Here is a 144,179-nt window from a genome sequence, read left to right on the forward strand (position 1 = left end):
TATGTTTATCATACCATACCTTTTGCTCTTCCAGAGCATCCTTTAGATTTTCTTTAGCAAGGGCTAAAGAGTGTCAGAGCGTGATTTGTAGGTTGCTTACAAAGTCTAGAATGTTAGTTCCTAGAGAAGGTGTAAACCCTTCCCATTGCTGCTTCACCAACTGTAATGGCCCCTTAACCTCATGGCCATACACAAGTTCGAATGGTGAAAACCCTAAACTGGGATGTGGTACAGCCCTGTAGGCAAAAAGCAACTGCTGCAACACTAGGTCCCAATCACTGGAGTGTTCATTTATGAATTTACGCATCATGGCCTCCAAAGTTCCATTAAACCTCTCCACCAGGCCATTGGTTTGATGGTGGTAGGGGTAGCAATCAAGTGATTCACCCCATGAGCTTCCCACAGATTTTTCATGGTCCCTGCCAGGAAATTAGTTCCCGAATCTTTAAGGATGTCGGAGGACCAACCTACCCTGGCAAAAATGTCTGCTAAGGCCTGGCACACAGTTTTAGCCCTGGTGTTGCTTAGAGCTACTGCTTCCGGCCATCGGGTAGCAAAATCCATGAAATGGACCCACCATGCATGTACTGCTTTCCCCTGGGGGTATTTTTTGGAAAAGGACCCAGAATATCCACAGCTACTCGCTGAAATGGGACCTCAATTATGGGGAGTGGCTGGAGAGGGGCTTTGACCTGGTCTTGGGGCTTTCCCACCTCACAAGACCGGACATAATTAGCAACGTCCTTGCCCATTCCTTCCCAGTGGAAGGACTTCCTCAACCTGTCTTTGGTTCTGTTCACCCCAGAATGGCCACTGGGATGATCATGGGTTAAGCTTAAGAGCTTTACCCGGTACTTAGTTGGAACCACTAACTGTTTTTGCGGATGCCAGTCTTCATGGTGTCCACCAAAAAGAGTCTCCTTGTATAAAAGTCCTTGTTCTACAACAAACTGGGATCGATTAGAAGAGCTGAGAGGCGGTGGGGTGCTCCGTGCCACAGCCTAAGCTTTCTGAAGGCTGTCATCTGCTTCCTGCTCAGCCTGGAACTGTTCCCTTGAGGCTGGAGACATCAGTTCCTCCTTAGACTGTGGACTTGGGCTTGGTCCCTCTGGAAGCGATGTAGGTGATGGGTTTGTTTTTGTTGATTGTGAACTACTGTCTGTTGGTGCACTAGGGGATATTTCAAGTTCTGGCTGAGCCTCTTGGGTAGGGTTGTCTGCTGCTTCTGCCAGTCCAGGCCCACTGGTGCCCTCTGGCGTTGGAGTGGTAGGTGGGTTTGCAAGCGCTGGCGTCAGTGCTGGCAACTGTTCTGGTGCTGGTTGCTTTTCCAGTTCCGGTTCTAGGACTGGATGCACTATGGCTGTTGCAGTCGTTGGCAGGGGATCCAGTTCCACCACCTCTGTCTGGGTCTCTGGTAACACAGACAGGGCCCTGGTGGACGGCTCAGGAACAGGGATGGGTCTGGAAGCTTGCTTGGTCTGGCTGCAGGTGACCATTCCCACCTTCTTGGCCAGCTTCACATGGCTGGCCAAGTCTTCCCCCAATAGCATGGGGATGGAATACTTGTCATAGACTGCAAAAGTCCACATTCCTGACCAGCCCTTGTACTGGACAGGCAATTCAGCTGTAGGCAAGTTTAAAGATTTTGACATGAATGGGTGAATTGTCACTTGGGCCTCTGAGTTGATGAATTTGGGGTTCACTAAGGATTGGTGGATAGCTGACACTTGTGCCCCAGTGTCTCTCCATGCGATAACCTTCTTTCCGCCCACTCTCAAGGTTTCCCTTCACTCTGAGGGTATTTGAGAGGCATCTGGATCTGGGGATCTTTGGTGTGATGGTGGTGTAATGAACTGTACTTGGTTGGGGGTTTGGGGGCAGTTGGCCTTTAAATGTCCCAGTTCATTACATTTAAAACATCGCCCAGCTGACTGGTCACTGGGCCGAGGTGGGTTGCTGGAGACTGGTGAGGTGGGACAATAGGGTGTCTGGGGCTTTCCTTGGGTTGTAGGTGGGGTCTTGGGTTGCCCTTCGTGATAGGGTTTATTTTCGGTTTGCCCCTTCTGATATTCGCTCTCCTTGCTAGTAGTTTTTTTCTTTTCTGCCACTTCCACCCACCTGGCTCCAATCTCCCCCACCTCGGTTACAGTTTTGGGCTTCCCATCTAGGATGTACCTTTCTATTTCCTTAGGAACACCCTCTAAGAACTGCTCCATTTGCATTAGGAAGGCCAGTTCTTCCAGAGATTTAGCATTTGCTCCTGATATCCAGGCATCTCAATTCTTTCCAATGTGGTAGGCGTGTCGGGTAAATGACACATCTGGTTTCCACCTTAGGGCCCTGAACTGCTGACGGGCATGCTCTGGTGTTAGCCCCATTCTGATTCTGGCCTTGGTTTGAAAAAGATCATAATCGTTCATGCGTTCCTTAGGCATTTCAGCCACCACCTCTGCTAAGTGTCCACTGAGCTGTGGCCTCAGCTCTATCATGTACTGGTCTGTAGAGATGTTGTACCCAAGGCAGGCCCTTTCAAAATTTTCTAAGAAGGCCTCAGTATCATCACCTGCCTTGTAGGTGGGGAATTTTCTGGGATGGGAAACAGTACTGGAGAAGGGTTGTTAGGATTGGCTGTTCCATCCTGCTTAGCCTTTTCTAATTCGAGGGCCTGCTGGTGGGCCTCCCTCTGGAGCTCCAGCACCCTCTGGTGGTCAGCCTCTTTGGCTTTTTCTTCTCTTTCTCTTTTTCTCTCTCTTTCTCTCATCTCCATCTCTTTTTCTTTCATCTCTATTTCTTTTTGTATCATCTCCATAGTTCTCCTGTGGTCAGCCTCTTTGGCTTTCTCTTCTGCGTCCAAACTAGCCATTTCTAGTTTGTTAACTGTTTCACTGGTACTCATTTTCCTGCTTTCTTGTGTTGGCCACACCCAGGGCCGGCTCCAGGCCCCAGCGCACCAAGCGTGTGCTTGGGGTGGCATGCCGTGGGGGGCGGCAGGCGGCTCCGGTGGAGCATCCGTAGGCAAGCCTGCGGGAGGTCCACCGGAGCCGTGGGACAGCGAGCAGCAGAGTGATCCCCACGGCGTGCCGCCGTGCTTGGGGCGGCGAAATGGCTAGAGCCAGCCCTGGCCACACCCTACTCTGCAGCTCACTGAAACCTGGGATGCACTCCGCTCAGGGCTGCTTAGTTAACAGAGATTTTCTAACTAGCTATACCCGAGAGGTAGAAAGAAAGAAAACAATTCAACTTGTAAATTCCTTTTTGCTGTCTGCTTACTCACAGCTTGAAGCCTCCTCTTAACAAAGACCCTTGTTAAAAAACTTAACACCTCTGCCCTCAGGCTACTTTCCAAGCAGCTAGAAAGGAGAGGAAAAAAAATCCTACTGGCTTTTGGTTCCTAAAAATCCCACACCGCCGCTCACCATGTCAGGGTTTTTTCCCCCACTTTGAACTTTAGAGTATAAATGTGGGGACCTGCATGAACACTTCTAAGCTTAATTACTAGCTTAGATCTGGTAACACTGCCATCACCCAGAAATGTCAATGCCTGGGGCAATACCTGTCCCCCCAAAAACTTTCCGCTCCCTGGGCTGCCTTGAGGGACTTCACTAATTCCCTGGTGAACACATATTTAAACTCCTTGGATCGTAAAACAAGGAGGAATTAACCATCCCCCCTCCTTTCCCCCCACCAATCCCTGGTGAGTTCAGACCCAATCCCCTTGGATCTTAAAACAAGGAAAATCAATCAGATTCTTAAAAAGAAAGCTTTTAATTAAAGAAAGAAAAGGTAAAAATTATCTCTGTAAAATCAGGATGGAAAATGCTTTACAGGGTACTCAGATTCATATAGACCAGAGGGACCGCCCCCAGCCTTAGATTCAAAGTTACAGCAAAGAGAGGTAAAAATCCTTCCAGCAAAAAGAAACATTCACAAGTTGAGAAAACAAACATAAGACTAATCGGCCTTGCCTGGCTATTACTTACAATTTTGAAACATGAGAGACTGATTCAGAAAGATTTGGAGAGCCTGGATGTACGTCTGGTCCCTCTTAGTCCCAAGAGAGAACAACACCCAAAACAAAGAGCACAAACAAAGACTTCCCTCCACCAAGATTTGAAAGTATCTTGTCCCCCTATTGGTCCTCTGGTCAGGTGTCAGCCAGGTTTACTGAGCTTCTTAACCCTTTACAGGTAAAAGAGACATTAACCCTTGACTATCTGTTTATGACAGGAGTGCATGCACCTCAAGGGGTGCGCAAGAGGATCCTTCGGGGTATGCAGCAGGAGGAGCGCTGCTGGAGCAGTGCTGCTTCGGCAGTTTGGGTGGCTTATTTATTTATTTTGCTTCGGCAGTTCAGGCAGGAGTCTGAGCGACTTTTTTTTTTGCTTCATCAGTTCGGGCTTGGGGTGGCAAAAATAGTAGAGCCAGCCTTGTGGCGCGGTGGGGGGTGCGTGCTCAAACATTTTTTACTGATAAGGGTGCATGATCAAAAAAGTTTGGAGACCACTGCCCTAGAATACTCAGGGAGCTGACTGAGTTGATATCTAAGCCATTAGCAATTATCTTTGAAAAGTCGAGGAAGACAGACGAGATTCTAGAGGACTAGAAAAGAGAAAATATAGTGCCAATCTATAAAAAGAGAAATAAGGACAACCCAGGGAATTACAGACTAACTTCCATAACCAGAAAGATAATGCAGCACATAATTAAGCAACCAATTTGCAAACAATTAGAAGATAATAAGTGATAAGTAACAGTCAGCATGGATTTTCAAGACAACTCATGTCAAACCAACCTAATAGCTTTCTTTGACAGCTTAACAAGCCTTGTGGATGGGAGGAAGAGGTAGATGTGGTATATTTTGACTTTAGTAAAGCTTTTGATACTGTCTCGCATGACCGTCTCATAAATAAATTAGGGAAATACAACCTAGATGGAGCTAATATAAGGTGGGTACAAAACTAATAGGAAAACCGTTCCCAAAGAGTAATTATCAGTGGTTCACAGTCAGGCTGGAAGGGCATATCAAGTGGGGTCCCGCAGGGATCAGTTCTGGGTCTAATTCTGTTCAATAGCTTCATTAATTATTCAGATATTAGCATAGAGATATACTTATAAAGTTTATGGATGATACCAAGCTGGGAGAGGTTGCAAGTGCTTTGGAGGTTAGGATTAAAATTCAGAATGATCTGGACAAACTGGAGAAATGGTCTAAAGTAAATAGGATGAAATTCAACAAAGACAAATGCAAAGTACTCCACTAAGTAAGGAACAATCAAAATGGGAACTGACTGCCTAGGAAGGAGTACTGCAGAAAGTGATCTGGGGGTCATAGTGGATCACAAGCCAAATATGAGTCTTGAGTCAACAGTGTAACACTGTTGCAAAAATAGCAAACATCTTTCTAGTATGTATTAACAGGAGTGTTGTAAGCAAGACACGAGAAGCAATTCTTCCACTCTAGTCCATGCTGATACAGCCTCATCTGGATTATTGTGTCCAGTTCTGGGCACCACATTTCAGCAAAGATGTGGACAAATTGGGGAAAGTCAAGAGAAGAGCAACAAAAATGATTAAAGGTCTAGAAAACATGACCTATGAGGGAAGACTGAAAAAAAATGGGTTTGCTTAATCTAGAGAAAAGAAGACTGACAGGGGACATGATAACAGTTTTCAAGTGCATAAAAGTTTTCTACAAGGAGGAGGGAGAAAAATTGTTCTCCTTAGCCTCTGAGGTCAGGACAAGAAGCAATGGGCTTAAATTGCAGCAAGGGCAGTTTAGGTTGGACATTAGGAAAAACTTCCTAACTGTTAAGCACTGCAATTAATTCCCTAGGGAGGTTGTGGAATCTCCATCACTGGAGATTTTTAAAAACAGGTTAGACCAGGGGTCAGCAACCTTTCAGAAGTGGTGTGCCGAGTCTTCATTTATTCACTCTAATTTAAGGTTTCACAGGCCAGTAATACATTTTAACATTTTTAGAAGGTCTCTTTCTATAAGTCTATAATATATAACTAAACTATTGTTGTATGTAAAGTAAATAAGGTTTTTAAAATATTTAAGAAGCTTCATTTAAAATTAAATTAAAATGCAGAGGCCACCCCCACCCCCCTCACAACCGGTGGCCAGGACCTGGGCAGTGTGAGTGCCACTGAAAATCAGCTGGTGTGCAGCATTTAGCACGCGTGCCATAGGTTGCCTACCCCTGGGTTAGACAAACACCTTTTAGTAAGATGAGGCCCTGAAATATAAACTCTTGGATCAAAGGCCCAGTCTGAGACCTGAAGCTTGAACCAAAGTACTTCCAGGCATCACTAACCAAAAGCTGGGCTGTGAGCCAGAGCCAGGCCCCACTCACAGAAGCTGGCAAGAAGAGGGCTGCTAGAAGCAGGTGCATCCATACATAAGTGCTAATAAGAGGAACTTGTGCCCAGACAGCATCAGAACACTCCACAGAGATAACAAGGAACAGGCAGGTGCATATTAAAGACAGGGTCAAAAGGACAACATGATGGATAGATTTGTTTGAAACAACACGATCAAAGAGGGAGACAGCCCCCAGTGAGTTAAGGGGCTGTACTTCCGTACATCAGTAGGGACAGGGCCAGCTCCAGGCACCAGCGCAGCAAGTGCATGCCTGGGGCGGCAAGCCGTGGGGGGCAGCGTGCCAGTCGCCATGAGGGCGGCAGTGACCCAGCCTTCAGTGGCACTTCTGCGGGAGGTCCTTTGGTTCCACAGCTTTGGTGGTAATTCGGCAGCGGGTATGCCGAAAGCACGGGACCGGCAGATGATCCGCAGAACCACCACCAAATCCACGTGACCAGCGGACCTCTCGCAGAAATGCCACCGAAGGCTGCCTGACTGCCATGCTTGGGGCGGCAAAAAATATAGAGCAGCCCCTGCGTAGGGATGAGTAATCTGTCCTGTAACTGTATAAAACTAGGTCCCAGAGTGCACATCTTTGTTTGGCCTAGGGGGCAATGGAAAGTCCTGCCACTAACTGAGCTGATCCATTGACAGGGGGCAAATTTTTTTGGTATGTCTTGTAGAGTCTACGGGGAAACTATTACTGTGTTTCATTTGACAATAAACCTGGCTCAGGTTCCTTCATATCTTACTAGAGTCTGTGGTCTTTGGAAGTTCTCTTGGGTTTTGCTGTGTCAGCTATCTGTGCAGAGCTGGGGCAGCACACAGAGGGAACACGCACACAGTCAACTGTTATCATCATCGAACAAGAGCAGAGCACCACACCGCTAGCTACTGACAACACACCTGTCACGGGATTGGACTAGATGACCTCTCAAGGTCCCTTCCAATCCTAGGATTCTATGATAAATATTGTCTGGAAGTTCTCTCAGGAATCCTGCAGGGTCCTGAGTACCTTACATTCCTCTTTATTTCAGTGGAGGTTAGAGGTGTCCAACCCCTTTCAGGAGGCAAACAGCACCTCAATGGATCTTAAATTACAGGCTCTAACCCTTTCTCCATTTGCAAATGATTTAATACAGTCAACTACTCTGACATCTGTGTATCTATCTTCACTTTTTTATGACATGGTTATTATCTGCTTTCTGCAAAGGCACTGCATGTGATAATCAGATACTACGCTGGATTCATACTATATCTTGATTTTCATTTTTTTTAAATTAAGCTTTATTAAAGGTCAGTGTTTCCTGTATGTGTGCTTGTCACTGTAAGAAGACTAGATTGCTTTTTGCTGACACAAGCTCTTTAGATAAAATGTAGAGAGACAAAGTTTAGAGCCAAACTTCCAGGAACTCTAACAAAACCCAAAGTTTTCTTTGGAAAAGGTGAAGACACATTAAAGGACTGTATTTGCACACACAATTTAGGATGAACACTTCCTAATGCACATTTTAGTTCCTTTGTAGTTAAGGAAAACAATTTATCAGTTTATGATCTACTATGACCCCCAGATTCTTTTCTGCAGTATTCCTTCTTAGGTAGTCATTTCCCATTTTATATCTATGCAATTGATTATTCCTTCCTAAATTAGTACTTTATATTTGTCCTTATTGAATTTCATCCTATTTATTTCAGATCATTTCTCTAGTTTGTCAAGATCTTTTTGAATTCTAAGCCTCTCCTCCAAAGCGCTTTCAATCACTCCCATCTTGGTATCATCCACAAACTTTATAAGTGTACATTCTATGCCATTATCTAAATAATTTATGAAGCGTATTTATTAGCATAACACATATTGAGCCAAATTCTGCAGCTCTCAATTGTGTAAAATTCCTGTTGAAGTCAATAGGAATTTTACACAATTAGGGACTTCAAAATTTGGCCCATAGTTTGTAAAATAATTTGAGGTCCTTCAATATGATTCGCCCATAGAGGAACAGTGCTATAAATGTACATGAACCTAAGAATTATAGGGGAATGGAGGGACTGCAGGAGCCAAACAGACAGCTGACTGGACAAAAAGAAGGAGGGGAATAGGAGAAGGATATGCTCTAATACAGACTTTTAAATAGCACATCATAGATGGGGCATGGATAACTATAAAAAATTATATCATTAGAAGAATTGTTACAGCTGTCCTGTAGAAATGAAAAATATTGTTATTAGTGAAAGAAACTCATAAGTAACATAAATTGGAATCAACTTGGTTTCTGTTCCAATTTTGTTAATGTTAATAATAATAAATAATAATAATTTGCACTTATAGTGCTTGTCACCCAAAGATCTCACAATACTTCTCAACAAGTTAATCAATCTAAATAAACAATCCTTTGAGGCAGATAAATATTATTAAACCACTAAGAAATATTGTACACAAAAGTAGTGTTTGCCAAATATAAAAGAACAAACTGTAGGAAGAGACATTTTGTTTTCTAGGGCAGTTTTACAAACAGTGGACATAAAAGCAAATACACTTCAAAAATATAGCTGCCAGTTTTCTTCTGAAGGAGAAGGTCGGCAAGGGATTGTTTGTCATTTGTTTATACTGCATGTGAGTTGGTTTGTCCGCTGTGTGTCTAACAGCAAGTTGTAGTGACTTTTTAAATATTCTAAAAAGCAGTGTGTAAACACTGGTTAACAAATTAAATAAATCCTGAAGGTTATAACTTCACTATGGAACCTCTTTTCATGGTAGGTCAATCTGTTTGCCAAACAGCTTTAACTGTGTCTTAGGGTAGAGTCGGGACATAAAAATTAGTGTCAATATAAACACTTGCTTTCAGAATGATATTACACTATATATACTTTGCAGTTTAGAAGTTCATAATTTGCAACTGTAATGACCTAGTGTGTAAGAACTTCCAGTTGCAGCTCTTTGAATGACAGCTAAATAATTAACTAAAATTAATTGCTGTAATATAAATAACATTTGGCCGGGGGGTGAATAGGTTTCTGAATTCACTCTATCTCCGCTGTCACTCATAAACCTGTTCACAGGGTTGTTCTTGTATACTCTTCAGTATAACTGGTAAGGAAAGATCACTGAATGAATTAACAAATATTTTTATGACCTTTTTTTCCTTGTGCAGGTAACTTTAAAAGGGCTCAGCAGTGAAACTTCACATGAGAAATGTGTTTATTTATTCCTGCAAAGGTTTCCAACAAAGGAAATTTCAGGGGTACTACTTGTTCTCCAAAACATATAAGTAGTCTCATTGAACAAGTGTGAGCCAGATGGATCTGCTGATGTAATGCCTTAGTAATGAAATGGGACCCTGAAAAGGCTCCCCTCAATTGCCCAGTACATCTGTGTGCCTCAAATAAACATCAAATATGAGCAATATATGTAAGAAATGTGGAGGGAGGGAGAGAAAGAGAAAGTATGCCCAATTACTTAGTCCAATTAGTGTTTTATCCCTAAATTCAAAATTACAATTAGATCAGTCAAAATCATACCTATACCCAAATTTGTTGAACCATTGGTAATACAAAGTCAGCCAAGCTTTGGTTCTAAGCCAATGCAGTTTCTACCTAACTATATAGTACCTAGGCTATTGCTAAGTTAAACGTATACCTAAAATCTTTGTTAAAATGAAATATAAATAATTTCTTTCCTATGTGAAAAAAAACTGAGTACACTAATCAAATAGAGCTGGTGGGATCTAATAAATACAGTTGGGAACATATGGTTGCCACATTCAGTTCTAAGATATTGTTATGGATACAAGTGTTAATAATTATAGGAATGCTTATAATGTTTTGTAAAATATAGTTTATATTAAAAGACTGGTAAAAAAAGGCAGGAAAGCAAACAGGCATTGGAACACATCACCATACTCCACCACGTAAAATAAGTGACACCTTCAAAAATATAGTATTTCCAAGGGTGCCAATGGAAGGAGTGCTGGGGAATATTGAAACATCACAGCCCTAAACTGAATAAGCACCTCAAAATTCAATAAGCAAAATTGCTGACAGAGCTTTTTATGATTTACAAGCATGGTGTGAAAGCATGTGCAAAATTCACATAAAAATCCATGTTTGGAAAAGATAAGAATGCACAGGCATTAGAACATGTGTTCTGCATAACTTTGCTATTCAAATAAGAAAAATAAAAATTATGTAAATGAATAATTTAGGAAGATACATATGCATTGAACTATTAAAATATTACAAAAATTGCTGACTGGTTAGTATAATGTTAAGACTTTATGACAAGGTGTGTTGAATGGTAAAAGGATAGCTGATGTAAAGTTAATGTTAATAATTAACAATAACAGAATGGAAAATGAAAAACAAATTTTGAAAGTTTGAGTAAATGTATAACTGGGTATGTGTAATGTTAGATGGCATACAGGGACAAAATAATGTATAAAAAAACAAGTGAACACAGGCCAAACTTAGAGAACACTGTCCAGAGACTGAGACTACCACCATGAAGTGGAGATCTTCCTGGTACCTCAGAATTTGGTAACTTGGTCCCGTACCAGTTTTGTCTTATCTGTCTATTATATGTATATGATCAAAAACTATACATAATTGACAATGACTCTGTCTGAAAAATTGATTAATCCGAAACGGGGTGGATTTGTGCTTAAGTTTCCCACCTTACATATAAGTAAGGCCTCCTAGCATAAATAATAGTTACAGAATTAATAGTTACAGAATTGAACCCTTAGCATGTTGGTTTCTCAGAATGTTAAAAGGCAAACGCTTGGCTTTATTCCCTCTTAGCTTAGACCTTTCTACCCTGTGCCCAGGCCTCTAGTTTTTCCCACCCAGCCTTACTTTTATATATATATATTCACAATTATTGGATCAACAATGTGATTCAACTTTCAGTTCTTGGGCCTTTTATCCCAGAATGACCTGTAGCTCCCAGAGCTCAGGAAAATTGCAATATATGCCTAGAGAATGAATCCTCACTCCCTAAGTCACTATCAGATCTCCTGGCTGGAGACTGTATCCTCAGGCATCTCTTAAGCCCTCTGCAATATGATTTGTAAGAGGTTGTTTAGGTCAATCCACTTTTCCATTGTTCTTCATGATACTCCAGGAAGGACATGAATGGTAAGCTTGTGGCAAGCAGGCATCTATTTCACCCTTGTGGCTTAGTTTAGATTAAGGCCTGCTCTCTGTTGTTCCTTTATTGTTTCTCATGCTCCCACTACACTCACTGTTTGGGTCCCTTGGCTGTCAGGGAACCAAACCTGGAGGTGGTGATTGGGTTCCTGCCCCAGGTAGGGTCTGGAGGCAGAGAGGCTGGATAGGTTGACCCTTCTTCTAGTTGCATATTCTGTTTGTATGTTCCTGGGGCCTAGCTTGGTGCAAGTGCAAACCCACTGCTTTGCTCATTGCATGCAGTAAAGGCCATGTGTAAGGACAGGTGCATATGTGTATGTACAAAAACAGGGTGCACTTTTTTTTTTAAATTAGGTCTTTGCTATATCATTTTTACAGTCCTTGAAAGAATACCATGGATTCAAGGTTTTTCACTATTACGAAATACTCTTCTTCCACAAGCAACATCTTCAATAAGGAGGCTGTCAACCACTACCTTCCATCTTTTGCAGTCTTGACTGTGTTGCAAAACTTCCATTCTCCTTTGGATACCAGTCCATCTGGTGATATTTCTGACATAGCTGGATCTCTTTCTTCCTCTTCCTGGTTTGCCTGAAATCTTGGCTGATATAGCCTGAGTACTGGAATTGTGTCACTCTGTGATCGGCAAGCAATATGTCCGCAGAAAAATGTTGTTCTCTTACCAAGGGTCTCATGTAATTGTGATCTTTTTAAACTTATCCTTCTCATTACCTCATTGTTCAGAGTTTTGATTATCCAGCAATTTTTTTAATATTCTTCTATAACACCAAAAAGTTCAATGCTCAGAGTCATCTCTCAGTGCTTTTAAGTGCCCAGCTCTCATATCCGTACAAGAGTGTTGATCATATGTTGCATTTCAGCAATCTAGTGCAGCTGTGTAGTTTTCACTTTTGACAACACAGAAGTCCTTGAAAATTGTTGAATACATCTTTAGCAAGCGGTATCTCTCTGATTTTTTTGTTCTATCCTCCATCTGATGTTATTAGACATCCTAAAAAGGGAAACTACTCACTACTTGACCATCAAGATAAAGGTGCTACCAAGGGCCAGCTCCAGGCCACAGCGCGCCAAGCGCGTGCTTGGGACGGCACGTCGCGGGGGCTCTCTGCCGGTTGCTGGGAGGGCGGCAGGCGGCTCCCGTGGAGCTGCCGCAGGCGTGGCTGCGGATGGTCTGCTGGTCCCACAGCTCAGGTGGACCTCCCGCAGACACACCTGCAGCAGCTTCACCGGACCCGCGGGACCATCGGACCCTCCGCAGAAATGCCTGCGGCAGGACTACCGGAGCCACGGGACCAGCAGACCGTCCGCAGAAACGCCTGCAGGAAGTCCACCGGAGCCGCAGGATTGGCAAGCAGCAGAGCACTCCACGTGGCGTACCGCCGTGCTAGGGGCGGCAAAATTGCTAGAGCCGGCCCTGGTGCTACCTACCTTGTCCACTGCTAAATTTACTTATTTTTATCCTTTTTGTCTTCCTGACATCAATTATCATTCCATATTTCTTTTAGTGTCAGCAAACCCCTCTACCTCCCAACTTTCAAGTACCATAGTGCGCACCCCATAACATAGACGGAAGGGTGAAGAGTCTCTGGGTTAGGCTAAAAGGGGTAAAAAACACAGGTGATGTCGTGCTGGGAGTCTACTACAGGCCACCTAATCAGGCAGAAGAGGTGGATGAGGCTTTTTTCAAACAACTAACAAAATCATCGAAAGCCCAAGATTTGGTGGTGATGGGGGACTTCAACTATCCAGATATATGTTGGGACAATAACACCGCGGGGCACAGACTATCCAATAAGTTCCTGGACTGCATTGCAGACAACTTTTTATTTCAGAAAGTTGAAAAAGCTACTAGGGGGGAAGCTGTTCTAGACTTGATTTTAACAAATAGGGAGGAACTTGTTGAGAATTTGAAAGTAGAAGGAAGCTTGGGTGAAAGTGATCATGAAATCATAGAATTTGCAATTTTAAGGAAGGGTAGAAGGGAGTACAGCAGAATAGAGACAATGGATTTCAGGAAGGCGGATTTTGGTAAACTCAAAGAGCTGATAGGCAAGGTCCCATGGGAATTAAGACTGAGGGGAAAAACAACTGAGGAAAGTTGGCAGTTTTTCAAAGGGACGCTATTAAGGGCCCAAAAGCAAGTTATTCCGATGGTTAGGAAAGATAGAAAATGTGGCAAAAGACCACCTTGGCTTACCCTTGAGATCTTGCGTGACCTACAAAATAAAAAGGCGTCAAATAAAAAATGGAAACTAGGTCAGATCACGAAGGATGAATATAGGCAAATAACACAGGAATGTAGAGGCAAGATTAGAAAAGCAAAGGCACAAAATGAACTCAAACTAGCTATGGGAATAAAGGGAAACAAGAAGACTTTTTATCAATACATTAGAAGCAAGAGGAAGACTAAGGACAGGGTAGGCCCACTGCTCAATGAGGAGGGGGTAACAGTAACGGGAGACTTGGAAATGGCAGAGATGCTTAATGACTTCTTTGTTTCGGTCTTCACTGAGAAGTCTGAAGGAATGTCTAGTATAGTGAATGCTTATGGGAAGAGGGTAGATTTAGAAGAGAAAATAAGCATAGAGCAAGTAAAAAATCACTTAGAAAAGTTAGATGCCTGCAAGTCACCAGGGCCTGATGAAATGCATCCTAGAATACTCAAGGAGTTAATAGAAGAGGTATCTGAGCCTCTAGCTATTATCTTTGGGAAATCATGGGAGACGGGGGAGATTCCAGAAGACTGGAAGGGGGCAAATATAGTGCCCATCTATAAAAAGGAAAATAAAAACAACCCAGGAAACTACAGACCAGTTAGTTTAACTTCTGTGCCAGGGAAGATAATGGAGCAGGTAATCAAAGAAATCATCTGCAAACACTTGGAAGGTGGTAAGGTGATAGGGAATAGCCAGCATGGATTTGTAAAGAACAAATCGTGTCAAACTAATCTGATAACGTTCTTCGATAGGATAACGAGCCTTGTGGATAAGGGAGAAGCGGTGGATGTGATATATCTAGACTTCAGTAAGGCATTTGATACAGTCTCGCATGATATTCTTATAGATAAGCTAGGAAAGTACAATTTAGATGGGGCTACTATAAGGTGGGTGCATAACTGGCTGGATAACCGTACTCAGAGAGTAGTTGTTAATGGCTCCCAATCCTGCTGGAAAGGTATAACAAGTGGGGTTCCGCAGGGGTCTGTTTTGGGACCGGTTCTGTTCAATATCTTCATCAACAATTTAGATGTTGGCATAGAAAGTACGCTTATTAAGTTTGCGGACGATACCAAACTGGGAGGGATTGCAACTGCTTTGGAGGACAGGGTCAAAATTCAAAATGATCTGGACAAGTTGGAGAAATGGTCTGAGGTAAACAGGATGAAGTTCAATAAAGATAAATGCAAAGTGCTCCACTTAGGAAGGAACAATCAGTTTCACACATATAGAATGGGAAGAGACTGTCTAGGAAGGAGTATGGCAGAAAGAGATCTAGGGGTCATAGTGGACCACAAGCTTAATATGAGTCAACAGTGTGATACTGTTGCAAAAAAAGCAAACGTGATTCTGGGATGCATTAACAGGTGTGTTGTAAACAAGACACGAGAAGTCATTCTTCCGCTTTACTCTGCGCTGGTTAGGCCTCAACTGGAGTATTGTGTCCAGTTCTGGGCACCGCATTTCAAGAAAGATGTAGAGAAATTGGAGAGGGTCCAGAGAAGAGCAACAAGAATGATTAAAGGTCTTGAGAACATGACCTATGAAGGAAGGCTGAAGGAATTGGGTTTGTTTAGTTTGGAAAAGAGAAGACTGAGAGGGGACATGATAGCAGTTTTCAGGTATCTAAAAGGGTGTCATCAGGAGGAGGGAGAAAACTTGTTCACCTTAGCCTCCAATGATAGAACAAGAAACAATGGGCTTAAACTGCAGCAAGGGAGATTTAGGTTGGACATTAGGAAAAAGTTCCTAACTGTCAGGGTAGTTAAACACTGGAATAGATTGCCTAGGGAAGTTGTGGAATCTCCATCTCTGGAGATATTTAAGAGTAGGTTAGATAAATGTCTATCAGGGATGGTCTAGACAGTATTTGGTCCTGCCATGAGGGCAGGGGACTGGACTCGATGACCTCTCGAGGTCCCTTCCAGTCCTAGAGTTTATGAGTCTATAGTGCTGTTTAGACATAGCCAGGCCAGGCTGCTTCATACCTAGGCTAGGAAGAATTAGATTTTTGTTGATAAATATTGGTAAACACTGATTGCATAATATGCACACAGACCAATGAAAATTTTTTCCATCAATAATAACAGAAATGTACAGATAGATATAGTAAGAAAAATGCAGCCTGAGAATTTATGAGTCAAAATCAAGTGATTTAGACTTTCAGATTAGGCTTGTTACCAATGAAATAGCAAATAAATAGTAAAAATAGGTATGATTTGTTGATTTAAGGATATTTACTTCGTATATTTTGATGTGTTACTGACAATTTGTGTTTTAATGGTCTATAAAGCTTTAACTTTTGAATCTCAGTGTCTACTGTCATTAAATAACTGTCTGATCCCCCCATAATTTCCTACAACTGTGAAAATGTAAATTGATAAAAATAGAAAAAAAGCTTAAAACACTCATGAGTTTGCACAAATATGAAAATTTAAATAGATAAAAATCTAAACAAAATTAAAAATAAATATCAGTATTATCCTTTTAATTTATTTTTTTTAAAATGTATTCTGACAAGCCTACTCATAATACAATATTGCATAGATGTAGCCAGGTGAGGTTGCTGTGTTGCTCACATTAGAGATTTCAGCCCGAATCTCTCATTATTTGATGTTTTTCTTAAAGTCCCAGCTCCTTGAGTTATATAATCAGGTGAGAAACTCACCTTTCATTAAAAGATAAAGTAATCTTCAACTTGGATGTTATTTCTACCTTGACATACCGATGTGCAAGCTGGAAATCCATCAAAGTTATAGACAGCTGTCTAAATGCTTTCAAGGAAAATAAATGTATAAATTTATAAATTTAAAACAAAATAGTGTGAGTTCAACAATTTAAAGTTTTCTAGAAGAGAAGACAGAAACATCAGGCCCCTGCTATATGAATGAAGCAACACCTGTTGCATAGCTGGAGCAACATGTAAAAGGTGCCAGACGAAATAATCCCTCTGTCAAATGGTACCTAGATTGGGAAAAACTTATGGGACTTAAACACATGCAGAGAGCAGCCAGCATAAGTAGGCATGGTGCAGAGTTATGTTGTGGTGCCGGAAAGATTCAGATTCTAGCCCTGCAGGGTCCATGATGGCTTGTGGGCGTTTGACCCGTGGCACAGCCCTAGCAGAGAAGCGCCCACAAGCCAGGGACTCTGGGGAGGAGGGAAGCAAGGTGCCATTGGTGACCCCCAGGCGCATCTAGGCATGAGCGTGACCTTTCTATGGTTCAAGGAGCTGTCTCTGCCCCCTGGTGACCAAAGCAGGCGGCGCTTCGGATCAGCGACTCCTCCCCTGCCCGACCTCCGAGGCTACAGCTGAGGCCCGTAGACGCCAGCCACAGCCTCCCTCTCAGTCAGCGTCTTGATTGGCCGACTGGCTGGTCGATCAGATCAGGAGCAGCCAACCGAAGGCGAGTATAGGCGGCTTCCGCCCTCCCCTCTCTACATAAGGGCTAGGGGCTGAGGGTGGTGGGGGCAGGCGCCGTAGTGGGGTCTCGGGGCGGCGGTTATTTATTTTTAAACGTGGCGGGGTTTTAAGAAACGTGTTGTAAGTATTAATCTGCGAGGTGCCCGCGGCCCCGAGCAGGACTCGGCGCCTGCCCCCGATCACGCGGTAAGGAGTCGGCGGGGGGATGGAGCGTTCGCGGGTTTGGGCTGGGGCCGAGGGGAACGGTCCAGCCTTGGGCAGGTCGCGTGAGGGTTTGGGGCACCAGAGGCTCCGGGCTGGGCGGTCGGTTCTCTGCCCTACGACCCAGCCGGCCTGTGCTGTTACAGCCTAGGGCTGTCATGGGTCAAGCTGGAATTACTGGGAGGAGGAGGAGGATTTGAAGCCCCCCCCCACCCCGCACTATGATTGTGTCTCGGGGTCTATGAGCCCGCATCCCTTCTCTCCCGAGCCGGGCGGACAAGCCCAGGCATGTCACCGTGGAGGGGGAGGTGCTGAGTGATTGGAGGGCTCGGGCAGCTGACGTGTGCCATGTGTCTGTGCTCTTCAGTCAGCGCTACAGCTCCGCTGTCTGCAAAGTGCTGAGCTCTCTCTTGGAGGAATACTTCCGAACTTGAGTTTGGGTTCCTTGCATACATGAAACACCAGCACCGATTCCTGTATAATGTGGGTGTTTCCGGGTGTATACTAAAGGGGAAGGCTGCTTGCTGGCTATAACACACCAACTGAAGGCCACCCACATCCATAAATAATAAAATCTTCTGTAAAATGTGTACTAGCAAATCAAAAGTTTAAGTTCAGATATATAACAGCAGAAATGTCTGATTAGAACAGTGGTTCTCCAACTTTTGTACTTGTGACCCCTTTCACATGGCAAGCCTCTAAGTGTGGACACTCTCCTTATACATTAAAAACACTTGTTTAATATATTTAACACCATTATAAATGCTGGAAGCAAAGCAGGGTTTGGGGTGGAGGCTGGCAGCTCATGACTCCCCTGTAGTAAGCTTGTGACCCCCTGAGTGGTTCTGACCCCCAATTTGAGAACTCCTGGTCTAGAACAATAGAGGAGGAGTCTTTATAAATCTAAGTAGAGCTCTCTAATATTATGATGTAATTCTATCCTCCTGGGGAAAATTTGAAGAGCTTTCCTTTTGCCACCGATTGATATTTGGGCAAATGTAACTCCCCAGCATATCAGAGTCCCAAAATGCCTTTTAGTAGCTTCTTGCATTAAGTATTTGTGTTTCATTACAGATGATTGAAATGCTTGTAACAACTGAAGCTCAAGAATTGCTAGGTCAGCTCAATGCTCTGTTGGAACAAGAGTTAAGATATCAGCCAAAGGCTTCTGGCCTGAGACTAATTGAAACTGCTCATGACAATGGCCTCCGAATGACTGCAAGGTTGCGAGACTTTGAAGTAAAAGATCTCCTCAGCTTAACTCAATTCTTTGGCTTCAGTACAGAAACATTTTCTTTAGCTGTGAATTTCTTAGACAGGTTTCTGTCAAAAATGAAGGTATGTTTTGGAAACATAAGCTTTTATACATTAACTTTCTATGGCCTTGCCTTCACTTAGGGGAAAAAAGTTAGCCATGCTTCATAGCCTCCTAACTTATGTGAAAACTACATAGTGTTTGTTTTCAATAAGATTTTAACTCTAGTTAAGACCTTTATTCCTATGGGCTTGTCTATACTTAGAGTGCTATAATGGCACAGCTGTGCTGCTATAGCATTTCACTGTAAACATACCTATGCTTGCTTAACAGGTGAGGGTTTCTCATCTGTTCAAGTAATACACAGCCCCCAGCAGTGGTAGCTAGGTTGATTTAAGAATTCTGTTGACCTAGTGCTGTCTAAACCAGGGTTAGGTCAGTTCAACTGTGGGTTGTCAGAGTAACATCTCCGGTTAGTCTTAAACAGCAAACTTCTCTTGTACACATGCTTTCTCTTACTCCTTTCAATACAAAATGTATGTGTACATTCTGTAAGCTACTTTTTATTTTACTACTCTAGATCTGTAAGGTTCTTGTCCAAAATGCCAAGTGATCAACAGACATCAGATGTTGGTCAATACTGAGTACTTCAGTAGTTTTTGGGAAGGAGGATTTGGGGACTGAAGCATACTCCTATAATTACACAGAGTGACCAGAGGATCTCATTATGCCATAGTGTATGCTATCAGAAATAAAAGTTCTCAAAGATACTTTTATAATAATCCAAAAGTAAGCAATTCAAAATCTTCCAGCTCAGACTTAAGGCAATTTAAGCATACCCCAGAGACCATGCATATTCCTAAATGGGGTGGTGGGGTGGGAGTGGAAAGATTACTGAATCCAAAAAATATCCTTTAGAAAATTTTAAAGCCACCCTCATCAGATTAAAAAAGGACTACACACACACTCGCTTCTGAGCACGTGCCAGTTTCTTTCAGTGTTTTGGAAGAAATGTCCACTAGTTAGATTATTCATTAATTCTTCTCCAAGGAACTTCTTGTACCTCACTGTCTAACTCTCCAGTAGGATATTGGATTAGTGACCCTGATCTAACCTGGTATAGAAATGTCTAGATTTCTAAGACAATAAGGAAAGGTCAGTATAAGAGGAAATCTCTCAAATGCCCCTGCTTGTAGAAGGCAGAGTGAGAAGTAATTTTGGGTGTCTGACATCGTGGTGTATAGATGTGGATGGTCGAGTTACAGTATGCAAAATGATTGCTACCTGCAGAGCTTGGCTTAAAAAGAGAACCCAACATCTATTTTAGCTGAACACGTTTATTTTTCTGACTTGCTATAAAATGCTTTCATTATAATAAATTTGACCTTTCTTTTAGGTGCAGCCTAAACACTTAGGCTGTGTTGGACTGAGCTGCTTCTACCTGGCTGTGAAAGCAACAGAAGAAGAAAGAAGCATTCCCTTAGCCACTGACTTAATTCAAATAAGCCAGTACAGGTTCACTGTATCGGACATGATGAGAATGGAGAAAATTGTGTTAGAGAAGCTATACTGGAGAGTCAAAGCTACAACTGCCTTTCAGTTTCTACAACTCTATCACTTGCTTATCCATGAGAATTTACCTTGTGAAAGGTAAAACAACTATTACACTGTGACTTTGAAGCTTCACTGCCCACTGGAAAGGGCTGGTGAAGAAAATCACTCAAGTAATCTACTTTAATGTATACAATTTAAATCAAAAGTGAGAATGCAAACGTTTACAAACTGGTAAACAGTGGCTGATATGAATCCCTGTGGATTGATACTGTGCTGTAATGAACAGAGCTTTCTCCTACTTCAGGGACAATGTTGATTACAGCTAAAATAAAAATGACCCAGGGCATAGTTTTAGATCAGGGAAACAGCCTTGCTGAACAGGTGCAGGTTAATGCACTGCTGCTCAAGCAGCAGTGTCTGGCAGTCTTTCAAAATCTTTTCTCTGAAAAGACAGCTGGTTTATGAATATCCTTAGTTACTTCAAGATCAAAACTTGCTTGGTCAACAAATACTGTAAGCACATCAAACCTGTAAAACCCCTTAGCTGAGTCAGAACAACCAGGGATATAAAGCCAAAACTGTTTTTACTTTACCATGTTGCCAGTCTTGCAAATGTATATAGAAAAATATCTATGCAAAAAACAAAGCAAAAGCACATTAAGCTGCAACACTTAATTGTATAGTACAGAAACTGAGTCCTAGAGCTAGTCTACAATGGGAACTTACACTGGCATACCTACAGCTCTCAGGTGTGAAAAATCTACACCCTGAATGTAGCTATGCCAACCTAACACCTGGTATAGACACTACTAGTCCCCAGCAGAAGTGAGGAGGTGGATTACGTACACTGACAGGAAAACCCCTGTCACTGACATAGGTTACTGTATAAGCTGAATTGTGGAAGCAGCATTGCTGTAGTAGTATAAGTGTAGATATACCGAACACCTCTGAACTTAAAAAGCCTGTCATTCTTCTTTCACAAACATTTCTGGAACTGATGCAACCCTTAAACCGTATCAAATAGAATGCCTGAGTAATTTTGTATTAAATGCTCAGCAAATTTCTAAGGCTTTTGGAGTCTTGATCTGACTTATATACCTAAAAAGAAAATTTCATGCTCTCTACAACTAACTAAACTCTTAATGCCATTCTCTTACAGAAGAAAGCATCTTAATTTTGAGAGACTTGAAGCCCAGCTTAAGGCATGTCACTGCAGAATCATGTTCTCTAAAGCCAAGGTACGTGGTTTCTAATACCATAAGCACACTGAGTTTACTGCAGCTTAACAGTCTCAGCTGTCAGTATTAACATTTACTTTGTTTCCCTTAGCCTTCTGTTTTGGCATTATCTATATTGGCACTAGAGATTGAAGAAAAGAAACTGTTAGAGTTGAAAGAAGTGATAGAATGCCTTCAGATACATTCCAAGGTATGTCATTGGGGTGGAGGGTGGGGGGAGAATGACCTTAACTACAGTGAAGGGTAGAGCCTCTGAACAGGTTTAACATTAGGTTGTTGAACAGAATTCTGCTTTTTTTTTTTTTTTGAGGAACCTTCAAGACAGATTCTAGTTTGCTACTGTTAAAAATGAAATAATTCTTTACTTGCTCGGACAAATTGGAGTTGACTTTTTTCTCCCAAGATGGGGAGATTTTGAAAAACTTGCATGTAACTTTTATGCAGCATTCATGTGACTGGCTCATAGATGACAAAAAGGCACAACAGTCCTTCACAGTATCCATGATGTAAATCAGGATTCTGCATCCTTTGGCATGCAGCCAGTCAGGGAACTACGCGGCTGGGCTGGTTTGTTTACCTGCAGTGTCCACAGGTTCAGCCAATCGCAGCTCCCACTGGCAGCAGTTTGCTGTTCCAGGCCAATGGGGGCTGCAGGAAGCAGCAGCCAGCACATCCTTCAGCCCATGCTGCTTCCTGCAGCCCACATTGGCCTGGAACGGTGGACCATGGCTAGTGGGAACTGCAATTGGCTGAACCTTCAGATGCTGCAGGTAAACAAACCAGCCCGGCCTGTCAGCAGATTTCCCTCACAGGCCGCATACTAAAGATTGCCAATCCCTGATGTAAATAAACCGCCAAGGAAAACCAACAAGTCAAGTTTTGGGTCAACTTGACTATTACTATCATCTACAACTTATATGGTGTCATTCTGTGAAACTACTGTGAAACTTGTTCACAAGGGAACAACTACTCCATTCTGTTGGAGCTCAGTAATCACAAAAATAATGTGAAGTATTTTGTCCAAGCTCTTGTGTGTTCTTAAGAACTAAGGGCCTTCAGCAGTCCATTGGCACCCAAGCTTGTCCCCTTCACACCTTCCCGCAATTGGCATGTGGTACAAGGCTTTTCTTAATGTAGCTTGCTTGTAGGAGGTGGTGAGGGTAGATTAAAACCACTGGAAAATGAGTGCTTCATTCTAGCTTCAACCTTTCTTCATTCAGACAAATAGCAGAGATCTAACTTTCTGGAAGGAGCTGGTATTAAAGTGCCTTGCAGAATATTCATCAAACAAGTGTTCAAAACCAAATGTTCAGAAGCTGAAGTGGATTGTGTCAGGACGTACAGCACGGCAGCTGAAGCATAGCTACTACAGAATCTCGCACCTCCCCACAATCCCAGAGACTGGCTCGTAACAGGTAACTTTCTTTAGCTGCTTTCAACTTCAATTTGTGCACAAACAGGAATCTTTAAACAAATAACTTTCTTCATGCTTACTAGACTGGAGGAGGTTTCTTCAGCCCCCTAGGCACAGCCTAGATATTCAACTTAGTTGTCAAACAAAGCAACTCTTCAATTTAATCAACACATTCCAAGTGGCCTGTCAATCCTTGGACACCTTTAGGTGCATCAACACTAATACCTGAAAATATAAACTGGCAACCCTCCTAATGTCTCCATAGCAAAGTACCAGTTTTCCCATACTGTGGTGTCCATCACTTGAATCTCACTGAAGTCTGGAGCACAGCTAGATTAGCAGAGCAAGTGGTGGGATGTGACAAAGATGCCAGGTGGTTAACCTGCTTCACATTCTGATGCTTACAAGGAAAAAGAAGAAAGGAAGAAGTGTCTATACTTGAGCAGCAGGTCAATGTATTAATCAGTGCACCAAAACTTGTAGTGAAGGTTGGTTAGCCCATCCTCCAGACCGAGTTACTGAAATTGGCTTGCCTGTAACAACTTTCTGGTTGTCTTAGGACTCCTATATGCATGTTAGGAACAAGTCCTGAACATACAATAAAGATTCTGAGATAATTGTCATAGAAAAGTCTACAAAGCCGATGTCATACAACAATGATTTCCCTACAAAAATACCCTGTCAACTGAAGTAGTATGTAATGCATTAAGACACTGCTTCCTTTCTCACTTCCAAAGCTCTACAGTAGAAATTCAGTTACAAACACCAGAGTTAAAAACTGACCAGTCAACCACACTTCATTTGGACCTGAAAGTATGCAGTCAGGCAGTAGAGATTTGTGGGGTGGGGAAGCAAATACTGCATAGTATAGAATTGTGTTAAATATAAACTGCTAAAAATTAGTCAGTGTAAAAATTGACACAGTAAGAAAACTGTTTGTGCTTTTCACTTTTTAAGATGGTTAAAAGCATTTTTCTTCTACATAAAGTTTCAAAGCTGTATTAAGTTGATGTTCAGTTGTGAACTCTTGAACTGTAACATTTTGTTCAGAGTAACAAACAACCTCCATTCCTGAGGTTGTAACTCTGAGGTTCTATTGTATCTACATAGTTTAAACATGGTTAAACTTAATCTGGCAAAACTAGCCTCTAACTCTTTGTCCTGTGCATTGACTAGACAAGCTGTTTTCCAACACTTTATTGGAACGCTGCTTTTATCTAACCAATGTATAATAAACCAGTCTTGCTGAAACAGACTTTAAAGGCCTGAAATAAACTTGAGGGGTGGGGAGTCTAAGCTGTACATAAGTTAATTACTGTTTTAGCCTATTACCCAACTAACTTTCACTGCTGAGTTGCTACTTTCATTTCATTTTTTTAAATGACTGCCATTAACTATCTCTTCCTTGGAGTATCCTTCCCCCTCCCCATCCTCTTCCTACTTTTGGGAGCAGAAATTGTCTTACTACAGATGTAGTACAGCAACAGCTGTTTAGTTGACTTAATGTCTCTCTTAGTGTCTGCACAGGAATCTTAAAATAGAAAGATGACTATCCTGAAGGCTGGCTTACAGAATTCAGCTGTGGAATTGAAAACTGAAGCCTAAAACCTGACAACTGTTCAACTTGTGGGAAAACTAAAACATCCAGGTTTCTTTAGTAGACCTTTCCAGCAAATGCAGTTGTACTGGTGCTGACTACAGGAGTAGTGAACAGTTCCTGAAGGATGAATGACTAAAACCTGCCTGAATATTGAAATATGAAAATGTAACAGTGAAGAATCGTAATACTGTTTATAGTAGTGAATAGCCTCAAGACAACTCAGTAGTTAACTGACAGAACAGCTAGTGTAGTTTAACCTTGGTTACTGCAACTGTGGCTGTTTAGCTGGATTACATAACTTCATGCAATTTGATTTTCCACCTCCTAAAACTTGTACTTGAAACATAGGAGGCATAATGTGCTTCAGGACTCCTGAGGCTACCAAACAGTCTCTGACATCTCCCTGATACTGCACGGGATAGATAACTGCATCCCAGAGACTAAGTCAAATGTTTTGTATTGTTGTGTTTTTCTTTTTGAGTAGCCATGTCATCGTGCACAAGGCAGTGGTCCTTTGATGCAGTGCTGTCCACCTCCAGTGCAGAGTTGACAACTCTGGCTAAGACGATAAAATACAAATCAGACAGATGCTATGCTGGGGCAAGCCTGCAGTTGTTACTCTTCATCATTATTGAACTTAGCCATCCTTCTACCCTCATTTTGTGAAGAGTGTAATTTTGGGAACTTTGAATGGTGGAGATTGAAAGCATGGCTTTCACAAGCAAACTGCACCCTATATCAGTTTGCAATGTCAGTAAAACTGCTACTTTGCTATTGCTGTTTAAAGTCAGTTGTAGAGCCTGACAAAATCTTCCCCCTAGATTCTATTCTAGACAATGGAGCAAATTCTGATTGTTATGCAGGTGCTGTTTGCATGCCCTCAATAGAAATTGTACCAGTACCACCATAATGTAAGATGACATCAGCTTTTGTTGCCTAAATAGGAGATTGTATCTATTCCTTTAATAGTTGGAGTTCTGAATCAGCTCTGCTACTTTGAACAAGTACAGCTTCATTCCTTGTTTGTCACTAAAAGATCTAAACCTATGTGTCAATACTAGCTCTTCAGCACTAGAGGAATGAGAGAGTACATTCTAAAGATGTTCATAAATGGGATGCCTAAGCGCAAATAAAGCTGCAGCGTTGTATGTCATGAAGCAAATGTCTGAAGCTGGGATGTAGGCAGTGAGCTCTGAATGCTCTGCTCTGCACTGCATTGCATGAGAACCTCTTATTGGTCAATCATTAACTCCTGCATGCACCCTAAACTTATCTGGGCAATGGGAGAAAAGAACTGTCAATAGTTAAATAAAACATGGGGCTGGTACACTAACATCTACTTTCCAAAGTCTAACACTGATTTTTGGGGAAACTCCTCACCTTCCTTCTAATGTAGTAAAAGCATAGTCAAACTTCCTACAGAACACTTTAAACTACTGCAAGTAGTGAACAGCTTGAGGAGGAAAATTTTTTACTATAAACTTAAAGGTGAATGTTGTTGCTAACCTTGACCATGCAGATAGCAGCGGTAACTACATACAGCGTACCTAACTGGTGAAAGGGGCAAGGGATGTAAAGGATAGTACATGCTATGCAAGTTGAATGCAACTGCTGAAGATGCACTGAGCTAGTTTTAGCAGAAGTAACTGTTTCAGTTTCATTAAAGAATGTACCTTTCAATAAAACTTATTGTAATGCAGGTATCTGAGTAACTGTCCTTTTGACCCTCTTCTCAATACCTATTACAAAACTGTTTGTTTCTTTATTACTATTCTGTGAACAGTAATTAAACTTCCCCCATAAATGCTCTTATGAAAGTAAACTTAAACTGTAGGTGCTAAGAGCTATTGTAGAGATATCATTGTCATCTATTTTAAAACAGCTGTCAACTCCTGGTGTAAGGAAAGATGATTTTTTTGTACCGGTGACACCTAAGACCAAATCTTGATATGTTTGTTTAATGTACAGATGATAGGGTTGGTTTTCACTTCCCCTCTCTAATTTGACTTTAAATGTCAAAGTAGGAGCCGAATGTCTGATATAGACTAGCCTGACTTTTTTTCTAAATGATTACTCCATCTGAAATGAAGGGTATGGTAAAGTCCACAGTGGGTTGCAACACCACACTATACTAGTAGGCTACATCTTCCTACTTTAAAAAAAAACCTTGGATACCTTCTATTGGGATACTCAGATTTTGAACACAAGGCTTAAACTATCCTCCCCAAGAACTGGGAGTTTGGTATTAGCACCTGTTTCCATAGCTAATAAAATTAGTGTAGGAGGGCTTCAGAACAGCTGTGAGGAAAGCTCTACTGCAGCCCTAAACAGAGCATTATAGTGGCCTTCTTACATAAGCAGTTCTTGAGAAAGGACTAAGTGTCCATTACATACCTTTGCTAATGCTTTTACAATTGATTTTGAAGGGTTGACTAAGCAGTTACTTCTCCCTCAGCTGTAGGGGTAATTTCTTGACTGGAGCTGTATATGAAAGCCTAAATGAAACTGTTGGATAACTATGCTCCTATCCAGAAAGCTCACATTATCTCTTGGGTTTATGTCTGAGGCATCTGAAGAGAGCAAAAGGGATTTGAACTCAAGTGAAATCATATCCTACATGTGCCACTCCATCTCTTCCTCATGAACCCTAGACAGAGTCTTGTACTGGGCTGACTATAATAGAAACTACTTTTAGGCAATAACTGGAAGTGGATGATAACAGGGCCTCCTTCCACTGCTTTAAAAAAAAGTCTTGTCCCCTAACTTCAAGATACATAATCACAGCTAACTGGCTTTTTCCTCCTGTGTTTGGTACAATTCTAACCAGTTGCAGCTTAGTTGTAGGTTTGGTTAAAGTTTTGCTATCTCCCGTTTATATTGCAGTAACATGCTCATCTTGGCCTGTCTTTGAAGAACTCTCCCAAAGCATCACAGGGCTCCAGAGCCTTGACTGCATAGGAATGTCTGCTGTAAGGGTACAAGTTGTCAAATGCAGGTTATGGAGAATACAGAATTCCATTTTTAATGATGGTCTAAGAATCCTACTTAGTACTACTGCTATAAATATGCAGTTTGCACAAACTCTTTACATATTAACTAAACTTTCAGTTAACATTTGTACAGTACCCCCTTGTAGCATTCACTGTCACTTGCTGCCACAAAATGTTCACCTCACAGACCAGATACTTTTTGCCCTTCAGTTTTCTTTTTTCCATCCTCTTTCTTTGCCCTGGATTTGTCCATACAGCCACACTCAATTCTCATGCTATTTGTCAGAAATAAGAACTAGTTAGCTGGACATTTTTAGAGTCTCAGCCTTTGGACTAATGCACTAGTGAAATTAGTGGTGATATGAGATATCTACCCTCTTCCCTGTCATAATGGCTCAGAGGTCTGAACCTCTTCTATAAAATGAAAAAGTTAGATTCTACAAAAATTAAATGCTATCCCAGCCCAGTGGATCAGGTAACAGCTGACCTATGTGCTAGGAGGTTTGATATGGTTTCAGGGAGTGTTACAAGAAAGTAGCTTTACTATATTTGTTCCTAGGTGTAATGGAAGGGATTGACAGTATTTTACAAATGGATTAAGTTCTTGCACCCTACACTCACTCCTTCCTCTGTACTCCCATAGCTGTTGATCAGCTGACACTCTTAATTAAGCCTGAGATTTTAATGGATTGGTGGCTGCTGGCAGATCACTGTTAATGGGAGACCTCTATTCAGTTCATGCTGTGAATTCCAGGTCTATCTGTAAACATGCATAACAGTGCAAAGCATGATGCAGGCTTCTTACTCTTTTAGATAGGGAGATGATTTGGCTTTTGTAATAAAATGTTGGACATATATTCAGTCTTTGCTGGCTACATTAAGAATTAAAATAGGAAAGTCTTAGAATATGTAACTTTCATATAAAGCACATAATATGAAGTAGTCAAGCACCAGCCAAAACCTGTAAGTAAAATTTATATTTTCTTAAATTCAAACTGTACACTAAGTAGGGACAATAGAAATGCATAACTGCACATTTATTTTCTTGCACAATGGTATGTAAGTCAACATTTTGTTCAGTGTGTTAGTCAGGAAGAGGTACAATATGGTAGCTCTCACACGGGAAGTTTTTTAAATTCTAAAAGAAAAGTTTTAAGTTCTAAGTACACAACATCCTACAGGCACCCTTTCAGAAACCAAAACCTCTTCTCCCACAAAGAATATGAAGTTATTATACTGTAAGTAGACCTACGAGTACTGGAACCCAGGCTTCAGCCTAAATCTTTTGACTTTCTGCTACCATGCTGTCTGTCCTTCAGCAACATTTGGCACAACACTAAAATGTCAAAACTTATTTTATGTATCTAAGAGTAATATTCCTGTTTCTACCACTGGGGTTTTAAGAATGAATTTACTAACACACATCAGAGGGCTGCTAACCAAATGAGAGCTACAAAAGTACATTTTTAAAATTTAGAAAAATACAGGTCTTTCAAATTTAAGGATAATGGTAAGTGGCTTGCCTGTAGGATTAATTCTCCACAAGATGATGAGTGCTGACATTTATGTAGCATTCTATAACTGTGCCTCTTTCACTTCACAGTGGAATATTTCCACAAATCCATACTGCTTTAAAACAGTCGACACCTTTAAAGTACATATATCATGTGTGCATATTTTTCATTAATATCAAAGTTAGCACACAATTAAAAATGAGCCTCTAGCTTTGCTGTTTGCCTTGATCCTACTGAAAAGAATCCTCTGTAAACTATCCACAGAGACAGTATTCGATACTCATTCTGTAGACAGGTGAAGTCTTTAGCAACGACATATTCCACTCCTTCAGTTTAACATAGAATTTTTCTCTGGTTCTTTGGAACACAGCTGCAAAGTTTATTTTTCAAGTTTGGAAAAGTCGGGTCCTCCTTTGCTGTAGTTCCCAGAAATTTCTGCCCCACTGAAGTCAAAGCCAGGATTCTGTACAGAGATAAAAGATTCATAAAGGTTAGTATTCAATATATCACTATATAAATCAAAGTTTTTTAACGTTCTCCTGAACTGATAAAAACACACAACCTTCTGCTTGTTATGTTCCTGGGAATTGGCACAGTTGAAATTATCCAGGGAGAGTGAAAATTTTTTGCACACACACATCAGCAGTTACACACACAGAGAGATTGAGATTATGGCTGGTGGCTTGCCCAGCTACAAAAGTGAGTTTGCAGGCTCTTGCCATCCCAAGTTTAGGAGGCAGCTAGATTTCCATATCAAGAAAATCTTTTAAATGTTATTAGGGAGCAGGGTTAAATATTATAGCTGTTGACTTTTACAATGTCCCTTTAAATTGCTATCTGAAAGGGGAAGTTCCTGCAGTACTGGACAGCTCGTTTTTATAAAAATGCTGCTGTTTTTTGTTAAATAAATTGTGTTGATTCAGCACTTGCTAACTGTTAAACTATAGTAATTCAGCAGAGCTGTGGGAATAATGCCAGTACACAAAGATGGTGAAGTGCTATAAGTAGTAGTCGTCACAGTGCTGGGAAACAAGTTTAGCATGAAATCTACTCAAAATAGAGGAAGGAATTATTTGCCCAGTGAGTTTATTCTCCTTTGTCTTCAAAACAAAGTTTTGACTGTGTGTTCTGTATAAATATACTCAAGGAGACTTGATTTTGAAAAGTAAACTTTATATACAGCTATGTAATCATTAAGAGAGAGATTGCCATATACAGGTCCTCTTTTAAGGCTCAATTCTCCTGCTGTTGGGTACCTGCAACTTTCACTGAAGTCAAATGCCAAGATTCTAAATGAACTATACATTACTTTCCAAAATGAATGCCTTCTTTAAATTCTAAAAGAAGAGTTTTAGGTTCTCTCAAATTACAGAATGGCATCCTACAAGCAAAGTTTGGTATCCTAATGAAGATTCAACCCATTAAGTGACAAATCAACCAGAATGGGTTAAAATAAAATAGTACAAATGGGTTAACTTTGTGTATCTCTGATGAATGTAAAAATTTTTCTCAGTTTCATGGCCATAACCGGTGCATAATATGTATAAATAGGACACAAACAGTAATTAGTGTCCTCTGACTTGCCTCTCTTTGGAATCTCTCCAGTGTAAGTTTCCTCTGCATCTGGTCCTGTACCCAAGGATCAGCGGCATACTCATTTTCTAACAGAGAGGTCCAACAATTTCCAGCATCTCTATTTGTCTTCATTAGAACAATACGTATCAATTTTCTGTCTTCTTCATAAGAAAAACAGAAATAACCATTGGACTTAGTGCTATACTCTTTTTCAGCCAAATTCAACATTAATATTTTAGTGAACTTTCTGGTGAAACTTCATTCTCAAAGGCTGTGCAAAAAGATATTTCATTCAATGAAAATGAAGACAAACTCAGACGTCCAGACCAATGTGCAACAAGAAAACTTGAAAACTAAGGAAAAGAAGATCCCTTTATTCATATGTTTAGAACACTGTACATACATATTTCCTCCCTCCAAACTAAGTGGAACCTTTCTAGAGGGACTGACTGATGAGGAAAGATTAATTTAATTAAATATAGTAACTCCTCACTTAACATCCTCCAGGTTAACATTTCATTGTTACCTCACTGTTCTATTAGAGAACACGCTTATTTAAAGTTGCGCAATGTTCCCTTATAACATTTGGCCACCTGCTTTGTCTACTGCTTGCAGGATTCTCTGGCAGAGCAGCTGGTTCTCATGGGAGCTCGGAACCATGATGGATCTGAACCCTCCCCCCCGGCCCCAAATCAGCTCCCCTCCACCTCACCGGTGCCTCCCCTCCCCACATCTCCTGCCCCCTGCAATCAGCTGTCTTGCAGGAGGCTGGGGGGAAATGGGGAGGAGCAAGGACACAGCGTGCTCATGGGGGGGGGTGTAGCAGGAGCAGGCAGAGGCAGGTGGGGCCTTGGGGGAAGGTGTGGAGTGAGGGTGGGCCTGGGGCAGAGCCGGGGTTGAGAAACCCCCAGGCAAAGTCGGTACCTGTGCTTCTACCTGAGTAGCAAAGGGGGAAGCTGTCGCTGCTGCTACTCAAGGTGCTTCCTAGCCTAAGGTGGCACCTTCAGCCTCCTTGCCCACCTCATTGTCTGCAGAGGGCTGTGCCTGTGTTGGTAAGGCAGAGGCCCCTCCCAACTACTGTATGTTTGTAAACACACTCTACATACACACTACCCTCCAGCAATTCATCATTGCTTTATAGCCCAACCACTGCCCTCCTTCCTGCTTGGGAACAGGGTGCCAAGCCAAGTGCCTGCAGAAGCTCCGCCCGAGGCCACCAGCCACCTGCAAACGCTGCCTTGCTGTCTTGCGCCTGAATACACAACATTCCATTCGCTCTCCTCCGCCCCCCTCCCCCTTTTGCGGGAAGGGGGTAAGAACACAGGGTGAGAGCTGGCCCAAAGCAAGCTAATAGCGTTCCAGTCCCTGCTTCACCCTAGCAAGGGGGAGAAGCTGCCTAGGGATGCACAGAGCCTGGCCCTACTCCCATGAAAGTCTGAAATCCATGGGAGATTTGCTATTCATTTCAATGCCAACTGCTTCTCTCTGCCCCTGCATGCACACAGCAGGGAGGGGCACAGCCCTACAGCAGATGTTATTTTCCTCCTCTTACAACAGTCACAGCTATACTGGCTGCAGTGCTGCCCTGGTGCTGAGTGCCTGGTTACTATAGGAGGTACAGGAGGGTCAGTTTTTCCAGAGCACCCTGGAAGAAGGCCTTTGTTCCTCCAGCAGGGCTCCTATGAAAGTAAGAACGTGCAATGAAACTGACTCCATAACTAGTCCTAGCCTAAACCTACAGGGCTTCCAGTAGGGGAGCAGATTACCATGGAGAATGACATGGGTTTTCCAAATTCTCTCTCTTTCAATAGTTGATTGATGCTGCATGACCCCAACCCCTCCAGGCTGAAGGGAACAAAGAGTAGCACATGCATGCACCGTCCAGAGGAGTATCACTCAGCATCATTAGTCAAAAACATCCAGCAAGTGATAGTGGAGTACCTAGCAATACCATTAGCAGTAAGCAAACCAGGAAAAACATTAGTCTGGGTAGTAAATTAGACATTTTAAGGCATTTTGATGCAAGCGAGCACGCGGTAGACATTGACATCGTTCTAGGTCTTACTCCGACCACTGTGAGAACAATACGGAGTAATGCCGACAAGATCAGGGCTAGTGCTCGGTGTGTAACACCACTTAGTGCTACTGCAATAAGTCGATCAAGAAGTAGTTTTCTGGAAAATAATGGAGTGTCTTCTTTCAGTGTGGACAGAGGACCAAAACTAAGTTTGCTAGTAATACAAGCTAAGGCAAAAAGTTTGTATGACAATTTGAAGAGAGACCAAGGTGAAGGATCACAGACAGAGATGTGCATGGCAAATCAAGGATAGTTTGGTTCAAGAGACGCTTCCACCTGCATAACATCACAATGGCTGGTGAGGCAGCTAGGGCCGATGCTACAGCAGCTAAAAAATTCCTGGACTATCTCAAGAAAATAATTGAGGAAGGCAGGCTATTCCCCTAAGCAAGTCTTCAATGTTGATGAAACAGGCCTCTACTGGAAGAGAATGCCTAAGCTGACTTACATTTCCCGAGAGAAGACAGCGCCTGGATTTAAAGCAGCTAAAGAGCACATAACCTTGCTTTTAGGTGGTAATGCTGCCATAGATATGAACATGAAACTGCTGACAGTATATCAATCCAAAACATCACGAGCTCGCAAAGGAACACCCTTCAGTCATTTGGAAATTCAATAAGAAGGCATGGATAACTGGAGCTATTTTTTCAGAATGGCTGATTCTCTGTGCTGTCCCTGCATGGAAGAAATATTATGCCAAGGAAAATCTTGATTTCAAGATTTTATTGCTTATTGATAATGCACCAACTCATCCAATCAATCTGGACGACCTGTGCAAAAACATCAAAGTTGTCTTTCTGCCACCTAATACCACATCACGCATCCAAACTCATGGACCAAGGAACCATCGCTGCATTTAAGGCGTATGACTTAGGCCGTAGTTTCAACCAGCTCATCAGAGGCACTGATGGGGAAGACAAACCTACAATTCAGGAATTTTGGCCTGACAACAACATCCTCAAGTGCTTCAATAACATTGGTGAGTCCTGGGCCTAAGTTACTCAGGCATGCACGAATGGTGTGTGGGGGAAGTTGCGGCCTGAATGTTTCAATGACTTAAAAGGATTTAAAGATGTTGTTCCCACTATACTCGGCTTGGCCAAGAAAGCAGGTACTGATGAGGTGGAAGAAGCCAATTTCTGCTCACATAGAGAGGAGCTAAACAATGAAGATCTAATGCAACTAGAGGTGATGAGAGCAATGGAAGAAGAGGCCCAAGAAATTTGACTGCCAAATACCCTTCTGAAGCTTTCCAAATGATTGAAGCTGGCTTGCAAATCCTTAGTGATGATGATCCTGACAGGGAACGCAGCTCCAAAGTGATTAATAATGACTTGCTATAAAGAAAATTACAAAAAAAAAAAAAAAAAAAAAAAAAAGGCAAAACAACAATCTCTAAATGTGTTTTTACGAGTTGGGAAAGTTCAGCAAGAACAGCAGCCAGATGATCCACCCTCTTACTCGATCACCTCAACCAAGCTTCACAATCATAAGTATAGTATTAAATTGCTTGTTAAAAATAGTTTAAAATTTATACTGTATGTGTATAGATGTCTTTTGTCTGGCAAAAAAATTTCCCTGGAACCTAATGTCGCCCTCTTTACATTAATTCTTATGAGGAAATTGGATTTGCTTAAAGTTGTATTTTTCAGGAACATAACTAGAATATTAAGTGAGGAGTTACTGTATGTGCATCTTGGCTAAGGGAAAACAATGAAGCTGAGGTCATGGTAACAACTTTCAAAATGCTCAACACTAACAAGGGCAAGGAATTACTTTGGACAGCATACTGAGATATAGAAGTAATGGGATAAAATTAAGAAAAGGAAAATTTAGGCTGAATGTCAAAGGGGAAAAAAAACTGAACAGTCTCTCAGTGACGCCTGATTGCTCACAACTTTTACAACTAGGTGAATGGAACCAGCACTCCGAAGTATACTAATGGAACAATCCTGCATTGACAGGGAATGTACTAGATGACTTAACACAGTATTTTCCTTTCATCTCTAATTTCGATAATTCTCTCTAATTTCTATAACTCTCTCTAAAAAAACCAAAGACATCATTAGGCTGTTTTTGTATTGTGATCTAAGAACTGAATGTTTGAAAAAAGCAGATCATGACACAATTATAGTACACTCTGGTTCTTAAAAAGAAATGAAATCTAATGTGGAGAAAGATTTGAACATACACAGACATTTAACTGTCTTTCAAAATTTCATGTAAAAGAAGCAGATAGTTACCTAACGTCCATGTCCCTTCATCAGCTATTGTACAGTCAAAGAGTTTACCCTGAAAAAGACATTTACAAGGTTATGTAAAATGGAAGACTCTCAAAATCTGATTGATACGGAATCTCAAAACATTACTCCCAGTTTATACAGAAGTTTGAAAACCTCCTATGGTTTAAAAAGTAACTATGGGCAACCTGGTACTGAAAAGCTCCAATGATTATTATACCTAAGAAAGTAAGTAAAAATAGTTACTAAAAATAATTGCTTAATACAATAAAAATACCTGTCACTGTTTCAGTATCTCCATTCAATGAAAGGGACTGTCTTTCTCAGTGGGGGGGTAGGGGGATTCCCATTTTAATATGACTTCCCATCAAGGTTCCAGTATGTCTGTAAAGTGCCATGCACACCTATGGCACAATATAAATAAATTATGATGCAAAGAATTGCTAATTACCAGCACCAATGGGAAAGCAAATGGGCTTTCCAATGAGAAAGGAAATAAAGTCAGAAAGTTTTGAAGTACTAAGATACATAGGATTTGTCTTGCTTTTAACTACTGAAACAAAAACTTTTAGACATATACCATAGAATTTGCACTGCAACAACTTTGAAAACTTTCTCATTTCTAATATTTTTTAATTAGAAAGCTGATTCTTTCATTCCTATGGATACTCTACAATTCATCATCATTAAATGTGTTTTACTGTTTGCTAATGAAATATATTCAAGATAAAATTTGTAATACACTGTTTGTAATTAGACACAGTAACTAAAAATATTAAAGGGACAATGCCAAGACAAAAATTTTTAAAAGTCATTACCTATGTTACCAATACATGATTTTTATTATTTATTTGTACAGCATTTTGTACTGAAGGGGAAATCTCAGGTCTCCATCTTCAAATGCTTAAATCAAATGAAGTCAATTATGCTAATTTGAGGAGTGAAGGAGTGGACCCCCGTGCTTTTATTTCTACTCCAAAAGAAGGAGGAGTACTTGTGGCACCTTAGAAACTCAGTTCCACTTCTGTTATCTTGTACTAGTAGAATACTACAGTTTTCATTTCAAGCACTGCAAGGAAGTATTGTAATTCCCTCAAAACTGTTTTAACTGTTTTTTTTTTTATTCAAAAAATAGCAAAACCAAACAAGAAACATGCTAGCAGGTTTTGTAAAAAAGAAAAAAAAAATTAAGACCTTGGGCATAAAGTTACTTACTATCTCTCTTAAATGGAAAATAATCAACCTCATGGGTTGAGAAATGAGGCAATATTCTGAATTGTTTACAATGTTGCTGTAGCTGTGTCAGTCCCAGAACATAGAGAAACAAGGAGAGTGAGATAATATCTTTTAAGGGAACAATTTCTGTTAGCGAAAAGACAAACTTGCGAGCTTACACAGGTCTAGACCAGAAGAACTGTGTACAGGGCTCTCGGGGCCCTGGCCTGCAGCTCTAAAGCCCTTTTCAGAATGCTGCCCTGCGAGCACGGTCCCGCGGAGGACTCTGGAGGAAAGGTGCAACTGCAGAGGCGATTTCCTCTTCAAAGAGCCATTTCCCTCTAGCTGGCGTTCAAGAAGAAAGCGCTGCTTCTCTCCAGCTCCTGGCTGCCCCTGCTTCTCCTGAGTCCTCTGGCTAGTGCTCACATTCCAAAAGCAGTTTTAGAGCTGCAGGCCAGGGCCCTGCAGCCCCTAAAGCCTCTGCATTCTGTGTGGCCTTGCCTGCCAGGAGTGGGGTGGCAGCTCCCAGAATCACGGCCATGGGGGCAAGGCTGCGCTGTTTGGCGCAACCTGCACACCCTCTGCACCAAACAGGAGTGCCCCAGGTAAGTGCTCTGCACCTCCTGCCTGCCCCAGCCCTGAGCCTCCTCCTGCACCCCCAGCCCTAAGCCCCAGGGGTAAGCCAGGGGCACTTCCTCACCACAGTACAGTATACAATGCCTGTTGTCTGCCTCCAAAAATTTTCCTTGGAAACCCCCAACCCTCCTGCATTTACATTACATCTTATGGGAAAATTTGATTCATTTAACATTGTTTCACTTAAAGTTGCATTTTTTAGGAACATAAGTACAACGTTAAGTGAGAAGTTACTGTATTGAATTTTACAACAAACAGTTTTTAAATCTGCAGGAGCTACACTCCAACCACCAGAGACTCTATAGTCAAAGGAGATACCACGCAGAGGGCCACGTCAACGACACATGGGCCCTCAACCCCCCCGTCTAATACCACGGCGCTAGAAGCAGCGTCTCCCCCAAGGCTCCCCAGCAGTGCGAGCAAGGGCAGCAAGAGATTACACGTTCCCTAGTGCAGTAAGGACCAAGGGTCAGCGAGCCAGCGCCAGAGCAAACGCACGCCGCCGGGCTTGACTGTCTGCAACAACTGCTAGGGCCTCCCCCTCAGCTCTGCGGCCTAGGCCGGGCCCTGCCCCGCCCCACTGGCAGCCTACTCGGCCAGCCTCCCCCTTCCCAGCGCTACCTTGAGTACCTCCTGGCCGCGCACGGCCAGCGCCAGGTGCCGGCTCTGCAGGTCGCACTGGATGTCCTTCCCCCGGGTGCCCGGCGGGACCTGCACCTCGATGAACACCTCCTCCAGCGTCTGGTACCAGCAGCCCCATGGAGTCGCGCAGGGCACCGCCCCGCTCCGCTCCTCAAAGGGACCCGACATTAGACTCACGGGTCCCACACCGCTCAGCTCACAGTACGCTTCTTCCTTCCGCTCCGAAAACAGCGCCGTGCGCATGCGCCGTCGCAGGCTCCGCAATTTTTGCGCACGCGCCCTCCAGGCTCTCTTTTCCGCGCATGCGCTGGTATCTCTTGTTTCCCGTGGGACCTGGTGCGCATACTCTAGGCAGAGGCGGTGATTGGCTGGGTGGCTCTACAGGCTCTCAGGCGGTGTTCTGTGATTGGCTGTCGGGGGGTGTTAAGAAGGCGGTTGGCAGTTTGAATCTGAAGCTGGTCCTGGCGAGCGTGAGTGGTAATTGGGGTTGAGCGCTGTGCAGCCATGGCCTTCCCCAAGGCCCCCCTCAAGCGCTTTAATGAGGCCACTGGTGAGCGTGCGTGGGGCCCGCGCCCTGGGTAGCTTGAGGGCGGACCCGGCCGTGCTGTCGCTAGCCCTGGGCGTTTAGTGGCTCTTCCGGGGGAGGGTGCACCCAGCCCGCGGGGGAGTGGGAGGGTTAAGGGTGCTCTGTGGCCTTGCAGGGGAGGCGATTGGGGGCCGGGGCGGCTGGCCTTGATGATGTCCTTGAAGCCTCCCGTTAGGGCCTGGTACAGCTGCTTGGCTGGGCTGGTGCTCACTAGTCATAGCACCCGGCTGAGTGATGCTGAGTTAAGGTTTCTCTCGTCCCTGAGGCACCCGTAGGCTCCCAGGCTTGCCTGCCTTTGTGCCTTGATTAAATAGCCTACTGCTAACTCCTGAAGGCTGGCGTTGGTGCAGCGCTGGAAGAAATGGATTGCCAAGCATCCAGGCGGGCAGCTGTCCATGGCCTCCAGCCCTTGATCAAAGGTTGTTCTGGATCAGCGCACGCTCAAACGTCTGTTCAAAGAGGTCTCAGGTCAACAATGCTATTCTCCAGTATCGGAGGGGTAGCCGTGTTTGGATCAGTAAAAAGTGACAAAGAGTCCTGTGGTACCTTATAGACTAACAGACGTTTTGGAGCATAAGCTTTCATGAGCGAATACCCACTTCGTCAGATGCGCGTGGTGAAAATTTCCAGAGACAGGTATAAATATATGCAGGCAAGAATTAGTCTAGAGATAACAAGGTTAGCTCAACAAGGAAGGATGAGGCCCTCTTCTAGCAGTTGAGGTGTAAACACCAAGGGAGGAGAAACTGCTATTGTAGTTGGCTAGCCAGTCAGTCTTTGTTTAATCCTGTGCTGATGATGTCAAATTTGCAAATGAACTGAAGTTCAGCAGTTTCTCTTTGGAGTCTGGTCCTGAAGTTTTTCTGCTGCAGGATGGCTACCTTTAAATCTGCCATTGTGTGTCCAGGGAGGTTGAAGTGTTCTCCTACAGGTTTTTGTATATTGCCATTCCTAATATGTGACTTGCGTTCACTTATCCTTTTACATAGGGATTGGCCAATTTGGCCAATGTATATAACAGAGGGGCATTGCTGGCATATGATGGTATATATTACATTGGTGGACGTGCAGGTGAATGAACCGTAGATGTTGCGGCTGATCTGGTTAGGTTCCTGTGATGGTGTCGCTGGTGTAAATATGTGGACAGACTTGAATTTTTGTTACCACGAATACTGTCAGCAGACCTATTTCAGTAAGGTAGCAAGCTCATGCTTATGGATTAAAGGGCACCTCCTTACCCACATCCTCTGGACTGTGAGCGATGAAATTGCATGCATTGGAACCTGGCCTAACTGCTCAACTTTTTGTAGGGCTGCTCTGTTGTCTTCACTGGAATATAAATGGCCTATTTATACCTGGTATAGAGTACTCAGAGTATGTTACCAGGGCTTTGGAGCGGAGCCTGAAGCTGGAGTGCGGAGCAGCTCCGGAGCAGTGGAGCTGCAGGTTTTTGCCTGGAGCTGGAGCACAGCTCCAAAGCCTTGTATGTCACAAGCGTGCTTGACAGGGACTTCTGTAGTTGCACTGTAAATATTCTGTGGGTCACTGTCACTTGATGCACCGCAAGCTTCATCTTCCTTGACTGTGGCTTCCAGTCATTTGTGAAACTCTGAAAAGATGCTGCTGCTTCTACTGAGCTTTGCTTGTGATCTTTCTAAACATATATGCTTTAATCTTGTTTCTGGGATAAATTCTATGGCAGTGGTCTCCAATGCGGTGCCTGCGGGCACCATGGTGCCCATCTAGTGCCCAGCAGGGGAGAGAAGCCATGGCCCCATGCCTGCTGGGGACAGAGAACTCTGGGGCTGCAGGATGAGGGCGCTAGTGTTCTCGGTCCCTGGCAGGCGCGGAGCTGCAGCTTAAGCCAGAGAGAAGCCATGGTCCTGCGCCTGCTGGGGACAGAGTACTCCAGGGCTGCAGGTGCCAGTGTTCTCTGTCCTCCTGGCTTCTCTCTGCACTGCCCAGAACTAGCGCCAAAAACCCCCCAAAAACATTCTGACTGCAGAATGGACGGAATGCCGCTCCGTAGCATGTGCTGCCCCAGGCATGTGCTTGCTACACTGGTGCAGTTGTCAGAAATGTTATAACATGGTCAAGAAGGTGGTCCAAACTATTGAAGAAATTTTATAACTTGTTTTTTTAGATCATACCCCATCCAAGGACAGCAGTCCCTCCATCTCTTTTTGGCTTTTTAGTACTTGATGTCATGAAGCAGTAATGTGTCATTACACTGAATATTACTGACTACAATTTTTCCATTCAACCAAAGGTCACTGTAACTGTCCAATCTTCTTAGCGTGGAATCTCATTTCTTCTTGAAATGGAACTACAGATACAGGCCACCCCCTCACTAATAAAGGGGCACCTAGTTAGATGGTTTGTTTGTTAATTAAAGCTTTAATACAAGATATAAAAAAACAAAGATTATATCCACAAAATCTGAACTGGTGACAGTTTAATACAGAGCTTTAAGAAATTGACTGTCTAAGAACTGCCTCTCAGAATAGGTATTAGTGATGGACTGCATTTATATACAGTCCCACCAAAATATACTTGGAGAGGTCAGAGGGTGGCAATTCATATCCATTCAATCCCTGACCTCAGTGTCAGTAAATCAGCCTTGGAAACTGAAACAAGTTGACAGACTCGCTTAAAGTAGCTTGCCATATTCTGAGACCACGGAGGACAGGATATTGCCAGCTGAAAGTGTAAGAGCAATGATGAATCCATGCCGGTGTGTTCTCCTATCTTTCTTGTTTCCCTTCAAAGACACTTTTGCAAGCAGTTTTTAAAAATTATGCACTTGGAAAAATGGCAGAGTTCAAATGCGCCTCCCTCTTAAAGTGGAAGGGACTACCTTTTGAAAGTTTGTGCCATTCAAAGTGCCAACAACAGTGCTGAAATAGGGCTGATCCAGTCTTAAAGGAACAAGATTGTCTTCTAATTGCTCTTGTGTTTCCAATAACTACTTGAATAGACTTTAATGCACTAATTTTAAGTCTTTCTGCGGTATTGAGTATAGACCACAAATCTAGTTTATGGTGGTGGTCCATACACAAACAGGTACGAATGCTCTGCTATGGGCATAACTTTACTGCAGGTATGATCTGCAGAATGCTTGGACAAGCTCTGTCTGTCTGTCTTCTGCGCTTTTATTTGGATATCTCTTGTGCAGATTAAAAACTGAGAAATGCGGTATAGGTCTGAACTGCCTGGTGGCAATCAATCCATAAATATAACTCTCTCTCCTCTTTCAGATTCTCATAACTAGTGTTCTCTCCTGTGCTGAACATCTCATTCCCTCATTTCTAGCTTATGCCCCATCACCGGGGTCCTATGAAGTCAAATCTTCAGAGGCATTGAAGGGACCTGTGTCTTTTGACAAATCCCAACGCTTTAGAAAGCAGAAAGGTAAGTAGTCCTACAGCTTGACAAACTTGCAATTACAAAGTTTCAAAGGGCTTGCAATGCTGAAACTATCACCTGGTCTATACTTAAAAATTAGATCAACCTAGCTGCATTGTTCAGGGCTGCTGAAAAATTTTGCATCCTAAGCATCATAGTAAGATCAACCTAACCCTGTGTAGATGCAGAATAATTTTTCTGTTGACCTAGCTTCCACCTCTTGAAGAGGTGGGTTAACTACATAGACAGAAAACTTCTTCCATCAGCACAGCTGTATCTCTTTTGCTGTTGTAGCGTAAACATGGCCTTGGTCCTGATACACTGCTGCTTCGGTTTGCTTTCTCAGTGCTTGAGATAATGGTCTGTACTTTGCTTTTGCTTCACGTTGGTTCATTAACCACCTGCTTCTATTTTAAAAGGCTGCCAGCAATTTGAAAAGTATGCTTATCTGAATTTCCCTCCTCCAGTAATACTGCATTATTTTCATTGAAACATTGGACTTTTTTTCACTTCATGCATTCCATCCACCTACCTGCATAGTCAGTTTCTCCTTCACACTGCAATTGAGGAGCTACAGTAAGCTGTAAAGTGGCAATATTTCATTTCCTGAGTGTATATCTCAGGACGGGTGGTAAATTCAATAGAAACTGCATAGACTGTGAATTGATGGTGTCCATCTAACTCTTGTACAGTGCCAGGTATAGAAGATAGTTATAGTTTTATCAAACCTTCAGATTTGAGGTGGACATTCTAACAAAGATCAAAGACTCTATCAAATGTAGTCTTTCCACAAAAACAGTCACTCAATCTTGACCTTTTAGTATGGTGAAACTTTGTCTCCACAGGGGAAATGGAAAATCAACAGAATTTGAACAGTGAAATGAATGACTGCTTGCCCAAAACTGCAAGAAGACTTAAATCTCTGGGATCAACAGTAAGACTGTTTTTGTCTCTGGTATAGCTATATTCATACTGTTAATTCTTGGCAAACCTATAGTTTTAGTCTACTCTGAATTTGGGTGTTTAAAACAATGCATTCTCCAAATTTTGAATCGTTGGATAGGATAACTGGGTTTATTTCAAGGCCTATCCTTATGCCCATCCTGTAGGGACTAAGAAAGAAGTCCTTTTCTTTTAAATGGAATGTAGCTTAGTCAGACCTGGAATAATCCACTTGCTCAGGGTCAATAGAAACTCTACCTGTGGTTGGAGAGGTGATGGCTTTTTCCTGAGAAGGGAGAGGTAAGGAATAGACAGTTCAAGTGCTGCTCTTTCTGTTTAGAGTCTGGGAGAGAGAGGAGCTAAGTAGCTATTGAGCCTCTGCTGCCTTTCCCATAGAATAAAGTGACAAGCAGAAAGCCCCAATATGGGGACATAAGAGGCTGGGGGGCCCCAAATACTAAGGATGCTTGGGTATTTGGGGGGAGGAGAGAGAGACTGACTCACACTTCCTTTTCCTTTTCCCCCCATCCCACCCATGAAGAGAAGGGGTAGAACCACTTAATGTGTGAAAGTCAATTAAATATTTTGTAGTTTTGAGGGAAGAGGGGGTTTGATGCTGGGTTGCAGGGTTTGTTTTTGTTTTTTTAAATTAAAAAAATAAACAACCCTATGGGCTAGTAAGTTAAGTGTTTGAGAAGTGGTAGGAAGTCTTGCTAACACAACTTCAGTGTCAGGTTTTCAGTATTATATTATGTAAATCAATATAAAATTCTTATGATTAGCATACTAGTTCAAATAGTCCAATATGGTTCTCATAGTGGCAGTTTATTTTGTCAGTAATTTTCAAGAAACCCTGCAATGGAGTAATCAACCTTAACTGAATACCTGTTAGTACTTAGTTTTTGTGCTCTTGGGTATGAGAATATGTAACCCTTACATGCTTTTCTCCTATCTAAAGGATACAACCATCATGAAAGAGCTGAAAAAACAAAAGATGCTTGAGAAAGAGGTATGAACAGATTTCTTTATGGCTTTTTTTTAAATTATGTGACCACTATTGGCTTCACATGGAAGGAATTAAAATTGCTAGCTAACAAAATATGTAACCTGACACATTGATTAAGCTTATGAATAGGTCTGTAAAATGACCAAAGCAAAATTTTATCAAAATAACTATGTATTAACTACTAGGTTTGTCAGTGGTACAAAATCATAACACTTTGATTTAAGCATTGCCTGTTCTATAAAGGTTCTTATAACATGCTCATAATATCTTAGCTCATTCCATTAATGAATTCATCTGAATCTTCTAGGCTAGCAATAAATTCTGGAGCAAATATCTCAAAATGAATGAGAGAAACTGCTTTTTCTTGTCAAGAGGTGGGATATTGCTGAAGCTGTAGCTTTGGAATTAAGATACAAACTTCAAGTGTGGGGATGTTAAACTTCTCCCTCTCACTACTAAAACTATATATTTTGGCTTCTCTCCACTGTTAAGGGTGTGGTGTTGACATAAGTGCCTTTCCACCCTTCAATCCAGAGGGCCAGTTTTGCCCATGTGGCAAATTAGAGAAACCAAGAGATTATTTTTGACTTGCACTCTGGCTGAAATAAACTGAGTAGGGCAAAGTAGCCGGATAAAATGCTAAGGATACAAAAGCCACTAAACTTAATGACAGGTAAAGATCTTCTGTAGTAACACTCACATGTCCTTTCCCTTTTTCTAACAGTTAAAAGTTGTTATAACAAAGGATAATCTGTCTTCACAGGAGAACAATGGACATCATTCAAACTGAACTTGTGTTTTTGTTTTGGTTTTTTTGGTTTGTTTGAATATTTATTACACTCCTCTAATTTCTAACAAACAACTTGTTTCCTCTAGATTCGTGCATTAGTGAGAGAACGTGGAGAGCAGGATAAAAGACTCCAGGCTCTAGAGGAGGATTTCATGAAGTCTGAAGCAAAACTAACTGCAGCAGTCAGGGAGAAAACATCACTCTCAGCGAATGTTGCTTCCCTGGAAAAACAGCTTCTTGAATTAACAAGAACTAATGAATTTCTAAAATCAAAGGTATTTGTCTGGATCTGGATCCACTTAATCAAGTTAGCAGAGACGTGCTATGGTTTTGTCACTTTCTGTGCAGGTGACATCCTCAAGCTTGTTCACAAGCAACAAAGTTAATAGTTTTTAGTCTTCTACAGTTAAGAAAAAGACTGGACCTGATCCCTTTGATTTGGGGTTGGTAGGTTGACGAGTAGGACTAATGCTCACTCTTGTGTGAATAGAGTACAAGGCTGTACTTGTAAATTATATGGCAACTTAAACTTCAATTGCACTGTCTTTCACACTTTCTCACTGTAATTTTGGATGAAACTATGTTATAACAAAGTTGAAGTAATTCTACAGGGTAGACAGTGATGCTTGATGTTACTGTCTGCAAAACATCCTCATCTTGTGCCTATGTGGGCTCTACCAAGACAGTGCATAAGAGAGGAGAGGTAAATTTCCTGCTAAATTATCAACCAAGATGCTGTGCAAGGAAAGCTTTGTTTTGGAGGACACTGACAAAGAGCTCTTAGGTGAAAAAGGTGGAAGAAGATTAAAGATAATGGGTGAAATTCTGTCTCCATTGGAGTCTATGGAAACTTTGCCACTGACTTCAGTGGGGCCAAGATTTTACCTACTAGCTTTGATTATCTTGACCTAAGCAATTCAGGCGTATCCTGAATAAAGTCCCATATCAAGTGTGTACTTGTGTTGCTGAGTTCTTTTGATCAAACTTGTTAGACTTGACATGTGGCAAGTTGAAATCTGCTGTTAATCCTAAGGTGCAACTAGAATTTATGCATAGGCAAGTGGTAAACTTTCAGTGGAGATTAGTGACTTGTGTAGGAACATTTTCGGTATAGTATGTTTCTAGGGCTCTAGCTTCATCCCTTCAGGTTCCTGCCCTCACCAGCAATGGGACTTATTATACCATGTTAAATACATAAAACTGATTCAGGTAAATAAAGTAAAACTTTTACAACACTTTTTTTTCTCTCAAGCTACACTGCAACACTTCAGTGGTAGATACTGTAGAACTTTATAATTTAAGAATATAAAGTCACAAATATGCCTTTTTAATGTAACATTTGCCTTGGCTTGTGCACTTTGCAGTTTATTCAAAGTCAGTTTACAAGTACTTTTTCCCCTCTAAATCGGTAAGAAATGCAGATATCTTTTTGGAGGGAGGGAATTAATAAGGGTCAGGGAAGGCCCTTAAGTGAATGTGAACTGCTCTTCTGTGTAGGGCTAATCCTGTGTTAACCAGAAAGTGTTTTGTCTCTGTTCAAGTTTTCTGAAGATGGCACACAGAAAAAAATGAGCAGTCTATGCATGGAGTTAATGAAACTCAGGAACAAGATGGAGACAAAGAGTAAGGTAAGTTACTGTACTGAAATTGCTCATATGACAGGAACTTGGATCTCTTCCAGAATTAGAAGCAGGATACTAGCATTTCTACATGGTAGCTTTCAGTTGAAATGCTTTAATTACAAATCAACTTGCAAATAATGGGTTCTTCCAACTCCACTGTCAGAAGTAGCTATTCCACTGTTTAAATGGGAAGTGAGCCAAAGGGCTCAAATGACTTCAAGTTTGCACTGCAAGTCTACAGCAGAGACGAGCAGAATCCAGATAATTAGGCTTCAAGAAATCCTTAGATGTCACAATATCCATGTGCCTGAGATGGACCACACTGAGAATGCCACACTCAAGGCAGACTGCAAGAGACAGGGCAGATATTCTTCAGATCGGTATCAAAAGAACTTCCGTAGCACTGCACTGGCCACCAAGAAGCCAAACACAGTCCCTTTTAGGCATTCCAGTCATTGGTTCTTATCCATAGAATCAGAATATCGGGGTTGGAAGGGACCTCAGGAGGTCATCTAGGCCAACCCCCTGCTCAAAGCAGGACCAATCCCCAGACAGATTTTTACCACAGTTCCCTAAATGGCCAGACAAACAAGTCTAGTATTGTGAGAGGTTACTGGAAAAACGCACTTCATTATATGAGGTTCTACTAATCCCAAAGGATCAGACACTTACATATTGACCTGGGGAATCTCAGATCTTACCCACATATCATACTGTCAGCTTACTAAAGATTGGCTCACTAAAGATTTTTTATTAAGGAGAATTATTGAATGGCTAAAGAATCATATACATACAAGTGACTTTCAGCGTTCACAGATCAGGATCATAACAGTGATGGAATAGACTGCAGGCTTCCAGAAGATTGGAAGGGCCTCAGTCCATAGTGTTAAATATTCATTTTAGTTGTAAACCCATAACCCAGGGAACTGGAGCAGGAATGAGGCAAAATGGAGATGGCTCTGGCAGTGTTCCTTCTAATTTTTCCCATGCATGTGTGGAATGAATTTTGTTATGTGCACCAATATGGAGGAGATGTGTAGACTCCTCCATATTGGTGCACATAACAAAATTCATGTGGCAAGGGTGAGGCAGAGGGTTGTAGTGTTCTGGGTTGGGGCTAGAGATGAGGGGCTCAGGACTGGGACAGAGGGTTGGGGTGCAGCAGGGGAGGGCTCTGGCTCAAGGTGTGAGCTCTGGAATAGGGCCAAGGATGAGGGGTTGGGGGTGCAGGTTGCCCTGGGCTACGGCAGGAAGAGTGTGCGCGCACACCCCTCCAGCTCTCTTTCCACAGCAGCACCTGAGATGGTGGTGGAGGAGTTGGGGGGGGGGGGGGGGAGAGCCTCTTCCTGCTGCACCAGCTCTAGGGTTGGGGGAGGAGCACCTCTTCATCACATGTCCTTACATGGTTTGCAAAATCACAAGGGTCAGCATTGGCTCCTGGCTGTCTGAGGCATCCACACAGGGGTTGGCAAACTGGGGGCCAGATGCCTCCTGCCAGCCATTTTTAATCTAGTTCTCAAGCTTCCTCTTGGGAGTGAGATCCGGGTCTTGCCCTGCTCCAGCTGGGGAGCAGGGTCGGAGGCTGCCCCACGCAGCTCCTAGAAGCAGCGGCATGGCCCTCCTCTAGCTCCTGTGCATAGGGCAAGCCAGGGGGCTTGGCTTTGCATGCTGTCACTGGTCCAAGTACCACCCCTACAGCTCCCATTGGTCAGGAACCATGGCCAATGGGAGCTACAGGGGTGGTCACTGCAGACAGGGCAGTGTGCAGAGCTACCTGGCTGTGCCTCTATGTAGGAGCTGGAGAAGGGACATGCTGCTGCTGCTGCTGCTGCTGCTGCTGCTTCTTCTTCTTCCGGGAGCTGTTTGAGTTAAGCAGTGTCTGGAGCCTGTACCCCTGAGCCTCCTCCCATGCCCAAATCCCTTGCCCCAGCCCTGATCTTCTCTCTTCCTCCTCCTGCCCTCCGAGCACCTCTCATCCCTGGCTCTACCCCAGAGCCTGCACCCCCAACTGGAGCCATTTCCCCTCCCACCCTCTGAACCCCTTTGGTCACAGAGCACCCTCCTGCACCACCAAACCCCTCCTCCCCAGAGCCCTGTCCCACATCATGAACTCTTCACCTCTGTCTGCAGCCGCAACCACAGTGCCCGCCCCAACATGCCAACCTCAATTTTGTGAGCATTCATGGCCCGCCATACAATTTCTATTCCAAGATATGGCCCTCAGACCAAAAAATTTGCCTACCCCTGCATCCACAAGAAAGGCCTGCCTCTGCAATGGCCCATTGTGAGAGTGGAGTGTCCTTAATGGGCCACCAACACAGAGTTGGCTAGCCCTGATATAAATCTAGTTCTAAGGTGTCACCCAGGCATACAAGTTTGAGATACAGATCTATATCCAATATTTGTAACTTCAGATACAGTGATGCATGGATTTAACCAGGATAATCATAGCTGACAAATTCGAACTTTTTCCATTGACACCTTACATGATACACTTTGTATAAGATGTTGCAATTGAATAACAGCGATACAAATGGTCATCTTCAATCATACAGCATTATAATTCAGGTATGTGTTTAGACCCCACTGCCTCTAGAAAGCAAACAAAATAGCACCATTTAATTCTGTAAAAATCACTGCCATAAATATAGCTTCCTGATATACTTTCTCACTTCATATTCATCTTGAATTCCAAAGTCATAATTTGACTCCAACTGCACTGGGCTGTGCCAATAGTAAATTCTGATTTATGGTGGCAAACTCTCCTGGATAAATAAGCCTGTCACAATGCCTAATAGGAATATAACTTGTCGGCTATATTTTATGCTTGTAAAACGTCTATAGCTATTAACTACTTTTTTCTTTTTTTTTTTTTTTTTTTCTCTTTTTAAAGAATGTCCTTGCTAAACAAGAAGACATGGAAATGAAGCTGCAGGCAGTCCAGAGGAATCTAGTGCATTCCAAAGGAAAAGTAGCACAGCTGGAAGAAAAACTGTAAGTAATAGAGGAATTACCTCTGGTATAAATTGCCAGCTCCCATTGTTGGTTATACTTAACTGTAACATGGCAAATTAAATGAGTGTCAGCAGATGCTAAGGAGAAGAGAAGTACTGAAAACAGGGAGTTGACAGGAGCTTGCCAGTGGATTGGAATCTGGTGTAGCAGAAAACTAATAGAAAGTGATCTGTAAATCAAGTTTAGGCCCTGTTGTAAGAGGTGCCTAGTATAGGACCCTGCCCCTTAGTGTCTATTTTGTAGCAAGACAAAATAGCTCCTCTAATATTCCAGTTGTGACTGGAATAGAAATCTGTCAACCTTGGGTGACTTCCATTCCATAGCAAAAAGAAGGTATTGCATCCTGCAAGGTTTCAATTTTATTTTGTGTCAACTCAAGCTATTGGCGTACTGTAGGTAACCAGTTGACCAACGTTAATATCGTTCAGGTGAGCTAGCATGTATAATATGGTAAGAAGGATAGTTTAGAGGATTAAAGCACTGGACTAGGACTCAAGCTAGCTGGATTCAGTTCCTGGCCCAGACATAGACTCTTCAGTGAAGGTTATGCCTCCATTCTACAAAATGGGGAACAACAATTGTCTCCCTCACAAGGGTGTTGTGAGAATTTTTGACCTGAAGGTCCAGCTATTCCTCTCCAACTTGCTCTAATACCCATTGTGGAGAATGTCTTTCTAGAAGCCAACTTTTTCTTACACCACCTCAAGCTGAGGCACTTGATTTGCAGCCTTTATATATCATAAAGGCAGAGAGGCAGGCCCCATCCATCACCTCCAATTCTACCCTGAAGCCAATCAACAACCAGTGTACTTCACCTCACTGTGCAGGCCGCTGCTTTTCTACATCACTGCACATTTCAAAATGGATCTCAAGTGTGACCCATACCCAGTAGCGTAGCTAGGGGAACAGTGGGTGGGGGTGGGGGGGAAGTGATTGCTCCCCCACTGAGCACAAGTGGCGCCTTGTCAATTTCCTGGTGCCTTTGTACTCACCCAGGGGGAGCGATTTTTAAAAAAAAGCACTGTGGTGTTTTTATTTTACTCATCCGGCGGTGCTCTGGGTCTTTGGCAGCAGGACCTTCACTCGCTCCCAGTCTTTGGAGGCATTTCGGCAGTGGGACCTTCCGTGCTGCCAAAGAAACTCGGAGTGAGTGAAGGGTCCACCACTGAAGATCCAGAATGCCGCTGGGTGAGTAAACGCGCCACCCATTGCGGCACCTTCTTTTATTGCTCCCCGTTCCCTCCATCTGGCTATGCCACTGCCCATACCACCCTGTGCTGAAGCATGTGTGAAGTAGAATGGAATCCTCATTACACAAAAATGTTTTGTACACTTTTCAATGTCTCAGGAGTCAAATGCCTGAGCTGACATTGCACTTTGAGTTTGATAATAAAAGTAAAATTCATGGAACTGGTGGTAGTGATTCTGCTGGTAAACTTAGAGCTAATAGTTCCTGGGGAATGCAATTGGTCATGGGAGACATTAGTATGTACAACTGGCAGCTAGATGTAGCATTTCCCAACTGATGTCCCTAATCATGAAGTCCTAGATAGGGATCTGAAAAAATCAAGTAGATTTTCTGCCTAATACCATCTTCTCACTGCTACCAGAAGTAGCAGTTACTGACTGGGCAGGATCTCATGCCACCCCCTTCCCAGACTGTAGGACAGAGAGCCCCTAGGCTAGGTATGGAAGAGAGTGAATTTATTCTGTGAGGTTAGCATGAGCTCTCCTTAAAGTTTGTTTATTGCTTCCCACGTGCATGTGAATGGCTGAACATTCAGTATTTGAAACTGACAATGCAAAATCTACTGAAATGCAACTCTAACAGATGCATGAGGAAACGTGTCTAATTTCTTATTGTGTGGTACTGAATTACTTGTCATCTAGGTGTATTCTGGTTCATGATTAGATGCCTTAATACTAGCAATCCACAGATGAATGCAGAATTTCTGTTAGTTGTCTTCAGGCAGCTACTTATTAACCTCTGGCTCTGTGCAGCTCTTCTTGAGTATCTGGTTTTAGAAATGTCATGTTAAGCGCAGCATCTAAATTTCTTATTTTTAGAACTGCTACTGAGAGAGACATGGTTGAAGAAAAGTCTGACACTGAGAAACTCTTGGAATATATTACAGAACTCAGGTAACAAGTTTCTATTTCAGATTTGACAAATCAAGTGTCACTTAAGCTTCAGTTGTAGGGGCTTGATCAAGCTTTTAGTGGTATTTCTAATTTGAATTGTACAAAGATCAGTATTATAACTCTTTCCTTTATATGGGAGAGAGGGCATCTCTAGTCCATTTCTTAGATTTAAAACCTTCAAACTAGCTTGACTCTTGGTAATTGAGCAAGGCTTCACCTCTCCATAGCGGCATAGAAAGATACTTCCATATACAAAATTGTCTGGTCAACACTACTTATGCAGAGTTTTTTTTTTATGCTGGATTTTTTCCCTCTTAGGCCTTGTCTACACTGCCACTTACAGTGCTGAAACTTTCTTCGCTCAGAGGAGTGGAGAAAAATACTCTCTTCTCCCCCCCCCCCCCACCCCAAGCAATGCAAATTTCAATGCTGTGAAGTGGCAGTGTAAACAGTGCTACAGCATTGGGAGGTATTCCCCTTGCAAGAGTTTTTACTACAGCGCAACTGCACAGCCATTTTAAAATGCTGCCATGACAGTGCTTTGCTGGCTGTGTAGACAGATGGTTCAATACAGATGCCTTCCAAGATCAATGGGACAACTATGTATTGCAGATCCCAGTATAGAGAAGGCATGTGCACAACTGGTGTGGAATTCCTTTGTTGGGGATCCACCCTGCCCCTTAAAAGGGTGGAGAGAGATGCAAAGACATACTGTTAGAGAGAGGGAGGGACCCTTAAGCAGAGCCTTGTATCTTCATGCAGTGAGTCAGACATTGTAACTTTCTCAGATCTGTACAGTTCCTGCATACATCTGAGACTGGTTTCCACTTGTCTCTGGAGAAGGGGCAAATCCCCAACCAGTCCAATTGGCTGGGGTCGCTGGGGGGCAGTCAATGGAGAGAACTTCATAGGATTCTTCATGAATGTTTTTCCATAGGAGGAATGATCCGAGTCTTAGTTAACTCTCAAAGTAGAAGCTGCGTTAAAGGTGAACTATAAAGACCTGATCTCCATCATTTGTCCTGAGCTCTTTCATCTAGAAATGAATCTTTCCCAAGTCCTGTTTAGATACTTGTGACGTCAATGTTACACAGGATTATGTTGGTACAAATTGTGACAACAAATGTAAAATTAAGCAAAATGTAATGCTGACAGGTATCTGGATTTTTTTCCCCCCTTAGTGGAACTGCAGAACAGATAGAGAAGTACAAACTAGATCTTGTCCATATGGAGAAGATACTGGCACAAAAGGACCAGGACATCATGGCCTTGAAAGATTTTTTTACAGCAAAAGAGGAAGAACAATCTAAACTAATCAAAGAGCTTAATGAAAGGTGTCAGTTGCTTGAACAAGAAAAAGGTAACTGTTGAAGCCTGTGGGCTGAGTCTCTGGACCCATGTCCAAACTGATTTCATCTAGACTTTATGTAACATTCTGTTGAAATGTAGGTTAGCGTGTCCCAAGTCAAAACTGTGGTATGTCGTTATACTGAGCTGTTTCTTTACCTATTATTAGCCCAGATTATAGTCAGAAGTATTGCTGCTAACCAGTACTGAAAACTTCACCCAGCAGCAGATGGAGGGGTGGGGGGAGGTGGGAATGGGGAGCTGTCTGAACCAGTTAGCTTGCATTCTGGAATTTCCAGAGTAAGTATGATTCCACTTGAAAAATCACTTGGTTCTAGTTCCATATTCTGACTGATGGGATGTGAGCCGTTCTCCAGGCAGCAGTGCAGCATTGCATTGTCATGATTCACTGCTGCATATCGTGGTATCTTCTGGCTCTAGACTCCACTAAGTGACTCATTTCTGTACACCTATCTGTAATCCCAGCAGTTGTTCTGGGAGACGGTCGTGCTTCCTCCTGCCCCATTTTCTTTAATGCTAAAAGAGAGAGCCTCTTAATGATTGCTCTTGTCACCTAGGATGGAAGAATGTTCATATGATAAACTCAGCAGCTCACCAAGCTGTGGAAAAGTCTACTCTTAAAAAAAAAAAAAAAAAAAAAAAAAAAGCACCACAGTATACTGTAGGGCAAAGCTCTTAATTATTCTGTCCTCAAAGCATTCTTATTTTGGCATCTTTCTCTTCTATAGAGAAACTCTTGACTGAGAACAGAGAAAAAAAGCAAAGTATGAATGCTGAAATAGAAAGCTTGAAAAAGAGACTCCTCCTAGAGGAGCAAGAACACCAAAAACTTCAGCAGAAACAGGAGGAGATCTATTCTCAGCTGCAACAAGAGAAGGTAAACTAAATACGGACTTGATCTACGTTCTTAGCAAATGCTGTTGAATTCTTGCTCTGGTTTAGATCAAATCGATTGTGGATGTCTTTATGAATAAGGGCTTGTTTACACAGAAAACTAAGTGGCATAGCTATAGTAGACTAACTATTAGCTAGTCTACCTCATGTAGACAAGCCCTTACTCTTCATGAAAATTAAGATTTACTGAGTGAACTCAAAACTCCTTTGTACTAATAGCTATATATTTGTGCTGTCTGTACCTGTAGGAACTTTCCACTTCCTTACATCAAAAACTGTTAGAGTATCAAGAAGAGATGACAAATGAGAGGCTCCTTTTGGAGGAAGAACTAGAAGAAGCAATGGATGAGTTAGATAAACTGCATATTAAGGAAGAAAAGGCTGATAAGTTGGTAAAGCACTTGGAACAAGAGAACAAGACCAGAGCTGAAGAGCTAGCACAGATGGAAGCAAAGCTGAAAGGGTTTGTGAAAAGAGTAACTCTAACTCTAACTGTTACTTTTAATGAATTTGGAAATACAAATGGCAATCCCAGGTTCAGTTAAAAAAAATTCTCAGCAGAATACTGACTAAATTGACCTGTGGCCACCAGCTCTTTTTTCTATAGCAGTTGGATCTAATCCAGTATCTTCAAAAAGCAGCTCTTAATTTTAGCAACTCAATCCTATCTGCTTATAAATAAGGGCCCTCCCAAATCCACGGCCAAGAAAAATCTGTCATGGACTGTGAAATGTGGGTGGGGGTGTGTGTGCGCTTTTACCCTATACTACACAGATTCAGGGGATACCAGTGTTTCTCGAATTGGGGTCCTGACCCAAAAGGGAGTTGCAGGGTGTCGCAAGGGGTGAGAATCATGGTATTGCCACCGTTACTTCTGTGCTGCCTTCAGAGCTGGGCAGCTGGAGAGTGGTAGCTGCTGACTGAGGGCCCAGCTCTGCAAGCAGAGGTTTGTGCTGTTGCTGGCAGCAACTCACCCTTTAGAGCTAGTTTTCCCAACCAGCAGCCACTGCTCTCCAGTTGCCCAGCTCTGAAGGCATCACTGCTGCCTGCAGCAGTAAGGGTAGATGGTAGCAGTACCCCACACACACCCCTGCAATAACCTTGTGACACCGCCCCCTTCCCCCCCCACCACCCACAACTCCTTTTTGGGTCAGGACCTCTACAATTACAACACTGAAATTTTAGATTTAAATAGCTGAATCCATGAAACTTTACTACTTGTAAAATCCTATGACTCTGAAATTACCAAATTGATGGTCCATTTTGGTCAAAGCCTTAGTTATAAGGACACCAAGTTGCTCAGCGACTAAAGGACTGAAGTGTTACTGTTCAACCAGTCTTTTTTTAAGCTAACTTTGCAGAAAAGATGTTAAGTCAATTACTATTTTCATTTTTGTATCCAACATTAGGGTGTCTATCAGAATGTAATTTATGAACTGCTCTGCTAGACAGTTTACTGACTCAGGATAATGAAAAAGTATATAAAGCAAGATGCTGTGCACAAATGTACTCTATTTAAGCTCTTATTAGACTTGCTAGCTCTAAAGAGAGCTATTTCTCTTCCATGTGAAGATAAAATCTAGAAGTCTTTAGCCCAACTGGATAACATTGACTTTGGGGTTCTGGAGAAATTAAACTAGCCCAAGGAGATCTGCTGTGTGGACTAGAGAAGAAAAACAGTTTAATCTCAGAGTTGAGATTAATTGACTAAGCACTTTACTTGCAACTCTTCTTCCTGAACTCAAATTCCTTCTACTTCCATGGTAAAAATCCCATCCTACAGACACAACTGAAATTAAAGCACTGGGGAAAGAAAATGATGTAAAATCGAAACTGCTAGGCAGACTCTTGAAAGTGGTATTGAGGAAAGAAATACACTGGTTTGGATCAGAGGTAACAGGAAGCTGATAGAGCAAGTCTGTCATGGCCAGTACGACCACTGCTGTTTGTCCTACACCAGTGTCAAGATTTGGACTAAAGAATGGAATATTAAAATCTATTTTCAGGAAGAATGTTGAGTTAGAGAGAACGAATGAAACACACAGTAAAGCCATTGTTCAACTGCAAGAAGAGCACAGCAACACGCTGCGTAAACTTGGAGAAAGTGTTGCTGAATTTGAAAGGTATGCAAATTAACTCTAGCTGCTGGAGGGAGATATAGAGGAGTGGGATTTCACAGGCTCAGACTTTCGCTTTTTCCAGGTAGGTGCGCCGCCTGCTTCTCCACCCTGCGTCTCCTACCTGCTGCCAAACAGATGATCAGTGGGTGACTGGGTACTGAGCACCTGCTTTTACCTCTCTCTTCCCTTGCCGCGCCCTCCCCCACCCCCCGTGGTTGTTCTAGCCTTGGAGCACTCATGGAGTCAGCATTTAAATCTTTCAACTTCTTGTGTACGTGATATGTGCCATACACTTGTAACCCAACACTGTCAATGTTAGTGGAACACCCTTTCCAAATGATATTTCCATTCCTGAAACCAAAACTACATTAAGACTGTGTGCATTGGCATTGTGCAGCTTAACTTTCTGTTAAGATCCAGATGAATATTATGACAGTTAAATGTCTGATCACAGGCTGTTCTCTGATTTAGGGATACTGTTGCTTTAATTGCTGGAAACTACACATGATGGAAAGTATTTTAAAACTGAACTGGTAATCTTGTACTTTTAAACTCTTAAAACTGGCAGAGGATACAGAATTAGCAAAAACACTTTGTCTGCCAGTACTTTCCTAAATTTTTTAAAACAATGAGTAATTACATCAATCTGATTTTATGTAACTGTTATGCAAAAGGGCATTCAGAGAGTTAGGTCCGACCCCTTGGTGACTTCTGACAGAAATGGGGAGTTTTTTTGTATTTGGTCATCTGTACTAATTGAAGCTTTGGTACAATTTCAACAGGATTGTAGACACTGCTTATAATTTGAGCACTCTAATGTATTTGATGTGCCATGAATGACTTGGAGTATGGTTATAAAACTTGCAGATGGTACCATGCTGGGAGGGGTTGCAAACACTTTGGAGGACAGATTAGAATTCAAAACAACCTTGATAAATTGAGAATTGGTCTGAATTCAACAAGATGCAATCCAATAAAGATAAGGGCAAACTACTACATTTGGAAAGGAAAAATCAATGCACAACAAAGATGGGAAAAACTAGCTAGGCAATAATACTGCAGAAAAAGATTTGGGGCTATAGTGGATCACAATGTGATGCTGTTGCAAAAATGGGTAATGTCATTCTGGGATGTAAAATGTGGGAGATAACTGTCCCACTCTACTTGGTGCTGATGATACCCTAGCTGGAGTCTGTTTCCAATTCTGTGCACCACATTAGGAAATATGTGGACAAATAGGAGAGGACCACAACAAATGACAAAAGATTTAAAACACCTGACCTATTAGGAAAGGTATGGGTTTTTGTGTGTGGGGGGGTGGGGAGGGTGTTAAATCTCTAGCCTAGAAGAGAAGGCTGAGAGAGAACCTGATAAACAATCTCATATGTTAAGGGCTGTCATAAAGAAAAGTTATGAATTGTTCTCCAATCCACTGATGTTAGGACAAGAAACCAATCTGCTTAATCTGGAGCAAGGGAGATTTAGGTTAGATAACAGGAAAAAGTTGTAACTACATAAGGATAGTTAAGCACTGAAACAGGAGGCTGCGGAGTCCCTGTCATTGGAGGTCTCTAATAACAGATCAGACACACACTTTTCACAGATGGTCTTGAATTGAAATACTTCCTCGCCATACTGAGGCAGAATTAACTAGACCACTTGAAGCACCTGGCTCTACATTACTATGATTCTGTGATAGGATCTCAAATAAAACTTGCATCAAACTTATGGTGGATTTATTACTGTCTTCAAAAGGACTGAATACTGCAAAATGAAGATTAGCATCTGTTACTTAAATGCTAAACTTTTCCTTCTAGTTACAAGGGATCTATGACTGAAGAAATGGCATGTCTCCGACTAGACAATTCTTCTCTACAGGAGAAAGTAGTTGAGCTGAGAAAAGTAGGCCAGGATATGCAACAGCAACTCCAGGAGCTGGAACATGCCAAAGACAAGGCAAAAGAGGAATATGCAAGGTAATGGACATCTGATTATTCCTTGAAGTGGTTTGGGGGGGCACCTTTGACATGCCTATGGCCAGACCATATGGAATATTTCTCCAGTACAACTAGTGGTATGAACTGTTTCTCGTTGGAGGAATAGACCTTCAGCTGCAGGGCATTGAAAGGTTGCTGTGCAAAATCCACTAGTATATGCAATGCAGGTTAGGAAGTGACTCAATTCAGTTGGATAGCTAGCTAGAATACCTCGTCGTGCACGCACACGCACACACACTCCCTCCTCAACTTGGGTAATGGACTATCCATCTATTTCATTGTTTGTAAATGCTTGTCACCCGAAAGCTTCTTGCTGTTGGCTAGAGTGAAAAGGGAACTTCAGTCTTCTCTCTACCACTACTTACTGCTTCTCCAAATGCCTTGTGTGACCTAAATCTCTCAGCTCTAATTCTGCAGTTTTGGGGTTTGTTCCTCAAGATGCCTGACTTAAAGTCCATCCAGGTCAACTATTTGTGACTAATCTGGGCTACCTAACTTTTTCTTGCTCTTTAATCTAGGCCCTCAAGATACACGACAGTGGTATTTAACTGTCTTGAAAGCTGTCACAAGTTCACTTTTTTTACCATTTTATCTCCAGTATTTGACTACAACAGGATATGTCTAAACCAAAGGCTTACCAGTGAATGACATAGCATTTTAAAAGCCTTTGGTAAGATTATAAAAGAGCAGTTGGCCTCTTGACATCCAAACTGATTTTTTTTTTTCCAGCTCTGTGTACAGTGAAGTTTGTAGCTTGGATAAATAGTGACTTCTGTAAGTTACTAACTCTTCAGTTTAGAATCTTACAAATAGCTTAATACTCTTCAAGTTCACACCTCCTTGAAATGCTTAAGGAGACAGAAGTGTACAATTCCTGCTGGATTTATTAAGGGGCTCTTCTCATTCAGGAGTCAAAGCTTCTACTGCTTACATTAACTGTTCAATTACACCTGTTTAGTTTAGCTTTGCAGGTCTGTCTGCATGAGATGTATCCTTCTGCGAGTAGCTTGAGTGGGTAATCCGTTAATAGATACACCCCAAGTTGTGTCCCTAGCTGTTTTGTCTCGGACAACTACTGGAATAAGACACAATACCTTGAATTAACTTAATGTGTGAAAACAGTCCTCCATTGGACAGGTCAATAGGCTTCACAGATGCTTTCCTTGCACAGAAAGAGATACTGCCTGAACTACTGAAACATTACAAATATTGTAGGCTTAATCTGATAGCCCCTTTCTATCTCTCTGGCTTCCTTATGCAACACTGCCTGTGCAAACCTTGCTATTTCAGTCTAACCATTCTTTCTGTAAGTATAGTGGCTGGAATGCTGCAAGCTTTGCTTACTGCTGATTAAATCTGAAACTCTCCAAATATTTCATGAGGAAGTAACAACTGTTTAACTTTTCCCTTCCCTAGGATGCTTCTAGATGCCCAGACAAAGCTAGCGCTGAAAGAAGCAGAAATAAGGAGAACCAAGGAATCCTGCATTGCACAGATAACTAAACTTCAGACAAAACTGGAAGAGCAAACTGAAGACTTCAAGAAACAGCTTGAAGTTGAAAGATCAAGGTGACTCCATATCTCTGACTGGTTTAGTAATGGGAATACTTCTAAGACTAGATTATAACAAAACTGCTTGTGTATTTCTGTTCAGGAAAACTATAGATGAAAAGGTGGCTGCTGGCTTTGAAGAAGAGATACAAACCTGGCGTGCGCTCTATGAAGACTTGCACAACAAAACTAAGCCTTTTCAGGTTAGTCTCTGTGCTAAACAGCATCTACAGACTTAAGATTCATTACCAGTGGGTCAACACTCATCTATAAAGAGTTGGAGTTAACTTGGAAGATATTACTAGGGCCTGGTCTACACTACACATTTAAACCAAATTTAGCAGCATTAAACCGATTTCTAAGCCTGCACCCATCCACACAAGGAAGCCCTTTATATCGATATAAAGGGCTCCTTAAACTGATTTCTGTACTCCACCCCGACGAGGGGACTAGCACTGAAATCGGTATTGCCATGTCTAATTAGGGTTAGTGTGGCCGAAATTTGATGGTATTGGCCTCCAGGCGGTATCCCACAGTGCACACCATTGTGACCGCTCTGGAAAGCAATCTGAACTTGGATGCACTGGCCAGGTAGACAGGAAAAGCCCCACGAACTTTTGAATTTCATTTCCTGTTTGCCCAGCCTGGAGCTCTGATCAGCATGGGTGGCGATGCAGTCCCAAATCCAAAAAGAGCTCCAGCATAGACTGTACAGGAGATACTGGATCTGATTGCTATATGGGGAGACGAATCTGTCCTATCAGAGCTCTGTTATAGAAGACGAAATGACAACAAAGCATTTGAAAAAATCTCCAGGCTATGATAGAGTCCACAGCACAATGCTGTGTGACAAGCATAACGGAAAGCCAAAGAATCAAATGGACACTCATGGAGGGAGGAGGTAGTGAGGACTCCAACTATCCCGCAGTCTCAGAAAAGCATTTTCATTCTTGGCTGAGCTCCCAATGTCTGAAGGGTCAAAAACATTTTTTCCCGGGTGTTTCAGGGTATATGTCGTCAATTTACACCCTCCCCTCCCCCCCCCGGAAAGAAAAGGGGGGAAAAATCATTTCTCACCTTTTTTCAATGTCACCCTATGTCTACTGCATGCTGCTGGTAGACAGGGTGCTGCAGCGCTGAACACCAGCATCCCCTTCCCGTTGGCAGATGGTGCAATATGACTGATATCCGTCTTCATCAGCCCATGAGTGCTCCTGGCTGGTCTCGGTGAGGCCGGCCGGGGGCGCCTGGGTAAAAATGGGAATGACTCCTGGTCATTCCTGGCAGATGTTACAAAACAGCTGGTAACCATCCTCATAGCAACTGGAGGCTGAGCTCCATCAGCCCCCCGCACCCCCCTTCATGTCTAAAGAAAAAAAGTCCAAGCAGTACAGAATAATCATAGCAGCTGGAGGCCTCCTCCCCCTCATTTTATCTCACTAAAAAGTCAGTGTTTCTTATTCCTGTCTTCTTTATTACTTCATCACACAAATGGGGGGGACACTGCTACGGTAGCCCAGGAGGGTTGGGGGAGGAGAGAAGCAACGGGTGGGGTTGTTGCAGGGGCACCCCCTAGAATGGCATGCAGCTCGTCATTTCTGTGGGATCTCTGGGGCTCTGACACAGAGCGGCTGTGCTCTCTGGTTCTCTAGTACACTTGCCCCATATTCTAGGCAGGACTGACTCTATTTTTAGACAAAACATAAAGAAGAGAATGACCTGGGGAGTCATTCCCATCTTTGTCCATGCACCCCAGCTGACCTCAGCGAGGCCAGCCAGGAGCACCCATGACAGCAGCAGATGGCACAAAACAATTGATAATTGTCATCTCATCACCAATTTACAATGGCAGACAGTGCAATAGGGATGGTAACGGTCTTGGCTACCTTGCAAAAGCAAATGAATGCTGCTGTGTAGCACTGCAGTATTGTGTCTGGCAGCAGCATTCAGTGCACATACGGTGACAGTGACGAGGCAAAACGGGCTCCATGGTTGCCATACTATGGCATCTGCCAGGGCAATCCAGGGAAAAAGGGCGCAAAATGATTGTCTGCCGTTGCTTTCATGGAGGAAGGATTGAGTGACGACACTTACCCAGAATCACCCGTGACACTGTTTTTGCATTGGGATCTCAACCCAGAATTCCAATGGGCGGGGGAGACTGTGGGAACTATGGGATCGCTACCCACAGTGCAACGCTCTGGAAATCGACGCTAGCCTCGGTACATGGATGCACACCGCCAAATGTGCTTAGTGGGGCCGCGTGCACTCGACTTTATACAATCTGTTTTACAAAACCGGTTTATGTAAAATCGGAATAATCCCATAGTGCAGACATACCCTATGCCACTAATTCCCACCCTCCCTCTTGCATATGACTTCCAGTGTCCCAATCTGGGGAAGAGATATTAGCTGGCTATCACCAATTTCTTGTTCCACTTAAACTTAATGGAAGTGTTGGGGGCATAGCTATTCTTCTTAAAGGAATAGGCAGTGATAGTTCATGGTTCCCTTATCTCCTACTCAAACTCTCTTTCAGCAACAACTAGATGCATTTGAGGCAGAGAAGAATGCTCTCCTGAATGAACATGGTGCAGCCCAGGAAGAGCTGAACAAATTAAGTGATGCATATGTTAAGTTACTGGGCCATCAGAATCAGAGGCAGAAAATCAAACATGTTATGAAGCTGAAAGATGAGAATGCCCAGCTCAAACAGGTTTGTCAACTGACATGTGTAACACATGTATCATGTCAAGCCACTAAGCAACATCACCCTAGTTTAAGATAAACTATCTAGATGCTGACAGGAAACATTTGAACTTATTCAGAGTTTAACACTAAAATAATCTGGGACAATTCTGTCTAGCCTGGAGTTGGAATGAGCCACTTCAGCTCCAGGCATCTACATCTGGGCTAGTGTTTAATGTTTGACAAACCAGGTAATAGCTGTGAGAGGACAAATCTCTCGGCTTGACCTCTTGCTAGACCTAATGGAAACGGATCCCAAGTTCCATATTGCCACACTGGCCAGAGCCTTGCAAAGAAAGCAGGGGATATTAGTGTCTCGTAGCATCACCAATAGACTTTTTAGTACTTCTAGAACGCCATGCTCTTGAGTCAGGTGTAAGTAAATAAAGCTTCCAGTCATCCAAATATCTTTTGTCTTTCAGTTTTTAGACTTCTCTTGACTAGTGTTTGTTAACATAGCTTAACTTAACTGACTCATGACTGCTTCCTTCATAATGCGATGACCTCAGAATTATACTAAAGTTTTTGTTTCCTACTTCAGGAGGTTTCAAAACTGCGTGCTCAGGTGGCTAAGGAAAAACAAGCACAGAAAGAGCTTCAGGAGCAACTGAATGAAATTCAGGGCATCAGGCGCTTTGATTCTTCTAAAGCTTTTCAATATGATAGCAAGGAAAATGGTGCTCCCAAAACTCCTTTAAAAGAAGGTAAGTATGGGTGTTAAATCAGATGAGTGATACTCAAATTGAGGCTTGCATGGATCTCTTGTGGCTCGTTCAGCACATATTAAAACACTGATTTAATTATTAACCAATCAGGATGCTTTTACTATGTTAACCTATTGTAGTTGATAAAATAATACGGAGTCAGTCATTTTGCTGTAAGAATTTTATTTATTCTGTTGTGTATATAAAAATAAAAAAAAATAGTAAATGAAACAATGAATTCACACTACTGTGGCTTGTTTGGGTAACACTGATCACTAATTTGGTTCCTGAATCACTGAGGTCTGAGTATCAATGGTTCAGATCATGTATAAGCGTCCACACTTCCTTGCAATTATCCCTCAAATATAGTCAAAACAAGACTTCACATTATATAAACTACCCATTCCATATGGGGAAATGCAGAACCATAACTTAGTAGCAGTAATTAATGTCTTGGTTAATATGTGAACTTTGAGTTATTGTTTATCTAGAGTAGTAAAAACATTTACAAGAAGCTCACAGCAGCTTTTCTATTGCAGGCAACAGGAACAAGTGTTGATCTGCTCTTGGTTTCAAGATGATCCTGTTAACTTGCTGGGAAAAGCTAAATGCTGCATTGAAGATTCAAGGGACCATATGTACATTATAAAATCAAGGATCAAGGTTGCACAATGATGGGTGTCTAGTAAGAGCCCTTAAGGGAAAGGCTTTCTTAAATATTTTTAAAGAACAATGCTAGCTTTATAACTTATTACCCAGCGGGTAATGGATGACTGTGCACTGGAAAGGTTCTGTGGTCAAAGCCTGCTTCACACTGGGACCCAGGGAAATATTTGGCATGTCACTTCCTAGTGTGTCTAAACTGTCTCAACTGAAGAGAACAGAATACCAAAAATAGATTTAAAATCTGTCCATCTCTATGGTCATTTAGTATAATGGGTAACAAGTATTTAATTTTAATTCAAGAAATAGTGTGTTTACTTGGGTTGACTGCACATGATTCTTGTACATTAGGCTAAACTTTCACTGGTTTGTTCACATGTACTTACTGATGGAAGGAGCATTTCGTGAGACCAGTCATCTGTTGGCTAGCTTCACATGTCATTCCCTAAACCACAGAATAGATGTGAAATCCTGGTTGCCAAGTTGATCTCTGGCCAGTTCCTGGGAGAGTCCATGCCACCTAAACCACGCTTGACATTCTAACTGACAGTCTTGGAGGTTAGTGACTTAAAACATCTTGCTGTAGAAGTCTCAGGTCAAGATTGGCACAGACAGACTGAGAATTTTTGTTTGTGACCTGCCTGTGCTCCTACATCCTGGATGGGCTTCCGTTTCCAGGTATGTTGGTGACCTTTAATGAATGCCAAACTCACTGGGCTCTTACAGTTAACACTTCACTTTATCTAGCTCTTTGCACAAAGTCAACACATGGAAACACAAGGAAGCCGGTCTTCACTGGATGGAAGATGTTCTATAAGTCTTAGACACTGGCAGTATGGAAAGACAATCCATGTGCTTTGTTAAAATGTTACACTAGTAAATATGTGTAAGGTGGGGTTTTTTTTGTTGAATAAAAATGGTTTTAATCGGTCTGAAGTCCTAAATCTTAGTCTTAAGTTGCCCACTTCTTCTCTAACTAATACCATAAGCAAAATAAACATCATTTCTTTGGTGCCTTTAATCTGCAACACTTCTTCTGACATGACTTCAGGGGGGAGGGGAGGGGAGGGGTGTGTATTTGAAGCTAGAGAGAAGCCGCAGCCTCGCCCCTGCTGGGGACAGAACTCGGGGGCTGCAGGCTATGGGTGCTGGTGTTCTTGGTCCCTGGCAGGTGCAGGGTCATGGCTTAAGCTGGAGAGAAACCGCAGCCCCGCGCCTGCCAGAGACAGAACTTTGGGCCTGCAGGCTTCATTCTATGTTAAAGAATAATAATTATATTTGGACCAGCAGTTCAATGACTAACTCTTTTTACATAAATAAGATGAAAACTGTTTGATATTTATTTTGTAAAAACTCCTTAATTTTTCTTACAGGTAGATTAAAAAAAGAGCAAATTCACATGGTAAGGTGAGAGGGTAATTTTACATGTAAAAAAGTATTAATTAAATTATTTGGCAATTACTCTCATGGATTCATATATTATGTATATTAAATATGATTTTCATATATTTAATGTACAAATACCAAATAAGCCTTGAAAAACTGTTGGTGCCCACCACACTCTTCTGAAAACATGCACGTGCTACTGGCCACAAAGATTGGGGACCACTGGGCTAGAGTATCGTAGCTTTCAGGATGCAAATTACATAGCCACTCATGCGCTTTGATAACATATCACGTGTTCTACATGTATTATCTCCTATGTACACTGTCCTTGAGGTGGTTATTACAAAGTTTATGGATAGTCATGTACATGATTGAGGGGAGGGGGAAAAGTCTGAAACAGCCTACCTTTATCGGGCTTGTGTGTGATTCATTCTGTCTACAGTGCTATCTGGGCAAATAGCATTGGTAAAGACGCATACTACTTGCTGTCTCAGTTGAGAAAGTAAGAGCCAAGTTTCAGTTTTAAGTACCCTGAGACAGAACCTGTCAGTTATAATAGCTGATAGTTTCATCTGCACAGTACAGTTATTTGAAATCCTAAGGATTTGTTTTTAGTATACTCATTTATGTTGACTCTGAGCGTAGTGGTAGATGAAAGGGTGGGAATAGCAATCACATTGAAGGTATGTTGAAAAGGGTGGCTTGTGACAGAGGTGAGATCTTTGAAGCATGTCATTGTGGATATGTGGGTATATTCATAGACCCTTGAATTAATAAGAGATGTGTGTACATCTTTTGTGGTCCTGGCTTGCTGTAAGTAGATACCCAGCCCCCTGAAGCTTTGTAGCTATCCTTTCCACACCCCCAAAAGGGGCACTGTTTTTGTTTACTACTTTCAGGAGACCAGAGGAAGGAAGACTGACTAATACAGATTCAGGGCTTAAGCTCTTTCAGAACAAAGAACTGACAAACTTTGGACAGACCTACCAGGGTCTTCATGCAGAAGATGTGACATCTGATAAGCTGTGTGTGCAGACAGTTTTCATTCTTTGTAATGCATTTGTCTTAAGTGTATTTCAGTCTGAAGTCTGGCTGGTTACTAGTAAACTGTATTAGCCCTTGGGCAATGACAGGACCATGTGTCAGTACCCTCAGACTTCCTAAAGTGATTACACTTGGAGGGGGAATTGCAGCCTAAATGCTTGGTGTGAAAGGAGAGGAGGCAAGCTCCTGCTCTGAGAGAGGTGACTAGAGATCTAAGACCTTAGTGGGAAGTGTTACCTCCTCTCACAGCTCAGAGGTTCTGAGACCCACAGTAGAATAGAAATCAATAAACCCTTTTTAATTGTAATAAGCAGTTCAGTGTGGCCTGGAGTTCTGTGTTAAGTTACGATTGTTACAGTGGGAGTTGCCAATCACCATAAAATCATGTAGTTAAAGCATTTTGAAATAAAGGCTTTGTTTTACTATTATTCCTTATTCCCTGTAACTAGAAGTTCTTTTTGGGAGAGCTGTTTGACATTAACTACTTTCTGAGAAGAAGGTGTGTGTGTGTGTGTGTGTGTGTGTGTGTGTGTATTCACACTCTAAGGGGAGCAAAGGAACAGCAAAGATGGAAAATACAGCTTGTCTTGTCCTGACTCTTTTATTAAAACAGTAACCTCATGGCTGGAGAAATACAAGTACAGTACCTGTGTCTTCTCAGCTACTTCAAGGCCTGGTAAATATGTTCCAATACAGTAATTCCTTGCTTAATGTTGTAGTTATGTTCTTGAAAAATGCTACTTTAAGCAAATCCAATTTCCCATAAGAACTAATGTAAATACAGGGGTTAGGGTCCAGGGAAACTTTTTTTGACAGGTGAAAGACATTCTATATGTATATGAAGTATAAGTTTTAAACAACCTAATACTGTACACAGCAATGATGACTGAAGCTTGGTTGAGGTGGTGGAGTCAGGGTGGGATATTTCCCAGGGAATACCTTACTGTTAAGTGCAAGTTCATCATTTAACTGAGCCCTCAAGGGTTAATACATTGTTGTTAAGGTAGCCTCACACTTTACAAAACATCACAAATGGAGGGAGAGGAGACATGGCAGAGAGACAGACAGAGACACACACACAGTGTGTGTGGTGGGGGGGGGGGAAGACACAGAAATACAGTGTCTGTGAGAGGCTGCGCATTGCCCCTTAAGTATGCTGACCCCACTCTAAGTACACTGCCTTTTTAAGTAGATCAAGTTGAGGCAGCAGCTGCCAGCAAATTCCCTCTGTCATGTCCTCCCCTGCTCTGTAGAGATGGGGTAAAGGAGCAGGGGGGAGGAGACCCTGACATTAGCACCCCCCCCTTTCTCTCCCCCATTGCACAGCAAGCAGGAGGCTCCCGGGAGCAGCTCGAAGGCAGGAGCAGCACACAGCCCTGCAGAGAGGGACAGCTGAACTGCTTGCAATGGATAGCCTGCTGGGCAGCTGCCACACAGGGAACTTAAGGGAGCTGATTTTGTGGGGGGGCGGGGGAGGGAGGCTGCCAGTCCACCCTGGTCCCAAGCCCCCACCAGCTAGCTCCAAAGGCAACTCTTTCTGCAACCAGTGGACAAAGCAGGTGGCTGCTAAACAATCTAAGGGAGCTTTGTGCAACTTTAAACGGGCATGTTCTCCAACTGATCTGCAATAAAACATCATCCCTGTTAACGTGCCACTTCCCACAGCTCCCATTGGCTCGGAACAGCAAACCACAGACACTGGGAGCTGAGGGGCTCAGTGCCTGCAAACACTTCAAGTAAACAATATGTCCCAACCCGCCAGTGGCTTACCCTGACGGACTGGGAGCCAAAGTTGGCCAACCCCTGAAACATAGGGTCATACAGTTTTTGCTATTTTTACCTAACCATCTTGGGTGTTGGCTTATAAACAAACAGGCTAATGAACAAGTATATATGGTAATTATGATCTAAACTGGGTTAAACATTCTTATCAAAGTTACTCAGTAACATAAATTATAACATGAGAAAAATAAAGGTTGTTAAAAATAACCAATATATTTTTTCCCCAAATTATCAGTATCCAAGTTTCACAACTTCTATAAACATTATTTACTATTTATCACGGTATTCATTAAAAGTTTTTCTTGGTTGTAAATTTTGGAGTAAAGAACAACTGATCTTATTCCATACTATAAGATTTTAAACTTCCGTATGCCAAAAAAGGCATTTTTATTGTCAGTTTGTTATAATTAACAATTATTCCTGGTATTTGCTGGTTAATGTTGAGGCAATACAAGTGAATCCTTGCTTTCAGAAATACTAAGGCCCTGTGAATATCTGTTTTTTGCTTAACTGTGCAAAACCAAATGATACAACCAAACCTAGAAATTCATAAAATTGAATACATGCCTATAAACAGTAAAATTGGTCAAGAATTTTCTAACAAAACATTTTTTGGTCAGGAGAAATCACTTCGTCAAAACTGAAATTGTTTATGGGAAAGTATCTGCTTCAATTAACCTCCCAAGTAGAAAAAAATATTTGGGGGGGGGGGAAGTTTAGAAATTGCAAAAATTCCATTTTGACATTTTCAAAATAAAAAGTTTAATCTTCTGGTTAATGACTTTTTAAAAATGTTTTATGCTAAAAATTTAATTTTTTAAAGGTTAAAATCAAAATGAAACTTTTCAAAATAATCCAAACAAAATGTCTGTTGACTTAATGCTTTTTTGCTTATTGGTTTGTGAATATCCTTGAAATTGAAATTTTTATCCAATCCAAATCAGGATGAAAAATTTGCAATCTTTAAATTTCTCCTGGGATGGGGGAACAGTTTCCTATCTAGCTCTAGTGAATAGTAAACGAACCTAATGGTGTGTGGTGTGTGGTTTTTTTTTTTTTTTTTTTTTTTTTTTTTTTTTTTTGGTTTTTGGTAAAATAAATCCAAAAAGGTAATTCTCCCCCTCCTTCCTCTGTGTTTGGTAGGAATGTTACACTAATCCTGATGCTGATTTTTCAGAACGGTAGCATATGTGCAAAGATCACATTTATTTAACTGAATTTTTGTGAAACACTGTATGTTGAGCCCATCTTCAAGGTGTTGGTTACAGACACCCTCAACTCCCACTGGAAACACTGAGAATTGAAGGAGCTCACCATCTGTAGAATCTGACTTTCTGCTCCTAGTCCTTATGTTTCAGTAGAGACCAGGAGCCTTGTTTGAGGAGGCTGTATTTGCTTGAGAAGAGTGATCATGCTGTTTTACAATTAAATCTACTTTTGTTTATGAGCAGGAAAGAACTAATCTGTTCCTTATCTAGTTCGGAGTCCGGAGGCTGATTAATTTTTGTATTATCTGAATAGAGTGGCACCGTTGTTCCTCCCCCCATTTGTACTAACAGGAGAATGGCCAGCTGTTTCTTGTGGAGAGTTAATTTCTTCAGTTGGAGCCACTGTGGATACAAACAGCTTCTGATATAAACTAGAAGTGAAATGAAGGCAACAATACGACATCCAGTGAATTCTAGAAAGAATTCTGACTACATTAGAAAGTCATAAACAGGTACGTTTGGGAAGACAAACAGGAACAAGCATTTAAAATTAACTGAAATTCACTGTCCTGGGAGAGACTCAAGCCCTGTCTTTGCTAGAGTCTAGTTTGCAGTGAAAGATTATTTAGTGTAATCCAAGAATAACGAATTCCAAACATGACATGTCCCATCTAGTCCTTTGGAGTCAGACTTCAGAACTGTCACCTAAAGCAGAGTGGCTAAACCTCACCCGATATTTTCTTCTCCGTCTCAGTCACTAGGAATGTCACTTTTATTTATTGCTTGTGAAGTCAACAGAGATGGGGTCTCTAAAATGGTGCCAAATCTCTTAATTTTAATATGAGTCTCATTATATTTTGTGTTTTCTTAAAACACTACTCCTGGAGTTGGTTTTTCTGTGACTCATTTACATTTTTTATAGTTTCTAGACGTTCTGGCTGCTGATGAAAGCTTTAAAATGTGACTAAATCAAGGTGGATTCAAATCAATGATTTTAAAAAAACATTTTTAAAATTTAAATGTTTTTTAATTTAAATTGGATTTTTTAATAAAATGCTTTTTGAGGAAAAAACCTATCTAAAGATGGTTTTAATTAAGAAACATTATATCTAAAAGATATCTCATCATGGAATAGGGATTATAAATTCTAATTCTATAGTATGAGACAATATAGTCATGGAACTCATTTACAAAACTTTTCTTAAACATTACAGTAGTTCATGGATCAGGGACCCAATTTTATGTGGTTCCAGGGGCTTCTGTATAAATTATTTAGGTTAATCTTTTTATCTACCCAATAAGACTCAGTGCTCAGTCTAGAATATACCATCAGAGATGCTTAGTTTTGCAGTTGTCAAACTGTGGACTTGTGTCTCCAGAGATAACATGCTTGTTAACAGCAAAAATGTTTATAAATAAATACATAGAGGTGAGAAAAAACAGACAACCCTATTGTGTCTCTGAAAATTTGTGTACACAGTCAATTCATTACCTCTCTCTAAAAGTGCAAAGTTTCTAAAAGTTCAATGAATAGAAGATAGTTGGAGGCAGAATGGATCTGGACAAGGAGAAGAAGTCTGGAGATAAATGTGAGGAAGGGAGGGACAGGCAGTAGAAACAAAAGTGAAACTTTGAGCAGCATATTCCAGAAGTCTTGAGGTCTTTCTGAGTGTAGCCTTCATTGATTTTGAGATCTACCATACCATTCTCTCACTAGAAGAGAGAACCTACAATGGCAGCAGGCTGTAAAAGAGACCCAGTTTGGAATATTTTAATGAGGTTCCTCTACCTGTGGGTAAGACAGGCATGTGTGCAAAATGCAAACAGGGCAACAACCAAATGCAAGGCCTGGTTGCCCAAATGAAACAACATCATGAGAAGTGTTCCTTCTCAGGAGGAAGCTGTGTTGATGAAAGGAACAAGTCTGAACATGCAGGATCTTCAGGTTGGCAAACTTTTTTTTTTAATTTTTATTTTTATATTTCATACTTCTTTCTTAAGGACTGCCTGTCTTCCTTCTGGACTATCCTTGAGTTCTCATGAGCAAAAAATATAGTTGTTCTATGGTGCTATCATTTTAGATGCCATTGTGATTAAAAAATACCTGAAATAGGCAGATCTTCCTTTTACAATTGCACCTTTAAATTAGTACTGAGTGTCAGTGAATGTAATGAGTGATACTAAATGAGCAGTAAGGTGGTAATAATTAAATGACTGCATTGACTTATTTTGTTTAGGAGAATCCATCCTCAACATACAGGATTCTGAAGACTATCCACCTTCAAGATCACCATCATTTTCTATAGTTTCAGAGTTATCTGCCAATGATAGTGTTTCATGAACTATTCAAGAAATATGTTTGCTAATGATGCTTTAAAAAAAGTCACACCAGTGAACTTGTGGAAGTCACTTAAGCACTTGGATTCAGAAACTGTTGAAGCGATAATCTCACTTTTAACTGCAGTAGCTTCTTCTGCCAGTGTAGACAGAATATTTTCTTCTTTTGGACTAATTCATTCCAAATTGAGAAACGGTTTGGAACCTGAAAAAGCAGGTTTTTCTTTTCCAGATTATGAACAAACAGGAAAATGAAGGTGAAGATGACAGAGTTTGCTGCAGAAGCCAATATTTTAAGTTTCTCACGTTGACCTGGCTGACAGTTGGTTGATTTTTTTTTTTGTTTAAATACTTCATTTAACTATTTTCATTAAAAACAATTTTAACGAACAAAAACAAACTTGATTTTAAAAAATTTGAATGTTTAACTAAATTCAAACATTCATATGCTTGTTCTGCTAAAATATTGTGCTTGCTGTTGAAGGACAAAAATCCAGAATATATAACGTTGTTTTAGTTACATAAAACAATTTAAATGTCTGTCTGGTGATGTTCTCCTCCTAATACAGCATGGCAGGAAAATCCTCCAAATATTGATTAACCTGTTGAACTGGAGATAGTTCACCTCTTAGTGACTTCACAAATATCTGCTTCAATTACCTCTGGTAAATGAAATAACCAAACAATCATTCATTTTCTGATTTAGCTGTAAAACTCATCGGAAAAGTTTTCAAAGTAGATACATTTTGTCCCTGCCTGCAGGTATATGGGATCTTGGGGAGCAATTACCACACAGGTGGGGTGCCAATTAATTTCTTTAGTAAAGGGAAAAGGAAGTGGTGGGAATCTAACAATGAAATGCGATGGGATGGGGTATATAAGGTGTTTACAATAGACAATGGGGGGGGTTAACAGTGGGGTACAGTAAGTGGGGTTCAGCACAATGGGATACAGTACAGTCAATAAGCAACTTAACTTTATATAGGAATAACTCTAGATACAGTGTGGAATGCAAAACGTACCCAAAAGAAAATGCAAAATAAAATGGTAGCTTCTATATAAAAATGGTATACAAAGTATATTAGAGAAATGGAGGCAACTAATAGGGTGTTATAACCACAAGTAAAATGTGAGTCACAGTGCTATAATACAATATGGGTGATAAGTGAAATTATGCAATGTAGAAAATTACTGACTTAATTTGTGAGGCTGTGATAGCAAGAGTGTACCTAAAAGCTGGGTCAAGAAACAGGAGGGGGGAGGGGAGTGAGTGATTAGTGGTATCTGACGAGAGGAGAGTGCAGCTGCAAGCAGCGAGAGACTCTGAAGCCCAGAGCAGCAGTCTTCAGGAGCGTGCGAGTTGGAGGTACGGGAGACAAGAGCAGTTGGAGCGCACTTAAGGGGAGTCTGAGAGCAGCAAGAGGGGAGGGCGCTGAACGTGTAAGCGATGGGAAGGCACGTGGAGAATGGGGAAGAAACAGGCTGCAGCAGCAGAGAGCACTTCAGGGAAATTGCAGAGCAGCGGGGTGAAGACAAACGGAGCAGTGTGATGGTGATCTTCGGTAGGGGAGGGGCAGTGGAGGAGCAGGGGCACAAACACAGGGGATACGGGGAGGCAGCAGAGAGGTGTAAAGAAGGGCTAGAGGGACACCTCCCCAAAAAAAGGAAAGAAGCGGCAAAGGGTTTGGGAATTTACACAAGGGGGGGGAAGCAGCAAGGGGTTACAACAGGGAGACAGAAGTACACAGAGGGGGAGATTGGAGCGGGGGAAAAACAGACACGGGAAAGTTCAGGGAGAGATTGGACAGCGGGAAGACGAATTCAAGCAGTAAAAACCTTATCTATCCTCTAACTTAATCAAACTTATATAAATTACAAGCAGCTTATAAAAAGTAATAAAACAGGTACAGAATACAACCAGGCAATGGCTTTTTTAAATCTATCTTAATAAACAACAAATCTCACAATTCTAAGCAAACTATAACAAGCAACTGTAAAGAGCAAGAAAACAGCAAACTATAACAAGGCAGGTGAAACTTACAAGCTCTGCAATCTTAGCAAACTATGACTTATTAAACTAAAAAGCAAAACCTACGGTGCACCTTATGCTATGGGGAAGTTACAGAGGGCAGAGTGGTAGGTGCCCAGGATACAGTTCCCAAGGCAGACCCCAAGGAAGCCAAGGGATGGTGGCTGCAGCAGTGGATACAGCTGAAAGCAGGGAGCAGAGCTTAGCAGCGGCACAAGCTTATTTTTAGCAGCAAAGCGCAGCGGAGTTTAAGAGAGGTTTTAAGACACAGACCAAGGTTTAGCTTGAGTCTGTGTGCTACGGAAACAGAGCCAGCAGCTAAAGTAATAAAATAAAAGTATGGAAAATTTCACAGAGGGATTCTTACCAGTCCCAAAGGCAGAAGCAGCGGCAACATCAGAAGAAGCAAGGAGGGCTCGGTACGGTCTCGATAATCAGGAGATCTCTCAGGCAGCGATTCGTTCTTCATGGGGGGGGTTTAAAAACCGGGGGTACGCTCAAAAATAAAACGAGAGTGGAGAAGGGACCCCCCAAAACTCCTGGCTGATCAGACCAGGCAGCAATGCAGGAACCTTTCTGATGTTTGTTTCAAAAATGTCTGTTTTTAAAGGCAAACTTAGGCAGTTTCCCGCCAGTAATCCTGATAGGCTCCCTCTGTCACAGGGGAGGAGGCACAGGGAAAAAACTGCAGGTGAGCTCAGAGACATGCCTGGGCAGAATCCTGTGCAATAGGTAACTCAAAAGCACATGAGGCCTATGACTCATGCCCAGGATCTTAAAAACACAATAGGTCTTGCAGCTCTGGACATTGCCTGCTCTACACCAAGCCCAGGTTCAACAAGGTGATAACAGGACTAACTCTTTGAACAGGGCAGTGGTCCCACTTAGCACGCAGCACAAGTGGCCATCCCTTTGAGAAGGGCAATGGCTCTTGGTAAACAATTTAAGGGGCCCTCTCTTTGAGAAGGGCAGTGGCCCTGGTAAACAACTTAACAGCCAGGGACGGGCGGTCACAGGAGGAGAACAAAAACAAATTGGAGTATGGGGACAGCTGTAAGAAACAAAATGGAGTAGGGGGATAGCTGTAACAGACACATTTTTAAAGTGATTTATCTCTGAGCTGTGAAGAATATGTATTAAGGTTATAAAAACAAGAATGCATTTTTATGTAGAAATCCATGATTAAATCGAGTCTTCCTGACTAGTGATTTAAATCATGATTTGAATCAAATCCACCCTGGACTAAATGCTCAAAACCAGAAACCAAATAAAAAGTACACAAATGGTATAATGGGGTGGGGGAAACCTTCATTATTTTTAAGCCAATTTTATGACTGTTGGAGGCCTGATAATTTTTGAATGCTTGAAGTTGGCAATACTGCTATTAACATTTAACCTGGTCTACCATAGCTGCAACAATAGTGGTAAGCTGGAGAGTCATCACTACCTTTTTTGTATAGAAAAATTTGTTACTTTTTTTTTCCGTTTTGGCCCTGTCTTCACTAAAAGACCCCCAGTCCATTCCCGATGAATATCAGCAAGGGTGCAGGTGAACATCACATAGTTCAGCTAAAATGTAGACAGGGAATAACCAGGTTCCACACTGATTCAGTATCTTTTTACTGTAAGAATGGGTAACTTTTCCAGTCTAGAAACAGCAAGAGAGGCACCTTAGCCTAATGCACTAAATAACCTTGCCTTACATGGATTCAAGGTCTTGTGGGGAACAATTACATCACTTAAGTCACATATTTATTCACAGGAGGAGGAGGAGAAGGAGGAGTGAAGGTTACACAGGCAACCTTAATTTTGACACTTCCTGACTCTTTATAGCCTCACTTACCAATCAACATACTTAATATTTTAAAATATTTAATATATTTTAATTGAATTTCATATAAAAGGCCAAGTTCTATGCATAAGTGAGTTAAGTGATTCTAGCTACGTTCAGAGATTCTTCTTCACTGAAGCACAGGTAAAGGTATAATTTAAGGACACCCAGCTACACTGGTGATCACTGAAATCCTCAAAATTGGGCACTTATGATTTTAGAAAACCAGTGCCAAAGCCTCTAATTGTTCAGCCACTATTTTGACAGGAGAATTTTGTTCCTGCGATTAAATGTATTGGGTGGCACCACTGATCTGTATGCAGCTTGAGAGTGATTTGAGAAAGTAGCATTAGGATAACAGCTCCACGTGCAAAACAGCAGATGTACTATCACAACACAAGCTGTGATGGACTGGGGCATAGAAACCCCCCGGGACACTTGAAGTACTGTAGAGCAGCAGTTCTCAAACTTCATTGCACCGTGACCTTTCTGACAACAAAAATTACTACATGACTCCAGGAGTGGGGACTGAAGCACTAGCCTATCCGAGCCACACGACTCTGTATTAGGGTGCCAAAGCCTGAGCTCCACTGCCTTGGTCTTTGGCCCAGGGTGGGGGAGCACCAGTAATTGAGCCCCAAGGGCCAGGGCTGATGCCCTTGGGCCCTGGATGGTGAGGCTCAGGCATTGGCCCCGTGCCCCAGCAAGTCTAATGCCAGTCCTAGTGACTCCATTGAAAGGGGGTGGTGACCTATTTTGGGGTCCTGACACAGTTTGAAAACTCCTGCTGTAGAGGGTTAATGGAGCTGCAGCATCCAAACAACCCTCTGTGGCTGTGAGGACACAGGTGGTCTCTGCCATTGCATACTCAAACTGGCTCCATGCCCTCCATCCAGGGCTAGGCAGGGGGGTAGGGTGACCAGGTATCTGTTTTTTGACTGGAACATCTGGTCGAAAAGGGACCCTGGCAGCTCTGGTCAGTACCGCCAACCAGGCTGTTAAAAGTCCGATCAGTGCTGCTGGGGAGCTAAGGCAGGCTAATCCCTACCAGTCCTGGCCCTGCACTGTGCCCTGGAAGCGGCCAGCACAGCAGTCTCCGAGGTGGGGGTGGGGGAGGAGGACAGACATCATGGGACTCCATGTGCTGCCCCCACCTCGAGCACTGGCTCTGAACTCCCATTGACTGGAAACCGTGGCCAATGGGAGATGCGGGGTGGTTCCTGCAGTCAAGAGCAGTATGCAGAACCTCTTGCTGTACCTCCGCCTAGGAGCCTAACTACTGCTGCCTGCTTCCGGGGCGTAGCATGGAGTCAGAACAGGCCCAAAGCCTGCCTTAGCTACCCTGCTGACTGGGAGTTGCCCAAGGTAACTCTGTGCCCCCTCCCCAAACCCAGAGTCCCATCCTGTCCCCAAACCCCTGGCCCCAGCTCAGAGCCTGTACCCCCAGATGAAGCCCTCCCTCTGCACTCCAGCCCCCACCCACACCCCAAACCTCTCCATCCCACCCCCATCTGAAGCCCCCTCCTGCACTCCAAATCCCTCAGCCCCAGCCCCGAGCCTGCACCCCAACACAGAACCCTCACCCCCTTGCACCCTAACCACCTGCCCCAACGCAGAGCTCCCTCCCACATCCTGAACCTCTCTGCTTCACCTAGGTTGATCAGATGTTCCAATTTTATAGGGACAGTCCCAATTTTTTGGTCTTTTTCTTATATAGGCTCCTATTATCCCCCACCTCCCTCCTGATTTTTCACACTTGTTGTCTAGTCACCCTAGCCTCAGCCTGGTGCCCCCTCTGGCCCCCCACATACCTCAACCCCAGATGGAGCCCTCCTCCCATTCACCCCTGCCCCAGTCCAGAGCTCCCTCGCAGACCCTTAACCTTTTTGCCAGAGCCCCCTCCTGCGCTCCAAACCCCTCATCCCTGATAGAAAAGGCCTAAAAATCAACAGGCCCAGGCCTGTATCTTCCTCTCTTTCCCTGGCTTTAGCCCAAAGAGGGGCCTAGGGATTTGAATAACAAGCAAAACCTGGGAATCCAGGACATGTATCTAGTCTCATTTAACCATGTCAGCTATTTACTAATTAGTCCGCTTGGCACAAAAGTTTATGCAGCTGTTTTCTCATGTATCCTCAAAGATATGTAATACCAAAGGTCAAGGTATGTACCTTATACTCCCTTCAAAATGATAAATGTATCCGCAACAGATGTATCTTGTATCCCCTTCCCCAAAATAATCATGTATTCTGTGTGACCTGTTATCTATAGGTCAGTATAATGACGTTTACTAAAGTTGTTTGTTACTGATTATAAAAGGGACTCATGTCCCCCATGTAAGGTGTGCTCTTCTCTGGCATTAGTCGAGAAGAAACACCCGCTCAGCTGAACGAAAATAAAGGTGTGGTACCCGTCTTCTTGTTCTCCGTGCCTCCTTGGTGTAATTAGGTAAGCTCCAGGGGGAAACGGGCCCTGTTTGGCCAACAACTGGCGACTCCGCCGGGACTTCTCTCCCTGTAGAGGGCGCTGACCGGCGACCGAGGGCGATTCCGAGGAGTGGCCACCTCGAGCCACTGATTCGCTCGGGCCTCGGGTCGTTGTAATCGGTCGGGACGGCTGCGTCCTCTCTAAAGAGAACTCCTAACGACACGGAGACAAGACGGTGCCAGAAGGGGAAGGTCCAACAGCCGGACGCGGCCACTCCGGGTGGTAAGTGCGTTTTACCTCTTGGGTTTAAAGGATATAACGCCCCCGCAGTGTGATTGGACCTCATAGGTAACCCCGGTGTGGGAAGATATTGTGGTTGCTTGAAGGTTATGCTAAGCAAGCCAGGCAATTAATGAATAATACCACTAATTTCACGAGCCCGTGGGCTGTATTGGATAATTACTGGGATATAGAACAGCCTCAGGGCTTGCTTCTGTTTTTGGGGGGAGTCTTGCTTTTCTTCATATTGATGTTGTATTGGAGGCCAAAATTGTGATAACCAGGTCTAGGACTTAAACCGACTCCAGCCGCCCTGAGACTCCTGCGAGGGGAAACCCTGTGACCAGGATATCTTAATCGCAAGGGGGGTCGGTCGAACCCGTGACCAGGTTTAATTACACACAAGCATAATGGGGTCCGGACAAAGCATTTATGCTGGGACGCCCTTAGAATGTATGCTAAATAATTGGAAGGCGTTTAGACGTCCGGCTGATTATGGAATGCCATTATGTAAGGATGATTTGATAAAATTCTGTACTGTGGAATGGCCCTGAAGGGGGAGAGTGGGAAAGGGGGGGACAACACGAAGGGACGAACAGGATTACAGGAGAAGGGAAGAGGCCCCCGTTTGGGACGAAATCAGTGTGCTATCTGTAAGGAAGAGGGACACTGGAAGAATGAATGCCCCCAGCGACATAACAGACGGGAGGGAAGCAGGAATAGGACCCCGCCTGTGCCCGTTTTCTATAACGAGGCACACGATGAGTCGGCTGTATAGGGAGGCCGAGGGACCCAGCGGCCCCTCCTAGCGGCGCAACCCGCTGGCCTGGATCCCACGGTGATAATTGAGGTAGGGGGCCGCCCAGTTGAAGCCCTGATCGATACAGGAGCTGCCCTTAGCTTGCTTCCCCTAGCTGAGGCTCCCCGGGGGAGAGCTCAAGGGTGTGCTGTAGTCCAAGGGATAGAAGGACAAAGTATAAAATTGGAAAAATCTCTACCTCTTCTAGTAAAAGTAGGAGACTGCCATATATCCCACCAATTCGTTTGCAGCCCCTCCTGCCCCATTGCGCTGCTAGGACGAGATCTACTTACTAAACTGCAAGCAGAAATCTCGTTCAACAATAATGGGACTCTGGAGGTTAGGCTCCCTAAACACCAAATTTCTAACTATCAAATGGCCCTGTTAAATGTTAAAAATCCTTCCCCAGCACAGCCAGAGAGTGAAAAGAACCAAATGCCAGGGGTTAATCCTGAGGTCTGGGCTGAGGAGGGAGGTTTTGCTCGGGCTCGAAATGCTTTGCCAGTACACATTTCCCTTAAGGAGGGAAGCCGTCCAGTCCGAATTCGACAATACCCCCTTAAGTTAACCATTCGGATCGGACTGAAGCCTTTGATTCAAAAGTTTTTGCAGTGTGGGTGGTTAAGGGAAGGCACTTCTCCATATAATACTCCAATAATGGGAGTGCCTAAGCCTAACGGACAATATCGATTAGTCCAGGACCTGAGGCAGGTTAATAAGTTGATAGAAGCCCCCTATCCAGTTGTCCCAAACCCCCATACTATTTTAAGCCAAGTCCCCAAGAGCCACGGGTGGTTCTCTGTAATAGATTTAAAAGATGCTTTCTTTTTCATACCTCTTGATCAGGAGTCTCAGAAACTGTTTGCCTTTGAATGGGAAGATCCAGATACCCATTACAAGGCTCAGTATCTTTGGACTGTTGTCCCCTAGGGACTGACTTGTGCCCCCGAGATTTTTGGCAGCCAACTAAAAAGAGACCTGGCTCCGTTCCTAGCTGCACATTTCTCATGTAACATAGTTCAGTACTGTGATGATTTACTCCTAAGTACTGAAACAGAGACTGCTTGTAAGGAATGTACAATAGAGCTCCTCAATTTTCTTGGAGCTCAGGGATATAAGGTTTCTAGAGAGAAAGCCCAATTGGTCAAATAATAGGTTACTTTTCTCGGATATCAGCTTCGTCAGGGACGTCGTAGCTTGGGTAAAGACAGAATCCAGGCGATACTTGAAAGCCCTCAACCCCGAAATCCCAGAGAGCTAAGGGCTTTCTTGGGACTGACCGGTTTTTGCCGGCTTTGGATCCCTGACTACGGCGGAAAGGCTAAACCACTATATGAGTCCCTCACTAAAGAGGGTCTGCTTAACTGGGAGTGGACTAAAGAAAAAGAAAAAGCATTTCAAGAGCTTAAAGAAGCCTTGGTTCAGCCTCCCGCACTGGCTCTCCCGGATCCCCGGAAGCCGTTCACTCTATACGTTCATGAGAGAAGGGGGGTGGCGTCCGGGGTTCTGTGCCAGAGGTCGGGACCGGCCTGGCAACCTGTGGGTTATTACTCCAAGGTATTGGACCCCGTCGCTAAGGGCTGGCCAGCTTGTCTCCGAGCTGTAGCTGCGACCGCTCTCCTTGTACAGGAGGCTGAAAAACTAACCCTGGGTGGGGATACTGAGGTTGTGGTACCCCATGGAATACCTCAGATATTGGGAACAGGAGCCGGGGAAAAACATTTAAACCCCAGCAGGCATACCAGATATGAGATAGGACTTTTGTTAGCTCCTAACCTAACTTTTAAAACAGTTAGTTCCCTCAATCCAGCTACTTTACTACCAAAGCCCCAAGTCCCTTATGGGGCTAGTCCCACCCATGATTGTATTGAAGTTTTACAACAAGAAACTAAACCTCGCTCTGATCTTTCAGATATACCCTGGCCCAACCCCGATGTTGAAATGTATGTAGATGGATCTAGTTATGTAGAGGACGGGAAGCGATTTACAGGAGCAGCCGTCATAGTTAAGGAGGGAGAAGTGTATAAGTTTCAGCTAAGCCCCAACCTATCTGCCCAGGCGGCGGAACTGGTGGCTCTTATTGAGGCGCTCCGAAGGGGAATTGGAAAGACTATTAATATATATACTGACAGTCGTTATGCATACATGGTGGTGCATGCCCATGGAACCTTATGGAAAGAAAGGGGTTCCATTACAGCCTCAGGCCAAAGAATAGCCCATGGGGCTCTTATTAAGACACTGCTTGAGGCCCTGATGCTTCCTCTCCGGGTCGCGGTAGTACACGTGCGTGCACATGGGAGGGCCCCACGTAAGGGTCTAAAACTTTCACCCTTCGAGCTGGTCTTTGGGTTCCCTCCCCGAGTACTCATCCCGGGATACCGAGAGGATATAAACTGGGAAGTGGGGAATGACTCTTTATGGAAACAGGTTTCTGCGCTGCAATCTGTTTTGTTACAGTTACATCGCTACGCGGCGCCTTTCCAGACCCTTCCCTTGGAACAACCGGTGCATTCTTTCCAGATCGGTGATCAGGTCCTTGTCAAAAAGTGGAAGCGTGATCCACTCACACCGCGGTGGGACGGTCCGTATACTGTATCGCTCATCAGCCAGGCCGCTGTTAAGGTCCTTGGGAGCGACAAGTGGACGCATCATTCCCGAGTAAAGCGGTTCCTGAGCCCTGATTCAGAGAACAGCCAAGCTGAAGAGGACATCAGCCCTCTGTCCCCTCCGGCTCCGGAAGCCCGGAGAGACACAGGCGAAGACTCTACCTGGGAGTACCAAGGATTGGAAGGACTAAAAGGACTGTTTAAAAGACAGAAACAATGAAACCATTCTTTGTATTTCTGGTCTGTATGTTTACTTATGCATATAATTGGGAAAATAGGTTTCTGCAACTAGGGGAACTAATAGCAGATTCTTTTAACCTTACTAATTGCTGGGTATGTGGCGGTCCAGGAGAATTAAATGAGTGGCCCTGGGTAGCTCAGCCGGTACAGCCTAAGTGGTGGCTAAGTAGTTTGAGCATAGTACATAAGGGAACGGGAAGGTGGACTGAAAACCAGGGCCCCTGGCGACTCTATTCTGCTGGAATCGGTGTCTTTTGCCTTAATCGAACAAGGCATGGGGGAAGATATATGGGGGAAAGCAAATGTGAATGGACCCTATCACTGGGTTTTGATTGCTGGGATCCCCACTGTCGCCCATATGACTGTTTAAAGTACCAAGGACGATGGAACCTTACCCATGTAAAGCTAACTAACAATAGCTGGGTAAAGTGTTCCTACTGGAATCACAGAGGTGATGGCTGTAAAGCAGTAGGATTAGATGGGTACTTCGATGCCCTCTTCCTAAGCTGCCAGCGAGACAACACCACTGACAAAAATCATGTGGTGCGGTGGTACCAATGGGCATGGCAACACCTTAATGGAACCCGAGTTACCCATTTTCGACAATTTTGGGCTAGTACCAATAACCCGAGATTTGGTTGTAACTGTGTATGGAAGGCAGGAGCTGGAGCATGGAAATGCAACTATTGTAACCCAAATGTAGACAACTTCCTAGGGGGACCTATAGAATCAGGCAACGCTCTCTATTACGAAGAGCCGGGCCCCGCTGATTCCCCTGAGACCTGGGATGGTCCCTTTGCTAACGGAACTTGGGCATTAAAAGGTCATTATTGGATCTGTGGCTCTTATGCTTATCGCAGATTGCCTCCAAACTGGTCGGGAATATGCTACATAGGATACATTAGGCCTTTGTTCTTTCTCTTACCTCAAGCCCAGGGAAACAAATTGGGAGTTAAGGTTTATGATGATATTGTACAAACCTGAAGGAACTGAGGCGCAAAGCCCATAAGCTCTTAAAATGTTTTTAAGGGGGGGGAAACTTGATAGAAAAGGCCTAAAAATCAACAGGCCCAGGCCTGTATCTTCCTCTCTTTCCCTGGCTTTAGCCCAAAGAGGGGCCTAGGGATTTGAATAACAAGCAAAACCTGGGAATCCAGGACAAGACATGTATCTAGTCTCATTTAACCATGTCAGCTATTTACTAATTAGTCCGCTTGGCACAAAAGTTTATGCAGCTGTTTTCTCATGTATCCTCAAAGATATGTAATACCAAAGGTCAAGGTATGTACCTTATACTCCCTTCAAAATGATAAATGTATCCGCAACAGATGTATCTTGTATCCCCTTCCCCAAAATAATCATGTATTCTGTGTGACCTGTTATCTATAGGTCAGTATAATGACGTTTACTAAAGTTGTTTGTTACTGATTATAAAAGGGACTCATGTCCCCCATGTAAGGTGTGCTCTTCTCTGGCATTAGTCGAGAAGAAACACCCGCTCAGCTGAACGAAAATAAAGGTGTGGTACCCGTCTTCTTGTTCTCCGTGCCTCCTTGGTGTAATTAGGTAAGCTCCAGGGGGAAACGGGCCCTGTTTGGCCAACATCCCCAGCCCCACCCCAGAGCCCACACCCCCAGCCGGAGCTGTCACTACTTCCCCCCATGCCCTGACCACCTGCCCCAGCCCTGATCTCCCTCATGCCCTCCAAACCCCTCAGTCCCAGCCCGGTGCACACTCCTGCACCCCAAACTCCTCATCTCCACCCCAGAGCCACCCCCACAGATGAAGCACTCAGGCCCTCCCACACCTCTGCCTCAGCCCACTGAAAAACGAGTGAGGTTGGGGCTGCCTCAGTTATCAGAGGGGGCTGAGCTCTGGCCCGGTGCTGGGGCCTGCCCAGGTCCAGGAACTGCCCTGTTGGCCCCGATGCCCGCAGCCCAGCAGATGGAGGGCTTGACCCGGGCCCCACCAGCACCCTCCCTGCCGCAGGGCCTTGTCTAGACCAGGGCGTAGCTACCACCAGCCAACTCAGTCTGAGCGAAGTGTGGCCTAGGCGGCACCAGCTGCAGCCCAGCCCAGCCCCCCGCTGTCACTGCACTCACACTGGGGAGCAGCGGGGCGGGGCGGGGCGGGGCTGGGCTGGTTCCCCTACCTGTCAAAACAAAGCGTAACAGGGCTTCTGCCCCTTTAAGAAGCGCAGCGTGGCGGGGAGGCCCCCTCCGGCCAATGGGTTCCTGACCATGCCCCGCGCGTGCGCCGGTTGAGAGCGGGGCCAATGAGCTGGCGGGATGGAGCCTCGCGCGCTTCACGTACACCCCGTCTCTCCCGGCGGAGGAACCAATCAGCTGCCGAGCTGAGCAGTGAGCTCGGAAGCGGTTGTCGGCCGCTCCCGGAGCGAGGGGATCAGTGGCGCAGCGGGAGGCCGAGGCCGGCGGGGATGGTTGGCCGGGAGAAGGAGCTCAAGATCCGCTTCGTGCCGGGGCAATGCGAGCTGGTGGAGGTGAGCGGGGCGCCTCGGCGGTCCGAGCGCTGGGGCGGGGTCCGGGCGCGTAGAGCGGCCGGGGGCCCTTAGGCCGGTTCCCGCGCCTCCCGGGGGCAGTGGTGGGGGAGGATCGGCCTGCCCCGTAACAGCCACTGGCGCGGGCTCTAGTCACCGACACCGACTCTCCAAACCCCTTCCCCGCGGGCAGTACCTGCGGCCTGTTTCTAGCTCCCCCCCCCATAGGCCTGCACCCCGTAGAGCCACTGCCTTGCGTCGGCGCCACATCGGGCAAGCTCCCGGCTGGCAGGGCCGCCCAGAGGATTCAGGGGGCCTGGGGATAAGCAATTTCAGGAGCCCGTTCCGTAAAAACAATTTGCAATACTATAGAATATTATATCTTGTGGGGGACCCTCTGCAGGGCCTGGGGCAAATTTCCCTACTTGCCACCCCGTCTGGGCGGCCCTGTGGGCTTCGTCGGGTGGCGCTGTCTGCTTTCACCCCTAGTAGCAGAGCTGGGGGAGCGGGACAACTTTTCTCCTGTAGCATGACTCTGAGTGGAGACCCGGCTCCCAAGTAGCCTGCTCATCAGCTGGCCTGCCCACCACAGCTCTCCAAGCCAGCTAGGGTCACCTAGCACCCCAAACAAGCAGCCCACTGCACAATGAATCCCATAGTTTTGAAATAAGTGTTCCTGCTGCCACATCTGATGTAGCCCTACACCAAACGTAGCCAGACGGTAATGCTCATCAGTACTGCATTATAAACATCACTGGACATAAAGAAGGAAAACAAATCTAATTAGATTTCTGGGCGGTAAGCGGTAGTTATTTATGAAACTGTTATCAGATCATCCTTCAGCTTCCTGTCCCAGGGGAGTAATCTCTTTCTGCATTATCTAAAAGTATGTATTCCATTTACTTGAATATAATGTTACGTTTAGTGGGATCCATTATTACCACTTCCGTTGTATATACTCTTTAATTTAATTTTAATAAATCAGGCTTGTGCCTCATCCAGATGTTTACCTCCGGGGGAACGATAGCACTCTTTTTGTGGTGGTCTAAGACTCCATCCTCCTCCTTTGAGCGATTGCTCATGTGTATTCCACAGTAGGTGTGTGTGCTTGCCACGTTTACCAATGCCGGAAGTTTTTCCCTTAGCAGTACCCGTAGGGGGGAGCACCGCTGTGACCCCTGGAGTGGCGCCTCTGTATCGCGATATAAGGGGAGCTGTGCACGCCTCCCCCTCCCTCCGCCCAGTTCCTTCTTGCTGCCAGTGAAGGTAGTCGGAGCTTTGCTCTCCTGCTTTGCTATAGCTCTCCTATTAACCTTAGTAGTACTCGTCTCCAGTAGTTGGATAACTTCTTTAGTTAGCTGCCTGGTGCGGGGCATGCCCCATACCCCAGGCTTCAAGTCGTGCGACTCCTGTTGCAGTTCTGTGCCAAGAAGTGACCCACACACTCAGTGTCTCCACTGCTTGGGCGAGACCCACATTACAGACCTCTGTAAAATCTGTAGTTTGTTCAAGCCCCGAACTAAACGAGAGAGGGATATCCGGCTCTAGGCCTTGCTAATGGAATCTGCGTTGGCTCTCTCCACCAGCCGGCACCGCTCACCCACTAAGAAGCAAGGAAAGAATCAACGGCACTGACAAAAGGACAGGGCTGAGGCCAGACCTGAGCTGGGCAGCCCACGATCCCCCTCGGGACCCAGACCTCTGACTCACGCTGAGCGGAGCCCGGTCCCGTCCGCGTGTGCCTGTCCTGCAGTGAGAATGCTGTCGACACCGAAGGCTGCATAGGCCGCGCGTGACATCCTCTCCCTTCCGGTGCTGGTTGCGCCGCTTCAGACAGGCACCTGGTCCTGAGGGAGGCTGTTGGGAGCACACCAGCCTCCCCGGCAAGACACAGTCTCTGCTCTGAGGACTGTGCGCGGCCCTGTTCAGCAAGGTCTTCACTTATCTTGAGTCAACCCTCCATTCTACTCAGATTGGCTGACTCGCCTGCATGGGAGTCTCAAGGGGCCTCTACACCCCACTGTGGGGGACAGGCATCGAGACAGGCGGCGTCAACGCTCCTCAAATTGTGGCTATGGGATCAGATCCCGACACCGTCATTACAGTCAGGTTTGAGTGCCCTCTCCACCAGACACCACTCTTGGAGCTCCCCTCAAGAGGCACCTAGGCATCATAGCTATGACCGCTGGGATGACTACGAGAGCAGCACCTCTGACAAGTACCGCTCCTCGTCATCGAGGTCCACTTCTCGAGGTCAGCTGTGACACAACCATAGACACTCCCGCCGCTCTTACGACACCATGTGGTCAACAGCGACCTCGACTTTGGCACCCAGCCACCCGTCCCCAAGCCGTACCACCGCTCGAGCAATTTGCACTGCCCGGTACCCAAGCCGGTCAGTGGCAAGGGGCACTGTGGCTGCAGTTGCCCACCCAGGCGAGACCCTGCTTGGTAGCCGGCGTGTCCCACACCCATTCGGTGTGCCCCCCCTGTCATAAACAGATAGCTAAGGGTTAATGTCTCTTTCACCTGAAGCACCTGACCAGAGGACCAATCAGAAAACCGGATTTTTTTCAACTCTGGGTGGAGGGAAGTTTGTGTCTGAGTCTTTTGTCTGTCTGCCTGCTTTCTCTGAACTTTGGAGAAGTAGTTTCTACTTTCTAGTCTTCTGTTTCTAAGAGTAAGGACAAAGAGATCAGATAGTAAGTTATATGGTTTCTTTTCTTTGGTATTTGCATGAATATAAGTGCTGGAGTGCTTTGATTTGTATTCCTTTTGAATAAGGCTGTTTATTCAATACTCTTTTAAGCAATCGACCCTGTATTTTATCACCTTAATACAGAGAGACCATTTGTATGTATTTTTCTTTCTTTTTTATATAAAGCTTTCTTTTAAGACCCGTTGAAGTTTTCTTTACTGGGAAATTTCAGGGAAATTGAGTCTGTACTCACCAGGGAATTGGTGGGAGGAAGAAATCAGGGGAGATCTGTGTGTTGGATTTGCTAGCCTGATTTTGCATTCCCTCTGGGGAAATAGGAAAGTGCTTTTGGTTTCCAGGACTGGGAACGGAGAGGGGGAGTCACTCTGTTTGGATTCACAGAGCTTGTGTCTGTGTATCTCTCCAGGAGCACCTGGAGGGGGGGAAGGGAAAAAGGATTATTTCCCTTAGTTGTGAGACTCAAGGGATTTGGGTCTTGGGGTCCCCAGGGAAGGTTTTTCAAGGGGACCAGAGTGCCCCAAAACACTCTAATTTTTTGGGTGGTGGCAGCAAGTACCAGGTCCAAGCTGGTAGCTAAGCTTGGAGGTTTTCATGCTAACCCCCATATTTTGGACGCTAAGGTCCAAATCTGGGACTAAGGTTATGATATGGTGTGCAGTGGTGGGATAGAATCCAGAAGCCAGTAGGAATATTATATTTTTCTTTTCTCTGCTAGGGACTTTTTAGCAGAGAGAGTTTGGTTTTAAAAGGGAACCAGAGAGAATTTTTTTTTCTCTGCTCTCTCTGGCAGTTTGTGGCTTGCATGTTAAGCAAGAAGCCATTACCAGACTGTTAAGGGTCTTTTGTCACACAATAGCACTCCCATTGAGAGTCATTACCAGCACTATATGCATGCAAATAAAGTGGTTTTTCTGGGTTCCTTTCATTGAACATTAGCTAGAGAGAGAAAGGGAAAAAAGCATTGTTGCTAGGCAGACTCCAGGAGGCAACAGAGCCTGCAGTTCAGAAGATAAACACCGGAGGGCACCCCAACACAAGAAAACAGGAATCATGACTTCTAAGGCAAAAATTGAGGCCGAAGAGCAATTCAAAGAAGCTGAACACAGGCGACAGATGGAGATGAAAGAAAGAGAAGAACAGATCAGAGAGGCAGCCTACCAAAGAGAACAGGCAGCCAAAGAGGCAGCACACAAAAGAAAACTAGAAGAAGAAGAGGTGGCCTACCGAAGGAAACAAGCAGAAGAAGAGTTGGCCCACCGCCGAGACATGGAAAAACAACAAAAAGAAATGGAAAAACAACAAAAAGAGAATGAAGAGAAGGAAAAACAGAGAAAACATGAACTGGAGTTGGCAAAAGCTGGGCTGCATGTGCCAGCCAACCCTAACAACCCGGCGCCAATTATTGCTCCACAGCACAGGAAATTTCCCACCTACAAGGCAGGTGATGACACCGAGGCCTTCTTGGAAAATTTTGAAAGAGCCTGTCTTGGGTACAACATCCCCGAAGACCAGTACATGGTAGAATTAAGGTCACAGCTCAGTGGACCTTTAGCAGAGGTGGCAGCTGAAATGCCTAAGCAGCAAATGAATGACTATAAACTTTTTCAAACCAAGACCAGATACAGAATGGGGATAAACCCAGATCATGCCCGTCGGTGCTTCAGAACCCAAAAGTGGAAACCAGAGGTGTCATTTCCCAAACACGCCTACTACATTGCAAAAAACTATGAGGCCTGGATAACAGGAAACAACGTTCAAACCTTGGAAGAACTGCACCTCCTCATCCAAATGGAGCAGTTCTTGGATGGTGTTCCTGAAGACATCACACGGTACATACAAGATGGAAAACCCAAAGATCTCGCTGAGGCGGGGGAGATTGGAGCCAAATGGATGGAACTGGCAGAAAGCAAGAAAGCTACTGTCAAGGGGAACGATTACCCCAGGTGGCACACAGACCATAAACCCTACAACCGAGGACAGCCAAAGACCCCACATACCACCCAAGTAAAGCCACAGACACCCTACCCTTCCACCTCACCAGTCTCCAGTAACTCACCTCGGCCCAGTGACCCATCAGATGGAAGATGCTTTAAGTGTAATGAACTGGGACATATCAAGGCCAACTGTCCAAAGAACACCATGCGAGTGCAATTCATTACACCACCATCACACCAAAGATCCCCAGGCCCAGATGCCTCTCAAATACCCTTGGAGCGAAGGGAAAATTTGAGAGTGGGCGGAAAGAAGGTTACTGCGTGGAGAGACACGGGGGCACAAGTGTCAGCTATCCACCAATCCTTCGTTGACCCCAAATTCATCAACCCAAAGGCCAAAGTTACAATTTACCCCTTCATGTCACAAGCTGTAGACTTGCCTACAGCTCAACTGCCTGTCCAGTACAAAGGCTGGTCAGGAATGTGGACTTTTGCAGTCTATGACAATTATCCTATCCCCATGCTACTGGGGGAAGACTTGGCCAACCAGGTGAGGCGGGCCAAGAGAGTGGGAATGGTTACACGTAGCCAAACCAGGCAAGCTTCCAGACCCATTCCTGTTCCTGAGCCATCCACAGAGGCCCAGACAGAAGTAGTGGACCCGGATTCCATGCCTACCACTGAAACAGCCACAGCATCTCCAGTCCCAGGCCCGGAACTGGAACAGCAACCAGCACCAGCAAGTGCAACCACATCTTCAAACTCAACGCCAGAGGGCGCCAGCGAGCCAGAACTGGCAGAAACAACAGACAGCCATACCCAAAAGGCTCAGCCAGAGCCTGAAATACCCTCAGGTGCACCAGCGGAGAGCGGTTCACCAGCAACGGAAACAACCCCATCACCTACATCGCTTCCAGAGGGACCAAGCCCAAGTCCACAGTCTGAGGAAGAACTGGTGACCCCAGCCTCAAGGGAACAGTTCCAGACTGAGCAGGAAGCGGATGACAGCCTTCAGAAAGCTTGGGCGGCGGCACGGAGCACCCCACCGCCTCTCAGCTCTTCTAATCGATCCCGGTTTGTTATAGACCAAGGACTTTTATACAAGGAAATTCTTTCTGGTGGACACCGGGAAGAATGGCAGCCGCAAAAACAGTTGGTGGTTCCAACTAAGTACCGGGGGAAGCTCTTAAGCTTAGCCCATGATCATCCCAGTGGCCATGCTGGGGTGAACAGAACCAAGGAGCGGTTGGGGAAGTCCTTCCACTGGGAGGGGATGGGCAAGGACGTTGCCAAGTATGTCCGGTCTTGTGAGGTATGCCAAAGAGTGGGAAAGCCTCAAGACCAGGTCAAGGCCCCTCTCCAGCCACTCCCCATAATTGAGGTCCCATTTCAGCGAGTAGCTGTGGATATTCTGGGCCCTTTCCCAAAAAAGACGCCCAGAGGAAAGCAGTACGTACTGACTTTAGTGGACTTTGCTACCCGATGGCCAGAAGCAGTAGCTCTAGGCAACACCAGGGCTAACACTGTGTGCCTGGCCTTAACAGACGTCTTTGCCCAGGGTAGGTTGGCCCTCCGACATCCTTACAGATTCAGGGTCTAATTTCCTGGCAGGGACCATGGAAAAACTGTGGGAAACTCATGGGGTGAATCACTTGGTTGCCACCCCGTACCACCATCAAACCAATGGCCTGGTGGAAAGGTTCAATGGAACTTTGGGGGCCATGATACGAAAATTCATCAACGAATTCTCCAATAATTGGGACCTAGTGTTGCAGCAGTTGCTGTTTGCCTTCAGGGCTGTACCACATCCCAGTTTAGGGTTTTCACCGTTTGAACTTGTGTATGGTCACAAGGTTAAGGGGCCATTACAGTTGGTGAAGCAGCAATGGGAGGGGTTTACGCCTTCTCCAGGAACTAACATTCTGGACTTTGTAAGCAACCTACAAAGCACCCTCCGACACTCTTTAGCCCTTGCTAGAGAGAACCTAAAGGATGCTCAAGAAGAGCAAAAGGCCTGGTATGACAGACATGCCAGAGAACGTTCCTTCAAGGTAGGAGACCAGGTTATGGTCTTGAAGGCGCAACAGGCCCATAAGATGGAAGCATCATGGGAAGGGCCATTCACGGTCCAAGAGCGCCTGGGAGCTGTAAACTACCTCATAGCATTTCCCAATTCCTCACTAAAGCCTAAAGTGTACCATGTTAATTCTCTCAAGCCTTTCTATTCCAGAGACTTACAGGTTTGTCAGTTTACAGTCCAGGGAGATGATGCTGAGTGGCCTGACGGTGTCTACTACGACGGGAAAAAAGACGGTGGCGTGGAAGAGGTGAACCTCTCAACCACCCTGGAACGTCTGCAGCGGCGACAAATCAAGGAGCTGTGCACTAGCTTCGCCCCATTGTTCTCAGCCACCCCAGGACGGACTGAACGGGCATACCACTCCATTGATACAGGTAATGCTCACCCAATCAGAACCCCACCCTACCGAGTGTCTCCTCATGCCCAAGCTGCTTTAGAACGGGAGATCCAGAACATGCTACAGATGGGTATAATCCGCTCATCTACCAGTGCATGGGCATCTCCAGTGGTTCTGGTACCCAAACCAGATGGGGAAATACGCTTTTGCGTGGACTACCGTAAGCTAAATGCGGTAACTCGTCCGGATAACTATCCAATGCCACGCACTGATGAGCTATTGGAGAAGTTGGGACGTGCCCAGTTCATCTCTACAATAGACTTAACCAAGGGGTACTGGCAAGTACCGCTAGATGAACCTGCCAAGGAGAGGTCAGCATTCGTCACCCATGCGGGGGTGTATGAATTCAATGTCCTTCCTTTCGGCCTTCGAAATGCACCCGCCACCTTCCAGAGGCTGGTAGATGGCCTACTAGCTGGACTGGGAGAATTTGCAGTTGCCTACCTCGATGATGTGGCCATTTTTTCAGACTCCTGGCCCGAACACCTACTACACCTGGAAAAGGTCTTTGAGTGCATCAGGCAGGCCGGACTAACTGTTAAGGCCAAAAAGTGTCAAATAGGCCAAAACAGAGTGACTTACCTGGGGCACCAGGTGGGTCGAGGAACCATAAACCCCCTACAGGCCAAGGTGGATGCTATCCAAAAGTGGCCTGTCCCAAAGTCAAAGAAGCAGGTCCAATCCTTCTTAGGCTTGGCCGGATACTACAGGCGATTTGTACCACACTACAGCCAAATCGCTGCCCCATTGACCGACCTGACCAAAAAGACCCAGCCAAATGCCGTTAAGTGGACTGATGAGTGTCAAAAGGCCTTTACCCAGCTTAAGGCGATGCTCATGTCTGACCCTGTGCTCAGGGCCCCGGACTTTGACAAGCCATTCCTAGTAACCACAGATGCATCTGAGCGTGGTATAGGAGCAGTGCTCATGCAGGAAGCAACAGATCACAACTTCCATCCTGTCGTGTTTCTCAGTAAGAAACTGTCTGAGAGGGAAAGTCACTGGTCAGTCAGTGAAAAGGAATGCTATGCCATTGTGTACGCCCTGGAAAAGCTACGCCCATATGTTTGGGGACGGCGGTTCCAACTACAAACTGACCATGCTGCACTAAAGTGGCTTCATACTGCCAAGGGGAACAACAAGAAACTTCTTCGTTGGAGTTTAGCTCTCCAAGATTTTGATTTTGAAATTCAACACATCACAGGAGCTTCTAATAAAGTTGCTGATGCACTCTCCCGTGAGAGTTTCCCAGAATTCAGTAGTTAAAAAGTGTTCTTAAAATGTAGAAGTCTGTTAGTTATATACTTAGTAGTATATGTATAGGTGCATGTGTTGTAGTAATCTGTTTATTTTAAAGTTCTAGAAGGAAATCGCCGCCAGTGAGCTTCCCCACTGTCTGCAATTTGGGGGGCGTGTCATAAACAGATAGCTAAGGGTTAATGTCTCTTTCACCTGAAGCACCTGACCAGAGGATACCCCCCCACCCCCCCGGGACAGAGTCAAAAGTCGACGGGTATCGAGGAGGCGATACCGGGCCCGGATTCGGTCTCGGGGATCAAACCACTGGCAACTCCCAACGCCCTGGGAGCTGGACTGGCCCCCTCACTGGTGCCAGAGGAGACCATAGCAGCCCCCTCTACCCTTTCTACAGGAGGACTTTAAGGTGCATGAAGAGCTCCTCAAGCAGGTGGCCTCAAACCTCCCACTCCAGGCTGAGGAGATGGAGGACCCTTAGCAGAGGTGGCGGCTGAAATGCCTAGGGAACACATGTACAATTATGAACTTTTTAAAAACAAGGCCAGAATCAGAATGAGGCTAACGCTCGAGCATGCCCGTCAGCAGTTCCAAGCCCTAAGGTGGAAACCAAATGTGTCATTTATCCGACATGCCTACCACATTGGAAAGAATTGGGATGCCTGGATATCAGGAACAAGTGTTAAATCTCTGGAAGATCTGTCTTTCCTAATGCAAACGGAGCAGTTCTTAGAGGGTGTTCCTGAGGAAATAGAAAGGTACATACTAGATGGGAAGCCCAAAACTGTAACCGAGGTGGGGAGATTGGAGCCAAGTGAGTGGAAGTGGCAGAAAAGAGAAAAACTTCTGGGAGACAGTATACAAGCTGATCTCACAGACAACAGATTTAAAACACAGGATGTTCCCCTGGGCAAAAGCCTTAATACATACAAGAATACTGAATTTGATTACTCCCTAAATTGCACAAAGACAAGTGACAAAAGAAAATAAGCATAAACCTATTTATTTCTTTCTAAAACTTACTACTCTGATAAGAGGCTGGTTCCTTGATCTTTTTCACTCTGGCTGAAACTGAAACTGACTCTAAACAAAGGAAGCTTTCCCCCCTTCCTTTTGAAACATGTGGTTCCCCCATTTGTCCCTCTGGTCAGGTGTCAGGCTAGGTGAACTTCTTAACCCTTTACAGGTAAAAGAGGCATTAACCCTTAACTATCTGTTTATGACATCATGCATGGTACAGCCCAAAACTGCATTAGTTGCCAATTACTGTGTGTTGTCATCACTAAATTTATATTAACATTGAAATTTAAAGGATTTTAACTGCTGGACTGCATCATTGTTGTGTCATGCTGTCAAGTTCATATCTCCTAATGTAGTCTAGATTTCATCTAAAATATTTTTATAACAGGTTTCAAGGTGAAAGCTTGAAACTTTCCACCTCGTTTGAAAACTCATACTCTTAAATTACATTCAAATAGTGTCTACAGAGGAATGTTGTCTTTTAAAATATTCTGTTTCTCAGCTTTTGGTGTCATTGCATATTCATTCTTTTCTTTTTATCTGAAAGAGAGATCTCTGATTAAAGTTCTTTTGATCGTATTTCAGACTTTACTGTTAAATAACTCAGGTTAACATCTTAGTTTGTGCTTCAAAACTTCCTTTGCCTCTATCCTCAATGAACACTGAACTTCTAGAACAGTGAGACATATATCTGTACAGCGCTTTATTCTACCACTCAAATAGTGGGTACAGTTACAAATTAGCTGGTAATGGAACTTTTATATTCAGAGTTGGAAGTGTTCAAATGCAAGTGACTGCTTCTCAATTATAGAACGCCTGGAAATCCTGGCAGCAGTGAGGCTTCCTTGAACAGTAACTTGAATCTGTCAATTTGATAAAACTTGTGTGCAATGGAATGACACTCAAAACATTACAGGCTACTCCTTTATGTTGCTTTATACAATTTAAGTTAAAAATATAGAAAGAAATCTTATCGGAAACCTTCATAGCCATAACTTGCTTTTTGGATGTATTCTCTAATCAGGCAGGGCTACAGTAAAACTCAGGCTGACATTCAGCAGTCATATCACAGTTTTAATATTAAAGTAAAAATATCTACCCTCTTGTAATTTGATATAAAATGGGAATGGTAATTTTAACAAGCTCAAAAAAGAGCTAACAGACCTGTGCAGCTTGAGTTACCTGGGCACAGTAGTTGCCAAACATAACTTGAATATATAATATTCCTCCCTGCCCCTTTAGCTAGAGAAATGCAGAAGCAAACAGGAATCTTTTCTTGCAGAAAGTGGAATATGGAGCAAAACCAGGAGTTAGGATTTAAGCTTCCATATCTTCTGATTTTAAAGGAAAATCTTCTGAATGTGTTCAGATAGAGTGTTGTCATTCTGAGTCTGCAGAAAGACTGCTCCAGTACCTCTGTAGCTGATTTCCCAAGGAACCTTAAAATTGACAAGACTTGTTACTTCCATTGGTTCTGTTCACCCTGTCAGTGCTGCTGCTGACACACAAAACCATGAACACCACAGAGACAGCCACTGGATCTGCTTGCAGAGCAAACGTTGCTTCAGGGAGGCATTCGGTAAAGAATCAATGTAATGCTTATTGTGGGTGGGTTACGTATAGAGGTTGGGAAATCTGATCTATTTCATACTTAAAATAAATTTGTTCTGAAACTATGGCAGATGTCTGCTATCTGCTGGCAAGCTGAAAAGACCCATGATTGTTTATCCAAGTCTGTTTGAAATGGTTTCCTGGTCGTAAACTTGCTTACTCATTTGTGCTATCTGTGCAAGGTAGAGTAACCGAATACAAATTGCATCTACTTAAACTGTTAAAGCTTATCACTTTGCTTAGATTTCATCTGACGTGTTCTCTGTTTCTAGTGAAAATTTAAATAAGCATCCAATTTTTGACTTGTAAATTCAGAATGATTCTCTAAAACATCATCCAGTTATCTGCCTAAATTTAAGTATACCATATTTTTCCTTATAATTATAGGGGAAGCAGCTCACAACCCCTATATTGAGGTTATTAGTCAGTTTTCGTTATTAAAGATTCTTGCACTCTCCATTTTGTATGTAATTTATGTAAGTTTATCTGTAGGTAATCTTGTTTAAGCACTGAAGTATGCTTTAGTATACCACATGGGCATTTGGAGCAGGTTGTATAATCAGAGCATTTTTCTGATGCATCTTGTTCAACAAACATGAATTGTATGAGTATTTTATTTATTATTTGCCTGAAATGTTCAATTTACATCTCAATTCTGCAGTGAGCGCCTCGTGGGAATACCTCTGCAGAATTCTTTTGTAGTGAGGAGGACTTTTCCTGGATACAGAAGCTGCCCAGAAGGAGCTTGTTGCAGGATTAGTTCACTACTTTTTCAACAAAACATTCAGAGCCAGATCTTCAGAAGCACGCATCACCCAGCAGTTCCTATTCTGCAGTGGAGCTACTGAATTATGAGCTCCCTTAAATATCTGACCCTTTGTTTTTGATATTTTTTCATTCTTTCATTCACATCTACTGACATAAATAAGTTTCTGAATGAAGCTTTGCAGTTCAGATCTCAGAACTAACACACGCATGTGTATCTATATTCGCTGCTGTAACATTATCCTATGCTTTCAAGTATTTACATTTTACAAAGCTTTATAGGGCTCCATGTATCACTTAATCATGACGTTTTTGAAAACAGTGAAGAAAGCAAACCTGAATGTTTTTCAAGAATAATATGATCGCACTCATTCGCGCTGATTATGGTTGCATCCAAATAATAAAACATTAACTGAGACATTAAGTATAATGGAAATAAATACAAATGTGTGTTCTTTCCCCTCACCCCCCCCAGGAAGATGTTGATATTCCCAGTAGACGTGTTCTGATTACAGGAGCTACTGGACTTCTTGGGAGAGCCGTGTACAAAGAATTTAATGAAAACAGTTGGCATGCAGTTGGCTGTGGATACAGTAGAGCTCGACCCAGATTTGAACGGGTTAATCTTCTGAATTCCGTTGAGGTTCATGACATTATCCAGGATTTTCAGGTAAGATTAGCGGAAGGCAAGAAGAAGCAGGCAACTTGCCATATTGCACTGGAGACTATATGTATCCTTCATTAAACAAATCAGTTTAAGGTGCCGTACACCAGTTAGCTCGTATGATCCCAGCAGCACTCCAAAATCCTCTGAGGTATTAGTTTGGAAGAAGATGGCAGTTTTGTTGTTCCCCTAATTTGTACAGTGACTACTCTGTGTTTGCGTAATATCCCTAGATACAAAAATCAACAGCAAGTCAGTGTAAACACACACATTTTGTAGTTAAATAAAAAGCTGTTGCAGTTCTGTAATGATTTGTATGGAGACGCTGCAATGTAACAATAAGGTTTCATTGCACTAAAGATACAGAATAATTATTTGTATGCCTTGTTTCTCTTGTGGCAGAAATCTGCTTGTAACAGTCAATTCTATATTTCACAAGCTTCCAAGCCGTTTCACAGCTTCCAGGGAATAGCTTTTTAAAATGCTTATTCTAGAATAAATAGGGACCTAGTCTAGAAAAGAGTTATAAAGCTCTTGTGCCTGGTCTACACCTGCCAAACAAATCATTTATGGACTCTGCATTAATGTCATTTAAATCTAATTTGGTTAGCATTGTTTAATTACCATTCTGGATGATTGGGTATTGAGTCTAACCCATATCATCTTTAACACTCAGATGAGAACAAAACTCCATACGGTAAGACAGATATTATTGACTGTCATGACTTCAAAATTACTGAATGAGATCCTTAGATATTTATTGTAAAATCTTAAGACAGCTTTATTCTACTGCATTTCCAAAGGAAAGAAAGCTCTTTGAGATTTCACAATAAATGATGATTGTTGTGGAGCAGGGCCGCATTTAAATTATAATACTATTTAGTTTCTCTATAGATGACAGGCCTGGTTTCTAGGTTAAGGGCACAATTGTTTTTTTTTTTTAATTTTATTCCTCATTAAAATTGAGTCTTTAATTTTCAGCCTCATGTTATAGTGCATTGTGCTGCTGAGAGAAGACCAGATGTTGTAGAAAGTCAAGCAGATGCTGTTTCTCAGCTCAATGTGACTGCTTCAGGAAACTTAGCAAAAGAAGCAGGTAAAGAGACAATGAGATGGATTCTTTCTTTTTTTTTTTTTTTTTTTTTTTTTTTTTTTTTTGGCCAGGCTACTGCATTAATTTATACAGTGGTATAAGTATGCATAACACTTCACACTTAAACAGCCAAGATCCATCATTACCTCAACAAGCTTTCTATCTAGCTTATTTAGGTGAAGACAACACATGTATATGTGAAGGATTAGCAAGGTGACAAAGTGAGGGAATGAAGGGGTGAGAAGGCAAGGGGGATAGTATTGAATCTAGAACATGCATTTTTTTTTCCATCCATGACTAGTTTCGTACTGCAAGTATGAATTATAGTGAATTTGAATTAAACAGAGCACTAATGTCTTTAGGTGCAATGAATAGCAATTTCCCCCTTTATCTCTCATAGTACGTTCTTTTTTCTTTCTTTTCCCTACACACACGCCTTTTATCTTAGCTGGAGTTGGAGCATTTCTGATCTACATTAGTACAGACTATGTGTTTGATGGAACAAATCCTCCTTATAAAGAGAATGATGTACCAAATCCCCTAAATCTTTATGGTAAAACTAAATTAGAAGGAGAAAAGGCAGTCCTTGAAAATAATGAAGGTAAGAATACAATTTAAATATGATTGAAGTTTTTTTTCTTCTCACTTTGTTACAGATGAGCTAATAGGTCATATATTAAATATTAAATATTAAACAGATGAGCTAATAGGTTTATATTAAATTAATAAAAACATAGTCTAGATTTGAAAAAGACCTACTAGAACATCTAATCTAACTTCCTGTCCCTATGGGATTGTTTCCTCTTTCCTACCAGTGGAATCTAATTTTCTTTGCTGATGTTCCTGAACACAGTAGCTGCCTTTGTATTATTTCTATCCTAATAGTGTATGCAAAACCTCCCAATTTAGTATCATCTCTGAATTTTACTAAGATGCTGTTTGCTCCCTCTTCTGGAATGGTAATGAAGGTAAGACTTGGCCCAACACTTGACACCTTCCCCCAACTCAGTACTTTGCTGTGTTTCATAACCCTTTGGTTATGGTCTTTCATTCAGTAATCAGACTATGGCTGTATTCCTATGTAAGCAGAGTTAAGTTCATTTTGAGTAAGATATCATAATATACCAAATCAACCGTTTTACTAAAATCCAAATAGTACATGGATCACTCTTTCAACTATGAAGTTTGTAATTCTATAATAAAAGAAACCAATCAAGTTTGTGTTGCAAGATCTTTATATGTTTGTATTGTGAATACTTCTGTTTACAATTAGGTTTTTAGTGGTTTATCTTGTGAGATAGATATATTTTTTTTTTTTTGTTTGAAGCAGTGAGAGATCACTTTACTTCCTTTAAAAAAAAAAAAAAAAAACCCCCAACAATCCAAAATGGTTCTCTGTTCGTTTTTCGCTGTCTCAGTTTTGCTAACCTTTCAAAACTGTTAGTGTCAAAGCAAATAATAATTCCCTTGCTACCTTAGGGAGTATATCATCCAGACAGCAGTCTTGTATATAGTCACGCTTTGCAAGTGTTCGTTAATGAAAAATCTCAATCTCAGCAATTTATATGTTGTTCTTCACTTCCTAATTGCTTAAATTTACATATTTTCTTTTATGATGATTTTTTTTTTTAAAAAAGGAGCCACTTGAGTTAATTTAATTCCCTCTGTTTACTAATTTCTCACTTGCTCTGTAATATTGTCCCCTGTCCTCTCCTACCCCCCTGCCCCCCCCGCCATGGTTCCCATGTGAGATGCCTTTTTTTCCTCTCATTCGTTTTATATTGTTCTTATCTTTTCTCTGCAAGTCTTGGGTATTCACCTTTAAGTGCCTTTCCCTGTCCATTGACTGTACAGATCATTGGCATTATAAACACTTTGAATAAAAGTATTAGCTATATAAATGTGTGCTTTATACAAAGAGGAATAGATGTCTTTTGGTGTAATCTTAGCAACTCTAATTTACTATATATAAATGTTCTCAGTTCTATATGAAATTTGAACACTTCATATTGACTAAAAATGAGATGACAGCAGATCACAGTTAATACTGGTTTTCTTTTAGGAGTGTGAATATATGTAATGTTTACCAAATGTCTAAAACAATTTTTATTCACATTGTGTAATTCTGAAATTCTCTTAGGGTTATTCTCAAGGGTTCATTAGGTCATAGCTATTCATAGTTTCCTTTTAATGCTTTTAAAAGAATATTTTACCTCTTAGGTGCTGCAGTGCTCAGAATTCCTATCTTATATGGGGAAGTAGAAAATCTGGAAGAGAGTGCTGTGACTGTTATGTTTGATAAAGTGCAGTTCAGTAACAAATCAGCCAATATGGACCATTGGCAACAGAGGTTTCCCACCAACATCAATGATGTGGCCAGTGTTTGCCGGCAGCTATCAGAGAAGAGAATGTTGGTGAGAATTTTTGTTTTTTAATTTTCCCCTCCCTGCTGTGGTACAGTTGAGTACTAAATCAAATCCAGGGTTCTGGTTCTAATTTTCAGAGCTTTGACCTGAGCCTCTGCTACTTCAATAACTCTGTCCATGACCCTCCATGAGTGTTGTGCTACTTGGGAAATAATGGAATTGTAAGTTGCAAGGATGAGAGTGGGAGAGCAGGACCCAGAGCTTTCTTAGCTGTTTGCACACAAGAAATTATAATGACCATGAATCTTGCTGTCTCTAGGACTAAAAATGCAAGTAATCAGTTCATCACTGTAGTATTTCTACAATAAATTGTACAAAAAAACCCAAAGGGTAGAAAATTTAAGATCAACATTGATTAGACTTCATGGTGGACACAGTTCTTTAAGATGCTCATGCAGTGGGGCTGAGTGTGGCATAAAAAATATTTGATGGAGCTGCAGAGAGACAGAATGGGGTGAATATTGATAGAGAGGTCAGGGTTTCAGAGAAACTGTAAATGCTCCAATTTTTCTGAAATGGAGAATGAGCTCTCTTACCATCTTGTACCTTCTTATACGATCCTTATTAAGCTGCTACTACAGAGCTCTTCCAGTTGAGCTGTCAGAGTAAGACCATGGAGGAGGTATTCATATATGCAGATAACCCTGGTAATAACATTTAACTGCTGTAGACAGACTCCAACTGAGAAGGTAAGAAGGCCAAAGAGAAGCCTGGGGAAGCACTCCCCTGTAACAAGTTTCAAACATAGAATCATAGAATATTAGGGTTGGAAAGGACCTCAGGAGGTCATCTAGTCCAACCCCCTGCTTAAAGCAGGACCAATCCCCATTTTTTGCCCCAGATCCCTAAATGGCCCCCTGAAGGATTGAACTCACAACCCTGGGTTTAGCAGGCCAATGCTTAAACCACTGAGCTATCATTTCCCCCCCCCCCCCCGTCCTGGAGTCCATTTTGGGGCTCAAAATTCAGGAAGCATTAACTGAATTTTCTCTAATGATCCCAATTTCAAACAAACAGTTCTGGAGAAATAAGGGCTTAGAGGGCTTGCCAGCAGGCAGTAACTTCCCAGTTTAAGAGAGAGCAGCCCAGAATCTTTATGCAGATTGTGCACTTCAGAGTTGTGCAGGCACGTTCAGTTAATCTGTCCATTGTGTGCACTTCTAGACTGTCCATATTCAATGGACGGTTTTCAAACTCTCATAGTTCTGCAAGATCAAAATAAGTTGTTCCCCCCCCCCCCCAAACCTGGCAGAAGTACAGCTCTCCAGAGAGCTACTTACATGTCCAAGAGCCATCTTTCAACCTTTAGCTATTTCTAACTATCCCAGTCCCATCACTCTTCTAAAAACTGCAGTTAGAATTTTTTTAAATGGTAAATGTATTTTTTCCAATTTAACTCAAAACTGGCAGGCATAATTTCCGCCAAAAAAACTATTGATAGGACCTATGCATGGAAAAATTCGTGTTGAAGTGCAAAATTGTAACCTTTTTGAGCAAGCTGCAAACGTGGAAACGCTAAACTGAAATTATCTGTCTTTCAATATTAGCTTTGGCAGTCACTACCCAAAAATCGCTGTGTGTGAAATGACAAGTAAATTGGCTCAAAGTGTGGTATACTGCACAGCCAGCCATATTATGTGGACAGGATTGGACTTGTCAATATCTATATATATAAAAAGTTATGCCGTCGTTCAGTCTGAGTACTTCTACATCGCCTCATTTGATGTGAGGGAGAAGAGAATTCATGGTCTGTCACACTTGCATTATTTGAATTTTGATAAATGATTGGCTTAGAATGGATTTTTCTATACATTTAACCTTTTCTGTCATGTGTCATCTTTAAGAGTGCATTCAGTTCACGCACAGTTGAGTCAAGCGTATTCAGCATCTCTGAAAAGTCAGGGCAAATATGTGTGGTATCAGGACTGTGCCAGCCCCACTTATAGCTTTATATGGGCTACATTTTTCACATCCCAAACATATGCTCAATCTCTACTCTGGAAATATATATTCTTTCCAGAAGTATTTAAATTAATTATTAACTTGTTTTTCAGGATGGCATCGTCTTGGTTGAATGTCAGCCTGTATAATCTATTTCTGTAAAAGAGCCAGCCTGACCCTTCATCTGTGCTTGTTTCTGTCTAGGATCCATCAATAAAAGGAACATTCCACTGGTCTGGTAATGAACAGATGACCAAGTATGAAATGGCCTGTGCTATAGCAGATGCTTTCAACCTTCCCAGCAGCCACTTGAGACCAGTAAGTAATGTTGAGGCTATACAAAAGTATAGAAATTTCTGAATGCTTTCATTTGAGCCACTTTCTTGCACTGAAAATACAAGTGAGCCGCTTCTCCTGATAGCATGAACAATTACATCTTAGTATTGCAATAGGAAGAGTCCCAAAAGTCCTCAGTATAGTATGATGTATTGCCAACAACATTGTCAAATATCTTCTACTGCAAGGAAATGACAACTGCTAGGTTAACTGGATTCTGATTTCCTATAACGGCTGTATTGTTTCAATCAGAAATCAACTTACCCATAAGTACAGTACATTCTTATAGAAATGTGCAAGTCTAGTGTGTAAAGTACTTCTAGGATACAGCTGGCTAAAGCAGAATCTTTTGATATTTTTAAAATGAATAATAGCCAACTACTTAATTAGCGGTCATAGATTTAATTTAGCATACCTTAGTTTTGCAGACTACTTTTTGTAAACTGAGCAATTTCTCTTAGTAATCAATAAAGTTGTAACTAATTTTTCCTCTTAGTCTTCCTTTAATGAAAAAATCTATCTTCAAATTAAGATACAGTAAATTTTGTAGTCTCCTTTGTATTGTCATAATGTTTGTTACTATTACTGCTTTTCAAATTCCATTCTTTGAATAGGTCTTCATTGTTGAGAAATATCCATGGATATTTAGAATGGTGGATTTAAAAAATGTATAACCTCTAAGTTTATGTAAATTTAAACTAAACAGGAAGAAATTTGAGGAAAAAGGGCAATTTGAAAATGCTTAGCACCTCAGGATCAGACTTGCTTAAAAAAAATCTACTACACATGTTAGTAGTGAGATGCTGTTAACTTCTAGGGTTTATATTTAAAGGTAAAGTGAGACTTATTAGCTCACAAGTTCAGGGATTCTTAAGTACTAAAGTTAGTACTAAAATGTGACATGGAAGAAAGACACCTTACACTCAAAAAATGAGGTTGGTCTGAGATCATATATTTAACAACCTTTACTGTTGGTGGCAGAAGCAGGTCTCTAAAGCATTTTTCATCCCACGAACATGCACTTCTCATCCGTTATCCATATCTGCTCATTTCCTGGCTGTTGTCAGGGGAGTGGGGATAAGATATGGAAGAGAGGAGACAATGATGTGAAAAAACATTAAATGGCTCATTCTTTACCAGTTCAGACAGATCTGATGCATTTTGTAGCTGTCTAACTGAAGGGGAACTCTTCCACTTGTCATAAAAAAGATTCACACAAGGAGTACAAGTAAAATGGGATTTTCTGTAGGGTGGTTAATACGCACCATCCTTAAATGCTCTGCAAAATGAAAAAATTGTCTCCTGGGCCTTTCATTGTTCAAAAATTTTAGGTAAGTGAGAAAATGGATTTCAACTTAACTTTAATTTGAGATGAGGTCTGAGATGGAGAGAAAGGAAGGGCATTTCAGGTGGCAGGAACTCCTTATGTAGGCTCTCTCCTGAAGGGAACAAACATATTGAAAGCAACAAATGATAGCATACACTCATTCTTATTTAGAAGCCTCCATTCTTAACTGTATATACTGTTTTTCTTTTTTTTTCTTTTTTTTTTTTTTTTCTTTTTTTAAGATTACTGATAGCCCAGTAGTGGGTGCTCTTCGTCCGAGGAATGCTCAGCTTGACTGCTCCAAGCTAGAGATGCTGGGAATAGGACAACGAACACCGTTTCAAGTTGGGATCAGAGAATCACTTTGGCCTTTCCTTGTTGACAAGAGATGGAGACAGACTGTCTTCCATTAATTTGTAAACTTTTTAATGAAAGTATGGTATGTGGCACTTTTTTTTAAAAAAAAAAAGAAAAAAATAGTTTTGTATGAGTGTTCTTAAAAATTGTGACACTTATGAGCTTTCATCGAATCAGGTAAAAATATGGTCTTGCACTAGTGAAATTGTTAGCCTAAAAAGCTCAGTGGCAAAAAATGAACCTTGTTTAAAGTGTTTTGTTTTTCCTTCTATTTGTAATAGTCTAACCGAATATCTGATCATAGTGAATTATGGTTCTTAGTCTTCAGTAACATTTGATGCTAAGTGTGAAACAGGCCAGCTGGAGACTTCCTGTTGGCTGGAATATACTGTTGATGCTTAGGGTCTTTGCTATATGTACAGTATCTCCTTTGAAGGACCTGGCCAGTTTCTTTATCACCAAAAAAGATTCCACTTTTTTTTTTTTAATTTTAAAGTTATTGTACTAATGTGGGTTAAAGCAAGAATCATTGAAGTTTAATGTTCATTTGCTTTGAGCTTGGATCAAAATGTTTAAAAGAATGTGAAACTTTATTTTTGCAATTACTGAGTGTAGTTTTTATGCTTGAGATATATTTTCATAATGTTACATATCTTGGAACTCCTGCAGCTTCATATATTTGTTCATTGTATGCATTTGTCTCTTTTTAAAGGTGACCTGCCAAGTGTAGGGAGGAGAAGAGGGGAGGGAAATGGGCTTGGGCCCTCCTTTGCTTTGTGTAAAGGCTTGAAGTGTATATTCGTTTTCCTGTTCATTTGTTATACTAGAAACTCAGATCCTATGTAGGCGGGAACACTGTGTGATAGGCGAAGTAGTAAAACAAGGGCATCAAAAAGAGTAAAAGTGAAAGCTGCACAATTGAAGGGAAGAAAGTCAAGAACTTGACTACAACAATGTAGTTTCCCCTGTGATAACTCCTGATATAGGCACATACACTGATGCAGAAAGTGTCTTACAGGTGTAATGCCTACATTAAGGGTTTGTCAGTAACTATAACAGTGTAAGCTCCCTAACGCAAACAAGTCTCAGACTATTCAAAACTTTGTTCTTAACACCTATTTGAATTCAGTGCCCAATTAACATTTCTGAGAATTGATGCATGCTAATGTCCTTGTTTAAAGATCCAAACTATCAGTAAGATCCTGATGCTTACAATATTCCTTTTCTGAGATCTTCCAGGGAGACCACAGAAAACTGGATTTGATATTCTAGATTTGAGGCAAAAATAAATAGAAAAAACCTGGAAACCCTTCAGCCCTTTATGGATCAAAAAGGCTGAAGATCACCAGTTTGAAAAATCTTTTACAGGCCAACTTTAAAATCAGTGCCTCTAATTCCTTCTCTGACATATGAGTTACAAGTTTATGATAAACTTGTTTGTTTTAGTCTAAAGTCCTGATATGCACACAGTAAGTTATATCTTGAAAATGACAATAAATATATGTTGCTGGCACATCAGCGTCAGTGGTTGACTCAAGAATTTTTTCCAAATCTTAATTAGTTACAACCTGCTTCACAGTGTTCATATGCCCTGGAGGAAATAATGGTAAGATCATATTGATGTACTTCAAGTAAATTTAACTCCCCAGTCATGGGCTAGAGAAATGTTTCTCAACTGATGGGCCACAGCCCCCAAGGGAGGGGTGGAGTTCTAAGTTTCCTGCAAGCTGGGCAGCTATGTAACAGCCTTTTTAGTGTCGTTCAGGGAACCGCCTGGGAACCAGCCTCCCCCAACCCCAACCTAGCTTGGGTCCAGCCACGGTGCCCCTCCCTTGGACCAGACCCAACTGGCCTAGCCCCAGACCGGACCTGTCGGGGCCAGGAGAGGAGTGCCTGTTCTGCAGTCCTATCCCCGCATCTGCTGTGGTGGGGAGAGGTACCTCTCTCCATCAGCCTAGGTGCTGCTGTGGGAGGAGAGAGCTGGGGGGGAGTCCTCTCTTCTCACCGTAGCCCTGGAGCACCCTCTTACACCCCAAACCTTTCATCCCCAGCCCCACCCTAGAGCCACCCCCCAAGCCAGAGCCCTCACCCCCTTCACCCTCGTGGTCCAGCAGGAGCACCCACTTTATGTCCCAGCTCCTCAGTCATCACTTCTCTTGGGCTGAGACCCATATCTGCATCAACACTTTGCTTTCTCTTTAGAGGCTATAAACAACATAATTGCCCACAGTTATAAGTTACCACATAGCTTTTTCTAAGCAAGCATATTTACTATTAAGGTGAAAGCCTTAAATAGAAAATATTAAAACAATAAAAGAACCTACAGAGATCCCACCTCCAGCAAGGGTTCTGGGAGGTGATGAGTCTTTCAAGTCGACAGAGGCATTTTTCTGTGGTTATGAGTTCATAACAGCAGTTGGCTCAGAACAAGCACCCATCCTGCACAGATCTGCCTGTTTCCTTCTGCTGCTTGGCCCTCTGAGTTTGTCCTCCTGCAACAGGTGATCAGCAGACATTGGTTCTCTTTTTAGGGTGTAATTTCAAAAGGCTGTGTTTTTGTCACATTGCATTTATCTAGAGACTTCCTAGGAAACCCACTTAATTTTGTGTCCAAAAGTTTTTCATGTCTGAGACATTATTTAAATAGTTCTTTGAAGCTCAGAACACTTCCAGGAGTTTACCTTGGTCATGTCTCCCTTTAATACATAAACTGTGCATTGTTAATGGACTCCACTGCTACTAAACTTTAATTCAGTAAGGTTTTTCACGGATATTGCAGGATGTTGCAATATTTGTTAGAGGATTCTGAAACGCAACCAGAGACTTATGAAGCTTTAAAAATTTTACTACAATCCAGTGCAGACTGTCACTCCTTGTATATTCTTACCCTTTAGTCAAGCATTCTGTCAGTCTGGGATGGGGTGGCTGCTCCTCACTGGCAGAAAAGGTTAAAAGCGGCCTTAGGGAGGCTGTGCTGAAAGCAACCAATTTGAAAGGGGCTGAGAGGAATAGCCAATCATGGCCTGGCTGGCTAATACAAGAAGGGCTGCAGGGCAGAGCAGAGTTCATTAACTGTCTGGCAGTTGAGGGGAAAAGACCAGGCTCCTAGCAAAAGGAAGGTGTGCCAGCACCCTCAGCAGAGCAGTGCTGCCAGCAAGAATCAGGGGAACTAGAGAGCGCTCTTGGCTGAAGCCTTGAGGTAAGGGTGAAGAGGTGCTGGGGGCCACAGGAAGTGGCCCAGGGAAAAATATGGAGAGATTGGAGGGAACACAGCACATGGTTGCCATCTACAGGATCCCTAAGTTGGGACCCGGATTAGTGGGCGAGCCCCTACTGAGGAGGTAGTTAGACAACTGGCTGTGATTGCCACTGAAGGAAGTAGCTGGACAGTGGACTGCAGTTCCCCCAGAAATGGGGAGAACCAAGTGTCTTTGTGTCCTGGAGAGGATGCTGCAGTCCTTGGGATGACTTGGATCCAGGAGCAGAGGTGCTGGAGTGCGAGACACCACCAGAAGGTGCAGAGCTAATTCCCAAGATAGCCAGTAGGACGAGCTGCAGTGTTGAGTCCCACCCCGTCACACCACCTCTTGAAACATTTTTACTTATGCTTAAACAGTACATGCAAGAAGATGGTGGAAAATTTGAATAAGGACTCACCGCCCTGAAAAGGTTCAGAAACACTGGATAAGTTTTATAAGTTTACTTTTCAAGCCTGTATGTTGTCTCAGCATTAAGGTGGAAGGTCAGTTCTTGTTTGATAAAGTAACTTCAAATCATCCACATATGGATTTTTCATTTCCGTATACATATACATGAAAATCTATTTTTAAAAAGCAGCAAAGTCTAGTTTCTGTTCCTGCCTTTGCTGTTGGTTTACTGGGAAACCTTCAGCAAGTCACTTAACCTTCTCTGAGCCTCAGTTTCTCCCTCTATATTGGAACATTTACCCACTTTTTAAAGGCACTTTGGAGTCTCTGGATTTCACCATCTTCCAGGTACAGACCTTGAGGCTCTTCCCAGCCTTTATCATAAACAGGACTGCTATCCTTACTAAGGATCCAGTCAACATTTTGTAGCATGTAGGATAAAACCACTTATGCCCACAGTAAAGTTGCTTACAAATATGAAACATGTATGTTGGCCTAAACTTTCCTTTTTTCACATCAAAGCAGCTACTCTATTTTTTAAATCCCTTTGAGAAAAAGTTTGATACCTGCACCTTTTAGATGTTGGGAGCATCATGAAAATGGCCTGAAGACCCAGAGTAGGAGCAGGAGACGGCACCAACAAGGCAAAGAGGGCTGAGGTGAAAGTGTAAATTGACAAGAGCTATAAAAGGATGACAGCCTCCCTTAGCTACATGTGCTAGGAGCCTAGTGGAAAATCTCTGACAAAATCAACTGTTCTGTTCTGTCACAGATCTGATTGAGTTCTGTCTGCTGGGCACTGCCACATCAGGCTCTGTCAGCAGCTTTCTTCAGCTTGAGCTAGTGGAAATGGCTGAAGACCTTACTAAAGCAGCTCCTGCCCTTTTATAACCTTCCAGTCTCCTGTCTTGTGACCTGAGTAGTCTCAACAGGTGAGCACAGACCCTATCAGGTCACTTTGTTCCGAGACCACCTTTCCCCTAATAAATCAGTTCTCATGGGTCAGAGCCAGCCTTTTGTCTAGGATGAGGACTATCAATGTTTAAAAACTTTCTGTTATTAGTCCTATGGCACTACCTCTTGGACTTCCAGTCCAACATGGAGGGACACCTGAGGACAAATAAGCCTCACATTTAAAATGTAATCAGCAGTCTGACACACATGCAAGTAAAAGGCCCCCAGTATCAAACGGAATTCATAAACTGTTCAGAGACAGATTCCCCAAATCATCACCCATTTTCAATAGAATTTCTTTCAAAGGTTCATAAAACTTTCTCAGGAACATTCAAAGGTATTCTTCAAAAGAGCTACTTCCTCAGGTGAACTTGAGCTTCAAATCTGGGCTTTGGGGTACTGAAAAACTCTAGCAGGATCATGAAAAAATAAGTTTGAACAAAAAACCAAACTTAAAGATAGAACAGGCTTTGCTCAACCATTTAACAAAATAATTGCAATTCAGGTAAGGCCTAAGCATTGAAAATTGCAGTCTAAAAAGAAAATGAGACAATGAGAAATGACTGAAAACAAGTTAGATGGGGAATGCTTATGCCAGAGTTACTATTTAAATTTGCATTACAATAAGAGTATGAGACTGCAATCAAGACTGGGGCCTTGAACTGGCAGGTGCTTAATGCTTTAAAGGGGAAATCCATAACTTCTGCTTTTTTACACTAAATAAATCAGTAACACTTTTTACATATTCAAACAATATATAGGAACACCAGTTCCTCTTTTCTTTCTATGCCAAGTGTAGATTGAGTTCAGGAATTTGTGGTATCAACAAGCAGAGGAGAAAAACAGCTGAAATAGTGCAAAGAACATGGAAAAATAGGTTGTCCTCTTCACTTCCATGAATGGAGGGGATGTTGCAACGGGAAATCATGTCAGAGGGGAGCTTCTGCCTCTGCAGAATTTTCTACCCCACTCTTTGGGAACCCTGTAAAAGCTCAGCTGGGGGCTTGTTCTCCCCAAGGTTTTGGAGAGGAGCCATTCTCTATAACATTCTTCCCCTCCTGAGGCCATGGATAAGTGAATATCCGCGTCACTTGAAGCAGCATTAACTTGCCCTCCATGCCTATACCATCCTTTCGGTGACAGACATTTTTGCATTTAGTTAGCTAGGGTGAAAAAAGCAGAGGTCAAAACTATTTTTCAGGCTGCAGATTCCCAGGAAGCACATTGCAGAGGGACCTTACCACTACCTCCTCTGTGGCCTCTAAACCCAAAGTGAAGATATGCAGGAATAGGAGAGTACCTTCTCACAATTTCTTGGCTCCCCTGTACCCTTTTCATGAGAGGGTAGGTTTAGGCTCAGAGATATTTTGCTGTCAGCAGGAAAGATCTGATTCTCAAGTAATTTCTTTTAAAATACAAGTTCTTAACTCCGCCCACGTATTCTGGTAAGGAGGTAGAATCTAACTTGTTGTATACAACCCATCTGCACAACACATGCATATTCAGCTACTCACTGAATTCTACCCCTTGCCAAGCAGGGACTCCAGAATTTTCATGAAAAAGGCAGTTTTTTGATCTGCTGCTGAATCCTCCTTATAACTTTCAGAAGTACCGTCAGCTCCTGGGCTTCAAGACCATTATCTTCATGCATTACTTTTTCTAGCAAAGAGGGTCAAGGTGTGATATTGAGAGCAGAACAAGGCTTTGATTTGTCTCTCCAAATCCTGCCAAATGTCCTTTGTGATTCATTGCTGGTCAATGTAAACTTTCACAAAGTTGTTACCTCCTCACTTGAGTCCATTTTGCAATTAAAGTTTGCTATAACTAACTTAAGAAATATGAATCAGTGTCAATAATGACACAGTTCACTGCCTGCAGCTGATAAACTCAAAGACCATCAAGCAAAGGTACAGGCTCCTTATTGGACTAGCAGACTCCAAACAGGGAAGCAATATCTGCTACCAATTTCCCAGAAAGTTCACCTGTGAGTTCAATACAAATATGACATTTTTCAGATGTGAGTCATTTGGGGAAATCTCTTGGCCATTTTGGAAAGCATTGAAGCATTAAAAGCATTTTGCTTTCCAATAGAAGTTCTGTAGCATTTCATTGCCAGCGATGTAATCTCTATGGGCCTTTTTGCAGTGCTGAACTTCATGGCCAACAGATTTCTGAGAGAGGTGGAATGTTGCTATTTTTCTAAAACTGAAACTTAAGGTTTGAAGAAGACTCCCAGTGGTGGCAGCCCCCAACTTCCATATCTAGTGAGAGTTTTGTTGACAACTCCAAAAATAAAATTTAATTGGATGCAGTTCCATGTTCCAATTTAATAAATACTCCACAGGATATTGAAAGTGAAATTAAATTGATTTAATGGCTCTAATCTCTCTATTCCACAGTAGAACAATGGGATTCATTGTTTATGGGTAGATGGGGTGGGAAATGAAACAGGAAAATCCGACCCTAGGTACAAAATTCGTTTCAGTGCTTTATTAAGAATCACCTTCCAAACACATATTTGAAAGTTGCTAGACACCATACATCTACAGTTCAAAGCCAGCCCTTGGTTTATCTTGAGTCTCGTGTGTTATGGGGGAGCTTTCTAAACAAAATGGAATTCTCAAAAGATGATGATGACACTTAGCTTCACATTAAAGAGAGTGTAAGTCTGTGAAATGGCAGACTGGCAGATATGCCCTCTTCCACTTTCAATTGTTCAGTCCTCTTGGAAAAGGATCTGAGAACAATGATCCATGCATTCATCACCTCTAGATGGATTAGTGAAGCTGACTGTATGTGAGGACAAGTGGGCTACCAGCTTGTGCACAATGTAGCAGCCCCCTTCCTGAACAGGTAAGGACACAGCACACCATTTCCAGGTGTAGATTCTGCCTCTGGCTCCTGATCTCCTCTGTGGCCCATTCAAAGCTTTCGTCCTGATTTTCAGTTATCAGTGGGTTAGGCTCCAGCTGTGGCAGGGACAACTCCATCCATGACCATCATGGCAGCTGTGTTCTTCTGAGAAAATGCAGCTATAACAAAGCCCAGGATGAAACATGAGAGCTACCATTAAAGCATTCTTAGCTAATGGGGTTAACTATATAATGAACTTGCAGAGAAGATTAGACTGAAACATCAGACTGCGTTTAGAAAAAGCCACAAAGCTCTACTTTTAGACAAAGATCTACATCTGTAACTTGAACGATTAAGTGAATGAATATATCTGTGTGTATGTTTACATAGACAAAGCCTCAGAGAGCTCCCTAGATCAGGGGTCGGCAACCTCTGGCACGCTGCTCGCCAGGGTAAGCACCCTGGCAGGACGGGCCAGTTTATTCACCTTCCGTGTTGGCAGGTTCGGTGGACTGCAGCTCCCACTGGCCGCAGTTTGCCGTCCCAGGCCAATGCGGGAGGCGGGAAGCCACGGCTAGCACAGCCCTCGGCCCGCGGCTCTTCTCGCCGCCCCTATTGGCCTGGGACGGAGCTCACTCGGTCATTTTCACCAGGCTGGAGCAAAGGGTTGGGGTGTGGGAGGGGCTGAGGGCTCTGAGGTGGGGCTGGGCACCAATGAGTTCAGGGTGTGGGAGGGGGCTCCAGGCTAGGGTAGTGGGTTGGGGCAGTTCAGGGTGTGGTATCTGGGCAGTGCTGACTTCAGGTATCTCCTGGAAGTAGCCGGCATGTCCCTTCTGCTCCTAGGCGCAGGGGTGGCCAGGGGCTCAGCATGCTGCCTGTGCCCGCAGACGCTGCCCCACAGCTCCTGTTGGCCATGGTTCGTGGCCAATGGGAGCTGCATAGCCAGCGATCAGGGCAGGGGCAACACACAGAGCCCCTTTGGCCATCCCTGTGCCTAGGAACTAGAGAGACATGCTGGCCGCTTCCGGGAGTCGCACAGAGCTGGCCACTGTGGCCAACTGGACTTTTAGCAGCCCAGTCAGCTATGCATAAAAAGGTCTCTTTTTGACCAGACATTCCAGTCAAAAAACAGACACCGGCAACCCTAGTCATGCATGCTGTTTGCAGAGTATTTTTTTTTACATAAATTCATAGAAAATATCATTAAAAATACTTTGCATTAATGATGAGATGTTCCTGGCCATACATTCCAAAGACATCATTACTCTTCACAGAGGGCTGAAATCTCTCAGCCAGCTGTGCATAACATCTCTCAGCTGTGCTGTGATCACCCCAAACATTCACTGCCTTTTTGTGTTTTACTGTGTAGGTCCAAGAACAGGTATTTAAATCTATTGTACTTACTGAGTGAAAACAGAACACACAACAGATAAGTATACTGTGGCAGATCTGTGCCTGCCTGTCAGGTGTACTTAGTTTCAAGCTCTGTCACTCAGTTCTGACCTAGATTTACATAAGGGTGGCTTACATTAACTCTCTGTTATAAATGATCAAAATTCTTGCATCTGAGATTGTGAAAAACATTATATGCGGGAAGGAAACTAATCCAGCATTATTTCACTCTTCCTTCTATGTTTCTAATATTTTGATTATTTGGGGTGTGACAGAAAGTTTGGTATCTGTCTATATTTAATAGCAAAAAAAAAATGGTAAAGGATTTATAATGAGAAGATACCTTCTACCTCTTTGGTCTGGTGTACACACAGGTTTTGTATCTAGTATAACTATTTTGCTTATGGTATATGATTTCTTTTTAACTGAAAGTTATACCAGGGCAAACCTGACTGTGAATGTAGTTATATCAGTGTAAGAGTGCCAGTATAGCTGTACAAGAATAGCAATACCAGAATACGCACTTTTATACCAATACATCTGCAGACTGGTGGGGAGGGGAGTTGTTCTGCTCTAACCATACCAGTGTTTTTAATATAATGTAGTGTGGTAACCGTACAGGTAAAACAGTATAACTTGTGTGTGTGGACAAGGCCTTAGAACCATTTTGTGTATCGGCACCTCAGAGTGAAATCGTGCTATAACATACATAGCCAAAGACAATGGACATGCAAATGAGAATTCAATCACTTTGACTTTTGGAAAACAAAGTGACTTTGGAAATGCTGGATTTGGAATCAGGAACCAGAGACTATTTCACTTCCTGTGGAGAATGTGCCTGATCAGTACTTTGAGAAAATGCTTATGCAACCTCAGCCTGATGTAAAACCTTTTGAGATAAACAGAATCACTGAACAGGGTCTTGATAAACAGGGCTAGGCACAGAGACACAGAAAGAAAATGATGTCTTCATGCTGTTTTAGCAAGAAGGTCGAAGTGAATGATGCTTTTTAGCAATGTGACATATTTTCCTTTCAATATTCAGTAATAGAGTTCCTTATCTACTTAATTCTGTGAGTATCAAAGGGGTAGCCGTGTTAGTCTGGTTCTGTAAAAAGCAACAAAAAGTCCTGTGGCACCTTATAGATCAACAGATGTATTGGAGCATAAGCTTTCGTGGGTGAATACCCACTTTGTCAGACGCATCTGACGAAGTGGGTATTCACCCACAAAAGCTTATGCTCCAATACATCTGCTAGTCTATAAGGTGCCACAGGACTCTTTGTTGTTTTTATTGTAGGAGAAGTTTCATCTAAATACATCCTACTGATTGTTTCTTGATTTACTATAGTTCTCCCTCTGTTATAAGAAGAGGATGGGAGTCTTAGGATATTTTTTTTAAAGCATCTAAGTGATTTAGGGTATTCTGCACTAGAGCTGGAAGTGTAATTTCCAGCTGGTAGAGGTACCCAGGCTAGGTCTAACTTGGGTAATATGCTAAAAGTAGAAGTATAGCTGTGCCATCATGACCAGAGGGAAGGGCTAGTCCCTCTAAGTGCGATCCAGCCTAAGACCCTAGGTACATACTCAGGTCGCTAGCCCCTCCCCCCACTCATGAACTTCTATTAATAGCTCTCCAGCATGGACATGTCTACCTGAGTTGGGAATTATACCTCTAGCTCCAGTGCAGACATACTCTTAGGAGCTTAAATCCCATTTTCAAAAGTGGCATAAGGATTTAGGATCCTAAGTGTTACTGAAAGTCAATGGGATTTAGGCTTCTAAGTCACTTAGATGCTTTTTAAATCTTTACCCTTACACTGATTTAGGTAATTTCTCATAGTCTGTCCCAAAGGGAACAAAACTCCCTCATTCTCCCAGGAAATGCAGAGAAGGAGAAAGTGTGGCTGGAGTCTTACATGCCTCAGTCAACAAGGCATGGATGAAGCTGTCCTTTCCCCTCAGGTGTTTTGTAAGAGTCCATGGTCAGGTGAACACAAGGGAGAATAGCCTGAGGATGAATGGAGAAGCAAGCTGCAGAAGGTGCTGCATGTGAAGTCCTCGATACATGTTTTAAAGGTCTGTCTCCTGTTGGGCCTCAACAGCTAAGGAGTTTTGGATCTGTGGGATGTTCTAAACTAGCATCCTACCAAATTTAAGTACTATTTACTAATCACTGAAAATAAATCAGGGCCAGATTAAAATCCAGCTCCCTGCACCATTTATGCCATTCTAGAAATTAATAGCTCCAGTTATTGATGGAAGAGTAGGCCTAGAAGAAGCAAATAGGATTCTTGCTAACTTGCCTATTATCAGCTAAAGATTCAGTTGGAGAAAATGCCCACTATTCTGTTTTACCATTTGCTATACTTATCTCAAGTCCAGATGTTTATATTATTATTTATTTGTATTATCATAGCTCCTAGGAGCCCTAAGTCATGGACCAGCTCCTGCTGTTAGGTGCTGTACAAGCAAAATAAAATGGCTGTCTCTGCCCAAACAGCTTACAATCTAAGTATAAGACAGGAGATAGTAGATGGATACAGATAGACATATCAAAGAATAAAAGGAAACAATGAGACAATATTAGTCACTATGATCAGCTCTGGTATTAGAGTACCAGCTGCCTAACAATTTTTCAGTTGTTGTAGGCACCACAGCAAAGGCTGTGATTTTTTTTACTGAGCATATTTTTTTATTTAGGCCCTGTCTTGTATGAACATGTTCAGTTGACAATCAACCACTGCAACATACAAATGCATTTGAACCACTAGGGATTTGAATGTAACAGGAGTTGAGATCACAACCGTTAATAGGATGACTGTGCAGCCTGGTACTATGTCTACTGTTTTTGATGAGATTTTGGAGTTCAAAGCTAGAGCAAGTGATAGGTTTAACATTCTTCAGGGACACTGAGTTATAGCCTTTGGCTGAGGAACTTGTGGCTTTTCAGTATTGTGGTTACTTTGCAACTTACATTTGCCTAAAATTGCTTTTAATAAAAACCTTGGAGAAAAGAAATCTGCCTGAGCTAGCTTCTTTATAACCCAAGAAAGGGCTCTGGAGGAGTATTTGGAGGGTTTATGACAATAACATCCCAAAATAATTACTGCTGTATAAGGCTTCAGGTGATTTGTCAGCATCAGAAATTGTACTCGGGAACTGTGAAAAGAGAAGGCATGTAGCCCCATAATGTGTTAGGCCCGAGTCCTGCAAAGATTATTCACGTGCTTAACTTTACATTGACTTCACTGAGATTACTCACTGTGCATACAGTTAAGCATGTGCATAAATTTTTTTCTTATCAGAACATGAAAGTTTCTTGAGCAGGAGGAAGACCATGAGTATTGGTCCTGATTCTTCCCTCAGATTGAGTTTTAATGGTGTAGCTCCAAGGGACTCTGTAGGGTTTACATTGGTATAAAAAAGGAGGAGGAGTTTCCTTGCCAGCTCAGGGTTCCAGCACCCTGTCCTGCTGAGCCACACACTCCCATCTGCTCCAACAAATACCCAGAGTCTGAATTACTTGCCTCAAAGCTGCAGGTTTACCTGAAAGCAGCTAACAGAAGTGTTCTTGTCTTTAACACTCAGATGACCAACTCCTAATGGGTCTAAACCCAAATAAATCCATTCTACCCTGTATAAGGCTTATGCAGGGTAAACTCATAAATTGTTCGCCCTCCATAACACTGATAGAGAGATATGCACGGCTGTTTGCTCCCCCAGGTATTAATACATACTCTGGGTCAATTAATAAGTGAAAAGTGATTTTATTAAATACAGAAAGTAGGATTTAAGTGGTTCCAAGTGGTAACAGACAGAACAAAGTAAGTCACCAAGCAAAATAAAATAAAATGTGCAAATTTATGTCTAATCAAACTGAATACAGATAATCTCACCCTCAGAGATGCTTCAGTAAGTTTTTTCCACAGACTGGACACCTTCCAGGCCTGGGCACAATTCTTTCCCCTGGTACAGCTCTTGTTCCAGCTCAGGTGGTAGCTAGGAGGATTCTTCATGATGGCTCCACTCTTCTTTGTTCTCTTCCACCCCTTTATATATCTTTTGCATAAGCTGGGAATTTTTTGTCCCTCCCTGGGTTCCCACCCCCTTCTGAATAGAAAGACACCGGGTTAAAGATGGATTTCAGTTCAGATGACATGATCACATGTCACTGCAAGACTTCATTGCCCACTTGCCAGCACACACATAAACAGGAAGACTTACAGGTAAACACAGCCATCTGCAGACAATTGTCCTGGTTAATGGGAGTCATCAAGATTCCAAACACCATTAGTGGCCCACACTTTGCATAATTACAATAAGCCCTCAGTGTTATATTTCATATTTCTAGTTTCAGATACAAGAGTGGTATATTTATACAAATAGGATGATCACACTCAGTAGATTATAAGCTTTGTAATGATACCTTACAAGAAACCTTTTGCATGAAGCATATTCCAGTTACATTATATTCACTCATTAGCATATTTTTATAAAACCATATAGATTGCAAGTCACTGAGTGATTCACAGCTATGAGTGCCTAGTTGCCTACCTTAGGGCAGACTGTCCAAACAAGGCAGACATCCCAAACTGCTAGTGTGTTCTGTAGTTTGATTTTACAAAGCCAGTAACATTATAGACTCATAGACTCATAGACTTTAAGGTCAGAAGGGACCATTATGATCATCTAGTCTGACCTCCTGCACAAAGCAGGCCACAGAATCCTACCCATCCACTTCTAAAACAAACCCCTAACCTATGTCTGAGTTATTGAAGTCTTCAAATTGTGGTTTGAAGACCTTAAGCTGCAGAGAATCCTCCAGCAAGTGACCCATGCCCCACGCTGCAGAGGAAGGCGAAAAAACTCCAGGGCTTCTGCCAGTCTGCCCCGGAGAAAAATTCCTTCCCGACCCCAAATATGGCAATCAGCTAAACCCTGAGCATGTGGGCAAGACTCACCAGCCAGCACCCAGGAAAGAATCCTCTACAGTAACTCAGATCCCATCCCATATAACATCCCATCACAGACCACTGGGCATACTTACCTGCTGATAATCAAAGATCAATTGCCAAAATTAGGCTATTCCACCATACCATCCCTTCCTTAAACTTATCAAGCTTAGTCTTAAAGCCAGATATGTCTTTTGCCCCCACTACTCCCTTTGGAAGTCTGTTCCAGAACTTCACTCCTCTAACGGTTAGAAACCTTCATCTAATTTCGAGACTAAACTTCCTAGTGTCCAGTTGATACCCATTTGTTCTTGTGTCCACATTGGTACTAATCTTAAATAATTCCTCTCCCTCCCTAATATTAATCCCTCTGATATATTTATAAAGAGCAAGCATATCCCCCCTCAACCTTCTTTTGGTTAGGCTAAACAAGCCAAGCTCTTTGAGTCTCCTTTCATAGGACAGGTTTTCCATTCCTCAGATCATCCTAGTAGCCCGTCTCTGAACCTGTTCCAGTTTGAATTCATCCTTCTTAAACATGGGAGACCAGAACTGCACACAGTATTCCAGATGAGGTCTCACCAGTGCCTTATATAACGGTGCTAACACCTCCTTATCTTTGCTGGAAATACCTCGCCTGATGCATCCTAAAACTGCATTAGCTTTTTTAATGGCCATATCACATCTGCAGCTCATAGTCATCCTGTGATCAACCAATACTCCGAGGTCCTTCTCCTCCTCTGTTACTTCCAACTGATGTGTCCCCAATTTATAACTAAAATTCTTATAATTAATCCCTAAATGAATGACCTTGCACTTTTCACTATTAAATTTCATCCTATTACTATTACTCCAGTTTGCAAGGTCATCCAGGTCTTCCTGTATGATATCCCGGTCCTTCTCTGTGTTAGCAATACCCCCCAGCTTTGTGTCATCTGCAAACTTTATTAGCACATTCCCACTTTTTGTGCCAAGGTCAGTAATAAAAAAGTTAAATAAGATTGGTCCCAAAACTGATCCCTGAGGAACTCCACTAGTAACCTCCTTCCAGCCTGACAGTTCACCCTTCAGTACGACCCGTTGTAGTCTCCCCTTTAACCAGTTCCTTATCCACCTTTCAATTTTCTTATTGATCCCCATCCTTTCCAATTTAACTAATAATTCCCCATGTGGAACCGTGTCAAATGCCTTACTGAAATCGAGGTAAATTAGATCTTCTGCTTTTCCTTTGACTAAATAATCTGTTACCTTCTCAAACAAGGAGATCAGGTTGGTTTGGCACGATCTACCTTTTGTAAAACTATTTGTAATTTGTTCCAATTACCATTGACCTCAATGTCCTTAACTACTTTCTCCTTCAAAATTTTTTCCAAGACCTTACATACTACAGATGTCAAACTAACAGGCCTATAACTACTCGGATCACGTTTTTTCCCTTTCTTAAAAATAGGAACTATGTTAGCAATTCTCCAGTCGTACAGTACAACCCCTGAGTTTACCAATTTATTAAAAATTCTTGCTAAGGGGCTTGCAATTTCATGTGCCAGTTCCTTTAATATTCTTGGGTGAAGATTATCTGGGCCCTCTGATTTTGTCCCATTAAGCTGTTCAAGTTTGGCTTCTACCTCAGATGTGGTAATAGCTACCTCCATATCCTCATTCCCATTTGTCATCCTTCCATTATCCCTAAGCTCCTCATTAAAGACTGAGGCAAAGTATTTATTTAGATATTGGGCCGTGCCTAGGTTATCCTTAACCTCCATTCCATCCTCAGTGTTTAGTGGTCCCACTTCTTCTTTCTTTGTTTTCTTCTTATTTATATGGCTATAGAACCTTTTACTATTGGTTTTAATTCCCTTTGCAAGGTCCAACTCTACATGGCTTTTAGCCTTTCTCACTTTATCCCTACATGTTCTGACCTTACTAAGGTGGCTTTCCTTGCTAATCCCGCCCATCTTCCACTCCTTGTAGGCTTTCTGCTTTTTCTTAATCACCTCTCTGAGATGCTTGCTCATCCAGCTTGGTCTGCAACTCCTGCCTATGGTTTTTTCCCCCTTTCTTGGGATGAAGGCTTCTGATAGTTTCTGCAGCTTCGAATTAAAGTAATTCCAGGCCTCCTCCGCCTTTAGAGCCACAAGTTCTTCAGTCCAATCCACTTCCCTAACTAATTTCCTTAATTCTTTAAAGTTAGCCCTTTTGATGTCAAAAACCCTAGTCCCAGATCTATTATTGTTTATCCTTCCATCTAGTTTGAACTGAATTAACTCATGATCACTCGAACCAAGGTTGTCCCCTACGACCATTTCTTCTATGAGGGCCTCACTACTCACCAAAACCAAATCTAAAATGGCATCCCCTCTTGTTTGTTCTTCAACTACTTGGTGAAGAAATCCATCAGCTATCACATCCAGAAAAATCTGAGCCCTATTATTCTTACTAGCACTTATCCTCCAGTCTATATCTGGGAAGTTAAAGTCTCCCATGATCACACAATTCCCATTAGTGTTTACTTCATTAAAAACATTAAAGAGGTCTCTATCCATATCCAAATCAGATCCTGGCGGTCTGTAGCATACCCCAAGCGCTATCTCAGGGGAGGCTCTAGTAGCTTTTTTTCCCAGTGTGATTTTTGCCCAGACAGACTCTGTCTTATCCATTCCATCACTTCTTATTTCTTTACAGTTAACCTCCTCATTGATATACAATGCTACTCCACCACCTTTGCCTTTATTTCTGTCTTTCCTAAACAGCACATAGCCTTCAATACCTGTACTCCAGTCATGACTACTATTCCACCATGTTTCTGTTATCCCTATAATATCCGGTTTCACTTCTTGCACTAGTAGCTCTAGTTCCTCCATTTTGTTACCTAGGATCCTCGCATTAGGGTACAGACATCTTAATTTTTGCTGTTTGGCTTCACTGACGTTCTTTACCCGGTTATGCACAGATATTCTACCACCAGCCTCACCTATTAGACTGGTATCTACACTACTCTTCCTCCCTATGTCAATTCTTCTGTCCATGGTTGTATCCTCTCTTACTTTGTTTTCTTCCCTCTCAAGGTTAAATTCCGGCATAGAGATTACCTGGACATCTCCCAACCATCTCCCCCAAATTCTTAGTTTAAAGCTCTCTTAATCAGTTGGGCGAGCCTCTATCCTAGAAGTCTATTTTCCTCCTTACTCAGGTGAAGTCCATTCCAAGAGAACAGTCTTCTGTCCATAAATGCTTCCCAGTGGCCGTACATCCCAAAACCCTCCTTATAGCACCACTGCCTGAGCCATCTGTTGTTCACCATAATCTTGTCACACCTTTGTTGCCCTTCTCTAGGAACCGGCACAATCCCACTGAAGATCACCTGAGCCTCGATTTCCTTAAGCGTCTTCCCCAGCCTGGCATAGTCTCTCTTGATACGTTCCAGCGAGAATCTAGCCATATCATTCGTTCCCACATGAAGAACAATCAACGGATTCTTTCCCTCTCCCGTTAGGATCCTTTTCAGCCTCAGGTCCACATCCCGTATCTTAGCACCCGGCAGACAGCACACCCTTCTGTTCTCTGGATCAGCTCTAGTTACAGGCCTGTCTATTCTTCTCAGTAAGGAATCCCCAATCACGTAGACCTGCCTTTTCCTGGTGACAGTGTGATTCTCCGGTCTGTCCCCTGCTCCCACTGGATGCAAGTCCTCTCGATTCCTATTCACCCTGGCAATCCTCTGCAACCCTTCCCGTATCCTCCTGGGGCTCATATTTCGTGTTGTCTCCATTGACTCCTCCCCTCTTCCTGCAGGACTAGCAGCTCTTCTCTTTTTCCTTACCCTCTCTCCTTCAGCGACCACCTGCTGTGCCCCTTCTTCATTTTCCAACTCTTCAAATTTGTTCCTGAGTTCTATTTCTCCTTCACTGGCCCGTCTTTTCTTCTGCCTGGTTCTCTTAGTCACATGCTTCCATCGTCCACTTTCCTCACCCAGCAGTCTCTCCTCAGAATTCTTTGGTCCTGCTTCCACCTGCAAGTCTGAGCTTATCCCTTCAGCCTCCTCATGTCTTTGCTCCATCATCTGCTCAAACCCCCTTCTAAACTCGACCAGAGTTTCCACCCGCATCTCCAGTCCTCGGATTTTTTCTTCCATCAGCTCTATCAGGCGGTACTTCATGCAGACAAAACTCTTTTCAGGTATCCCCTCCAGGATCATGTACATGCCGCAGCTTCCACATCCAGTCATCCTCATTGTGTCTTTCACTGCTGCCTCTGTATTGGTCATAGCCTTCCCACCTAAAACCTCTTAGTCCAAGAAAAAAAACAAAACAAACCCCCAACAGGCACCAGAACACTGGCAGACCTCCACCTATTCCCTTCACTAGCCTGTCAGTTTTTCTGCCTTGGTCTCTTAGTCTCCCCCGCAACCTCCCCCTGTAAACTCCCTCTGAAACTCCCCTGTTTACAGCTCTGTTTGCTGGCTCCTGTGCCGCTGCAGCTGTCTATGAACTCCTGCATCACTATACCAGTCTTACCATGGAGTCACAGACAGTCCTCTCAGACTCCAATCTATCTTGCCACTCAGACAAACTGGACTTCATGACAAATGGTCACTTGCACCAAGAATCACACCATATTCAGGTTGCTTCCAGTCCCAAGAGACCAGGCACTTATCTCAGATCATTTGGTACCCTAGATTTTTTATACTAAAGACAATGCCAGTAGCCAGTCTTGTAATAAACTATCTAAAGGTTTATTAACTGAGAAAAAGAAGAGAATTATTTATAGGTTAAAACAAGTAAACGTATACAAACAAAGGAATTACCCTTTAAGCTTACGAGGGACAGGTTTGTATTTATAGATGATCTTGATGGTCTCTCCTGAGTCTGAGTTAATTCAGAGTGTCTCTCAGTGTAACCTTTGGGAATCTCTGGCTTCAGTTTGGTGTCTCTAGCCCTATCTGAGCTCAAACAGCAAAGAGATGGAAACTTTCCTGTGACTTTGTTTGATTTCCTTTATTCAGCTTCCAAGTCCGCAGGATGCGCTTCTTTGCACATAGCATTTCCCAGGTGCAATAGGGCCATTAACCAACCCTTTATATTGCTATGTTCCTTGATGGCCCATCTGATTTTGATAGTCCTTCTGGATGGGTGGAGGGGGATGATTCCCATGTCTGGACTCACAAGTTCAGAACAAATGTTTCCAAATAGTTCCAAAGTTATAAAGCAAAATTTATGTATTTTCTTACAACATGGAATACAGACATTACAAGTGATATTAATGTATGCAGCAATTTACAAGCTTTTCACAGAGCCTAAACTCTAAATACATTATAAGACTAATACCTATTCTGAGCAAAACTAACATACTAGTCTGGTGTCCAGCTATGAGTCGATCAGTTCTTAGCTGCTACCTGCAGCCCGGGTAAGAGCAGGCATCTGGTCTGCCAGTGTCACACCCAGACGCTGGCTAAGTAGGTTTTTCTTTCCTTCTTGTGGCTGATTCATGTAAAAAGATAAGCTCCTACTACTGCTATCAGTACAGAGGATTTCTCCTTCAGCCAAACAAATTAGATCTGTACTTTGAAGCTGGAGGCCCCAGGTTCAGTTTCTGCTTTTGACTCAGTCAATGATTGTTTTGTATTTTGTTGCTGTTGTTTTTGGAGCCAACTAATATATGACCTTATTTTCAGAGGTGCTCAACATCATCTAACAGGGACTTTAGTGGATGTTGAGAATGGTCAGCACCTCTGAAAGCCAGGCCAGTAGTTTTCAAAAGTCCTGAATTAGGGAGTTCAGTCAGAAAAGGAAAAAAGCCTATTAGAAACCAAGGAAAAGCAGAAGCTAAAAAGGAGAGTTGGGTTCCGTTATCAGTGGTAACCACTTAGTACTGTGGGATTATGAGTGCCGCAAAAATAGTGCAACTCACTCTCAAAGGAATGGAGGCAGGGCCAGCTCTAGCAATTTCGCCACCCCAAGCACAGCAGCATGCCGCGGGGGGGCGCTCTGCCGCTCGCCGGTCCCGCGGCTCCGATGGATCTCCCACAGGCATTTCTGCAGAGAGTCCGATGGTCCCACGGCTCCGGTGGAGCTACTGCAGAGTGTCTGTGGGAGGTCTACCAGAGCCGCGGGACCAGCGGACCGTCTGCAGCCACGCCTGCGGGAGGTCCACCGGAGCCTACTGCCGCCCTCCCAGCAGCCAGCAGAGCGCCTCCCGCGATGTGCCGCCCCAAGCACGCGATTGGCGCGCTGTGGCCTGGAGCCGGCCCTGAATGGAGGTTGACTCAATAGTATTGGCCATGCATTGGTCAGCTCAGCAGCAAGCCCCCAACACTCTCTCTCTATCTGGGCAGATAATGACCATGACACTAGTGGTCTACTGAGATGGTGATGGGGAAAGGGGAAAATGGGATCTTTCTTAGAGATATGGATGTGCTCAGTGGAGAGGGGAGAGTGAAAAGAGCCAAGGAAATCAAGAAATAAGTGAGAGGTAATTTAAATCTATAAGCAGCAAACAGCCAGAGAGAAGTCATTGGGGAAAGATGAAGATGGATGATGCTGATGTTGCCAAGAGCTAGAATGAATGAATGTGTTTGGCCTATTATTCATGAGACTGGCTGAAGAAAGTCAAATTCTGGGAACTAAATTGAATGAGATGTTAAAAGGTTTTATGATTATGCTGGGGCAGACAAACAATTAGAACTGTTAAAAGCTGACAAGGTACAAAATTGAGATGAATGACAAATGTCACTGTTCTAATGGGAATAGGGAAGGAAATGTTCTGGGTAGCACATGCTCTGTGAAGCCAGAGGTAGGCAAGGCAGAGGTAGGATTGATGGAGCAAGGACAGAAAAAAGAATTCAAAAGAGGTCCCAATATAGAGGGGTCTTTTATTTTGTCCATGCTCTAATTTCTTGGGGGATTGAGAAGAAGTGGGGGATCTGTCTGCATAAGAGCAACAAGAGATCTCTTGCCTTTCAATCAAAGTTAATTAATATAAATAGTAAATTAACAGTCCTACAATTGATACATGCAAAGAATAGTCAATGTGTGCACAGTCAAAGGTTGCAGTAGAAGCAAGTGCTGGAGTTTCTATGAGGTGGCTAATTCTCAAATTGTAGTCAACAGGTATTGTGCAGAGCTGCCTATGCTACAGGGGTGAAGCAGTGGCTTCAGGCAGTGATGCTTCCTGCTAATTGTAACCCAGCATGAATCTCAAAGGAGATTTTCAAAGGTGCAAAGGAGAGTTATGCACACAACACCCAGATGTCAATGGGAACTGTAAGCCTAATACCTCTTTGTACCTTTGAAAATCTCCCCCTTCTTAATGGTTTCATCTGTTCATTAGAAACAGGATAATCAATTAGTGGTGGGTTTTTACATGGTGCCTCATTCTCCTAAAAACTGGGCACACACTGGGTACCAGCCTGCTGCTGAGAACAAATATCTCTTATTTCAGCAAAAAGAAATAATACCATTTCCTCAGCTCCCACAACCTGTCTTGGTAGCTGATGCTTCCCAGTGGAACCCAAGAGGTTTTACTGATAAGTGCAAGCACAGCTCACAGATCTGCAAGCTCCGCTTGTTTTCAGGCCTAACACTAGCAGGCTGATGTAGATCACTGTGATAGTAAAGATCTATACAAGACGGAGTTTGTTATAAACACACAGTCCACACAAAAGGAGAACCTGAGCTTGCAGGGCCTGGAGCCTATATCTAGGTCTTCACACAAAAAGTTCAGGAGTCTCTTGACACCTACCAACTCAAATGGAGACACATATCAGGAGTAGCCTGGGCTAGTCACCAACTGCACCCAGCAAGGACCCTTTAATCATTATGTCCTCAAGGCTGATTGGGCCAATGGGAAGGCCAGCAGAGCATTCCTCTCAGTTTTTCATCATTCTTTTAGTTCTATTATTAAAATGGAGATCTGAATTTTGGGTTTTTATTTGTTGTGTTGGTTTGGGGAAGGCATACTCAGTGGGTATGCTAGAGGAGTGGTGAGAAAAGGTTGGAGAGGTGTGGGATGAAGGAAGAACCACAACATGGCAATACAGCAAACAGAGAGGACAAAAGATTCAGAGTCCAGGTTTCAGGGTTGAGTGAATGATGACATCAGGAAGCTGTGAAAGGTCCAGTGGGGCTGCAGGGGTGGTAGAAGACCCTGACTGAGCCCTTGGGTCATAGCTGGGCTGCTGGATGCTTTGCGAAAGTGCTCTGAGGGACTAGAGTGCTCCAAAATCCACCCTCCTTGCTGGTCCCCATATGGAGTGGGAGAGAAACTGTTAGGCCTGGTGCCCTGTGTGGGTCCCTCTGGGTCTAGTGGGAGCAGTGAATTTGGAAGGCTTTATTGCCTGTGCCCTCTGCTGTAGTTGGGGTTGGCCACTTTCAGTTTTTAGTAATTTATTTTTGATTTTACTGACAATTTACTAAGGGACAAAGAAAAGCACCGGGCACTGGAAGGCATCTAATAGCAGAATGACTGAGGAAGACTGAGAATACCACACGCTCATAAATCTGGTTTCAGCTGTGGAAAATACCTGGAGAGCAACATTATGCACACATAACATTTAGATATATGTAATTGCTTAAGGGGGAGTCAGTGCGGAAAGGAAGATTAGACCAGATAAATATGCTTAGTTTCTTGAAGTAGACAGGACAGAGAGAGTAGGATATAATTTATCTGGATTACCAGGAGAAGGAATATCTCTTAATCCAGGCCACTCAAAGTGTGACTAATTTTCAAAGTCCATAAATATGGGTTACAAAGAGACTAATAGTAGTAAAGGCAAGAGAACACAATGTAACAATAGAATTACCAACATGCCTGATATGAATTGTGGAAAATGTTTAAAGGGACCTGGACAAAACCCACCAACAAACGAAACCACTTTTGGGCCAGATTCCAAAGGAGCTATGCTGATTTACATCAGCTGAGTATCTGGTCCCATGTGCCTTACTAACACCACCGTGAAGTCATGTTCTCCTTTTCACAGGATATAAGTAACTTCAGTATTGTCCTGGGATTACTCCAGTCACTATCCAAACCACACACACACACACACACACACAGACACAGACACACATACCCATATGAGTAGTCCCTTTTAAGTAACTGGAGTACACAAATGCATAAGGTTAAGCATATACATAAGTGGTTCCAGGTCATACCCTACTTATCACTGTTATTAATTTTTATTATTATTCTATTTATTGGTAGCATGGTAGCATGTAGGACCCCAATCATGGACCACAATCCCATTGTGCTAGGGAGTGTACAAACACAGAACACAAAAGGTGGTCCCCACCTTAAAAAGTTTAGTGACCTAAGCACGAGCAATGCTGTCTCCATCAGAAAGAAAACTAATTTGACTTCAGTGGGAACTACTGTGGAGGGAGAGAAGGACCACTAGACTGACATACTTCTACAAACTTGATTTCCTTTTTCTCTGCATGGTGTGTTTACTACCTGAATATCTCCTAGCTGAGATAGGGAAATTAAACTGGTTAGATTAACTTCTTGAATATAGACAGTCTCATTTTCTAGTTCTCACACACTAACAGTGCTGTTTGATTTGGGCTTCCTGCATAGCAAGGGAATATTTAAATAATACAAACAGCACCTGCTTTTTCTTAGATGTATTTTCAATTTAATAAATTAAATTTCTATTCAAACTGGATTTTAGAGCTCTGTCTCCAAATGTATCTGCCTTTCCTTTTTCTTTAGATTAGTACCTGGATTCGTGGCCTAATCTGCTAGACAATATCTCCTTAAATTCTTGTGACATTTCGATGCAGCAGATAGTACTTGAAGTGTAGTGGGTTAAGTAATCAGAATGCTGCAACCTTAGCATATTTTTTTCTTTATACCAATGACTTTTATTTTCCATTATAAACACTATGCTCCCTTAGCCATCAGGGGGTACCAGCCCCTTCCACAAGTAAAAAGAAAGCAAAACAACAAAGCATGAAACTAAAGATAGTAAGGTTGCCAAGAGTCTGGCTTTCGACTGGAACACCCAGTTGAAAAGTAACCCTGGAGGCTCCAGTCAGCACCGCCAATTGAGGTGTTAAAAGTCTGGCTGGTGACACAGTGGGACCCAGCTCTAAGGCAGGCTCCTTATCTGCACTAGCTCTGTGCTGCTCCTGGAAGCAGCCACCAGGTTCCTGTGGTCCCTAGGCACCGGGACAACCAGAAAATGGGAGGCTCTGCATGCTGCCCCCACCTCAAGGAGCTCCCATTGGCCGGGAACCGCTACCAATGGGATCTGCGGGGGTGGCGCCTGCGAGCATGAAGGCAACACGCACTGCGCAGAGCTGCCTGGCCACCCATGCATGTAGAGGCTTCAGAGACCTGGTGACTGCTTCCTTGGAGCTGTGGTAAGTGCTGCTGGGACCCCACACATGCCACTGCACCCCAAACCCCTGGCCAAGCACCCCAAAGACCTCATCCCCAGACCCACCCCCAGCCAGAGCCCTCAACTCCCCTGTACCCCAGCCCGGAGCCCTCTCATGCACCCTAAACCCCTTATCCCTGGCCCTTCCCCAGAGCCCACACCCCCAGCCAGAATCCTCAGTCCCCACCCCCACACACACTGCCCCCCCGCCCTAGCCCAGTGAAAGTGAGTGAGCAAGAGAGGGATGGGGGATGAAGCGAACAGGGTCAGAGCCTCAGAGAAGAGGCAGGGCATTGGAGAAGGAGTGGAACATGGGGGTGGGGCAGGGGTGTTCAGTTTTGTGTGATTAGAAAATTGGCAACCCTAAAAGAGAGAGCAAAAAAGAACTTGGATTTGCACCTTCTGTTCCATTCTAATGGAAGATAGCAGAGCAACACTGCTGCCACCAGGTGGGGTTGTGTGCATTTATAAATGAGCTGAACTCCTCACCCTCCCAGACTCAGGCCTGGTCTACACTATGCGTTTAAACCGATTTTAGCAGCGTTAAACCAATTTAACACTGCACCCGTCCACACAATGAGGCCCTTTATATCGATATAAAAGGCTCTTTAAACCGGTTTCTGTACTCCTCCCCAACGAGAGGAGTAGGGCTGAAATCAGTATTACCATATCGGATTAGGGTTAGTGTGGCCGCAAATCGACGTTATTGGCATCCGGGCGGTATCCCACAGTGCACCATTGTGACCGCTCTGGACAGCAATCCGAACTTGGATGCACTGGCCAGGTAGACAGGAAAAGCCCCGCGAACTTTTGAATTTCATTTCCTGTTTGCCCAGCTTGGAGCTCTGATCAGCACAGGTGGCGATGCAGTCCCAAATCCAAAAAGAGCTCCAGCATGGACCATACAGGAGATACTGGATTTGATCGCTGTATGGGGAGACAAATCTGTTCTATCACAGCTCCATTACAGAAGACGAAATGACAAAGCATTTGAAAAAATCTCCAGGCTATGATACAGAATCCACAGCACAGTGCTGCGTGACAAGCATCACGGAAAGCCAAAGAATCAAATGGAAGCTCATGGAGGGACGGAGGGGGTACTGAGGACTCCAGCTATCCCACAGTCCCCGTAGTCTCCGAAAAGCATTTGCATTCTTGGCTGAGCTCCCAATGCCTGTAGGGTCAAACACATTGTCTGGGGTGGTTCAGGGTATATGTCATCAATTTACCACCCCTCCTCCCCCATGAAAGAAAAGGGAAAAAAATCATTTCTTGACTTTTTTATATATCACTCTATGTCTACTGCATGCTGCTGATAGATGCGGTGCTGCGGCACTGAACAGCAGCATCCTCTCCTGTCCCCTGCCCTCCGGCAGATGGTACTGTACAAAAGGACTGATAGCTGTCTTCGTCATCCTATGAGTGCTCCTGGCTGGCCTCAGGTGAGTTTGGCTGGGGGCGCCTGGGTAAAAATAGGAATGACTCTCAGTCATTCCCGGTAGATGGTACAGAACGGCTGGTAACTGTCCTCATCATAGCAACTGGGGGCTGAGTTCCATCAGCCCCCCACTTTTATGTCCAAAGAAAAGATTCTGTACTGCCTGGACTATCATAGCAGCAGGATGCTGGGCTCCTCTCCCCTTACCATTTAATGTCCTGCCTGGAGTATCATAGCAGCTGGAAGCTGCCTCCTCTTCATTTTATCTCACTAAAAACTCGGTGTTTCTTATTCCTGCACTCTTTATTACTTCATCACACAAAAGAGGGGACACTGCCATGGTAGCCCAGGAAGGTTGGGGGAGGAGGGAAGCAATGGGTGGGGTTGTTGCAGGGGCACCCCCTAGAATGGCATGCAGCTAATAATTTCTGTGGGATCTGACATGGAGCGGGTGTGCTGTCTGGTACACTGGTTCTCTAGCACACTTGCCCCATATTCTAGGCAGGACTGACTCTATTTTTTGATAAACCATAAAGGAGGGATTGACTCGGGGAGTCATTCCCATTTTTGTCTTTGCGCCCCCGGCCAACCTCAGCAAAGGCTGGCCAGGAGCACCCATGACAGCAGCAGATGGTACAGAACGACTGATAACCGTCATCTCATTGCCAGTTTACAATGGCACAGCAGACAGTACAGAACAACTGGTAACCATCTCTGCTACCTTGCAATGGCAAATGAATGCTGCTGTGTAGCACTGCAGTACCGCCTCTGCCAGCGGCATCCAGTACACATACGGTGACAGTGACAAAAGGCAAAATGGGCTCCATGGTTGCCATGATATGGCATTTGCCAGGGCAATCCAAGGAAAAAGGGCACGAAATGCTTATCTGCCGTTGCTTTCACGGAGGAAGGAATGAGTGACGACATTTACCCAGAATCACCCGTGACACTGTTTTTGCACCATCAGGCACTGGGATCTCAACCCAGAATTCCAATGGGTGGGGGTGACTGCGGGAACTATGGGATAGCTACGGGATAGCTACCCACAGTGCAACACTCCGGAAATCGACGCTAGCCTCGGTACATGGACGCACACCGCCGAATTAATGCGCTTAGTGTGGCCACGTGCACTCGATTTTATACAATCTGTTTTACAAAACTGGTTTATGTAAAATTGGAATAATCCCATAGTGTAGACATACCCTCAGTCACAGGATTCAAAATGGCATCAGTGAGCAGGTTCTGCCAGGTGTTCAGTGCTCCTCTGCCCAGGAGGATACTGGAGTGATACCAAGCCTGCAGGAACCTGGCTGTTCTTTTCTTTGCACTGTGCATGCAAGAGTGCAGTGCTGAAGGAACCAGGAACTCAGCAACAGGTTTTACCTCTTTACTTCTCTATGCAGCTGGGGTCACATAGAGTTTCAGTCCCTTCCTGGGTTAAACTTTCCCAGGGTTTTCTGCCCCCTTCCCCACCCCTCTGCTTTCTCCTCCTCCATGGTAAATTGCTTTAACATGGGGAAAGAGGGCTCCAGACATTGAAATAGAAGGCACACCTCTACCCTGATATAACACGACCCGATATAACACAGGTTCGCTTACAATGTGGTAAAGCAGCACTCCAGCGGATCAGCGCATCAGCTCCCAGCTGCGGCACTCCACCTCTCACTGCCAGTGAGCAGGAAGCACAGCGTGGCAGCTGGGAGCTGGAGGAGTGGAGCAGGCTGGGGCCGGGCTGCTCTGCTTCCGCTGCTGCTGGTGAGTGTGGGACCTTTCCCCAACTCCAGCCCCGCCTCCGCCCAGTGACATGGCTGGGGTCGGGGCAAGGAAAGTGGAGCAGACTGGGCCGCGGTGCTCCATTTCCCACCGCAGGTGAGTACAGGGAGCATCCTTTCCCTAATCTCCCCACACTCACCAGCAGCGGGAAGCGGAGCGCTGCTTCCCACCGCTTCCAGTGAGTGCCTGTCATGGGGTGGAGTGTGTGGCTAGGGGTCGAGGCAGTCAAGGGACAGGGAGCAGGGGGGTTGGGTAGAGAGTGGGGTCCTGGGGGTGATTAGGGACGGGGGGTGTCTGGAGGGGGCGGTCAAGGGACAAGGAGCAGGGGGGGCCAAAGCAAGTTTGATATAATGTGGTCTCATCTATAGCGCGGTAAGAGTTTTTGGCTCCGGAGGACCACGTTATATCAGTGTAGAGGTGTAGTTAAAAAACCCTATGCTTAAAAATAAAAGCCCTGAGGGCTGTTGTTAATCCTTTCCTGACCCATGACTATTCCTGATTTCCAGGGACACCTCAGATTTAATGATCATCTGATTTTGGAGGAGTAAAGTTTAAAATCTAGACATACACTCACTATTGCCCTGGAGTAACTTCCTTGACTTCCTGTAATGCAGGGGTCGGCAACCTACGGGACGCGTGCCAAAGGTGACACACAAACCGATTTTTCATGGCACGTGGGGAGAGCTGAGTTGATCAGCCAGCCGCCGCTCGCGGGTTCCCGCTGATGGACCCTTCCCTGCTGGGGTCCCGCTGCAGTCCCGCTCAGCACCCGCTGCTGGCCTGGAGGAAGGAATCACAGGCTGGCAGCAGGCTGAGACCCCAGCTGGCAGGAGCCGGTCGTGGAAACCCCAGAGCGGTGGCGGTCAGCCTGCCACCACTCTGGGGTTCTGGCTGCTGGCCCCTTGCCAGCCAGGATCCCCTCAGCCCCACTCACCTTGCTTCCAGTTGGAGTTCCAGTGGAGGCCTCCTGCCAGACAGGGTCTAGGCTTCCAGCTCTGCTCAGCCCTACCAGTTCCACTTACCTCAGCTGCCGGTCTGGGGTTCCAGCCGCTGACATCCTGCCAGCCAGTTATCAGCTTATAACTCAGAAGCCTGTGTGCAGCTTAAAGTATCTAAATAGGTGCCACCAGACATTGGAAAACTCAGCAAGGAAAAACAAGGGAAAGGATCACATTAAACTAATAAGATCTGCATTTTAATTTAATTTTAAATAAAACTTCTGAAACATTTTGAAAATGTTATTTACTTTAGATATAACAGTAGCTTGGTTGTATATTATAGACTTACAGAGAGACCTTCTAAAAAACGTTCAAATGTATTACCAGCACGCAAAGCCTTAAATTAGAGTGTATACATGAATACTCGGCACACCACTGCTGAAAGGTTGCTGACCCCTGCTCTACATTCTTTTTGAAAATATGCTTATGATCTGGATATGACATAGCTAATATATACTTTATGCAAGATGGCTGATGTGAGGTTTCATTTCAAAACCTAAGACCTATTGACTGTGTTTATCCAACCTGTATTCATGTAATGTTTTGTATCTGAGGCTAGAAATATTGTTCATGTCTCTGTACTTCAAATGTGCTCTGTTGGATGAGGCAAGACAATGTTAGTGGCTTATTGATGGAATGCACAAAGACATAAAGATTATCCCAGAAACTGTGTGCAATAGGAACCTCTGAATGATAGTGCTCTACAATGGGGACTACTTGACCAAGATCAAATACCTGTACACAGTGGGTGCTGTTTGACCCAGGTCACAGCACAAGAATTTTCCAGAAATTGGGGGGAAGAAAGAAAAGGTGGACAATGACAGCCTACAAGAACAACCGGATACACCTGAGGTACAAAGACTGAACAGTGAGAAGTGATTGTCTCAGCAATCTGGATGATGGGAAGACAGACACTTCAACTCAGCTCAGCGTACTGAAAATGAGACAGACCTGACATTATCAACCACTGAAGAATAATTCAAGTGAGTATAATATATCTTCTTCTTCGAGTGATTGCTCATATCCATTCCAGTTAGGTGTGCACGCCGTGCGTGCAGGTTCGTCAGAAGATTTTTATCCTAGCAACTCCGGTGGGTCGGCAGGTCACCCCCTGGAGTGGCACAGCTATGGCACCTGATATATACCCCTGCCGGCCCGTCCGCTCCTCAGTTCCTTCTTACCGCCGTGTTGGTCGTTGGAACTGTGGAGCGTGGCATAGCTGTCCTCCATGTACCTACCTTCTCCTTGTTCACTTGTTGTATATAGTTATCGTTAGTGTATAGAGTAATTAGTTCATAGTTGTCAATTAGTTATTGTATATGGTTTAGCGGTTTCGGGCTCTAGCCCTTCCCTGCACCTGGTGCCCGGGCTCATGCCCAGTTCTCTGGGATTCAATCCATGCTCGGCCTGCAAATAGCCGATGCCCACGAGTGATCCCCACGACGCCTGCCTAAAGTGCCTGGGGGAATCGCACATATCTGAGAAGTGCCGCATTTGTAAGGCCTTCAAGCCGCGGACCAAGAAGGAGAGAGACCATTGTTTGAAGACTCTTCTTATGGAGGCAGCTCTTAACCCTCCTTCCTCGGCACCGAGTGCCGACACCACACCGGCACCAGACCGCGCCGGCACCACGAAGATGCCTCGGCACCGGCCTTCCCTGGCACAGGGTCCCGACAGAAGAACATCAGCTGCCTCTACTCCTGCGAAGCAGGCTCATGCAGACCGCCTGGCACCGACTCTTGCCGCGGCCCCGATGCCAGTGATACTGTCTACTCCGGGCCTGAGAGGTCCATCGAGTTCGGTCTTGGTGAGCTCCCCGGTGAGACCCGTGGTCAAGCTGACGGTCCCCTCTACGCCAGAAACATTCTTGTCGGCCAGGGACCTTATCGCAATGACCGAGTCTGCTCTGCCTCAACCCCTGGCACTACCGGTGCGGGTTCTTCAATCTAGAGGCAAACCGGCAGCCATGAGACCTCTGTCCCTGGAGTCAGCGGGCCGGCACCGATCTCCACCTAGGTCCCGGCACCATTCCAGGTCCCGTGGAAGATCTTGATCAAGGCGCCGCTCTCAGTCCCGGCACCGCTCACCACGGCGGTACTGGTCGTACTCGCAACGCAGATCCACCTCCCGGTACTCTCTGCACCGCTCCGGTTCTAGTAATCACTACTGGCACCGAGACTCCCACAGCCACTCGCGCCGTCGGCGTTCCCGATCCCGGTCGACCTCCTGGCACCGAGCTGGTGGCAGGTCCCAGTCGCGATCTCAGCACCATTATGACTCCCAGTACCGGTCTCCGGCACCGAGGAGATCTCCACCAACGGGGGCGAGGGACCCATACCAACTTCGTTTCCCCCCCCCCCCCCGGCCATCCCGCCAGCCGTCTGTGTCCTCTCAGGCAGATAGCCTATGTGCCCTGGACACAGATGTACCTACTACCTTGTTCCACGAACCCAAGCCTCAAGAACATGGACCGCAGCAGTGGGGGTTCTGGACACCTTGGGCATACCATCAAGCCCAAGGCCTTCAGCCGGGTTCCTCACATTCCAATGCCTCGGAGCACAGGGTTCCTGAGGCCACAATTTCCCGTCCTCCTCCCCCTCCCACAGAGGAAAGGTTGTCCCAGCCTCAAGACCCCGAACTCCCTGCGGAGTCGGATGCAGTTCTTCAGGCAGAGCCCTCCGCAGACCCACTCCTCCCAGGTCTCTCCTCTTCATCTTCTCCGGACGAGGCTGTGGCTGGAACATCATCTACCAGCCTGCCTCCACTTGACCTTAGGGCGCACCAGGACCTCCTCAGGCGTGTTGCACAGAACATGAACCTGCAGGCCGAGGAGGTCTCGGAGATACAAGATCCAGTGGTGGACATATTGTCAGCGGATGCCCCTACTAGGGTGGCCCTTCCGTTTATTAAAACCATTCAAGCCAACGCCACTACCATCTGGCAGTCTCCGGCTTCTGTTCCCCCTGCTGCGCAAGGGGTGGAATGTAAATACATGGTCCCCTCAAAGGGGTATGAATACTTGTATGTCCACCCTCCCCCTTGTTCCCTCGTTGTCCAATCTGTGAACAAGAAGAAGCAACGTGGTCAGCAGGCCCCGGCCCCAAAATCCAAGTAGGCGAGACGCATGGACTTACTCGGCCGAAAAGTCTACTCTGCGGGGGCCCTCCAGCTCCTCGTCTCTAATCAGCAGGCCCTCCTTAGCCATTACAACTATAACACCTGGGCCGCAGCGGACAAATTTAAGGAGCTGCTTCCTCAGGAGTTCTCCATGATCCTTGATGAGGGCAAAAAGGTCGCGAGAACTTCTCTGCAGGTTGCCCTAGATGCCGCGGACTCAGCTGCACATACTCTGGCATCTGGCATTACCATGCGCCGTATCTCATGGTTGCAGGTCTCTGGCCTCCCCCCGGAACTCCAGTATACCATCCAAGACCTCCCATTTGAAGGCCAAGGCCTATTCTCCGACAAAACTGACCCTAGGCTGCAAAGCCTAAAAGACAATAGGGTCATTATGCGCTCCTTGGGGATGCATACACCCGTTACCCAGCGCAGACCCTTCCAGCCGCAGCAACAACACTGGCCTTACCCCCAACCCCGGCAGAGGCAGGACTTCGCCAGACGGCGAGGCAGGAATGGTCGCCGCAGACAATCCGGCAACCAAGGAGGCCAGAACCAGAACCCCTCCAAGCCTTCTTCCAGGCTGAAACCTTCCTTTTGAAGGTGCGCCTGAGGGCATTGTACCAGTTTCGTTGATGGATCCATCCCCTCCTTTTTCCAACCGTCTTTCCTTTTTCCTCCCTACGTGGTCCCAGCTAACATCGGACCGCTGGGTCTTACGCACGGTGGAACTTGGATACCACTTGCAATTTGTTTTAAGCCCTCCCTGCCACCCCCCTCGTCCCTCTTCAGGGACCCCTCTCACGAGCAACTCCTCCTACAGGAGGTGCGAGCATTCCTCGCCAAAGGAGCCATAGAGGAGGTTCCCAAGTTCGAGCCGGGCAAGGGGTTTTATTCCAGCTACTTTCTAATCCCCAAGGCGAAGGGAGGTCTCAGACCTATTCTTGATCTGAGGGAACTCAACAGATACCTAGTAAAGTTGAAGTTCCGTATGGTATCCCTGGGGACCATTATCCCATCCCTGGATCCTGGAGACTGGTATGCCACCCTCGACATGCAAGATGCCTACTTCCATATAGCCATCTTCCCACCCCACAGGAGGTTCCTCCGGTTTGTGGTCAATCGGCAACATTTCCAATTCGCGGTCCTCCCGTTCGGCCTATCTACAGCCCCAAGAGTGTCACCAAGTGTATGGCTGTAGTCGTCGCCCACCATCGCCACAGTCGTATACACGTATTCCCATACCTAGACGACTGGCTTATCCGGGGGACTTCCGAGGCGCAAGTCCTCAGGCACATCCGCATTGTCAAGAACCTGTTCTTAAGCCTAGGTCTACTGATCAATGTGGAGAAATCAACGCTAATCCCCACACAGAGGATAGAGTTTATAGGTGCCACCCTGGACTCCACTCTTGCCAAAGCCTCTCTGCTTCTGTCGAGGTTCCAAACTATGGCAGCCATCATACGGAGACTGCAAGCAGTGCCCCTGACCTCGGTGCTCACCTGCCTTACCCTCATGGGCCACATGGCGGCCTGCACGTTCGTAATGAACTATGCAAGGCTCCGCCTAAGACCCCTCCAGTCCTGGCTCAACGCATAATACCGTCCGGCCAGAGATCCAATTGACATGGTTGTCACAATTCCCCAGGGCATCTTGGACTCCCTCCAGTGGTGGCTGGACCCTTCCATGGTGTGTGCGGGGCTCCCGTTCCATCCGCCCCAACCCTGGGTGTCCCTGACAACAGATGCCTCCTCCCTGGGTTGGGGGGCTCACCTCGGGCTCCTGCAAACCCAAGGCCTGTGGTCACCTCACGAGCTAGCCCTCCACATCAACGTCCAGGAGTTGAGAGCGGTCCGCCTTGCTTGTCAGGCATTCCGTCACCATCTGCAGGGCCGTTGTGTCTCGGTATTCACTGACAACACGACGACCATGTATTATATAAACCAGCAGGGCGGCATGAGATCCTCTCCCATGTGTCAAGAGACCTTACAGCTCTGGGACTTCTGTATAGCCCATTCTATTCACCTCGTTGTGTCCTTTCTCCCGGGGGTTCGGAACATGCTGGCGGATCATCTTAGCAGGTCCTTCCTGTCCCACGAATGGTCCCTTTGCCCAGATGTTGCTCTTCCGCTCTTCCGGAGGTGGTGGTTTCCCCGAATGGACCTCTTCGCATCCCGCGGGAACAGGAAATGCCAGAAGTTCTGCTCCTTTCAAGGCCTCTCACCGGGTTCGGTGGCAGACGCCTTCCTTGTTCCGTGGACGACGCACCTGCTCTATGCCTTTCCACCGTTTCCGCTCATCCACAAGGTCCTATTGAAGGTGCGCAGAGACAGGGCCCACTTGATCATGATAGCTCCAGCGTGGCCTCGGCAGCACTCGTACTCCATGCTGCTGGACCTTTCCATAGCCGACCCTGTCCCTCTGCCCCTTCATGTGGACCTGATCACTCAGGACCATGGCAAGCTCCGTCACCCGGACCTTCAATTGCTCCACCTCATGGCGTGGCTCCTGAGTGGCTGACCCGGTCTGAGCTCCGTTGCTCTACCCCAGTGCGGCAGGTGCTACTGGGCAGCAGGAAGCCTTCCACTAGAGCGACGTATTTGGCCAAATGGAAGCGCTTCACCTGCTGGTGCGCGGAACGGAGTTTCCTTCCCACCGAGGTCTCCATTGCTAATATCTTAGACTACATCTGGTCCCTCAAGCAACAGGGCCTAGCGACATCATCTCTCTGGATTCACCTGGCAGCCATCTCCACCTTTCACCCTGGGGGATGGCCGCTCGGTGTTCTCTCACCCTATGGTGACTAGATTCCTTAAGGGCTTGGAGCATCTCTACCCCCAGGTTCACCACCCTGCCCCTTACCTGGGACCTTAACCTGGTTCTGACCCGGCTCATGTCCCCTCCATTTGAACCATTAGCGACTTGCTCCCTTCTCTACCTCTCATGGAAAACCACTTTCCTGGTGCCATCACATCAGCGAGATGGGTCTCGGAGCTTCGAGCCCTCACGGTAGATCCCCCGTATACTGTGTTCCACAGGGACAAGGTGCAGCTGAGACCGACTGCACCCAGCCTTTCTCCCCAAGAGGGTATCGGTTTTCCATGTTAACCAGGAGATCTTCCTACCTGTCTTCTTCCCAAAACCCCATTCAACTCGCAGGGGGCAGCAGCTACACTCACTGGACGTCCGTAGGGCTCTCGCCTTTTACATAGAGCGAACTAAGCCATTCCGCAAAACCCCCCAACTCTTTGTTGCGGTGGCGAAACGTGTCAAGGGGTTCCCTGTCTCCTCGCAGAGGATTTCCTCGTGGGTAATGTCCTGCATCCGCTCCTGTTATGAATTGGCGCACACACCCCCGGGCCACGTGACTGCGCACTCCACCAGGGCTCAAGCCTCATAGGCTGCTTTTCTTGCTCACGTGCCCATTCAGGAAATCTGCCGGGCAGCAACCTGGTCTTCTGTCCATACCTTCGCTTCCCACTACGTCCTGGTTCAGCAATCTAGGGATGACGCAGCCTTCGGCTCCGCTGTGTTGCACGCTGCGACATCTATCTCTGACCCCACCGCCTAGGCAAGGCTTGGGAATCACCTAAGTGGAATGGATATGAGCAATCACTCGAAGAAGAAAAGACGGTTACTCACCTTTGTAACTGTTTTTCTTCGTGATGTGTTGCTCATATCCATTCCACACCCGCCCTCCTTCCCCACTGTCGGAGTAGCCGGCAAGAAGGAACTGAGGAGCGGACGGGCCGGCAGGCGTATATATCAGGCGCCATAGCGGCGCCACTCCAGGGGGCGACCTGCCGACCCACCGGAGCTGCTAGGGTAAAAATCTTCTGACAAATGTGCACGCGCAGCGCGCACGCCTAACTGGAATGGATATGAGCAACACATCTGAAAGAACAACAGTTACAAAGGTGAGTAACTGTCTTTTGTGTCCCCATTATGCAGATATAGGCCTTTTTCTCACTAATACAACTAATGAAAATAACATAAGACAAGTTAAGTTTTAACAGTGAAGACAAAGGCTAAAGAAAATGTCTCAAAAATTAAATGAGAGAGCAATGAGATGACGTGAATACCACAGTTCTGAATGTAATTTTTGTGGTGATACTTCTTTGCTCCTTATGTATGTGTAACCGTGACAGAAGGGGAAGTCTGTATAAAGCACAGTGGTAGATTTTCTGTGTATAATCTTGCTTTCCAAAAGTATTTCACATACTATTTATAATATTTTTCACTACTCTCAATGTTTTGTGTGCATTCAATTTTTTTTATTAATAGACTATACGATCTACTATGCAGTGGAAAGGGACTAATAAAGATTTCTTTCTAAATGTTCAGACTTTCATTGAGGGTTTTTCATGCAATAGCCATGAAATTCCTCTTGCAAAATGTTTTTTAAACAGTCCTGAAAATATAGGAATGTGGGGTTGGTTCTCTCTTCTCCAAAAATGTGTTTGGTATCAAGTGTTTATCTAATGGGTATTTTGAGGATGGTGACTAAGCATCTTGTCATACAGTGAAAGAGTCACTTAAGATTTGTTGGGTAACAAACATGTACATAAGGCTGTGACACTGGCCCTAAACCACTGTGGATTTGATTTAAATTGATTTAAATCATAATTTAAATCATTAGTCAGGAAGACTTGATTTAATCATGGTTTTCTAGATAAAAGTGCATTCTTGTTGGTTGTTATAGCCTTAATACATATTCTTCACAACTCAGAGTTAGATATAAATTTCATTATTAGAAGATACACACTATGCATTTTTAAACAGTGATTTATTTTAGAAAACTTTTAAGAGTAGGTGCACAGCTATATCAGAAAATGAATGTGTGACATTCTATACCTTGGGGGAGTGTACCCCATATTCCTCATTTTCATATAATTGTGATCTTACATATAAAGCGTGCCATCTAAGGTATCAGAGGAGAGGCTTAGGGTGAGGGTTACACACCAAAGGAAAGTTTATGGCATACGTTATTTTCCTTTCAGCTTAACCTAGAGATGTGCAAAAAATTGGGAATACAATGTAGCTTCACTAACCCATACCATCCACAAACCAGTGGACTAGCTGAAAACACAAATAAATCCATCAAAAGGTAATTTTAGGGCAGGGAAAATTACAGTATTAATAGAAAGGAGAATGCACTATGACAGAAGCTACAAATTGCTTCAAATGTTTAGTACATTGAAACTCAACTTGTCTTTTATTTCAAGTAAAAGGAATTATCCCACTGCACTAGGATGGTCTCTTTACGCCTTTTCGATTGCATACAATTTCTCTCAGTAAAGACAGTCCTCTCCCCTTCCCCCACAAATAATCCATCACCATTTTTTACAGAGCATTGCGCAAGTTGGTTGATGACAGTGCGACTAACTGGGATGAATTTCTTGGTGATGTATTTTATTTGAGAATAAAACCAAACATGAAAACCAAATTGTCACCCTATTGACTACTGTAAGGCTTTGAGGCAAGATTCCCAGACCAAGTCTCAGACAACTAGACGGTAAGTGTCCTTCAGCTTTCAGGGGCATATGTAATTCTGTGATTGTTCTTTTAACAAACACAACTCGTTCTCCATTTGTTTCCAAAGCCAACAGATTTTGAGGAACTTGAAGAATACTTCAAAGAGTACATCATGAAAATTGAAGCTAAACGTGATGCTGAAACTAAACTGGCTATTAGTAATATTTCAAAAGCACAAGAAAAGCAACAAATACAGTATGCCAAAACTGAGACGCATAAACATGGGAAAATAATATTCAAGTTTGGTGACACTGTCATGTTACTGAATACAAGAAGGAAAACAAGAAAGGGAGGGCAGCTACAACCTACCTACGTGGGACCATACAAACTTGCTGTTGTAGAGGGCAAACGAGTTAAATTAGAAAACAAGTTAGGGAAAGGTTTAGCAACGTTATACAGTATCTCCCAACTAAAAGTATTTAAAATTAGGTGAGGAAAACATATCACAGAGAAACATGGAAAAGGATATTGCTGTGGATGACACTGTAAAAACCTCAGAGGTAGGAGAAATGGGAGGCAATGTAGCTAACAAGCCTCCCAACAGCCAAGTGGAGGTCACACACACGGAAAAGGAGGAGTGTGTAATGTCAAGAGTTTCAAGCAGTCATCCAGGTGATTTTCATGACATGGTTACGGAGGATGAAGACAGAGAATGGTTTCTCAACAGTGTTGCTTACTACACAGTTGTTTTTAAAGAATTTGTTGACACACTTCCATTTATCAAGCATGTCAATAGTTTCCATGTAGGAATGGAATGTTTGTTTGGAAAATTCATTTCTCTATCTCTTTTGTATACTACACCACACAAGAGAGGTGGAAGGCACACCAACTTCTATCTAACACCTGATTATAGATCCGGAGTGGTGAAAAGATCTGCTGCTGAAATCAGAACTGTAGCTGGCCTATTTACTCTTGAGTTAACAGGTCAGGAGAACGTTGAGAGGACAAACTGGAGGCACACAAAGTGATGTAACTTGCCAAAGGTTACACAGCAAGTCAGTGGAAATTCTGGCTCTCATTTCCCTGTACTTTTCTTCAGAATCCCGAATTATAAATTTTCTGGGTTTCCCTGGTAAATTCTCAAAAGGTCTGATCAGTGTAATCTCTCTGGTATATTCCCCTGCTATATTTCCAGCAGCAGCAGCTATTATCTGGTAAGTGCATCAACTGAAACTCTCATCTTTCCAAATGTCATCTTGTGTGTATTTCGTTCTATGCTGAGTGAGAGAAGCCAGATGTAGGCAGGGAGTATGATTGGGCTGGGCATGTGCAGAATTTAGCAGAAAGCTCTTCTAATGAGAGAGTTCTGTGTGATACTTACATCACATTTTGTCAGCTGCAATTAAGGTGGACAGACAGCAAGTGTGAAAAATCAGGACTGGGGGGGGGGATAATAGGAACCTATATAAGAAAAAGACCCCAAAATTGGGACTGTCCCTATAAAATCGGGACATCTGGTCACCCTTACTGCAGTATTCAGCATTAGTTTCTTTTGCTCTTAATGAAAATAGCATGGTTGGTTTGCTTATTGTGCCTGGCCAGGGGTTTTCAAACTATGCGTTGAGGCTTGTAAGGGAAAGCCACTAGCTGGTCATGAGACACTGTTTACCCGAGTGTCCACAGGTATGGCCCTTCGCAGCTCTCAGGAACTGCTAATGGTAAGAATTCACTATCTCTCTGCTACAGGTTGCAAATTGCTACAGATTGTAGTCTCACAGGGGAAACTGCTATCTGTAGGGATTCGCTTCATCACATATATTGCAGTGTTACAGGTAGCACATCCCTACAGATTGCGGTTTCTAAAAGGCCATCTGATGTAGCTAATTCAAGCAGACAGCAGTCTCCCATGCCTACAGTGTGAGAAACTGCTATCTGTAGGAATTAGCTTCATCCGATTGCAGTGTTACAGGTTGTACATCCCTACAGATAACATTTTCACACATACACATACATGTGTAAGAAATTGCAATCTGTAGGACCGGTCTGTCTTGCCTTTAGTAAGGCTTTTGATACTGTCTCCCATGACCTTCTCATAAACAAACTATGGAAATGCAACGTAGATGGAGCTAAAATAAGATGGGTGCAAAACTAGTTGGAAAACAGTTCCGACAGTAGTTATCAGTGATTCACAGGCTGAAAGGGCGTAATGAGTGGGGTTCTCCAGGATCAGTTCTTATCATAACCTTAGTCCCAGATTTGGACCTTAGCGTCCAAAATATGGGGGTTAGCATGAAAACCTCCAAGCTTAGTTACCAGCTTGGACCTGGTACTTGCTGCCACCACCCAAAAAATTAGAGTGTTTGGGGCACTCTGGTCCCCCTGAAAAACCTTCCCTGGGGACCCCAAGACCCAAATCCCTTGAGTCTCAAAACAGAGGGAAATAATCCTTTTTCCCTTCCCCCCTCCAGGTGCTCCTGGAGAGATACACAGACACAAGCTCTGTGAATCCAAACAGAGTAATTCCCCCTCTCTGTTCCCAATCCTGGAAACAAAAAGTACTTTCCTATTCCCCCAGAGGGAATGCAAAATCAGGCTAGCAATCCAACACACAGATCTCCCCTTGATTTCTTCCTCCCACCAATTCCCTGGTGAGTACAGACTCAATTTTCCTGAAGTAAAGAAAAACTCCAACAGGTCTTAAAAGAAAGCTTTATATAAAAAGAAAGAAAAATACATACAAATGGGCTCTCTGTATTAAGATGATACAATACAGGGTCAATTGCTTAAAAGAATATTGAATAAACAGCCTTATTCAAAAAGAATACAAATCAAAGCACTCCAGCACTTATATTCATGCAAATACCAAAGAAAAGAAACCATATAACTTACTATCTGATCTCTTTGTCCTTACACTTAGAAACAGAAGACTAGAAAGTAGAAACTGCTTCTCCAAAGCTCAGAGAAAGCAGGCAGCCAGACAAAAGACTCAGACACTAAATTCCCTCCACCCAAAGTTGAAAAAAATCCGGTTTCCTGATTGGTCCTCTGGTCAGGTGCTTCAGGTGAAAGAGACATTAACCCTTAGCTATCTGTTTATGACAGTTCTGGATAAGTTTCTATTCTAGATCTTAATCGATGATCGAAATAATGGCATACCGAGTACAATTATAAAGTTTGTGAATGCTAACAAGCTGCACACACACAAAATGGGAAATGACTGTCTAGGAAGGAGTACTGCAGAAAGAGATCTGGACCACAAGCTGAATATGAGTACTCTGGAAAGGGATTTATGCAAAAAACCAAAATATCTCTCTGGGATATCTGCTCTACTCTGTGCTGATTAGGCCTCATCTGGAGTATTGTGTCCAGTTCTGGGCACCACCTCTCAGGAAAGATGTGGACAAATTGGAGAGAGTCCAAAGAAGAGAAAAAAAAATTAAGGTCTAGAAAACATGACCTATGAGAGAAGTAGCATCTTTTTACAAAAGCTGTTTCTAACAATCTATACATATAAATAACTGCTACAGATAGCACATTTCTACATGTAGCAATTCCACATAGACTATAGTGCAAGAAACTGCTACCTGTAGGCATTTACTACATCAGGTAGCAGTTTCTTACAATCCATTGTGTGTCGGTAACTGCTACCAGTAGCACATTCCTACGAGGAGCAGTTTAATACACAGAAATGCCTGCAGTGTTCTAGTTATGTGTTTCAAAATGCCTGTAATGCTCTCCTCATGAAAAGAATGTGAATCTTTTAGTCAGCCTAAACCACCATGAGCTTTTCTGTAACTGATCAGCCAGCACTCCTGGAATCCATGAGCCAGAGTCATGGTTCCCCTAGCGAGACTCTTTGCCATGGGGGGCTGAGCTGGCACTGCAGGAGTCCCCGGTGCAAAGGATTTCGGGAGTGGGCTGGGAATAGCTTGGAGGAGTGTGGGT

General features: G+C 43.7%; 4 protein-coding genes and 1 long non-coding RNA gene across 5 annotated transcripts; 3 read left to right on the plus strand and 2 right to left on the minus strand.

The window, feature by feature from the left end:
* The first annotated feature begins 17,198 nt into the window (after positions 1 to 17,198).
* On the plus strand, positions 17,199 to 26,128 carry CCNG1 (cyclin G1). Its single transcript, XM_050962812.1, has 7 exons — positions 17,199 to 17,353; positions 18,443 to 18,706; positions 20,020 to 20,273; positions 21,337 to 21,415; positions 21,507 to 21,605; positions 22,636 to 22,830; positions 24,346 to 26,128. Exons 2-6 carry the CDS (start codon positions 18,443 to 18,445, stop codon positions 22,825 to 22,827), a joined length of 888 nt encoding a protein of 295 aa, XP_050818769.1. The 5' UTR covers positions 17,199 to 17,353; the 3' UTR covers positions 22,828 to 22,830; positions 24,346 to 26,128.
* Positions 26,129 to 28,381: 2,253 nt separating this feature from the next.
* NUDCD2 (NudC domain containing 2) lies at positions 28,382 to 37,566 on the minus strand. The gene is made up of 4 exons (XM_050962871.1): positions 37,298 to 37,566; positions 34,829 to 34,877; positions 30,518 to 30,669; positions 28,382 to 29,396 (listed from the first exon to the last, which is right to left on the minus strand). Exons 1-4 carry the CDS (start codon positions 37,559 to 37,561, stop codon positions 29,313 to 29,315), a joined length of 549 nt encoding a protein of 182 aa, XP_050818828.1. The 5' UTR covers positions 37,562 to 37,566; the 3' UTR covers positions 28,382 to 29,312.
* Positions 37,567 to 37,765: 199 nt separating this feature from the next.
* Positions 37,766 to 62,837, plus strand: HMMR (hyaluronan mediated motility receptor). The gene is made up of 18 exons (XM_050962638.1): positions 37,766 to 37,868; positions 41,217 to 41,315; positions 42,155 to 42,243; positions 43,210 to 43,260; positions 44,134 to 44,322; positions 45,589 to 45,675; positions 48,563 to 48,663; positions 50,752 to 50,826; positions 52,008 to 52,186; positions 52,923 to 53,071; positions 53,337 to 53,551; positions 55,095 to 55,211; positions 57,026 to 57,184; positions 58,622 to 58,774; positions 58,860 to 58,959; positions 61,296 to 61,472; positions 62,046 to 62,208; positions 62,748 to 62,837. The coding sequence occupies exons 1-18, from the start codon at positions 37,823 to 37,825 to the stop codon at positions 62,765 to 62,767; spliced, it is 2,169 nt and encodes a 722-aa protein (XP_050818595.1). The 5' UTR covers positions 37,766 to 37,822; the 3' UTR covers positions 62,768 to 62,837.
* LOC127055687 (uncharacterized) lies at positions 47,918 to 83,054 on the minus strand. The gene is made up of 3 exons (XR_007775557.1): positions 82,989 to 83,054; positions 59,834 to 60,003; positions 47,918 to 48,261 (listed from the first exon to the last, which is right to left on the minus strand). It is a non-coding gene; the product is annotated as an uncharacterized LOC127055687 (long non-coding RNA).
* A 70-nt stretch (positions 83,055 to 83,124) lies between these two features.
* MAT2B (methionine adenosyltransferase 2B) lies at positions 83,125 to 104,775 on the plus strand. Its single transcript, XM_050962765.1, is given in 8 exon segments — positions 83,125 to 83,152; positions 83,155 to 83,336; positions 95,589 to 95,783; positions 96,759 to 96,873; positions 97,319 to 97,471; positions 99,091 to 99,284; positions 101,442 to 101,555; positions 103,143 to 104,775. Coding segments are annotated over 8 exon segments (1,152 nt in total). The 3' UTR covers positions 103,314 to 104,775.
* The last annotated feature ends 39,404 nt before the right edge of the window (positions 104,776 to 144,179 follow it).

The sequence above is a fragment of the Gopherus flavomarginatus genome, chromosome 7, assembly GCF_025201925.1.
Source record: "Gopherus flavomarginatus isolate rGopFla2 chromosome 7, rGopFla2.mat.asm, whole genome shotgun sequence".
Taxonomy (NCBI): domain Eukaryota; kingdom Metazoa; phylum Chordata; order Testudines; family Testudinidae; genus Gopherus; species Gopherus flavomarginatus.

Excerpts from the sequence above, each read along its gene's own strand:
- CCNG1 (XM_050962812.1), top strand. The coding sequence starts at position 18,443 with ATGATTGAAATGCTTGTAACAACTGAAGCTCAAGAATTGCTAGGTCAG. Across the intron at positions 18,707-20,019 it reads GGTTTCTGTCAAAAATGAAG|GTGCAGCCTAAACACTTAGG; the intron begins GTATGTTTTGGA and ends CCTTTCTTTTAG. Across the intron at positions 20,274-21,336 it reads GAGAATTTACCTTGTGAAAG|AAGAAAGCATCTTAATTTTG; the intron begins GTAAAACAACTA and ends ATTCTCTTACAG.
- NUDCD2 (XM_050962871.1), bottom strand. The coding sequence starts at position 37,561 with ATGCGCACGGCGCTGTTTTCGGAGCGGAAGGAAGAAGCGTACTGTGAG. Across the intron at positions 30,670-34,828 it reads TGAAGGGACATGGACGTTAG|AAGACAGAAAATTGATACGT; the intron begins GTAACTATCTGC and ends TTTCTTATGAAG. Across the intron at positions 29,397-30,517 it reads TGGAGAGATTCCAAAGAGAG|AATCCTGGCTTTGACTTCAG; the intron begins GCAAGTCAGAGG and ends ATCTCTGTACAG.
- HMMR (XM_050962638.1), top strand. The coding sequence starts at position 37,823 with ATGGCCTTCCCCAAGGCCCCCCTCAAGCGCTTTAATGAGGCCACTG. Across the intron at positions 50,827-52,007 it reads GAATATATTACAGAACTCAG|TGGAACTGCAGAACAGATAG; the intron begins GTAACAAGTTTC and ends TTCCCCCCTTAG. Across the intron at positions 57,185-58,621 it reads GCAAAAGAGGAATATGCAAG|GATGCTTCTAGATGCCCAGA; the intron begins GTAATGGACATC and ends TCCCTTCCCTAG.